Source organism: Uloborus diversus, chromosome 2 (genome assembly GCF_026930045.1).
Source record: "Uloborus diversus isolate 005 chromosome 2, Udiv.v.3.1, whole genome shotgun sequence".
Taxonomy (NCBI): Eukaryota; Metazoa; Arthropoda; class Arachnida; order Araneae; family Uloboridae; genus Uloborus; species Uloborus diversus.
In genome coordinates this window covers 2961903-3084197 of record NC_072732.1, presented here as the reverse complement: position 1 = coordinate 3084197, position 122295 = coordinate 2961903, and the positions used below count along the sequence as shown (strand labels likewise).

The 122295-nt window shown below is 37.0% G+C and overlaps 3 protein-coding genes across 4 annotated transcripts in view; 1 reads left to right on the top strand and 2 right to left on the bottom strand.

Moving 5' to 3' along the window:
• Positions 1–6737: 6737 nt before the first annotated feature.
• Positions 6738–66106, bottom strand: LOC129217751 (endoribonuclease Dicer-like). Its single transcript, XM_054852091.1, has 17 exons — positions 66014–66106; positions 50267–50429; positions 46213–46816; positions 44837–45126; positions 42590–43122; positions 39703–39854; positions 38698–38842; positions 37614–37689; positions 30188–30336; positions 29855–30034; positions 26721–26937; positions 22575–23140; positions 19166–21043; positions 16039–16341; positions 10908–11076; positions 8817–8892; positions 6738–6893 (listed from the first exon to the last, which is right to left on the bottom strand). Exons 1-17 carry the CDS (start codon positions 66104–66106, stop codon positions 6740–6742), a joined length of 5748 nt encoding a protein of 1915 aa, XP_054708066.1. The 3' UTR covers positions 6738–6739.
• Positions 66107–69912: 3806 nt separating this feature from the next.
• LOC129216856 (myotubularin-related protein 6-like) lies at positions 69913–113769 on the top strand. The gene is made up of 15 exons (XM_054851068.1): positions 69913–70130; positions 82942–83058; positions 90120–90282; positions 90971–91128; positions 91896–92021; positions 92095–92229; positions 94026–94158; positions 98496–98605; positions 99415–99537; positions 101832–102082; positions 105179–105304; positions 109865–109991; positions 111501–111603; positions 111774–111883; positions 113569–113769. Exons 1-15 carry the CDS (start codon positions 70107–70109, stop codon positions 113713–113715), a joined length of 1953 nt encoding a protein of 650 aa, XP_054707043.1. The 5' UTR covers positions 69913–70106; the 3' UTR covers positions 113716–113769.
• Positions 113770–121559: 7790 nt separating this feature from the next.
• LOC129217694 (uncharacterized) overlaps positions 121560–122295 on the bottom strand; it is a 125733-nt gene continuing 124997 nt past the window's right edge. For both annotated transcript variants that reach the window (XM_054852029.1, XM_054852028.1), the window contains one exon: positions 121560–121745. In XM_054852029.1, the coding sequence (XP_054708004.1) occupies positions 121705–121745 (41 nt within the window). In that variant the 3' untranslated portion in view covers positions 121560–121704. The remainder of the gene's footprint in view (positions 121746–122295) is intronic.

The window sequence follows — 122295 nt, the reverse complement described above, 5'->3', positions numbered from 1 at the left end:
GCAAAATAAAATAATAAATACAAATGTGATGATCAACCGGGGGGGGGGGGGGGAATAGGGGGATCAAGAGGGGGCGGTCACACCCCCAAATTTTTTGAGAGAATAATAAAAAGTGATCAAATTTAATTTACGTAAATCACCAGTCAAAGTTGAAGAAAAACAATCTTGCTGGTTCTCCGTAATGGTTGACGAAACTCGACCCATTTCCAGATAAGAGCAAGTATTTTCCGTTTTTTTAATTATTAGAAATTCATCGAGCCTTTTCGGAACAGAAAAAAACTGATGAAGAATCATGGTAAATTTTAACGAAAGACGTAGTTTCCTCGTACAGGCTAAATATCTCGTTCTTGTAATGATGGTTATGAGAGGCCTGTGCAGTGGTGTGGCTGCACAAGAAAATGCCGTGGTATTTTACATTTATTGTTAGACTCATACTTTAAAGTGTGTATGTTTAATAACTGTTCGTCACTTTCTTCCGCTAGAAACAACATTTCAGCTGCTCAATGCATAGTATGCTTTCATAGATACTCTTTAAAAATACAGTACAACCTCCATTAAGGGACACCTCTATTTAAGGGACATTTTTTCTGGTCCCAGTCCCTTTGAATAGGGACCTTCATGTATTTACCTCTAATTAAGGGACAGTCACAGAAAAAAAATGCAAGAAATAATGATAAGAAATAGTAAATTTACTGGAATTAAAGTTTCACTTTTCCACTGAAAACTAATTGAGGTAAGTTTGACACAAACGTATGTGAAGGAAACAAGTAATGTATTGTAAAAAAATTTGCTGAAATTAACACGCATCATTCGCCATCTCAATAATTTATTCAAGCAGGTTCAGCGCTGACGAAGAGTGCACAGTAACTAATTAGCTTTGTATATAAAACTTAAGAAATTTGAACATTAATTGTAATTCACACAGTATTACATTGTAAATTACATAACATAAAGCAAATACATGTAATGAATGACTTCAAAATTGTTTCTGTATCCTACAAAACTTTGCCACCACAAAATTCTTGATTAAATTTTATTAATAAAATAATATAAACTTAGAAATTTGAATAATTATGAATTGTATTTAATATAATGAAACATTTTCAGTATTTAATCTTAAGTGATGATAGTTAATGCTTATTGTGATAGTATACTACTAAGTACGCAGCATGCATCAATTCATCCACCTCCGAATAAGGGACACCTCCATTTAAGGGACAAAATGTCTGGTCCCCTTAGTGTCCCTTATTGAGGGGTTCTACTGTACATACTATTTTTGAAAAACATATCTCACATCGACAAATATCTTTTCTGGAGGCTCTTTAGCTATGCAGTCTCTCCCCCCCCCCCCCCGCATCATGATTACTTGCTGTTAGCCAATATGTGTTTTGTTCATTACTGAGGTAATTCGTATTTAAGAAACTCGACCCCCCAAATGAAATGCTGAAATGCCGCCCCTGTGAGGTGACCAACAACATCAGTCGATTAAGATATCGAGGGGCCCCAGGCCAATATTTTTTGGGGCCCCCGTATTCATATTTTATAACTATAGCCATTGGCTGAAACAATTTTAGCCATAGACTAAAAAAAATTTCAGCCATTTGGGGGCCCCTAAATGTCCGGGGCCCTAGGCCAGGGCCTAGTTGGCCTATTCAGTAATCAGGCTCTGAGTATGAGTCCCAAGCAAAGATCGAATGGCCCTCTTAAAGCTATCCACCCCTTCACTCACTACGCCCTACAAAAATGGTCATTTTTCCTCATTTCCAGGTTCTTTGGAGATTTGAATAGTTTAAAATAATGACCTATTTTCCATGCAAAGTTTAACTCTGTTAACTTTCATTACACAAACATGTGCTATACCCTCACTAAATGCACTGGACAATATTATTAAACTTGATTATTTCCACTAATTGATGTATCAATATAATTAGTAAATACTTGATGTACAGAGACATTAAGATCTGACTCCTGCATTCATCAAAAGAGAGATACTAAACATCAAAACGTAAGCATTAGAAATTTCTGAGTACAATATTTTATGCAAGAAAATTTTCTATTTTTTCTGCTTGAAAAGAAACTAGTTTTCCTCCAAAATTTCCAGGTTTTTGCATACCATTCCCAGGGCTGCCACTGGCGACTAAAAAAAGCGACTATTTTGAAGGGTTGCAGTAGCCTATTAAGACAGAAGCAACTTGTAAAAAAACTGCTACTATTTCAGCCTAAAAGCAACTGAAATATAAAAAAAATATAAAAGATGTAAAAAGATAGTTTGAAATTAGAAAAGCTTTTTTTTATACATTTCTAAGGTCTGGCATTTTACGTGACAATTCGCCAATGGGAGCCTTATTTATCACCAAGGATTATAAAAAAAAACAGCACTTTTTTTCCCCCAGCAGCAATAATAATAATAACCTCGTGTTTTATTAGTTTAGGGTTAGAAGTGTTGAAGTATCTTAGATTTCAAACAAATGCACTTAATTTTGTTTCAAAAAATGTTACGAAAAATAGCAAAGTTTAGAAGGGCAAATATGACGTTTAAGGTTTTACTATATAAACTTCTAGCAACCCTGCCATTTTTCTCTGTGACTGCAATATTCAGAGGATTTTATTTAATGAACAAAGATCATTCAGCCTTTTATTATTTTTATTTTCATTTTTCTATAAATGTAAATAAAAGCTGACGGTTGTTTTATCTGCAACAGTGACAGTGAATTTAAGAATAGCATTAAGCAGTTTTCTTTTGTGATCATTCCTCATTGAAAGCTTTTAAGCTTAATGTACCATACAAAACATTACAGTATGTTATCAACACTTACTTATATTTCTAACTTGTTTGACATTTGTAAGTACTTTTAAGCCCTATTAATAATGATGTGTTAAAGTTTTTCAAATACGTGCCTACTCATAACCATTAAAATTATAATGGTGCTAATACTAGGCTTGTGTTTTTTAATGAATATACGCGATTCATATGTAAAAGAAGTGGCCGAAAACTCTGCATAACGAAATGAGTATGCAGACGATGACGATGACGAAAATATGACGATATGAACACATGTACAAATAACGTAAATTAAAAAGAGTTTAAAGAAAAAATTCTGCAAACAGCTGTTTTGGGGTTATAAAACCAAACCCTTACATCAGTACATAAAAGAACAATAGAACATAAAACAATACGTTAAAAAACATCGAAACCGTGTTATACGAGACTTAGAAATAATGTAAATCAAGGGTTGTGTACTATGTTATATCAAAACCAAGTTTCATGGAGTTCGTACACAGTTTCAGAAATAAAATAAAGGAGTTTTCAAGGAATGAAATGAGATTTTGAAGGAGTAATAGTGGAGTGTCATTAAATGATGTCACACTTTTTTTTTCAATATATTTGACCATCTGCACCCTTTATCTCAAAGTGTCACACTTCACCCCAAACTCCTCCTCTAGTCACATGTCATATTTTTTACAAACATGTTGTTACAATAACTGTGATGTCACTTTTTGTCACCCTCTCTCTTCCCCTTGTCACAATTTCATGAGCCCCGTCTCCTCCCCAAAGCGTGACATCACTTGTGGATGACCCTTTTTACAATATCATAACTGCAATTTACTAAACAATTGTTTTTTTAACGCAATCACTTAATGTAGTACATCTACAGTCAAACCTCCATATATCGAACTTCCACATATCGAAATTTTCTATATATCGAAATCCCAGCACATTTCCATGTTCATTACATAGAAAATTTGTTTCTATGTATCGAAAAAATCTCTATATATCGAATTTTTCTCGAGACATTCGTAGATTTTTTCCCTACTTTAGACTGTTTGTCTCATGAAAAATTAAGATTAGGAGAGAAAATTATGTTCGCTATAGGTTGCTACGAAACTCATAAGGAATCTGGGGTTGAGGGGTGTGTAGCTAGGTAGTTGTTCCGCTCTGTAGTTCTTAAATTCCCTCAAGTTTATTTTATATCTTAGTTGTAACAAGTGACACTGTAAAATCAGTTTCAAGTCATCCCTTTTGTCTGTTGATTATCGTTCCTAGTCGTTTTAGCTGCAGTAAAAATCATTCAAGTAGATTGATTTTTTACTTTTCTCTCGATTACATTGTCAAAACGAAAATTCCTTAATGTTGCGGATCAAGTTGAGTTGCCGAAGAGTGAAGGTGTATGAAGGCGCAAAAATGTAATTTCTGTTAATTTTTTAATTATTAACCTTCATTTAATCCGATGCTCGTATAAATTAGAAATTGGGTTCCATGCACCAAAATTAGCTGTAATTCTAATGTTTTAGGAGATTTTTATGATAAAATAAGATCGTTTCTCTATATCGAAATTTCTATATATCGATTTTTTTTCTGGCAATTTGCTACTTCGATGTATGGAGGTCCGACTGTACTCATGTATTTTTAAATATTTAAATAATAATTAGACAACCTGACTTTTGCTGCTGAGAGTGTGGTGGAGGAAAAACCAATCATCATAAAACTTGACAAAATAGCCAAGCACCCTTTAAGCATGTTTTACTTCACTTATGAAATGTCTTAGTCTTCTAATAAAATTCTCACCTTCACCTTTTATGGATCAACTATGATCCATTTGTAAATAGAAAAAAATAAATGTGTAAAACTACTGCATTAAAATCGCCCTCGTGACGAAGTTAGTTGTCGATCGAAGTATTTTAAGTTACTGTCATAGAGGAAGATGATGTAGTCTTGAACTAAAAGAGAAGGAGTTTTGAAGGAGTTAAAATCAAAATGAAGGGGTTTGAAGGGCCCTTCAAAAAAAAATTTCATAAATGAAGGAGTATTGGAGGAGTTTTGAAGGGGTTGAAACCAAAATGAAGGAGTTTGAAGGGCCCTCCAAAAAATATTTCATAAATGAAGGAGTATTGGAGGAGTTTTGAGGGGGTTGAAACCAAAATGAAGGAGTTTGAAGGGCCCTCCAAAAAAAATTTCATAAATGGAGGAGTTTTGAAGGGGTTGAAACCAAAATGAAGGAGTTTGAAGGGCCCTTGAAAAAAAATTTCCTAAATGAAGGAGTATTGGAGGAGTTTTGAAGGAGCGTACGAACCCTGGTTACGTCAGCAGAAAACGGCAAGCACATCCGTACCTCGGGAAATTGTCACAGACTGAAAGAATTTTATTAAAGGAAAGGTTTCCAAACTGTAGGGAATGGGGGGGGGGGTGCTAGACAAATCATTCACCAATCAACCAGAACTTTTCCAGATGCAGTAAGATTCCTAAAGATCTAAATAATCGTAAGTGGAAGAACAACCATGGATAATTTTGGCGGAAGAATTGCATACCATGCACAGCTGAGGTACGTCTCTTCATCAGAGTACATTAGTGATGTGGATCGGGTACATACCCAGTGGGTAGGTAAATATTTTTTGGGTATTACCCAAGGCCTGGGTAAATACCCAAAAACTGGGTATTTTACAAAAAAAAAAAAAAAAAAAAAATGCAAAAAGTGAGTCTGAAATTTTTTTTTAAAAATCTAAGTATGAAATAATTGGTAAAACTGATACATACGTATGTATTACACAGTTTATAATATTTTTAGAAAGATGGGGACATTGATTAGGCATATCCAACACATTTAATGTGAATATCATATTAGATTGCTAAGTTGTTTCACACAATAATTCTTTAAATACGTGATCAAAATATAATTTTTGGGCAAAAATGTATTGTTTTGTATATGGTTGGTTATATATATATATACAAAGTGAAATACAGTATTTTAGTTGAATATAAATTTTTGAAATAAATACCCGGGTAAATACCCATTTTGGGTATTTACCCGGGTATATGCCCCTAAAAATAAATACCCAGGTATTTTACATCACTAGAGTACATGTAACATGATTTAATATTCAATACTTGGACGACCGAGCCTCGCTCGGCTTTAAAAGAATTATTTTTCGTCAACTCTGTGCTTTTCTAAGGTTCGATACTTTTTCAAATATACTCGAAAAGCATCACGTTAACGAAATATCGAGGTTCTCGATGCTTCCGAGAAACGAGAGATATACACGTAAATACTTCATCGGCATTACAATCATTTCAGCTGTAAGAAGCCAAAATAAAATAAGACGGCCAAGAAATAGTTTTGATTAAAAAAAAAAAAGCCTTACGTCGACTTACATAGTGCGTTTGAATTTGTTTTTAGCCGAGTGTGATTGAAATCAGCCGAAATGGCTAATATCAGCCAAGACTGGCAACCCTAAGCAAGTTTGAAATTTTACAGCGAGAAGAGACACATTTTCATTGTTATGGTTGCAAATCGTCTGCCTGATGCGTCAATTCACAATATTTTTCAAGGTTTAACTCAATTAGACTTTGTATTAAAAAAACTCTTTTTTGTAAAAAATCGCGTTTTTACAGAAAAAACGCTGATGTAGATGAACTTAGAATGCTAAACTAGTTAAATCCAAAATTCCATCCAAATTGTCAGAGCCGTTTTCGAGATACGAAATATAAATATATATACATACCCACAGAAATTGCTCGTTTAAAGATATAAGATACTATTTAAAAAACTGTGGGACTATTTTAGATGCTATTTTCCTTGTTTTTGGGGACTATTTTTCACTTAAGAGGCTACTAAAACGACCACAACACAATGGCAGCCCCGCATTCCCACCTCTGGGCAGTTAAAACGAGGAATCGGCGGCCGTGTCGCGAATGCAAGCAAAGCCCGAGTGGGGCGAGGTCCGGAGACCCACTCACCTCCGGTCACAGCTTCTTGGCCCTCTTGAGCTCCCGCAGCGCGTGCTTGGCGGCGGTGCACTTGGCGATGCGCTTGTTGCGTCCCACGCCCACGAACTGGCCCTTGCCGAACACGTCCACGCACACGCGCACCTTGCCGCTCACCGTCATCTCGGCCCGCCTGCAAAAGGACAAGGTCGTTCAGTTCAAACATTCTCTTGCAGACAAAATGAATTTCAGGAGTTATAACACTTTCACAAGAAAATTACTTCCAGTAACATTAGATCTACTTTGCTGTCAAAATTTAACGTTACAACAAACAAAATTTAAAACACACATGATTCAATCAAAAAAGAATTAAAAATTGGATTCAAAATATTTGAAAATAAGAAGAATACACAAAATATTAACAAAGTCCCAATAGCATACTTGCCAACCTTCGAAGAAAAAACACAGGAGATTCCACTAGAGGTATATCCTCACAACAGAATGATTAAATTATGCTTTTTAATAACATAAACACTAAATTTAAAGAGAAATGGGGATTTTCGCCGATGTAAGCTAATTGGTAGTAGCAAGAAAAATAGACTGAAAAGGAAAAACAAAATAAAAAATGAATTTGCTGAAAGTTTCGTACATTCCCCAGTCTCTGCCAAAAAAGTAGCTACAAAAACTTAATTACTAAAATCCGAAAAAAAAAAATCAATATATAATGAAAATAAAATATAAAATAAGTAGGTATAGGGTAGCACATGTTAAAATAACTTCACTCTTTCAAAATAATTGAAATATTTTCAAGATGCAAAAGGATTGAAATCTGCTGCCATTTTCGGCAAAGCACGTGCTTCGTTGAACATGCTATGTGGAAAGCTTCCAAAAAACTATTTTTTTACTAAATGAGTTATTACTTGGAAAAATTCTTATTCCATGACATTGGTAGAGTAGAAAAGGGCGCCATCTACTGAGAAGAAAGTGAAACTTTTTGATGATTGACTGCAAAAACGGGAAAAAATCGGGAGAAGGAAGCAAAAAACGGGAGTCTCCCGTTAAACACAGTAGAGTTGGCAAGTATGCAATAGATTCAGTATCAACTCTTCTTACAGAGTTTTTATTTTGTCACTTCATTTATCAAGGTCTATTTCAACCTTTTTCATTGACTTTGTGCCTTAAAGCATTACTTTTAGAGATACAAGAAAGCTCCATTTCTGCTTTTTCTGAGTATTCACCTGAACACTTATTCAGTTCACAAAAGTCAATTTCCAGACACTTCCTTTTTTTTTTCTCAGATCATTGATTTGATCTTCCAATATTTTTCTTTTCCCATTACAAATGAGCTTCTGCTTGTTTTTTTCTGCTCATTTTAATGAGCAAGGTATTTTTGCCGAGCTCCAGCAACGGATCAATTCTTTTCCGAAAAGTCGAACGTTTTTTGCGGAACCCCACTCATTTTCCGAAAAACACATTTGTTTCGACTTTTGGGGAAACAAACTTATTTTAAGAGAATATGGGCCATCCCACAGAAAAAGATCCTTTTTTCCCGCACAGATCAACTCATATATTTTATTTAAAAAAATGACGCTAGTGAGCAAAATTTTGTTGCTTGAGAAATCACCAACAAACATGCGATTTCTTATGCAAAAAAATTGTTCATTACTTTTTTTAATTATTATAATTTTCAATGAAATATTAGATAACTTATATAACGTTACGTTCGGGCCAAATCGGTGGCTTTTGCGTGGAACGGACCCATACGCCATTTTTTTTTTTCAATGTTTTAAATTATTATTTCTTGACAAATGGGATACTTTTTCTTTGTGTTGGAACCATAGTTTTCAAAACTTATGATTTGCTTCATCATCCTGTATCTATATTTAAATATTTATGCATATATATTTAAATATTTATATATCTATCTATTAGTCTGCAAAATATGCGAAAACTCCTTCACTTATTTTTCACACATATATCTGTTTGTGCAAAAATAAGTGTGAATGGAAAATGACCCATTATACCACTGGCCATGATAAACGTCATACCGCAATACATATTTACTGTCACAAAAAAAAAAAAGCACACCAAGAAACATAAAATGTAAAAGACTCACTCGAATTTGGCTGTCTGGGGCTCCAACTCCAGCAACTCTCGGATGGGAGATTTAGGAACGTGGTCACTGAAGTACTCTGCAAGAGAAAGATCATAACCCTTGATTTCGACATCAACATTGAGGTTATACATTAGGGGGACTGGAAAGTAATGTCTCTCTCTCTTTTTTCAAACATAACAGTTTATCTAAATGCAATAGATTTTGTATCTCTTTCACTATTTTTGTTTTTCTGCTTAATATATTAACTCTGCATCTTATTTTGACTAATGCATCTAGGACTAACGGTTGCAAAAATAGAGGTCTTTGCAGGTTAAACCCTGTATACTCACACACATCGACTGCACTACTTTCAGTGAAAAAAAAAACCGAGCTGATGTGTGCATCACATGACTTCCTTTTACTCCAATTTAATGTCATTTCCTCATTATTGGCAGTTTTAATATGATTCAATTGTTTACTCTCTAAATATCACCAGCAGTGGCCAAATTGAAACCAGAATTTAAAAAAAAAAAAATCGCCAAATTTGTCGCCAAGTTGTCGACAAAACTTGGCGACCAAAAGACTGGCGATATATTGCCGTCCGCCAAATTATAACACCACTTGAGTTTACATCTAAATTAACAATGATTCCCCCCCCAAAAAAAAGGGGCAAAAGACCCGCTTTGGAGCATCCGAATGCAACCAAAAAGGAAGGTGCACAACGAGACCCCACTAGGAGTCTCAGTACCAAATTTCAACTTTCTAGGACATTTCGTTCTTGAGTTATGCGACATAGATACACACATACGCACGTACATACAGACGTCACGAGAAAACACGTTGTGATTAACTCGGGGATCGTCAAAATGCATATTTCGGGCGTCTGTACATTCCTAGACACACATCCACGTGTGGTCGGGTTGAAAAAAAAACTCAACATTCATTCGGGGGTGAGCAAAATGGAAATTTAGGCTGATTTTTGGGTGAAATTTTTTCCGCGAAAACAATACTTATTTTTTTTGTAAAAGGAAGTAAAAAATGAAAATGACTAAAAGATTTCCATACTGAAACATCGCTAAAAAAACCCAGAGCTCCCAACAGATTTTCATTTTGTACCAAGGGGAAAAAAGGACATTTCTCTTAACTTTTGAAGGTTAAAATTAGGGATGCATCAATTCATGGAAAGCCATCGGTCATTGGCCATTTAGCCGATTATCCATAATCAATCTTACCGATCGATCCGATTTTCCAAGTTAAAATTACTTTTCAGCAGAACAAGAAGTTATGCTGAATGAATGCATTACGCCCACCAAATAGTGTCGGACTCAAGTCCTGATTGATTCAAAATTTACAGTGGTAGGGGTGGGATCAACATTCATATTTTCTTCGGAAAATAAATGCAAACTAGCTGCGTTGCCTGGCGTTGCACGGTCCACCTCGAAAATAAAAGTTATGACAAGTGACGCGAGTTCAACACTCAGGCTTGAATCAAAAAAAAAAAAAAAAAGGTCAGTGGAATTTTGCGGCAGATTGCGGAAAAACCCCCAAAAAAGTAAACATTTTAAATCCCCTGATTACAGGAAAAGCCTCAAATCAAAAACAAGAATTTTACCTGTTCATATTCGAGAAAAAAAATGGCAAAAGATCTTTCATCTCAATGATTTTCTTTACCGCTGTACATTTTAATAAAAGCGTTGTTGAGGAAAGTTGAGATGAAGCACTGAATAATCATTTGAATGGAGGAAAGCCTTCAAAAGATTTTATGTCGAAGTCCAGGCTTTATAATTATTAGTTTTTAATGGATATCTCCGCTCATTATTATCGGAGGATGATGTTAAATAGCCAAACATGAAGACGGGAAGATAACGAATCCATCGATACCTGGTTCGATGGTCAGTTCACTGTCGTTCTGGAGAAGAAGCTTGGACACGCTCAGTTTTTAATTATATAAGAGATGATAAAAGATCCGACAGTTTAAGTTAAAAAATGAAACTGACATTGTAAAGGAAAGAGGGCCCAAACTTAGACATTTAGGGACTTGGAAACTAAAGGGACGCTTAGGGGGGACCAGTTGAGGGCCCTGAAAATCGGGAAAGGCGATGCGTCGATTACCTATCTCGGGCTTCATCATGGTGTAGTAGACCCTCCATACGGTGTCCAGAGACATCCCACTGTCCAGGTAGATGGCGCCGGCGACAGACTCGAAGATGTCACCCAGAGCCTTGGGCACTTCCACATCCTCCATCTCTTCACACTCCTCCTCTTCGATGTAGTAGGCTTGCTGAAAAAAAAATCCTCACTCTGAGCAATGCCTCTGGGCTGAAGAAAACAATATTAAACTACACACATACGCTTGAAGAATACGAATCCCAACGATGCTCATCACTTTGATGTTCTTTCAAGCAAAATTTCAAAGCACGCCTCGTTTTCCAAATATAGGAAGGACCACAATTACAATTAGTTTTATGAACTCCAAACATTAAGGAAATATAAAAGAATTCTTAAGAGAAAGGAACAAACGTTTAGAAATAGGATAAAACGCCACCTGGAATGGGAAATGTTTAAGAATCTTAACGGCCTATAATTCACAAAATGAAAGAATGGCAAAACAATAAAGTTCTTAGAAATGAAAGTTCCGTTTAGAACATTTGTGCACTTTAACGTTGTACTTTATCACTTCAGAGACGATTAAGATGAGGTGTCTCACTGTCGCTCTGAGGAGAAAATAAATTTTTAATACAATTCTCATTATAAAAATTTAATGGCATCAACCGTCTGATAGTAGCTGTTTCTTCCTCTCACATCAAATAACTTATGAATCATTTAGGCACACATTAATAATACCTATTTTTTTGTGAGAGAAAACTTTACTCAGACTAAAATATCGACCACAGACTCTTTCGGCATTACGAGATTTAAAACTTAAAATTTTAATGCTACTTTTTCAAAGTAACCATGTTATCGGGCTGATGAAAATCAGTAATAAAATGTTTAAATTTATTTCAGACTAACGGCTTCAAATGCAGAGAAAATATGTCTTTTCTCAATTCAAAGTCATTTTACCCGAAAATGTCATTTAATGGTGAACTATTACGTTTGAAACTTGATGGCATGCTTAAAAAGAGTAGATCAAATGCCTTAATGTCCCAACCTGCAAACATGATTCAATGACTTTAATATTTGAGATAAGAGTTTTTTCTACCATTGCTGGCACTAGTTACAGACCTGCAAACTCTCCTGCTTTTCAAGGAAGGCTCTCGTTTTTTGCCCCCATTTCTCCTGGTTTTACATTTAAGTATCAATTCCTCCCGTTTTTCTTTAGATTTTTAATTTATCATGAGTATTTCGTATTTTATCAAGATTTTCGTTTGTGAAGTCAAAACTGTGAGTCTGAAACTTATTGGATAGCACTGTGAGAGCTTTTTGACCCTTTCAAAACCCAAGGGCACCATATATCTGCACAGCATTTTGTGCGCACGTGGAAAAAAGGCTTATGCCATTTTTGCGTATTTTCTGTAATTAGGAAGCAATCATTTAGCATCTGCCAGTGGTTTCTTCTTATTCTGATAATTTTCTCAATAACGCACTGTGCAAAGCCAATTGAACTAAAATACAAACGTATTTTTTTCATCATCCCTTGTGTGGTGAAATATTTACAAGATACAAAAGGATTGAGAAATTTCAACCACAGCATTCCATTTTCGGCGAAGCACGAACTTGATGTTGGCAAGTTTCTAAAATAAGATTTTTAATGAATGAGGCATTCATTCTGGAAATTCAGGAAAGTGGAAGTCTTAAATAAGACAATTACCTCTATGCATTAAATTTAACAATATAAGAAAAAAAAAAGCAATTTATTTTTTATGTTGCAAGTTGTACCGCGGGCAGCTGTCTTTGCTTCCAAGAAAACTGGAGGTTCGACTGTCACGTTGGTTTAAATACTGGCGTCCCTCGTATGACACAGTACTTCTATAACACGGTTTCGATATGTCACGGCACCAAATTTGCGGTTATTATAACACGGTTTCGATATGACACGGTACGAAAATTTAATACTTCATGGTTTTGATACAACACGAATGTTATCTTAAAAAAAGATGGAATTTCATTTTTGTTTATTACATTCTGTTCATGTTTGATAGCTCTAATCAGTTTTTACTTTGTTTTTATGAAACTTGGTCTCGATACGACACGGTACGCGTCCCTCGATTCACATCATTTCTGATTCTCGTATGATGCGGTTTTGATGTAACACGAAACGCAGTTTCGATACAACATGTTGATATGATTTTTACTGTACAGTCGAGTCCCGACTTACGCGAGGGATGCGTTCCAAGTACCTTCGCGTAAGTCGAAATTTCGCGTTGTGGAAAAGGGTTGGTGTAAAATCTTTTATAAACGTATCCAATTATTTTAGATACTTGTAAACACCCCCTCAAGTGTTAAAAACCATTTCGTAACTAAACATTACTGTTTCTTACATAAAGAAGTGAATGTTTACTTATATTAAAAAAAAACGTTTTATTCAACGTTAAATACTGCTACAACGCACAAAATCAATGATCAATGGGAAAGAAAGACAATTAACTAATATACGGTGCGTACAGTGTACAGTAAGAAAAGCTAATGCACTATAGATGTACTGTACAGTAGATCCAGTACTAATGATATTTGTAACTTAAAAAAGTGAAGATGATAATGATTTATGCTGCGTAATCAAACCGTTAAACTAATATATTTTTAAACAGTTGTTTCACTGTTCAGTGATGCGAAAGGGATGAAGGTCTTTTGTCACGAAAAAAATATTGTAGCTAATTACAAAGATAATACTTACACACCACGATTCCCCTCCGAAAAATTTCGCGTTGCGGGTGAGGAATTCGCGTTAGGCCCAAAATTCTTTACTGGTGAAAAAATCGCGTTATAGCCATTTCGCGTAAGTCGGATCGCGTTGTAGCGGGAGTCGACTGTATACATGATTAATGAGGGTAAAAAATAAGTCAAAAAGTCATTTTAAAAAAAGTCTCGTATAACACAGTTTCGATACTGCACGGAACGAATGAACCGTGTTATACGAGGGACGCCTGTACATGGTTTATGACGCAAACTTTCATGCATGTGCTCGAGTTAAGGGTCCTATATAAGGGAAGCTGACCTATCCGACATTTTGGTTCCAAAATTGTCAAGCGAAAAAAAAATAGTATTTGCACAAAAGCCTCATTGCAGAAAACCGGTGCCCTAGCCTGATTGATGTTTGATTATTTTATTCTGTAGATGAAGCCGATTTAATTAATACAAATTAAAAACAAATAAGACGTGAAAATGAGGTTCGTTCTATTAAACATTTCCCGACACATTTTTCTTGAATTTGTGAACTAAGTTATCTCTCTAGATTCACCTTAAGTGACATTTTACTCAACTTATCATCCATTGTTTTAGGACATAGCAACCAGCGAGTATTATAACGCATTTATAAATACAGTGGGCTCTCTGTTTAACGACGCTCTATTTAACGACTTTCTCTATTTAACGACGGCTTTTCACGGTCCCAGATGGTCCACTATTGTGCTAAAAGCATTCTATTTAAGGATGCTTTCTACTTAAGGTCGATTTTTTGTGGTCCCTTGAAAGTCGTTAAACAGAGAGCCAACTGTACTAGAAACGAGGCTGGATCCAGTTCCGTTTTGGAACCAAAATGTCGGATAAGTCAGCCTGTCCTTTTAAAGGGGCTCTAGCTCGAGAACGGCTGGCGGATTGGTTTGCATTTTAATTCATGTTTTTAGTCCAATTTCAAAAACGTACTCCATAAACTTGCAACAATATCTAAATTTAAATTAACCAATTGAGATTGAGTAATGGAATATTTTGAATCAAAATGTATCTCAAGACTAACTGCGTCTCCCGGCTTTGCACGGTCTACCTCGAAAATAAAAGTTAGGTCAAGAGATGTGTGTTCAACAACCAGGCATGAACAAAAAAAAAAGTAAAATTTTGAAGCAGATTGCGGGAAAATAAAAATAACCAAAAAGGAAACATTTTAAATCCCCCCGATTACAGGAAAAGCCTTTAAAACAAAAGAAGAAATTTTGCTTGTTCAAATTCGAGAAAACAAAATGGCAACATCTTTCTTCTCAATGATTTTCTCCACGCTACAAATTTCAATTAAAACATTGTTACGGACAGTCGAGACGAATCGCTGAATAATCATTTGAATAGAGGAAAGCCTTCGAAAAATTAGGGATTTCATTAAGAAATCCAAGTGCCATAATGAATAGTTTTTAATTGATATCTCCGCTCATTATTATCGGAGGATTATGTTTAATGGCCGAACACAAAGCCGGGAAGATGACGAATCCATCGATACCTGGTTCGATGGTCAGTTCATTGCCGTTCGGAAGAAGAAACTCGGACATAGATACAGTCGAGCCTCCATATATCGAATTTCCACATATCGAAATTTTCTATGTATCGAAATCCCAGCAAATTTCAATGTTCGTTACATAGAAAAATTGTTTCTATATATCGAAAAAATCTCTATATATCGAAATTATTTTGAGACATTTGTAGATTTTTTTTTTTTTTTTTTTTTTAACTTTAGACTGTGTCTCATGAAAAATGAAGGTTAGGGGAGAAAATAATGTTTACTAAAGGTTGCTAAGAAACTCATAAGAAATCTGGCTTTGAGGGGTGTGTAGATAGGTCGTCGTTCCGTTCTGGAGTTCTCAAATTCCCTCAAGTTTTTTTCAAATCTTAGTTGTAACCAGTAACACTGTAAAATCAGTTTCAAGTCATCCTTTTTGTCTGTTGATTATCATTCCTAGTCTTTTTAGCTTCAGTAGAAATCATTCAAGTTAAGTAGATTGATTTTTTTACTTTTCTCTCGATTACATTGTCAAAACGAAAATCTCCTCATGTGGCGAAACAAGTTGAACTGCCGAAGAATGAAGATGTATGAAGGCACAAAAATGTCATTTCTGTTAATTTTTCAATTATTAACTTTTACTTAATCCAATGCTCGTATAAATTAGAAATTGGGTTTCATGCACGAAAATTAACTTTAATTTTAATGTTTTAGGAGATTTTTATGATAAAATAAGATCGTTTCTATATATCGAATTTTTTTCCGGCAATTTGCTACTTCGATATATGGAGGTCCGACTGTACATAGGTACATACATACGCTCAGTTTTTAATGATATAAGCCAGATATTTAGCAAGAAGCTAAGGATCTCGGGATACTCACCAGGTAGTCCTCCATGTTGGGGTTGTGCTCCTTGAGCAGCACGAACTTGTTGACGACGGCGAAGAGGCCCGGCGAGATGGCCTTGAAGAACTTGTGGAAGTCGTACTTGACGGCCAGCGAGGCGAAGAACGTGTTGTTGACGAGGGCCGAGCGCAGGTCTGTCAGCGTGCCGGGAGAGTGCCGCTTGGCGTCCTCGTACAGGTGCCGCGTGATCAGGTAGTCCAGCACGGCGTCGCCCAGGAACTCCAGGCGCTGGTAGCAGTCCGTCAGCGTGTTGTAGTGGTACGAGGCGTGGGTGAACGCCTGCGGGGGGAGAACCGGGGGTCAGTATCCTCACAGATCAACCGTACGTGGTCGCGTACTAATATATGGATGCCTCAGTTGTCAAATCGATTAACTCCACAAATTAAAAAAAAAATCATTTAAGGGTATTTGGCTGTCGTGCACATTCCAAAGCAAGAGCGATCAAAATGGGATGTTAAAGCAAAAGAGTTGATGTTTGTGGGTTATTGCCAGGGATAGGATATCGTCTCTCAGATCCAATCAGTTATGACATAGTAAATGCTCAAGACATTCATTTTTTAGAAAATGATATGTTTTTTTAGACAAAATCGTTTTTCAAATTTTTATGATGATTCATTATTCAGTGGGAGCGCAGTAAAAGATAACTCGTCTGATGATGAGATGAAACTATTAAACAAGAAAATGACCTTAATGAGCCCGACAATGATAAATTAGGAAAAGATAGTTTAGGAGGTAGCGCAATTTCAGGGGATACTAATGATGACGATAATAATGATGACGATAATAGTAATGATGCAGTCAATGATATGCCAGTTCTAGCTCGACCTCAAAGGGCACATAAACTTCCGGGTCGTTATGGGGAGTTACTTACAAATACTACCCAAACTTGCAAATGTCTACTTAAAGCCCTGCGTGTTATGTTCAAGCGTTAGCCGCAATACCGGTCGATTTCTTTCCTGAACCCAAAACGATTGATAAGGAAGTGAATGGTCCTGATGCCACGCATTGGAATGATTCTATTTTAGGTACGATTTTAGGTCACACAAAAAAATAAAACTTTGGATACAGTTGACAAACTTAAGAATAAAAACATCATAGACTGCAAATATGTTTTCAAAATTAAGCACAATTCAAACGGGGAAGTAGACAGATTCAAAGCACGGTTAGTAGCAAAAGGAATTTCACAAATTGAAGGAAGTGATTACAATGAAACATTTTCCCCAGTCGTTCGATATGTTACATTAAGAGTTCGATTAGCATATGCAGCAATTTATGATTGGGAAATTGATCAAATGGATGCAGTTATGGCCTTTGAACAGGGAACCACTGATGAGGAAATTAATATGAAAGTGCCGGATGGTTTTGCAGAATATTACCAGAAAACCAGGAAGAGAAAGTTTTGAAATTAAAGAAAAAAGCTTTGGATGGGTTAAAACAAAGTGGCAGGCTTTGGTATCAAGTGTTAGATAAGGCATTGATAGGACAAACAAAGCTCTTTTGACAGTTGTACACACATCAAAATTAATCAAAATAAAGATTTAGTGATAGTAACTAACTATTTATGTAGATTATTTACTTATATTTAGTAACTCTACAAAACTTAAAAATTCAATTAAAAAGCAACTTATGCAAAGATTTCAGATGAAATTTTTTTGGAAAGAGCTTATTATTGCTTAAGCATTAAAATTAATCGTGATAAATGGGTCCATAAGTTTGGATCTAACTCAATACCTTGAGAATAAGCTTCAAAAATTTTGTCTGCACGAGTCCCCTTCTGTGGCCGAACCACTTAATTTAAATCAGAAACTTGCTAAGAACCAACCACTGGACCCAGTCAAGGAACTTTAAATAAACGTTCCATAACAAGCAGCCGTCCTGTTTTGTGCTGCTCAAGCAACTAGGCCAGCACACGCTGTGAGCACTGTATACCAGTTTTGAAGCAACCCCAGTAAACTCCACGGAAAACTGCGAAGCGCATCATGCAATACATCCGAGGGTTAACTCAAATGACTCTACAACATTCTACCTAAACAGCACCACGAGATTATTGGATTCTGTTATAATTATCTATTAGATCGAGGTTAATGCAAATACAGTATGGGATTTCAATTCTGGAATTCTGAAACCCGGAAGACTACACATTTTTAATTTCAAGCAAAAAGGAATTTTTCCGCATTACTTTTTTCCATTTTAAATTTTCAAAATTGCTAATAATCGGCTACTACTTGTTAAAAACATAGCAATTACATTTACTTTTTACGTTACACTATTGCCACGTGTCATGCGCATATTAGAATTTTGTTGCATTTGAGCAGGAATCTGTCATCATCCGCTTTCTGTTTGCAATATCGCTTTATATTTTCTCATTAGTATACAACAAAAGGCCTATTGAGCGAAAAACCAAAGTTATTTTTAGTATGCATATGATTCATGCATTGTATCGATCGGCTTATCGTATAATGCATAATAATAAAAAGGGAACGCATATCGTGGTCCAAACTCAACTTATTAGTCAGGTTTCGTTCAATCGATGAGTTTTCTTATTGACTCCAACCGGCCATAATTTTTTTTTGATCGCTATTACAAAATATATACAAAATAACGACATTCTATCAATAATTAACTTTTAGCTGATAAAATATACTGACTTGCCAACCGGGGGGGGGGGAGGGATTTTGTATTGTATTTTTTATACTATTGAATGTTTCAATGCGAGGTATTGTTTTTTTTTCTGGAGTCAAACAGTCCAACAATTGTTTAGTGTAAAATTTTTATTACTTGTGTAAAATTAATTTGTAAATATTACTGTTAATACATATTTGTGTTTGTACTCCATACTAAACCAATTAAAAAACACTGCGGACAGTGCCTTTGGCGCTCTTTAGTGTTGAATTTACTATTAACTCATGTTGAACAATAGTCAAGATTTTCTTCATGTTTTGCTATGACGTTTGTAATTTATGTTTTATAATTTGTAAGCTTTTTTTAACTCTACTTTATTTAATTTTGCTTACTGTTATGTATGTGTATTCTGTTTTGTTAATAAATCTTATCTTAAAATCTTATTCTATTACATATTAATGAAAATTTTCGGAATAAATACCTGCAGCAGGATGGACTTGTCCCGGAAGGAGTACCCGATCTTGCGCTCGAAGGCGGAGTACCCGGCCAGGAGGCGCTCCAGCTTGGCCTCCGAGCCGGCCAGGGAGGGGGGCGGCGGGGGGCGCGGGCGCCCGTAGGAGCCGTCCGCCTCGACCGGCAGCACCCGCAGCCCCAGCCAGGACATGAAGAGGAGGGCTCCCCGGGAGCCGCAGGACACCAGGTAGGCGCCGATGAGCGCCTCCACGCAGTCGGCGATGCTCTTGTCCGGGATGCTGTGCTGCGTGAGCAGGTTGTAGGGCACCAGGGCGCGGGGGTCGGGCGGGGGCCGCCCCTCCACGCTCCTGCGCACCTCCTCCTCGCTCATGCGCGTCAGGTCGTCCAGGCGGCCCAGGTCCCAGACGCCGCCCGAGGCGATGAGCGCCTCCTCCAGGCCCCGGGGCACGACGTACCCGGGCGGCAGCCAGTTGTCGTAGGGCTCGAACTTGGAGGCGACCATGGACTCGCCCAGCCCCTTGCGCCGCCCCAGCCGGAACAGGTTGAAGTTGCTGATCTGCTTGCTGCGCAGGTAGGAGAGCTTGCCCTCGTGGATGTCGGGGTGCGCGCAGAAGAGGTGCACCGTGATGGCGTACTTGAGGAAGGAGTCGCCCACCGTCTCCAGGCGCTCCAGGTTGATGCCGTCGTTGGCGTTGGACATGGTCAGCGCCTGCAGGATGACGCCGGGCCCGGGCCCCGGATGAAGCGAGAGGTCCGGGTCGGCGTCGAACGCGACGCGCCGCAGGTTGTCGTCGAGCGGCAGGTGGCGCTCCCTGTTGGGCAGCAGCTCTCCGAACGCCAGCACGGCCTCGCCCGGATGGTCGAGGGGAGCCGCCTTGGGACTCGTCGCGTCCGGTTCCCCGTCCGCGTCGGGCGGACGCGCTTCCGACAGGAGCTCTTCCTCGCTCTTCGCCACGATGCGAAGCATCTCGTCGATCTTCGAACCGTCCCCCGCCTCGCCGCACGTCCCGTCCGGATACAGGAAGTCTATCTTTTGCCTCTCTTTCCGCTTTATCTCTTCCACCGTCGCGACGATTTCCGGATCCGACTCCTCCTCCGCCGAGTCGGACTCCGTCGAGCGATCGTTCGTCATGGAAGGGCAAGTCAGCCAGGTGGATTCGCACGCCTCTTCGCGTGCGTCGGAAAGCGTCCGGTCGACGGCCGGCTCGGAGACGGGGAACGGCTTGTGCGGGACGTCCGGCGCCTCCTCGTCGTCGCTCGTCGCAGAGTCGTCGTCCATGCTGTCCCACAGGTCGTCGTCCCGACAGGACGCCAGGTCGTTGGAGAGGCTCTCCATGTCGATGAGTCCGGGAGCGGAGATGTAGTCCAGCCCGTGGAAGTTGACGGAGCGGAAGGACGTTTCGTCCTCGTCCACGTCCCACTCCGAGTCCCAGCCGGACCCCTCGAAGTTGCTGGGGGACCCGTAGCGGACGCGGGACCCGTCCCCGTCCGCGGGGGGACGCCAGAGGGGGAAGGGCGGGAGCCCGTTGCCGATCGGAAAGCTCCCGCCGAGGTCGAACGGGGAGCCGTCCGCGCCGAAGTTGATCTCCTCGAGCTCCCGTTCCAGCAGGGCGTCGTCGTCCGGGATGTCCAGCTTGCTCGGGTCGAACACGTCGATCTCGAAGTCCATGACGCCGTTCGTGTCCTCGCACTTGCTGTCGTGCGTCTCGCCGTTCGTCACCGCGCGTCCGTTCCGCACGGGTGCCGGATCCGGCCGCCGCCGCTTCTTCTCCCCGGTCGCCGGCCCGGATCCGAGGATGTCTGCCAGGGTCCAGCCGAAGTCCAGCGGCGGCCAACGGAAGTCTGCCGGTAGGGTCCGCATCCCGACGTGGATGGCGTCGGCCACCTGTAGAGTATTCTTCCATGTTAATAAATAATAAATATATTTAATTATATATTAAAATAAATATTAAATTAAAGTATTTCTTTATTTAAAATGAGTGATTCAGTATCTTAACTGCAGCCAACACGTAGTTGGTCGAGGGCTAGAAACTAATTTAAATAGGATAATGTCAATGAACCAATCAGGTGTTGGCTGCACATGCAAATGCATTTACGGCTTTCAGCCACATGTTTTGCTTTTTCACTCTGTGTTCAGGGCTGTATCTTGCAAGAAGCAAGTTGTGTTCTATTTCTACATAGTATAAAATGAAGTTTCCAAAAAGCGTCTTTTTGTTTGATAGCACAAAACTCGAGAACCACCCGGCCGATTTCGCTGACATTTTCACAGTATCTTTCTTTCAGCACCGGAAAGGTTTGCAGACCGATTCGAAAAAAAAAATCGATGAGTAGTTTTTTTTTAATTCCAATTTAGGCCCAATTTTCAAAAATTCCCAAATATGGGGGTGAAAAATTACTCGCAAATGGTAACATTATATATCGTTGGAAAGGGAAGAATTTTCCGCGTTCTATGCAATTTGTTCCAATGCTCTAACTTAATTGCGGAGGGAGTTTTTTACGTTTTTAGCTCAATTTTTTTTAGGCTTAGCTGAAATTTAGCACTACTTTCTTCATTAAATCCATTAATAAAAAGTGAAGGAATTGTCTCACAGTCTTCTTTTTGACAGCATTGGCAAGAGCTGCTTTTTTTACTCCAGATGTAACTCGACCTGTGGTCGAAATTTCAACCCTCTATCTCCATTAGAAAAAAAGTTACAAGCGAATTAAATGAAGTTCAAAAATCTGTTCTCTATTCGAGTTTTTTACCATTTTATTTTGCGTTTCACGGTAACGCTTTTTGAACCCATTGCTTATTTCCATCTTTCTCATTTTCGATTCTTAAACTTATTTTATTTTCGTTTCCATGGTTACACTTTTTAAATTTATCTTTCTCATTTCATAATTTTAATTTCTTAAAAGTATTTTAATATCTTTCGTCATTGTTTGGAGGGGAAATTCTGCATGATAGTTTTTTTCTTTTTGTTTATTTAAGCCTGATTGTTGAATGAATGTACCTCACTTGACTTAATTTTTATTTTCAAAGTAGACCGGGCGTTGATGATCTCAATGAAATATCCAACTTTCTTCCCGATAGTTGTGCAAAGCTTTTGCATTTATTTATTGTTTTTCTTATTACCGATTGGCAACGAACTGTAAGAACTTTTTCAGCATTGTAAGCCATGTGTTTTGTCATTCAACCATTATGTTGTGTGAAATGTAGCTGTGTCTTTTGATTTCATGTTAACTGTGCTAATAGTCTTCTGCTTTAAGATAAAATAAAATAGTTACTTAAAATTAGTCCACGCTTATTCCTTTGCGGGCCATCGAATTTACACCGGGCAAAGCCGGACAACACAGCTACTGTTGAATAAAAGTTTTGTACTAAGGGTTCTCCACTCTTAACAGATATAAGATACTCTGATTTTATAAAATACTACCTGCAGCCGCAGTTGCTCGGCAAGCAGCAGCGCGTTGAGCCGGTACAGGATGCAGGGCAGGCAGACGGCCTTGCGCCAGAGGTACGCCGGGAAGGGGTGCACGGCGCACAGCTCCGGCACCAGGATCTGCTTCTGCTGCAGGTTCTCCCTCTTGGTGCGCTTGGTGTGCTCGCTGCTGGTGGGCAGCGTGACGCCCTTCCGGTTCACGTAGCGCGGCGTCAGCAGGTTGAGCCGCGCCGAGGTGTGGTCGACGTCGAGCAGCGGCTGGTCGCGGTTCACGATCGCGATGTCGTACTTCTTGAGGTAGTACTCCTCGAAGGAGGCGTACTCGGTGTCGGGGAAGTCGCTGGCCGGCGTCAGCTCGCCGCAGATCTCGGCCACGTAGAAGAACTGCGGCTTGTCCAGGTTGCGGTACCACGGCATCACCACGGCGTCGCGGTACTCCTCGGTCCGGAACCGGAAGCGACGCCGCTCCTCGTCCGACGTCTTCCCCGGACGCCTGTCCCTCTGGCGCAGGATCGACTCGGCGAAGGCCCAGTCGATGGCGCAGTCCTCGCCGTCCGGGTCTGCAAAAGATGTGGATACATTCAGACATCGCGTTCTCAGTCGACGACAGAAAACGAAACGATGAAAGCGGAGGCAGAATACTTTTGTGTTCGACAAACGAGAAAGTGAGAAGCAAAGGGAAGCAAGTGGAAGTTTTCAAGTTTTGAGTAAAACGCGTTTAAAGATTGGCTCCTAGGTAGACTTTCATTGAAGAGTTTTTCTAAATCATGCACTTACCAGGGCTACTAGTACCGTCTCTTGCCCCAAGACGGAGGAGAGCTTCACCTTCACCTACCATTTGTATTGCTTATCTAAAAAATTTTAATATTGCCACTTGCATCCCTTTGCATCTCACTGTCTCAAATATGAAATAGTGTTCATAAAGAGTGGTCATTGGACTTCAGATTTTCATCAAAGATTTAACCAAGTTAGAATAAGTCTCTTTAGTTTGGATTGAGTATCCTACCATAGTGCCTTTTTAGTCCTTCATATCAAACTTTCTCAGCTTTTCTTTAGCCATCCCCACTCAGGTGCTGCACCCACATTTTCAGATTCAGGTGTATTAGCGAGAGTTTTCTTCCGCAGAATAGCTCGAATAAAGTTTTCCGGTTCCTTTTATCACTGCTCCGTTTCTAGCATAATTGAAGCAAAATGCAGCTTCCGCCCAGAACTCTTCGCGTAAACCGGAGTCTTTTAGCATTGCCCTGACACCATCAATCGAAGTCAGGTTGTATCTCTCCGCGATGCCATTTTGCTGGGGCGTGTAGTGTTTCGTCTTTTTAATGCTGATGCCCTTTTTGAACAAATAGGCTTCAAATAAGGAAGTCTTAAATTTCCCCCTCCAATGTATGACCTTACTGCCAAAATGTTCTTCCTAGAAATCTCTGACACACTTCTAATAGTGCAAAAAAATACACAAAAGCTTTATCCTTAGGTTTCTAGAAAAATCGTTAATTGTGGTGTGCGTATGTTTTATCACCAAAAAACTCTTTTTGGGAACGGTCCTACTAAATCCAAAGGAATCAACTAAAACGGCTTTTGGATCTTATCCCTAGGGTGGGCTTGAAAGAGCATTTCCTTTTCTTCACCATCACCCAAGGCTTGCAATCGGATCTTTGTTAACTTTTATTCAGTCCAGTGACACAATTGGATCAGTCAGTATCGAAAATACTATCATAAATGAAGCGGAAAAAAACGCACATGCCACAACCCAAGGTCTAAACGTTAACTGGGCACATAGATTTTCGCATCTCAAGTGAATGATTAAGTTAAAAAATGGATGGCACCATTTTAATATTATTGAATGAAAAATGAAATGGTGGCTGCTCCATGGATATGCTATATAAGAAAGAAAAAATATAAAAGGTTAAACCGTACGAGGCGACGTATATAAAATCGTATTTATATTGGAATAAGGAAGTGTTTTTATCACATATCTGTTTAAAAGACACTTTAGTAGCATTAGCCTGCGGTGAAAAATCAATATTTTGATTGTCACTGAAACATAAAACAGGTATGACAAAACAATACTTAATGTAAATGAGCAGTAAAATGTTTAACATTTTCTTTAATAAGAACAAATATTCGACCTGGATATCCTTTTAAAGAAAAACCAAGGCTGTAAATACGTGATCCGGGCAACAAATTTCGCCTCAGTAATTGAGCGTAGTAGTCCTAATTTAACGTGATGATCACATATTTACCACCCGACGAAATTTGGAACATTATATTTAATTTTCTCTACCTTTTGAAAATTTGCTCAATACATCTCGTACTCACAGCTACCCCTTTTATTATTTTTAACAGGCGCATATTCGCAAAACATTTTTATCTTTGCAGAAATGGTCCGTAGCCCCTGCAACAAACAAACAAAAAAAAAATATATCAAAAATTGACTCAATCAAATCGGTTTTGTGGGCTTGTACCTTCTGTAGCAGGCTAATGGTACGAAATATACCCCGTCTGAGGAGTTTCTTCATTTTTGAAAAAGTTTTGGTAACTTTGTTTTTTCCCCTTTTGTTTCTTGCACCAACACTGAGCTAAAAGGTGCCTTTTTTTACCACATGAAAAAAATAATGTTTAAGTTTCCTACTTTCTACCTTGCATGAAGCTTGTTTTGGGCAGAAAATGCATTAAAATTTAAAATACTATTACTTACAAACTGTCCATTACTTAAAAACACATGCTAGTATAGGCCTTCTTTATTCCTACTATTATGAAAGGAATATCTCTGCAATATCTGGACCAAACTACCAAACCATATATGTACGATACATAATGACTCCCGGGATGCAACTGAATATTTACAACACCCATGTCCCGCAAAATCATATTTTCAGGAAATGATTATTAAACACCATTTTTTCTCCAGCTTCTATGTAAGAAAGGATTAAAAACAGGGTTGGCAAAAACCCGGGTTTTTTTAAAAAAGCCCATGGACCCAGGGTTTTTGGGGTTTTTTTAAATAAAACCCAAAAAACCCCAACTAAAGTTGGGTTTTTTATAAGAAATGTGGTTTTTTTTTTTGTCTTTTTTTAGGGAAAATGTGGGGTACTTGTAGAATATTGGAGCGTAAGTATATGGACAAAGTGCAAAAATTGTCTTCGGGTAAAAAAAGCTGGAAAATTAGTTGAAATTCAGCGTTTTCTGGAGAAAAATATAAAAGACGAAAAAACCCAAGAATGGTGAAGTTTCAGATTTTTTAATTTTCATTATTAATAACAGTTAAGGTAAAGTTACATCTCAAGTGATAAAATCTATTGTACGTTTTTAATTACTACATTTTTTCTTTGCATTTTACTTAAATGTATTTTATTTTGTTATGTAAAACTACTGTAGAACCTCAAGAAGTTTAAATCCCTTTTTACTGAATTCCAGCTTAATCAAGATATTTCTTTGAACTTTATGTTGCATGTTTTTCTATTTCTGTGTACAGAGTAAGAAATATTAAACTTTTTCGTAAGATAATGAAAATACTGTACCTGTTCTATTTTCTGTCGACCGTTTGAAAAATCTGTTTATTTCTAAAAAATATACCTTGTGTTTATTCGAGATTTGTGACGTGTTGGTTAGCAGAAAATAATTCACATGAAAGCCTTTTAACTAGATTAGTTTCCTCTGTACAATCTACAAATATTGAGAAAATCAGACTGACAGGACTTGGTCAATATAATTTGAGTTATTTATTGACCACTTAAAGAAAAAAGTTAAATACATTTATTTAAAATCTGAAGTATTTTTTTAATGCCGTTAAGAGTTAAGAAGTACTATTCAAGTTCAAAATTCATTTTTTATGTTCATTGTCTGTGGTGAAGAACAAATAAAAAAGAAGTTTAAATTGTAAAAGTATTTAAATTAATTAATTTTTTAAAAAACTTCTCAGAAAATTAAAAAAAACCCAAGAGTGGGTTAAATAATGGGTTTTTTTAAATGGGTTTTTTCAAAAAAACCCGTTGGGTCCAACCCAATTGGGTCCAATTCGGCCAACCCTGATTAAAAATGTTTGGTGAAAATGAAAAGGCAACATAAATAAAGCACAAATCATCGGACACTTGGCGCTTTATTTACATCGCTTAGTCATTTTTTTCAGCACATTCTCACCCTGGGTGACGGGAACGACGTAGTGGGAGGCCTCGGCCTCCTCCGGCCGGTAGGTCATGGGGTACTTCTCCAGGCGCAGCACCTCCCCGAACGTGTAGCGGTGGAAGTACGAGAGGCACTCCAGCTGCTCTTGGTCCAGCTCCAGGGGCGGCCCGAGTGCGGGCCGCACGCTCACCGTCACCTCGCCCGAACGAGTGAACACGGGAAAGCTGCACACCTGGGGGAGAATCACACGATCGTTGTCAGACATAATATTGTTACAAATTCTGTAAATAGTAATTATTTTTGTGATTAATTTGTCGTAATCTAGCTACGTTTGGCGTTTATTAAATTATCTGTCATCTAAAATTATTGTAGTAACGTAACCTGTAAATAGTTTCTTGTAATGAATATATAGCCCCCGTACATTCGGCTGAAGTATACGGTACCCTCATTTCTGAATGATAAAATTTGTGAATGGAAAGAAATAAGAAAGTGTAGAACGGTGTAGCATTTTCTGGAATAGTTGAGAGGTCTCTTTCGATGTTTATAAATAGCCGTGCCGCATGATAAAAAGGCAGTCTCGATTGAGAATTTGTACTGAGAGTTTATTAGCTCTGTTTATTGCGAGGCATTTCGCTGTGTTGTTTCGCGTATTTGGATGAAAATACGTGTGCAACCGTTGAGTTTACGGTGTTGATTGACATTTGCTTAATTGCTGATGATTCATTTAGCAGTTGTTGACGCTCTTTCCTGTACGTAGTGTAAATAAATTTCCTGTGTTTTTCTCAAGAACTGTGCCGTCCTTTCAAGAAAGTTTGAAGCTGCACCGGAACTCATAACAATATGATAAAGAAACACGCATGAGTGCATTGCACAGGTTACCTAGACAAGGATTTTACAGTCGAAAACTGCTCTTATGAAGGAAGGGATCGTATCTCCGTCCGTCCACAATTCAATTTATCTCAAGCGTCGAATATTTTGATTAATCCACCAGAAGATGACAAATACATTGCGATTAAAGACGCGACTGATTTCTGTTCTCGAGGAGCCTGAAACTCAAGACTGAAATGCTTCACCGAATGCGTTTTTGGTCTGGTGTTACAATCCCAAGAGCCTACCGACAGATTCCGGTTCATCTGGCTGCAAAACGCTTTGAATATATAACTGGATTGGGTTTTGGTTAGCTCCTGCATGTTATAACCATGTGATGTTTTCTAAAGTTTTCGTGAGTGGCAACAGTGCTTGTTATTTTGCACAAGGGATTAAAATTTCGACGGTTGGTAGTTCCACTATGTGGTTTCACGGTATTTAATGCTGCAGTTTTGAGAGATCGCTCTCTCTCCCATATTTTTTTCGTATGTGTTGTGAGCACGTTTGTATCGTCCTATCCAGTTCAGATGAAAATGGCTTAATTTTATTTGAATGTTATTTCGCGTAGATGCATCTATTCTAAAGTAATTCGAAATAAGTTTTTAGCCATTTTTTGACGAGATGTTGTTCGTTTCGGTATAATGTTTTATGTTTAATGTTCCTGTTGAACTGGATTCAATGTAAGTCAAATACATTGTCTAAGAATTAGCTCATTCAACATGCTAAAATAAAAGGATATTTTTTTCTTCTGGACTTTGTTCGTCATGTGCTTATTTAAACTACTACTCTGCTAATTATTTCCGAGGGCTGAAATGCTTCTTTCAGCCCCTACAATGGGGACGTCGGAAATCAGCCAAGGGCGCCCATATGCGAAATTTTACGGGGGATAATAGCCACAAAATGTCTATTTGAGAGATATTCTCACTAATTCATTTTAAAAGCTAAGTGTAAACTAAATGTAACAGTTGTTACTCACTTGTTTTTCTTTATTAATGAATAAGCATTTAATCTTGTCCCTTTAAAGGACGCTTATTTCAAATCGCGTATCGGAAAGCAATGTGTAAACAACGGATCGACTCGGAACGAAGTGTTCGTTAGGAAGAAGGATTTGACGTCAGAGCACGAGCGGATGTGTGACGCAATCTCCCGATGACTCGGAGGAAATCGATTGTTCTCGAAGGATCCAGACGGCTCTTACGTAAGCATATCCGGAGTGACGTGCCGCGTGTGCGGGGATAGGATATAAGCGGGAAGAAATCAGAAGGAAATCATCTTCTGCTCGCGTTTCTCATTTTCGACTGACGATAGTCGTGTTTTTGGAGGATCGTTCGCTGTTGAAGCGACGTCCCGAACTTAGGAGATGGCTGTTAGGATTTCGTCATGAGAGTTAGGGACTTAAATTTTTTGGAAATATTTTAGAATAATTACCGTTAGGGTGTCAAATATTTTTTGGAAAGATGTTCCTATGGAATATGAAGAGTTATTTGAGTATCGTTGAAAACCCTCATACTTGTTTATATCATTTACAGAAGTTTCTATGTTTTACAGTTGTTGATTATTAGATTTATAAATAAAATGATTTAGCTTTTTCAATTTGAGTTCTGACATTTCATTCACTAGAGAGCTACAGAAATGTGAAACAGAAAGGCATCTGCTAAACCTTAGGTGTATACCTTCGTTACAGAGGTTAGAGACGAATTGTTAGGTCAACAGCGCTGAGTAAATTGTGCGCTAGGGAAAGTTGGGCGCCGTCGATTGGACGCAGTTTTTGGGTACCGAAAATGTTGAACAGCGTCCAAAACCTGGGTGCTCAATATTCCCTGCGCTCAATGTTCTCGGCACCCAATGTTCCCGCCGCTTAATATTTTTGGAGCCCAATGTTCCCGGAGCCCAATATGCTCGGCGCCCAGTGTTTCTGGTGCCTAATGGACGGCGCTCAATCTTAACCCACTCATAGAACCCACACATCACAATTCAAAAATTTTAATGCCTTCTACAGGAAAGAGTCGAGAAGTTCCATTCCAAAAAAAAGGCAAATACTGTCCAACCACAGATTGCATGGAATTTTCAAACGTCCAGATAAGATGAATCTGTGTGAATGAGGGGGAAAAGTAAAAATTCGATGCGCGTATTCCACTCATTTGAATGAGACTCTGCTTTGCAAAAGCTGACATCGCTAATAATTAATAGATTCGTCCATTTCCGGCTGTAAAACGGATGCTTGTCTTTCCATACAACCCGTGGTCAGACAGTACGTTACTTTCAACCAAAAATGCACTCACCGGCGGGATGGGCCTGCGCGCCAGGATGCCGAAGCTCCTGGGGGTGCGGGAGGGGTCGTGTATCTTCCGTCCCCGCGTGTTCTGCTCCTCCGGGATGGGGCACGTCAGGCGCATGTCCAGCACGTACAGGTGGCAGGGCTGTCCGGGGGAGGGCCGCGCGTCACGGAGGGCGTCGGCCACCTGCAAGCAAAGATCATTTAACGATTACGTGTCCGAACGAGCGATGCGAGATTCGAGACCGGGCAAGCATCGCTCGCCCGAGGGTCATTTGTTACAGCATATGCGGTCGGCATCGAGCATGAGCCGATTTCTAGAGCAGTATCGTAGTCATACCTTCTTGAAGTAGTAGAGCCTCCTCTTGGTGGTGCCTGGGCGCGCGGGTCCCCTCTCCTCCTTCCTGGCCTCCTCGTCGGAGGCGTCCTCCCGGTCTTCCGCCCGGACCGCCTCCTTGCCCGTCGGCAGCAGGTTGTCGTCCAGCTCGCCTGGGGAGGGGGGGGGAGTAAAAATTGAAATGAGAAAACACCATTTATTCTCTGCTGACGAAGCTTCGCTATCACAGGCTCATTTCATGTCAAATAGGGAGAATAAAGCCATCTTTGGAATGGCAATTTCGAAGCATTACTGTTTTTGTATTCTGTGTGTAACTTAAACTGGTTTGGGGTCAAAATGTCGCCACCGAAATGTCGCGGCCAAAATGTCGCCGGGCCGAAATGTCGCTTGTCCAAAATCTCGCCAGGCCAAAATGTCGCCGGTCCAAAATGTCGCTTGTCCAAAATGTCGCCAGGCCAAAATGTCGCCGATCCAAAATGTCGCCGGGCCGAAATGTCGCCGGTCCAAAATGTCGCCTGTCCAAAATGTCGCCGGGCCAAAATGTCGCCGATCCAAAATGTCGCCGGCCCAAAATGTCGCCGGGCCAAAATGTCGCTCGGCCAAAATGTCGCCTGTCCAAAATGTCGCCGGGCCAAAATGTCGTCGGGCCAAAATGTCGTAGAACCAAAATTCGCTCATTCAGTTGGTAAGAAAAATGCAAATGTACAAAAATGCTGTTTAACACCAAATTTGCAGAATAAATGATTACTGCCTTTAATGAATGTCTTCGTTAAAAATGGGACTGAATTAACTGAGTTTCTTGATGAATTCTAAAAAGATTACTCCGTTTTGATTCGCAACTCTCGGCTGTTTTTCAGCAAACAAATAGAATACAAGCGTTACGTTATCTTATTTCTTGTGACTCGCTATCTACCAACTGTAAAACGTTCTGACGGCGTTCAGTTCTGACGTTCGATAAATTTTTTAAAACTTTTCTTCAAGAATAGTGTGCGTTTGTATGTGACCGATTTTTTGGGGCCATTCTACGTCAAAACCTGTGGTAAGAATTCGAACGATACCCGCAAGTACCCATATATGATTTAGGGCTGCGTGGTTTTTTTGCGTCAATTCGTTCAAGATAGTGGAGTAACTGAACGTTTTCATCGATATGCGTGACTATCATTGCTCAAAAAATGATGAACGGAATCAAATAAAATGTTAGGAAGCAGCAGGGGGACAGATTTTGGGGTCAATAACACCAGAGGGTGGAGCAATCGAATGTTTTTTTTTCCTTTCTTTTTTTTTTATCTGTGACTGATATATCTCAAAAAGTAATACAGTAGACCCTCGTTTTCAGCAGGTTTATTTTACGCGGTTTCGATTATACGCGGTTGAAGATTTGACACCTTTATTTTATTTACGCAGGCGAGTTTCGGTTTTACGCTGATGCGGCAATGCAAACAGGTAACATTTTCCTCTCTTTCAAAACCCAAGCTCCTATAGATTGCAGATTACTTGTAACTAACTGCATTTTGGCGTGCTAATAATCGAACTTGGGTCCTTGGAGACATTTTATGTGATTGGTTCCAGAGCTTTTTCCATTATAGAAGTAAAGTGATTAAACTCACACAGTTCAAAACTCACTGGAAGAAGAGCTTTTAGGAGTGACAAAGGAGGTCAAAACCAACGAGGATACCGACTCCGGTGACACACAACCAAAAACGCTCACATTGAAAATTTTGAACCATTCGTAGACAATAGAAATAATCTTTTTTCTGATTTGTTAGTAAAGGAAGATTTTATCAAGGAAATGACGCAAGTGGTCATGGATGCGTTAATGCTCAGCAAAGAATTAGAGGAAAAATTCTTAATGACTACCAAAAGACTATCATAGCCAGCTCTTCTTCATAAACAGAACACGAAATTAGTTTGTTTTCTTTATGCATATTATGCATAAAAATCGATATAAGTACACATTAAACTTTTCATACAATTAGTCATCACTAGAATGAAGTATTTTTTTATCTACGGAACCTAATCCCTATTTTGAACCCATTCCCTATTTTTGATATTAGGTCTCAATTTACGCGGTTTCGATTTACGCAGCATTTCCGTGGAACATAACACCCGCGTAAAACGAGGGTCTACTGTACAAGGGTTAAGACAAAATTTGGTCTACAGGTATATCTTAAAGGGCGAGTTGCTCATTTATTTTTGGCTTCAGTCATCCCAAAAGGATGGATCACCGAATATTTTTAATCGTTTTATGTGACTGCTATATCTCAAGAAGTAATGCGAGGATTCATACAAAAATGTAGTATGCAAGTGAAATTAAACGAAAACAAGCCTTATTTTCGTTCTAAGTTGAGTTTCGTAATCGTTTACGTGAGTCAGTGTAATTAAATAAACAATGAAAAATATACTGGTTGAGCAAGATATCAATAAAATCTAAATTAGCCGTATATTCCTCTCATTTTTGTAGCACTTTAACTAGCGTGGGTGTTAAATAAAAACTGAGTTTGCATTCTTATACAATTTGCGTAGTAAAAATTCAATAATTAAAACAGCATTTTTTTCTGAGAGGGGAAAACTTATTTGTTTATTATTATTATTATCAGTATTCTTTTCTTTCTGAATTACCAAGCTATATTGAGCTAGAACTATTACTTTTTGAAACTCATTTTAAAAATAAGTCTAGGTCAAAATTGATCTGAATAATCTCATTGATATCAGTTATTTCACCCTACATTGTGAAATTTTTTCTTTTCTATTTAAAATTGGAAAATGTGATTCAGCTGACAAGCGCTACTTCGCAAGCATGAAAGTATCCTCTTGAAAACCTCTAATAAAATAGCTGTTCTGAAATTGTCCCCCTTGATGTTCTATCGAATATATAAATCTCATGAATGTTGAGAATTGAAAATATTTGTCATCGCGTAGAGTCGTTTTTCAAAAATCTGAGTGAAAGACACCTGTTTTAGCAATTACGGGTTTCATTGATTTCAAAAGATTTGACGGTGAAGATTTCGACGTAATTTCAGAATTTTACTCATAAGACAGAGTTTCCACGGCAATAATCTGTCATCTCTGTTAAACATTTGTTTTGCTGTCCCAAAATCCCGGTCGCAAAGGACGTACAAATGTCCTCTCAGAGGAAGGTCTCGAGCAGTCTTGTTAAACTTCTTCAGTTTCATTTCCAGAAAAAGTCTCAGAACAGTTTTGATCTTACTTTAACCAACGTATATCTCACTGAAAACGTACAGTTTTTTTTTTTTTTTTTTACAGTTCTTAGGGTGATGTTAAAATATCTATGAGAAAATTAAATTTCATTAAGATACCTTTCTACTTGATTTCCACCCTGGCCCGTGATTTCGAATTTTTCTAGTGAAAGGGGAGAGGGAGGATAACGGGCATATAACCAATGCAAATTTCATAGGATTGCTATAAAAAGCACTTCCACTTGTATATATAAAAAAAAAATTCAAAGTCGGGGGCCATTCCGCCTGATCCCCTAAATTACTGACTTGTCGCTAAGGTAATAATATGCTAGAGTGAAGGAGTTATTTGTTTTTACTTCATTACGCCAAAAAATACAAACCGCCTATTCTCTTGCCATATTCACATAGCGCCTCACTATTCTTTCATTCGCCTTTAGAACAGTTTAGTTTTACTTCCATACCAATTTTTTGTCTGAATCCTTGCGTTACATCTTGATCCTTTGCTTTACATCTTGAGTATTATTATTAATCAGAGTAAACGAGAAAGAGAAATCCGTTGCAGCAGCCTTTCGCATGTTTACGTTCTTAATAGTATACAGAAAAACGTATGTTTTTCTGAAAACTATTAATTTTCTGCAATTAATCTGATGCTTACGAATTAAGACAGGAGAAAACGTTTGGAATTTTTGAAGGAACTTACTTTGAAAGGCAATTAATATTCTTTCGCAACTTTTATGCTGAAAAGCATCGACGTACATTTAAATTTTTCGTACCAATTGAACTAGCGAATTTTGGGCCGGCGACATTTTGGACCGGCGACATTTTGGACCGGCGACATTTTGGACTGGCGACATTTTGGACTGGCGACATTTTGAACCGGCGATATTTTGGACTGGCGACATTTTGGGCCGGCAACATTGTGGACTGGCGACATTTTGGACTGGCGACATTTTGGGACGGCGACATTTTGGACCGGCGACATTTTGGGACGGCGACATTTTGGACCGACGACATTTTGGACTGGCGACATTTTGGGACGGCGACATTTTGGGACGGCGACATTTTGGACCGGCGACATTTTGGGACGGCGACATTTTGGCCGCGACATTTTGGGCGTATACCCTTAAACTATGTGAGGTGACAGGGCCGGATTTGGAAGTGTGGAGGCCCCTAATCAGGGTTCGAAAAGATCATCATATTTTCGAAAATATCCAATACTTTGATATCTATCCGAATATTTTGGTATATATGTATATATCCGATATTTTCGATGAGTACTTTAATAGTAAATGCATCCTGAAGTTACCGCTATTAATTTTTTTTATATTATTATTATTATTATTCATAGGGGAGAAAAAACGTAAAATTTACTGACCAGTGAAAGTTAGGATATTTTGTAAAAATATTATTGTTGGGGGCCCCTTTGTTGTGGAGGCCCCGGGGCAGTAGCCCCTCCTGCCCTCCCCTAAATCCGGCCCTTTGTGGTGACTTTAGGGAGAAAGGTGAGGAAGGGACTTTCCTCCAGAGATTGCCATTCATTTTTTGGCTACGACCATGCTCAGTCATGATTTTTGAGTTTTTCTTGGCTTTTAAAATGAATAAAAAGAAATATATTATCCATTTTTTTACAAAATCAGTTTCTAAGCTTCCTGTGGGACGGGAAAGATCTGCTCGCGGGCTAGAACTTTCGCACATGTTGCAGGTTGGAGACCCCTAGCATAGATGGCAGTCATTATGCTGATTATTATTATTATTAAAGTCTTTAAACCAACATGTGACACAAGCCCCTCCCTCTCTCCCAGTTCGGATTTTAAAAAAGTTCATCAAAAAGGGAAAATTAGGCATTGCATTTTACGAAAAGTGCACTTACACAAATATTTTCGGTTTTCAAAATGTGAAGTTTCTTTTTTTTTTTAAATTTCTGTGACTGCATCGCGAATAAAAACGTCTGCTATAGATTTTATACATTACTTAGAGACAATATAAAGTATGCTGAACAAAAATATTAAGTTATTTTTTTTACAAGCATGGGGTTTTTGCTAAAATTCCTGAACTTTCTTCTAATAAAAGTGGAATTCCAACCATCAGCGAAAGCATCACATGTATATTATCAAATGGTTTCATTTGAAATATTTTCTCGGAGGATATTCCTTGATGAAGGCAAGAAAGAAGTTAAAATGCAGGAAGGGGTTCCAAACCTCAGGCTCTTTTTGATGTTGCAGGCTATAAAAATGAAACATAAGATCATTTCTATGTTCACAGGGTTCGTACTCAAATTCAGAAATAAATTGAAGGAGTTTTGGAGGAGTTTTGAAGGAGTAAAATGAGGTTTTGAAGGAGTACTAATGGGCTGTCATTAAATGTCACACTTTTTTTTCAACATATTTGACCCCCTTTGTCACTATATGTCACACTTCCTCTACTCCTTCTCTTGTCACCATGTCATATTTTTTATAAACATATTGTTACAATAACTGTGTGATGTCACATATTGTCCTCCTCTCTTCCTCTTGTCACAATTTCCTGAACCCTCAAGGCATGACATCACTTGTGATGACCTTTTTACAATATCATAACTGTGATTCACTAAACAATTGTCTTTTTAACACAATCACCTAATGTAGTACGTCTACTTATGTGTTTTTAAATATTTAAATAACAATTGAAAACCTGACCTTTGCTACTGAGAGTGTGGTGGTGGTGGTGGTGGGAAAAAAATAATCATAAACTTGAAAAAATAGCCAAGCACCATTTGAGCATGTTTTACTTCACTTATAAAATGTCTTAGTCATCTAATGATATTTTCATTTTCAACTTTTCTGACTTCTATAATCAATTTGTAAATCACATCTTTATCAAAAAGATGGATAAAAAATGACTACATTGAAATTGCCCTTATACCTTCGCCCTCGTGACGAAGTTGAGTTGTCGATCGAAGTATTTTAAGTTACTGTCATAGAGGGAGGTTGTATTTTATGTAAAAAAAGAAGGAGTTTTTAAGGAGTCAAAACCAAAATGAAGGAGTTTGAAGGGCACTTCAAAAAAATTTCCTAAATGAAGGAGTATTGGAGGAGTTTTGAAGGAGCCTACGAACCCTGGTTCAATTATTCTTGAACCGACAAACCAACTTCCTTCTGGCTGATGCTTCTGAAAAGATTTCAAGTTGACTGCTAATGAGTATTTCACAGAATATTTTTAAACGAAGGTACTGCTATGGGACCAATCAGGGGTAGAAGTGATCGACTTGTCACATATAGGACATTTGCCACAAAAAATATAGGACAAATATAGGGCACATTATATGAATAGTTTCGCTATGAAAAAAGAAATAATACATACATATTATTTATTTATTCTCATCAATGATTTTGTTTTAAAAAAAACCTTCAAACAAAATTATAACTTACACCTGAAATGACTTTCCTGCAGTTGAAAGAATAATTTTTGAAAAAAGTGTACTTTGTAGACAAAAAAAAAAAAAAAAAGAACAAAGTGAAATTTATTGATAATTAACACAGCAACTCACAATTTTTGCACGGATAGAAGTGTCACAAACATAGCTCATATAAATAAATAAAAACCGTCTTTGTGTTGAGAACTAACAGAAAATAACCAATGCTTTGTAGCACAAACATTCAGATATTTTGTTCTATAAAATTCCACAAAAAGAAAAGATTGCAAAAAGACTATTATAAGATTCCGATCAAAAATGCACTGAACACAAAAATATACCCGCGAAAACAAAAAACAAAAAAACCCACGAAAACAAAACCAAAAAAAAACCACGCTGGAAAACAAAACAAACTGCTATTGCCAAAAGCAAAACTCTAAAACCGACTTCAGAATTTGTTCTCGAATCTCCGCCCACTTCAGTGACGTCATATTGCTGTGGCCAATGAGAGAAGATGCCTGTCGCAGGATTTAGTGAGTTGTGTTTTTTAATTTGAAATTCGTTCGCACACGTACTTTCGACGAAAAATCCGAAGTCAGTTTATTTATTGTTGTTTTAAAGAAATAAATTGGATAAAAACAAGGAATATAGGACGATTTTCATACTTTTTTTGAAAATATAGGAAATATAGGATATACAGGACCACTTCGACCCCTGGACCAATGGAAGAGAGTTCCGAAGAAAGTTCCGTTCTTCCCGGACAGACACAACAGTAGTGAAATATGACTTTCTGGCACGAAACAGAGACTTATGTATAACAGGAAGGAAACAGAAACATTACCTGCCTTATGTAACTCTTCACATGTCTTCAGCGCGGCCGCCATTTTGGCCAGTTGCTTCTTCTTCATCCAAGGACCCTACGGATTTAAATTTTCGTGAATGAGACTCATTACGCAAAACGAAAGAGATCAAGTTCTCTCTCTAAACATTGTGAAAAGTTTCTGCTGTGCATTACTTTGTAAGGAAATCGCTTTAGAAACTAGTTTCATCCAACACATTTATTAATCCGAATTGGGATGACTTTAAAAACGGGGAGGTGCTTGAATCAGCCGAAACTGACTGCTCTCCCGGCTACCTAATGCCTCATTAAATATAAATTTAGTAAACAAAAACTATTAAAAGATGTGTTGAATTTCATGCTACAGTAGAAAACCGTTATATTGCACATCTTGGGACAAGAGCTTCTGCGTTATACAGATTTTGGAATTATATAGGTCATTTCACAAATTTTGAAACTAATGTTCGGAATATACATATATTAGCACTTCAGAATTAGTTCTATTTGCAATGAGTTTTAAAACACTAATTATACAACTAATCATTCACTAATAAATATGCATTACAACGAAAAGAAAGTGAATTATCCTGCACTTCTGCTAGCTTCATCGTTTGCATAAGAGCTGCATTTTCAAGAGCCATCTGATATTTTCTCTTTACTGTGAATGCTAATTTTCATTTAAAAGCTTTGAATTAAGCTGGAAAGATGAAAAACTTTCAAAATTTAATTTTCCTAACAATTTTTATGTTAGCCAGGCAAAACAAAGTGATTTTTCAAACTTACTTCTGAAAAGTTGTGCAGTTTATAGAGAATTGCGTTACATAGGTCGGCGTTATAAAGGTATTCTACTGTATATTGCTTATGGTCATTACTAACATGATTCAAAGCAAAAAAAAAAAAGCTTTCGCCGGATGTCTTTTCATCCATAAGTTCACCTATTTTGCATTGAAAAAGGGGTTCCTTGCTACACCACTAATCTGCAATATTTTGCAATTTACATTGTTATTTCTCATTTTTACCAATAAAATGTAGTTTCGCGAGTCTGAAGATTGAAATGAGCGAGGAAACTAAGCATGCAGATTCTCACCATTATAGGTTTCTTGACGGGGGCATTGATGGGGAGCCTCAGGATGCACTGGAAAGAGGGGGTGCCCCCCTCAGACAACTCCTCCTTTATTTTCCACTTGGGGGTGAGCCTGGTAAAGGTGTCGCTCGGCAGCTTCGCACAGTACCTGCAAACCACAAGGCCGATCAGCATACCCCATGGTTCATACACAAAAAGTTGGCAAATTTTTTCATCAAAGCTTTATGCTTTAGAGCAAATTTTTTAATAGCAATGAAATTATGGGGGCTGATTTGGTTCCCATTCATATAAAACCTTCATTTCGCTTTCCTTTGCAATCACACCTGCAATCACAACAAAAACAGTGTTTTCTGTTTCTTGTTTTTTTTTCTAACTAGAAAATGGGAATTTCTCGAAGAGTTTGAAATTTTTAACTTGCGTCGAAACTTTAGAACGTCCTTCCTCCCCTTCTCTCCCCCCGCCAGATAATGAGTCCAATTTTTGTGAAAGATTATAATTCCTTTTTGAATGCTTGAACAAGTTTCCCTTCCTGCCCTGGGTAGGGACGCAGACTCTACCAAAAGATATTCATGAAAGTTTTTTTGACTAGTCCGGGTAAAGCCAACTTACTCACTTATTGTGTTTTTTCGTATTTGGAAGTAAATACGTGTGTAACCGTCGAGTTTACGGTGTTGTGTGATATTTGCTTCATTGCTGATGATTCATTTAGCAGTTGTTAACGATCTCTCCTGTACATTGTATAAATAAAGCTCTTGTGTTTTTCTCAAGAACTGTGTCCTCCTTTCAAGAAAGTTGGAAGTCACACCGGAACCATTAACAGTATATTAGTCTTCTTCCAAAACTCACTCTGCAAATATTCAAGACAATATTGAGGGGATATTATTAGATTAGAAAGTCTCCTCAACAAGTTATGGTCACCAACCCGGGTGGTCTCTGTAAGTCAAGTTCGCCCTCGAGCTCTCCGAAATGAAAAAAAAAAAAGATGGATTGGCGAGAGGAAGGGCTCACCTGTTGACGAGGGCAATGGCAGAGGAGAGGGTGACCCTGGCCTTCCCGTCCCCCTCGCCCCCCGGGGCATAGGGGGGCAGCAGGTCGTCCACGTCCGGCTCCACCGGCTCTTCCATGTCGCGGTCCGCCTCGTGGCACCTCGACAGCAGCAGCTGAAACAGAGAGAGGTTCCACCCGGTAAGAGACATTCGAATGAAACTCATTTTACACCACTTTTTAAAAATGTGTTCAAAAAGCGGCAAAAAAAATGAAGAAGTCGAGAATATCTTCACACCGGTAGCTAAAAGCACTTCGGCTACCAGTGTTAAGATACAGAGTGTTTAAAAAATGACTGATACATTTGAAAAATCAATAAAAACTAAACGAGCAGTGATAGAAATACAGTAGAAGACCGTTATAACCCACACCTTGGGACCAGAGCTTTTGCATTATACAGGTTTTTGCATTATATAGATCTTTTCACAAATTTTGAAACTAATATTCAGAATATATCTACATATTAGCACTTCAGAATGAGTTTTATCTGCAATGAGTATTAAAACACCAATGAGTTGTTCACAAATAAATATGTTTCACAATCAAAATCCTGCACTTCTGCTAGCTTCGTGGTTTGCATAACAGCCGCATTTTCAAGAGCCAGCTGGTATTTTCTGTTTACTATGAGTACTCATTTTCAATTTAAAAGCTTTGAATTAAGATGGAAAACTTTCAAGATTTAATTTGCCTAGCACTTTTTATGTTTGCAAAGCAGAACAGAGGGATTTTTTAAGCTTCCAGAACCTATTGTTTACTACTGAAAAGTAGTGCGGTTTATAGAGAATTGCGTTATACAGGTCAGTGTTATAATGGTCTTCTACTGTATACCGTTTGTAGCATTATGCTTGGGACAACAGTTAATTTTCAGACACACAAACTTTCAAAATTAGTTACAATGCTCCTCAACAGATGGCGCTGCAGGTATTTCAAAAGGGATGAAAGAAAACGCAGTCTGTGAAATCACCAAAATGACCGGTATATTTGAAAATCAGTAAAAACTAAGCGTGCAGTGACAGAAATACCCTATTTCCAATATACTTGGAAAAACAGTGCATTTTCAGACATTATAGTTAATTTGAAAAATGTGTGAAAATTTACCGTTTTTCCAGCTATATTGGAAATAAACAGTATTTCTGTCGTTGCCCCTTTAGTTTTCATTGATTTTTCAAATATACCGGTCATTTTGGCGATTTTACTGACTGCGTTTTCTTTTATTCCTTTTAAAAGACCTGCAGCGCCATCTGTTGAGAAGCATTGTAACTAATTTTGAAAGTTTGTATTTCTGAAATTTTACTGTTGTCCCAAGCATAATGCTGCAAACAGTATGTTTCTATCGCTGCCCGTTTAGTTTTTATTGATTTTTCAAATGTATCAGTCATTTTTAGAAAACCCTGTATATCGTCGCCTGCGAGCAACAATAAAGCATCTAATCCCAGAAATAACACTAAGATATCTTACCATACTTGCCCACCTTCGAAGGAAAAAAAACAGGAGATTTTACTAGAGGTATATAGGTGATTCACCATCGACATAGCCTCGCTACAGAATAATTAAATTATGCTTTTAAATAACATAAATACTAAATTTAAAGTGAAATAGGGATTTTTTGCAGATGTAAGCAAATTGGTAGCAGCAAGAAAAATATACTGCAAAGAAGAAACTAAATAATAAAGAGTAAATTTGCTTAAAGTTTCGTACATTCTCCAGTCTCTACCAGAAAGGTAGCTACAAAAATTTAATAACTAAAATCCGAAAAAAAAGAAGGAAATCAATACATAATGAAAATACAATATAAAATAAGTAGGTTAAGGGTAGCACATGTTAAAATAACTTCAAACGTTAAAAATAATTGAAATAATTTCAGGATGCAAAAGGATTGAAACCTGCTGCCATTTTCTGCAAAGCACGTGCTTCGTTGAACATGCAATGTGCAAAGCTTCTAAAAAATTTATTTTTACTAAATGAGTTATAAATTTTCTTATTCCTTGACAATGGTAGACTAGAAAAGGGCGCCCTCTATTGAGAAGAAAGTGAAATTTTTGATAATTGACTGAAAAAACTGCAAAAACGGGAGGAAAGCGTAAAAAACGGGAAATCGGGAGATGGAAGCAAAAAACGGGAGCAGGGTTGCCACTCAATTTTGGAAAAAAAATTCCCTGTGTTTTCCCTGTATGAAAATAAAACATTACAAACGAGCGAGCACTGATTATTTGGAAAAGAACATTAATATCTTGATAATTTCACCACAGGGTAAAAAACGAAACACAAATTTCTAAATAAATAAGGGAAAATAAAGAATTCATAACTGAAATCATAGCATGGTGGTTGAATATATTCAACTTTTTATTCAAAAAAAAAAAAAACTTCTCTTAGCCATGGACCTAAAAGTGTATAAGTAACCCAGAACAATGATTATTGACGACTCATTTCATACACTCTAAATTATCATGAAATTCAAGATTCTATTTTTATGATAAATATTTTAATATTTACTTTAAAAAAAAAAACTTTCGAGCAAAATTACCATTTTTTATTTTACTTTATTTCTGAACTTTATTTTTATTCTCATTATAATTATTACTATTTATTTAATTTTTGGTAGTTTATATATTTGGGAATTGATTTTTGTAACTTTAATTTAAGAAGGAAAAAAAATTCCCTGTATTTTCCAGGTTTTTGAGGAAATTTTCGAAATTCCCTGGATTTTCCCCGTTTTTTTGGTTGATTTTTGATTTCCCTGTTTCTTCAGGTTTCCCTGTGGCGTGGCAACTCTACTGTTTTTCAGTAGAGTTGGCAAGTATGTCTTACTGTTGCTCTGAGGCGACGGTGTAGAGTGACAAGAGAGTCTCACCTCCTCCATGGCCTTGTATCCGCAGAGCGTCTCGGCGAAGGCCTCCCGGTCGCGCGCCCTCACCATCATGACGTAGAGCGAGTCGTTGACCCTCGCCCGGCCCTTGGACTGCACGTAGGCGCGGAAGCTCTCGGGCGGGTCGAAGCGCACCACCAGGTTGCACTTGGGCACGTCCATGCCCTCCTCCACCACCGCGGTGGCCACCACCACGTTGAGGCCCCTGGTGCGGAAGCGCTGCAGCACCTCCTCCTGGCGGGGGGCGTCGGGGCCGCCCCCGCCCACGATGTAGCCCGGGGAGAGGAAGCCCGCCGCCTCGGGCCGGGCCGCGGCGCACGCGCGCAGCCACTCGCTCAGCAGGCGCGCCGTCACGCGCCTGCGCACGAACACCAGGCCGCACAGCGCCCGGCCGTCGTCGCTGAGGCCGCCGAACTTGGCGCGCCGCTCGGACCTGCGGGGACCTCGGGCGGTCTTGGGGTCTGCCTTGCTCGGAGGGAGGTCACCGCCCTGGGGAGGACACTCGGCCTGCCGACCTCCTGTTGGCATAATAAGAATTTAAGTTTGAGTATCCAATATTCAATTTGACAACACTAAACTAAACCAACATCAAATGGCAATGAAATGACACGTTGGAGACAAGTATAAGCATATATAAGAAAAATTCATTTATTTAAATATGACTAGAAAAAGTGTAACAAATATCCCCGTTAAAACGACCCCAAAAATATCACAGCAAAGAAGTTTCATTACTGATAAACCTAAGTTTATCCTAAATATATTATCAATAATTTATTATATGTATCTCATAAGTTACAAACAACTATAATCATGTAAACGTAAACTTGCTGTAAATGTCTGCGGTCTATAATAACCTACCGAATTCACTTTGCTAAGCAATCTCGCGATAAAACAACTTCCGGTATGAATGAAAACAAACCGGGAGTTTCTCCTTTCGCCTTAAGGATCGGAAGATAAGATGACGTCATGATTGTTGCGAACTTTAGTTAGCCAAATCAAACTCCAGGAACACAATACTTGTTGGGTTAGATAATCCCCATGAGATGAGTCTGTGAGTTATCCAAAGAAACGCCTGGAACTCCTTTCCTCGGCGATATCAATTTGCCGGACACAAAATAAGCACATGTTTACCTAGTCTCATTTTATTACCAGGACTTTCGATTAAAAAACAGTGTGACCAGCACATCACACAAATGACAGACCACAAATTCCCGCTATCATTGCAGGGAAGAACTCCCCCCCCCACACGTGAGCCGAGCTAAGCCTCACGCCACGACCAAAACAACGAGTAATCGAAGAGAAAAGGGACAGACTTGATAGCCACAAAATGTCTATTTGAGAGATATTCTCACCAATTCATTTTAAAAGGTAAGTGTAAAGTAAGTGTAAATGTTTTTACTCACTTGTATTTCTTTAATAATGAATAAGCAGTTAATCTTGTCTCTTTAAAGGACGCTTTGTTTCAAATCGTGTATCGGAAAAACCATGTGTAAACATCGGATCGACTTCGAACGACGTGTTCGTCAGGAAGAAGGATGTGACGTCAGAGCACGAGCGGAGGTGTGATGTAATCTCTCGAGGACTCCGAAGCAAATCGATTGTTCTGGAAGAATCCAGATTTGGCTCTTACGTAAGCATATATCCGGAGTGACGTGCCGCGTGTGCCGGGATAGGATATAAGCTGATGGAATGAGAAAGAAATCGCTTCTGCTCGCGTTTCTCATTTTCGACTGACGATAGTCGTATATTAAGGAGGATCGTTCGCTGTTGAACGACGTCCTGAACTTAGGAGATGGCTGTTAGGATTTCGCCATGAGAGTTAGGGACTTAAATTTTTTTTGAAACATTTTAGAATAATTCTTGTTAGGGTGTAAAATATTTTTTTGGAAAGATATTCTTTTGGAACATGAAGATTGATTTGAGTATTGTTGAAATCCCTCATACTTGTTTATACCATTTACAGAAGTTTTTATGATTTACAGTTGTAAATTATTAGATTTATATTATTAGATTATAAATAAAATGATTTAGCTTTTCAATTTGTGAGTTCTGACATTTCATTCACCAGATAGCGACAGAAATGTGAAATAGAAAGGCATCTGCTAAACCTTAGGTGTTTACCTTCCTTACAGGAGTTAGACACAAATTGTTAGGTCAACAAACTTTAAAATATTTTCTTTAAATTATCGTCCGTGGGATGAAAATAAATAAAATAATATTTTATGCCAATACCTCCGTCTCCTTCGCCGTCGTCTGCTTTAGGCGGCCTGTAGCGCTCCAGGATCTTGAGCAGCTCCTTCAGTTTGGGCGGCGCCGCCTCCACGACGTCCTCCGCCTCGCTCCTCCGGCACAGCGCCTCCACCGTCGCCAGCGCCGTCCGGGCCAGCACCAGCAGGCGGACGTGCAGGGCGGTGGGCGCCCCGGGCAGGACGGAGTCGATCTCCCCGACGAAGAGGCGGGCGGCCCGGGCCGCGCACCACGGGCCCAGCGAGCCCACCACGTGGGCCATCTCGATCAGGTACCTGCGGGAAGTCGTCAGCTTTGAGTTTTTTGGCTGAAACGACACTTTCATATTTGTTCTCTTAAATTCAAAACTTGCATTCGCGAGCTGGACCGGTAGCGTTTCTTATGTTTCTATTGCAGTTACTATCAATTACGTTTTAATAAAAAAAATTCTCATTAAGCGAAGCATTTATACTTTCTACTACTTTTCCAGTTTCTGGGGGAAAACACAGGACAACTCTTATGCGAAGTAAATATAACCGAGGAATAACTCCTTTTCTTGCTTTTAGATCTTATTACGTTTTTGCTTAAGAACTCCAATGTAAGCAATAACACCAAAAGTTTTAAGGTGCAACTGAAGGTTTATTTCTTCCACATAGCTCGAATAATGTTTTATTTTAGCCTGAATGACCAATTATATTCCAGGTATACGAGAAATAAAACATCGCGTCAGAACAAAACTTTTCGCCTAAACCGCTTTCTTCAAGCAATACAGTGGTCTTAACAGATATAACTCTGTCGAATACGACAAAAATTATGTTTTTCTCCAGAGTATACTTTGTTAGTTAAGGAGAAATTCCGGAATGATTACAAAATTCTTTAACTTCATTACTGTCACATTCTCCTCTGTTATAAGCCCGAATGGCATTAACTTTGCGTCCAGAAAAACTTTTAGCTCTCTTAATATGCGTAATAAACATTCCCATGATTTGCTTCTTTTCCCTGATTTGATAGAGAAGAAGAATCCCTTATAATAATTTTCAATTACTTGAACGTACCCTACTTAAACCATGCACAATTCCTAAATATATTAACAGGGCTATTCTCGAAAAAATGTCCCGTGCATAACGCTAAGTTTTTTATTTTCTTTAAGTAACTATTAATTAAATATAGGATTAACTGTGATGCTTTGATAGTTTACTAAAGCATGTATTATTCCCCAACAGACTTATTTTTTAAAGGCTTTGGTTAGCTGAAAAGCATAAAAACCTTAGCGTTATGCACGGGACATTTTTTCGAGAATTGCCTAACAGCATTTTCAGAACAGATTTCAATGTATGTTTATTTTACAAATGTTCAGCAATAATAACAGACTTCCACAGTACCTCCTTGGCCTCCGGCAGGGGTGGGGCGGGATGGCCTCCGCCTCCGCCCCCAGGTCCACGCAGTCCAGGAAGGCCAGGGCGGCGTCTAGGCGGGCCAGGGCGTCCAGCGTGGCGCCCCCGTCGTCGGGCGGCGGCCCGTACTCCGCCAGGCACTCCCTCGGCCTCGACCCGTACTTGCCCAGCGCCGTCAACTCGCTGGCCGTCTGCACGGACGCCCTCAAGGTCGCCTCCAGCCGTCGTATCCGCCGCTCCATCTCCTCGGGGCGGCACCCGCCGTCCACCAGGGGCGCGCTCAGCCCCAGGACGCGCGGCCGGTCCGCCGGCGCGCATGCGTCGAAGAAGCGCATGATGCGGGCGTAGGGGTGCGCCCCCACCGCCCGGTGGCACTCGTCGAACACGACCAGGTTGAAGGCGGAGAGGGGAGCGAGGCCGTGCTGCAGGAGCCCGCGGAAGACGTCGGGCGTGGCGACCAGGACCTGGCAGCGCTCGATCTCGGCCGCCCACGCCTCCCGGTCCCGCTCGCCCGCCTCGCCGCCGAAGTGGCGACCCACGCTCAGGTCTGTGCAGTCTGAGACGAACTTGGCCTGTTGATGGAGCAGAGGCACTGAAATAAAGAAACAGATAATCATTAGCCGCGTTCACAACACACTTTTCGATCCCCTAAATCCCCGCTCTGGCTCCGCAAAAAAACAATTTCTAAATTCCCCATTTCCATGTAAAAAGAGGTTTCACACTGTACCAGAGAAAGCGGTTTTTACCCAGCATCCTTAGCGGCTAGTAGATGAGCTTGTTTCGCGAAATGCATTCTGGGTAAAAACTCTGCTGACTTCAGAAGAAAGCAGGAGGAGAAAAATTCCACATATACCCCCCAAATAACCGGAATGCGGTGAAAAGTAGGTTTTTTCCGGGGTCGAAAGTGGTCCATGGAAACAGCCCCAATGAAAGCCACTCATCTGGTTTTTTACCCAACTGCGTGTGCGCGCCGCAAAGGGGGTTGTTACCTAAAGTTGTTAAATTTATTATCGTTGCTTACTTAAAACATTATGCTTCTTCTTTACTAATAATAAAGCTGAAAGTCTCTCTGTCCGGAGGATCTCTGTGACGCGCATAGCGCCTAGACCGTTCTGCCGATTTTCATGAAATTTGGCACAAAGTTAGTATGTAGCATGGGGGTGTGCACCTCGAAGCGAATTTTCGAAAATTCGGTGTGGTTCTTTTTCTATTCCAATTTTAAGAAAAAAAATATCATAAGATGGACGAGTAAACTACGAAATTATCATAACGTGGAACCGTAAGATGGGTACAAGCCAACTGGCGAGAAAATTCACCATACATTATTTGTAAATATACAGGCGAACCAAAAGATATTTTGATTTTTCTATTACGGGCAAAGCCGTGCGGGTATCACTAGTTAATAATATACAAGTTTATTAATGTATTTATTAAGTCTATTAGAAGTCTATTTAGATCAAATCAGATCAAAAAGGGGAATGGGAAAAGGCAGTGAAGAAATACTTGCTATGAAAGATAGAAAAGTATGGAATTTAGTGGATTTGCCAGCCTGTAGGATGTCGCTGGGTTTACAATTCTAAGAAAAATGAAAAGGGTGAAATTTTTCGCCTAAAAGCCAGGCTAGTTGCTCAAGGTTTTAAGCAAATGAAAGGTCAATCGTATGATGAAACTTTTAGCCCGGTAGTCAATTTCAGTATAATACGTTTATTCTTTTCATTATTAGTAGTCAACTTGAAATGGCAAAATATACATTGTGATGTGAAAATAGCATATTTATATGAACCTATTAAAGAAGATATCTATATGACTCAACCACCAAGTTTTCAGGAAAAAGGTAAAGAACATTTAGTATGTAAACTAAATAGGGCAATTTATGGTCTCCACCAGAGTGGAAGACAATGGTTTTTCGAAATTGATAGTGTTTTATTGTCATTAGGTTTCACTAAATTACAATGGTGTAACTGTGTATATGTTTTTGAATCAAAAATTGTAACAAACTTATACAAAAAGTTTTATCATTGCTTAAAAATCACTTTGATTTAAAAGTTTTAGGGAATACTATAAAATTATCAGGTATAGAATTTGAAATTAAGGAAGACTGTTTAGTGCTACATCAAAAAAGACTTATATTCATGAAATATGTGAGAAATGTAAAGATTTCAAATTCCCCATTTCTTCCCTACCAAAAAGCAAAGGTGTTGTATACTCCAAAACTAAGATCCAACAAAGATATGGCAAACATTCCTTATAGAAATTTGTTGGGTTTGCTTGTCATTTTTGGCTAATAGAACAAGGCCTGATATAAGTTATGCAGTAAACTTCTTTAGTCAGCTCCAAAATAACCCCGGTTTTTCTCATTGGGAAGGTTTACTTTAGCTTCTAGAATATGTTTCATATACTCTAAGGATTTGCAGTTAAAACTAAAGTGTAATCAAGTGCAGTTAATTGCTTACTCAGACGCCGATTTTGCTACTAACCGGGAGGATAGGACATCAATGGGGGGGACAATTAATTCTACTTGACCAATCACCTATTGCTTGGTGTCCTTTTAAGGAAAAGAGCAGTAGTCTGTCTACTATAGAGACAGAGTTCGTTGCCATGGCGGAAGCAAAGAAAGAGCTAGTATGGTTTTCCACAGAGAGTTAGATCAATGTGGTGTAGTGATAATTATAACTGAAAATGAAATTAAACCCATCCTGTTGGTTGATAACCAGGCCGCTATAGAATTTGTAAAGTCAACCATAGAAAATTATCTCATTAAGCATATTGATGTTAAATTATTCTTTATCCGGGATTTGGTTTATGAAAATTTCTTTGTGATAAAGCATGTGAGAAGAAAAGACAATAAGCCAAATTTTACGGAATTCCTTGATTGGTCAAAAAGGAATGGGCCCCGACCGTTGATCCTTCTATTCTGCTTTTGAATTTATGATTTGTCTTATGTGTACATTGATTATAAAACTACTATTTGAATGGTGTAGTTGCTCAGTAGTACTTAATAACATTCTAAACTAGTCGGCTTATGTTTTTTTTTCTTTTTTTACGCAGTTGGGATTTTTGTTTTTATTTAATAATTATTTTTCATCAATAATTAATGTCTCAAAAATTTTTAAAAAGGTACATTTTTAGTATTATTTTGTCTATTAAATTTCACTTCAATCCAATGAAGAATATTTGTACAAAATGAGGCACTTTCACTTTAAAGGGCCCATTTTATTGAAATACTAGTGGTACCCGCACGGCTTTGCCCGTAATAGAAAATTAAAAGGTCTTTTGGTTCGCCTGTATATTTACAAATAATGTATGGTGATTTTTCTCGCCCATTGGCTTGTGCCCATGTTACGGTTCCACGTAATGATAACTTCGTAATTGACTCGTCCATCTTATGATAATTTTGTTCTTAAAATTGGAATAGGAAAAGAACCACATCGAATTTTCGAAACATCGCTTCTAGGTGCACACCCCCATGGCACAAACTAACTTTGTGCCAAATTTCACGAAAATCGGCCGAACGGTCTAGGCGCTATGCACGTCACAGAGATCCAGACAGACAGAGATCCTGACAGACAGAGGGACTTTCAGCTTTATTATTAGTAACTAGTGGCACCCGCACGGCTTCGCCCGTAGAAAAATTGAAGGTCTTTTGGTTTGCCTGTATATTTACAAATAATGCATGGTGAATTTTCTCACCAATCGGCTTGTACCGACGTTACAGTTCCACGTTATGATCATTTCGTATCTCGCCAATTGGCTTGTGCCCATGTTACGGTTCCACGTTATGATAGTTTCGTAATTTATGATAGTTTTGTTCTTAAAATTGGAATAGAAAAAGAACCACATCGAATTTTGGAAAAATCGCTTCAAGGTGCACACCCCCATGCTACATACTAACTTTGTGCCCAATTTCCTGAAAATCGGCCGAACGGTCTAGGCGCTATGCGCGTCACAGACATCCTACAGACATCCTCCGGACAGAGAGACTTTCTGCTTTATTATTAGTAAAGAAGAAAGCACTTTCAATGAGAGAAGAGAGAGAGCGTACCTGTGGGCACGAGGAATGCCGTCCTCTTGCCGCCCTGGGCGGTGGGGAGGCGCGTCTGGTGGGAGAGCTCCTTGATGAGCATCACGGCCACGAAGGTCTTTCCCGTGCCCGTGCCCAGGCACACCACCGTGTTGCGCCGCCTGGCGCAGTCCAGAAGCTCCACCTGGAGGAGAGAGGCAAACACACACTATTAAACCAGAACCAGGTCCATCCCTTTTTCAACATTTTACGGGAGAGACTTGACATTTTTACACAAGACTTTTTGTTTTACGATCGAAAGGTATTCGTTCGGTGTATGACTTCATTCTTTCTTTAATGATGGGTGGCTCGTATTTTCAAATTGTTTCGAGTTTCCGAAATAACCGAGAAAATACCGTTTGGGAAAATAGCATGCCATTTAATAAGATAAAGTAGTTGTATGAACATAACCAGAACCACTGTGAGGTAGTAGCCAGTGCTTCGGTAGTGGCCACTTCAAGGTGTGTATTTGAAAAAATACTGTTCCAGGAGCCTGGCGAAGTCCAGAAGCTCCACCTGCAGGAGAGTCAAACACACAATATTCAATGATTCATCCATTTTTCAACATTTTATGGGAGAGACTTCTTTTACGATCGAAAGGTATTTGGTGTATGACTTAGATTTTGTTTTTAATGAGCCGTCTCGTTCTATACCAGGGTTCGTGATTTTTCCTGAAAAAATAAAAAAGTTACTTATATATTTTATAAATTATTATTTAAATTAATTATATTGTTATTTAAATATTTTTTTTATTTAAATCAGATTCTTTTTTTTTTGTTTTGACTTTTTTTAAATCTTCAAAAATTTGTAGATATTAATTACTTTACATTTATAAACATCAGGGCCGGATTTGGAAGTGTGGAGGCCCCAGAGCAACGAAGGAGTGGAGGTCCCTAATCAGGGTTCGAAAAGATCATCATATTTCCGAAATATCCGATACTTTGATGTCTATCCGAATATTTTGATATATATGTACATATCCGATATTTTCGACCGGTGAAAGCTAGAATATTTTTTATAAAAATTTTATTGTGGGGGCCCCTTTTTGTGGAGGCACCGGGGCAGTAGCCCCGCCTGCCCTCCCCTAAATCCGGCCCTGATAAACATAATGTATTTCATTCAATAGATAGATAAGTTCTCGAACGATTCAATAAATTTTTAAGATTTATACAGACATTAAAATACTTAGATAATACGTGATTTTGTTTCATGCTTTGCTTAAAGATAAGGTTTCTGTCTTCATGTACGTTTTTAGTGTAAAATAATATGCTGAACAATACCTTTTCTTAACTATATTAGTCACGGTGTAAAAGTAAAACAGCAAATTTTTATTGTGTTCTGAACTGTAATTTTGGAGTAAAAGCAATAGTGCAAGAGCGAAAATCTGTTACAAACACAGAAAGAGGGATCTATAGTTTTGCCTGTTGAAGTTAAGATAGTATAATGCAGTGCAGTTAAATTTATAGCAATACATTCTAGAAATGCAAATTTAATTTATAAAAAGAAAATAAACAGATTTTAATTAAAGATTTTATTAACAAAATCACTTGATTGAAATCAATTCATTTAAATCAATGATAAAAAAAAAATCACTTGATGTAAATCATGATTTCAATCACGATTTAAATCAAGCTGATTTGAATCAACGAACCCTGTTCTATACAGACGGAAATACGGTAGGACGTCCGAAATCCAAACTGATTGGGAGAATGAGCGGCTCGGACTTTCAAATGGTCCAGCGTTTCCAAAATAACCGAGAAAATACCGTTTGGGAAAACGATATTTTCTCGGCCTACTCCTTTATACTTCTCGGCTTTACTACTACTCAGCCAACTACTTTATCTTATTAAATGGCTTTAACATTAGGGTTTCCAATCCCGAATCCCGCAACGGTTTTGCATGCAAACGTTTCACAATTTTTGCCGTCCATAAAACAAATATTTTTACAAGTATCATCTGAAATTTTAATCACCTTTAATCTGCAAGAAGAGCAAGAAAAACCTTATGCCTCACATGATGAACGGTAGATTTACCATTCAAGAAAACAACAAAAATAGAGTATCTTTTTCTGAGAATGAATTGGTATTCGCATTCGAGGTTTCAGTGTTCATACATTCAGCAATTGCGAAAATGCGTAAAAATTGCAAGCCTTTTCGAAAACCATCACTAAATATTGAAACGCAGAAAATTGGGCTTTAGAGGAAATTGAGAAAGTGTATTACAGAGTGCAAAATCCGCCGGAGTAGCCTGAATGCAATGTTGGAACGCCTTTGTAAACTTAAGGAGCGTGCTCAAAACCTTTAACTAACTAAAAGTGCACAATATTTTTTTCTGAAGAAGAAAGCAATGAAAAACCTGACAATTTAAATTTTTGCTCTCTAACCTGTAGGAAGAGTCAGTCGATGTCTTTTTCACCATGTAGCTAATAATATAAATGTGGGTGATACCCTGAAAAATTATGTTGGATGAATTTGCTGTGCAATCTTCAATGTTCGCGCAACTCTAACAGAGGGATCATTTTTATCTCTCAGTGTAGTACGTTAAGCTGCTCAAGTTTTTAATAGTATCTTTAAAGTGAGAGGTAAAATTAGCGAAATTATTCAAACACTTTTATTGAGACTGCTCCCCAGTTAGCGTTCACCAGCTGCTGTAGCGAATCAAATGACTGATGTAATAAAAAAATGTCAATAAAGCAACAAAGGCAAGGTAAATTGGATAGAGCAATACACAAATCAAACAGACATCATTTTTGTCCGAAATTTGAAGTTCAGGAGCAAAAACTCTCGACAGTCATGACCCCCATAAGAAAAGAAAAATCTATTTTAGAAGGTGGTAAAGTTTATGGCGATCTTTTGCTAAATGTCCACAACAATTTAATCTCAGTAAAAACAATTGCAGAGGAGCCACATCACGCGTATTCATTAAGCTCATCGTTTTTTGCGCAAAAATATTCACCCATGCCATACGAGTGATGCTTTGTTAAGACGTATTGGACTTTTTTTAAAAGCATTACTCTTTTGCAAACCGAATGATATAGTCGATAATTGAAATGTGACATTGTTGTACCTTACAGTGTACGGAATTTGAGATAAAGACCAATTCATGTAACAAAAGGAGTCCTTTTCGAAAAAGCACAACCTTTTCTTTTCGACATAGAAATTTAACTTTTTGAAGAATTAAATCAATCCCGTGGGATCTCGTAGGATTGGCTCCTTAGAGTCCCGAAATCCCATGGGACTGAGATTGGAAGCCCTACTTAACATGCCGTTTAATAAGATAAAGTAACTGTATGAACATAACCAGAACCACTGTAAGGTAAACACACCAGTAGTGGCCAGTACTTAGGTCAGGGCCGGATTTAAGGGAGGGCAAGCGGGGCTACTGCCCCGGGGCCTCCACAACAAAGGGGCCCCCACTGTAAAATTTTTACAAAATATCCTAACTTTCACGGGTTGAAAATATCGGATATATACATATTGTAGAGGACTTATTATTTTTGCATATTCAGTCGAATTTGCATGTAATTTTATTTTAGCCTGAAAAGTTTAGCCACCGAGCGTGTGGCAACAGCAAATACATTTATTTATAAGCGAGTCGTTTATTTGCTAGATTCTGTCTCTTACTTGCATGCCTGCTGGTGGCAGGATGTACGACGTCCATAGTTTTTAAATTGTAAATAAAAGAATTTTATTTTACATTGAAGTGTTCTTCATATGTTCGCGGTCAATTGGACCTCGCGACAATATGTTTCAAAATATTTGGGTATATATCAAAGTATCGGATATTTTCGAAAATATGATGATCTTTTCGAACCCTGATTAGGGGCCTTCTTCACTCCTTTGTTGCTTTGGGGCCTCCACACTTCCAAATCCGGCCCTGACTTAGGTAGTGGCCACTTCAAGGTGTGTATTTGAAAAAATACTGTTCCAGGTTTCCCGAAAGATTTAACGTGCAGAAAGTAAATACCTCTTGCACGTTTGATGCACTCTTGAGTTCCATTGGGAAACCTGGAATCCAATCTTTTTTTCAAATATAAACCTTGAAGTGGCTACCAAAGCACTGGCCACTAGTGGTGTTGTTTACCTTAAAACATGAACAGAAAATATTTCTTCGATTTGAACAATTTTTTGTTCAATTTTGAACAGTTCAAGAACACTTTGCATTATTGCTTACGGGGGAATTTAAGGCAAATATAGATCCGAACTTAAAGCCGGATTAGCTTCAAACGTATGTTGGAAAACGCTTTCGATGAGGAATGTGCAGGCCCCGACTAACAAAAAGTGAGGCCCAACGCCCACAACAATTTGGAGAACCCTTTAAGGCAATTATTTTAAAAATGTGTGTATTTTTTGTATAGTTGTAATGCTGTGCATAATTCTTTAAGTAATTTGGGGCCCCTTAGGAAGAGGGAGCCCCAGGCCCAGGCCTAGTAGGCCTGTGCCGTAATCAGGCCCTGGGAAATGTGAACAGTAAAGATCTTTTTGATTTGAACAATTTTTTCTTAAATTTAGAGGAGTTCAAAAATCCTTAACATTAGGTCCTAAGGAGGGAACTAAAAATCAAACTTGAACAAGGACGGATAAAAGGGAGGGACGATGGGGACAATCGCTCCTTTCTTGAACTGAGATACAGGAACTTTCTTCAGGTATATTTTAGATATTAAAGTTCCAAAAACGCAATTTGACATAATCCTCGATGGTGTTAAAAAAAAGGGAGCTCTTCCCTGGAAATCTTCCGGAATTGAAGTCTTGAAAACCCAATCGTAGCCCATCTCTTATTATTCTGTAGATATGGACCAGAACTTTCTACAGATCCTTTCTAAAATCTCAATTTTAGACAATCTTATGGATAGGTCCAAAGGTTCATTCTGGATATCTTTCGAAAGAAACACAACTATAGGACACCTTTGAGTACATAAGGGTAAGCGATGGGGTTCAGGGCACTCCTTTGAAATTTTTTATAAATTGAAGCTCCAAAGAGTCAAGGGTAAAAAACAATCGCCCCCCCCCCCCCTTGAACATTTTCTGGATCCACCCTTGAACTTGAAGGTGGATTTGCTTCAAACAAACTTTGTTGGAAAAAGCTGTTGATGTATAGAGCAGATTTTTTTTGACTAAGCTACTTTCTGGGTATTTTTTGAACAATTCAAAATTTTTTAACACTAACGACAATACGAAAAAAAAATTTTTGGCACCAAAAAAAATTGAAATATGTGTGCAGATTCTGAATATTTTCGCAATTTTGTGTATGGTAACAGACGTACTTTCAATAGAAGGCTAGGGTTGATCGAAATTCTCTGATTTACTGCATTCCACCAGTGAAAACTTTTCTTACCGACTTTTTCTTACAGAAGTGTACTATGATCCAAAAACAATAAAAACTTTTAAAGAATTTATTTTTATTATAACGAAAAAAAAAATTGTGTTGGTAACGGATGTACCTTTTCCAAAAGATTAATAATAAGAATAAAAATAATTGATAAAAAGGTGTGTATGATTAGATCAAAACTTTAATACAGGACTTTAAAAATGATGTCGAACTCGGTTATCAATAATTGAAACATTAAACAGATCCATAGTACCAACTAGTATCATAATAAAGTAGTAGTATAACGGACTGATAATGTTCACGTCCGTTGTCTATAAATATCTCACTGTTTCCAGTTTTCTTTAAATCCTATTGCACCTCATACCCAACATCCCCTCACGTCAGCTTCTTAGGTCCAGCTATGAATAACAGTTCTTTGCATTTATAGTTGCAATTTTAACATTGACAAAATGATCCTAATTTTTTAGTATTAGGAGCATTTTCATCTCTCAGTGTTTAAAACCGAAAAGATTGAAATAAATGAAGTTTAAAATACTGAAACCCGACTACGGCAAAAAGCACTAAAGGGTGTGAAACAAGGGCGAAGCTGTTTGATATCATCGTCGTATTGAGTCGTAAAAGTCATTTGATATGTCAAATATTTGCATTTATTTAGTTCCATTGAAATCCTTTGTCACTTCCCCTTTAATAACATAATATTTAATTTAAATGCTGTGCTCGTGTGTTGTCAAGTATACTAATGCTAAAATTTTTTTTAAATGTAGTTGACAACCCACAACTACGGAATTTGAATTGAATTATATTGTTATCAATGGGGAAGTGACGGAGGATTTCAATAGAACTAAGTAAATACGAATTTCTGACATGTCAAATGACTCATAACTGCTCAATGCGACGATGATATCTACCAGGGCCCAATACAGGCTGATTTTGCTACCGTTTTTCGGTACCTTCACTAAAATCTTGTTTTGAAATCGGTACTTTCACAAAAATCAAGTAATAAAATCAGTAGCTTCAAAAAAAAAACATCGAAAATTTCACAAAAATTCGCATTTTAAAATATAAAATTTGTTTCTCTGTTTGAAACAAAATTTACTCATAAAATAAAATTCGAAGCAGGTTTATATGAACAATCGCTCAAATAGAAACCTTTTTGTAGTATTTTAACTCATTTTTAGCTGTTTCTCGCCAAAGTGTATTTATGCAATATTATCGCAATCTTTCAACATCTGTTTTGGGAAACCCTTTTTCTCATCATTTCCTATATTGTACACAGTGCATTGCCCATTAAGCTGAAATTACGATGATGTTTTTCGTACTTCTTAGGTTTTTAGCTCCCCCCTCACACCTCCCCAAAAAACGAAACCTGTTAAAAATAATACTAGATGACATTTACACTTTTCGAACTAAAATTTCACTTGTTCTACTTCTCTTTTACAAAAATTAGGATGCCTCTAAAAGTTCACTAAAACAATGCTGATAAAAAAAAACTTTCACAAAAATAAATAGCGAGAAAAAAATCCTGGATTGGCCCCTGTCTACAACTTTGACCTTGTTTCACAACTTCTAGTGCTTTCTGCTGTAGTCGGGTTTCAGTTTTTTAAACTTTATTTGTTCTATGACTTCCCAGGATTTCCATGACCCGTACAAACCCTAATTCCATTGTCTTTGATGAATGTCTCAAGCAAACGAATTACCCAACTTTTCTCTATCGCATCCAATAACTGATAAGTTGAGTAACCTCATATATACTTTTTTGTAAAGACTATAATACCTTGCGATATTTATTTTTCACTTTCACCAGACGTTAGCAAAAAATGACAGCTGTACTTGCTAACCAGTTCTTCTATCAGGGCTGCATGGACTTCAGATGCTAATTTTTGATGACCAGATAACTTTTAAATCTAAAATCTTTGTGGTCGTCAAAACACAAACTCTTATTCGGATCTTAATGACTTTTCTTTTTGTTCTCTCCTTTTTGTTTTTAGAAATTTCCACCTTACTTTGTTTTAATCAACTATGCATTTTTGTTTGCTCATGAAAAACCAAACCAAAATTAGCGAGAAAAGCTGTAGTAGTTTAGACCATTGCTCTGCTTAAAGCGCTAGCTAAATCTGCAGCAAATATTGCTTGAGGCATAAGAAAAATTGGTTGTAAAAAGTTATGTATTGGTTGTAAAAGGTTAACTAGTTTTTTTTTAAATCAGTAAATAAATGCCTAGTAAAATTGGTTGCGTTTTGTTTACATTCTAACTAACCCATTACATAATATTTCTGTTGAGCTTTAGCACTAAATTCAAACACTTTTTGAATTATTATTATTTAAAAAAAGAAAAAAAAGTTTTTTTCTCTTAATTTTCTGTTTTTTTATGGTTAAAGGGATGCGTCTAAATATTGGAGAAAATTCATAAAAGTTTCTGAGGGTTACAATTGATTAACGTGTTAACATTTCTGTTACATGCCAGAACCATTTTCATATTTTCTTTGGAAACTTTATTCTTCTTTTTTTTTTTGAAAAAAAAAGTAAATTTTTCTGTATTCTTCAACGCTTAGAGGTCAAAGAGGTACGGCTAGATATTAAAGGATATTAGTGAAATATTTTGAAGGTTTTAACGGACCCACATAGCAACTTTTCCGCACTATCCAAAAGCGGATTGTGAAAAAAAGTTTTCCGGCCCACCCTATATTAAATGCTAAATGAATATTCGGCGCATCCCCAGTTAAAGTGTTTTAGCAATGAGGGTAAACTGTTCTAGAGTATAAAATGGCATTCGACAAATACGTTTCAATAGTTATACATTAATCAATGATATTATTGGATTGACGTATTGGAAAGGGTTCAAGGGCGGGCTACAAGGCTAATAAGTGGACTTTCTCACTTAGACTATGATTCCAGGCTCAGAAGGCTAAAAATGTACAGTCTCGAGCAGAGAAGAGACTGAGGGGACAGGATTCAGTTGTTTAAATTTATTAAAACGAAAGATGTTACGGGGCTGAAGTTGAGCACTGAAAACAGGACGAGGGGTCATTGTTTTAAGCCATTTAAATCTCAGGCTAACTTGGATGTCAGGAAAAATTAATATTTTAGCAGGGTAGTGGAACCTCGGAACAGCTTACCGGAAGATGTGGTAATGAGCAAGGGAGTAGACAGTTTTAAGAGGGCCATTGATCTTCACTGGGGATTGTAAATTGACTAGGACCAGTCTAGCTGGGCCCAGAGCCTGTTGCTGGTCGTCACTTTTGTATTTGTATTATTTTAACTATAATTAACATGAAAAAGAGAAGGGTTTGTTGCTGTTACCTAACTTTATTTCAGTAACAGGTACAACTCAGTTTGCAGTTTTGACAAATAGGTTTTTGACATGATGAATAAAACCAGCCAAAACTATCACATGTAAAAAAAACCAGCCAAAACCATCACATGTAAAAAAAATGCTATTACTGCAAATTCCTGTGTATTATCTGGCAAAAAAAAAAAAAAAAAAAAAGGAAAAATGAATGTGGCGCAGATTATGAGCTACCGCAGATCATCCGGCTCTTTTTCTCTACCCCAACTTACTAAACCTCAATTTACGGCAGGATTCACCAGTAGAGGATGCTCTGTTGTCTGTAGGATTGTTTATTTTACGTAGCCTGAATTCTCCTTAGACGTGATTCAGGCTGCGTAAAACAAACAACCCTATAGGCCAGGTGTTCTCAAATTGGGTGCGGCAAATTGTCCGTGGTATCAATATACAAGCAAGGCGAGTGCGCCAAATAGTGCTCGGTTGACCAGTAAGCAAATTCTCCATTTTTTGATACAGTATAGCAAAAATTCACTGGATCCCCTTCCATTGTCAGCCTAACTGATGATTGAGTGTTATCAACAAGCCATTTTTAACTACCAGGCAACATTGTTGCAGAAGAGTGATGTCAAAACCAAATGATCTTATTTTACGGTAAATTTTGTTTCTGCACTACATTATTCCCTGAAGTGTAACTAGAATTTAAAAAATGTTGCATACTGTTCTTGAAACCGAAATTACGCAGTTGACGAATTCAAAGATAAAAATGTCGCTACGTGCCGTCTCCCCCCCCCCCCCCCCCCACCGAGATTCGACATCGTAGAAAAGTGTTAGAAATAGAATTGCTACAAGCATCTCTAAACTTACTTTTGCCCATGTAACTGAACCTCACGTTAATCAACTGATGCTCGTTTGGACTGACGATCCGAGTGAATCGGAAGCGAGCTGTCGTATCGGACAGTGTTGCCAGATTAGGGGAATTTTCCCCATTTTGGGGAAATCTGGTGCTCTCTGGGGAAATTTTGGGGAAATGGGTTTTGAGGGGAATTCTTTGGGGAAAAATTTTTTGCTTCGGGAAAACCTGGGGGAAAAAAACTTCAGGAAAAAAAATTGTATTTAAATTCGCATCTTGACATCTGGTAGTTAAATTGTTTGTATCAAGCAGCGTTGGTTTAGCTTTGCTCAACTTTATGGAATTCGCATTTTGCATTATGTGGAATATTATGCTACGGAATTCGCATTAATAGTTCTGCGTGAGTAACTAGTTGATATGCAAAACAGGCAAAAATAAGTCTGATGAAGAATGTTCTTGGATAAATATATACAAAAAGCATAGTTTAAATGCACATACAGAAGCAGAGTAGTAAATGAGAGTAGAAAAAAAATATTTGACTTTTTATTATCTCTTAATCAGGCGCTTTGTATTTATGACTAGTGGCACCCGCACGGCTTTGCCCGTAGTAGAATATTAAAAGGTGTTTTGGTTTCCCTGTATATTTACAAATAATGCATGATGAATTTCTCACCAATTGGCTTGCCCGCATTAGGGTTCCACATTATGATAACTTGGTCATTTAGTCGTCCATCTTATGATAATTTTGCTCAGGAAAATGTTCTTAAAATTGGAATAGAAAAAGAACAAAATCGAATTTTCAAAAAATTGCTTAAAGGTGCACACCCCCATGCTACAAACTAATTCTTTGCCAAATTTCATGAATATTTTGGCAGAACGGTCTAGGCACTATGAGCGTGACAGAGAGAGATTCGGATAGAGAGATATCCAGACAGAGAGACTTTCAGCTTTATTATTAGTAAAGATAAAAAAAGATAAAGAAAATAAAAAACGAAAATGGGAAGAAAACAAAAGTTGGGGAATTTTATAAGAAAATTTTTTCAAGAGACAAAAATATCAGAGGAAAACGATTCATTTTGTGAAAATATTAGTGGAAAAATAATTTTTGAATTTGGGGAATTTTGATAGAAAACATCGCTTTTTGGGGAAAACTTGGAAGGGAATTGGAGAAATCTGGATTTGACCATCTGGCAACACTGGTATCGGATGTGTGATGTCACTGACTCCTACCATTGGCTTAGCAGGGAGGCGTCTCTGCCACTTGGTGCATCCTCATTGGTTGCGTGGATGTGAGGGCATTGATGGGAATACCAATGAGGACAGGCTATTTAACAGCGAACGGGGTTGAGATTCTCTCTTTTTTTTTGACTCGTTCGGTGATGTCTGTCCCGTAAATTGTAGCTCGTATTGCTCGGCCGATTGCCGAAGATGCCCGGCTGATCGTAGTAATAGATTAACGGTATTAGGATGAGCTTAACAAACATGCTAGTCATATTGAATTAATCTTTTACCTTTGGCTTCAGTTAATAGTTTATACAATTATATTTACTTTTTCTCACGTGTTAATAAATTTCAGTTATTTTTAAAGAAGTCTCTTCATCTGTTATTCACAGAAATTTGGTGAAATGTTAGTTCTTCCACCAACTCTGCAGGAAGTATTGAAGTTAAGAGGTGATATCATTCATCAATGGTATCAAAAAGTATATTCTAGTAACATTGGACCATGGATTGCCCTATTAATACTTGTGTTTATAACATAACAGCAAAGTATTTGGTAGGAGGATATTATCCTGCGCTGCACATATGTGCAAGAACTGCACGTGGGTGTAGGACCCCCCCCCCTGCAAATAACGACTTGTTAGTTGTTTGCATAACAGAGATGGACTAGGGTGCCAGGAGTCCAAAAAGTTAGAGAACCCCTGCTACAGGCAAAGAAGAAGCAGTCTCCATTTGCACCAGACTAGACCATTTGCGCCTTTGTCTTACAGTGAGTAACGTTCATCTTGATTTCAAGAAGAAATGTTTATTTTTTAGAATATTTTTGAAGATAGCTAAAAAATAACTTCTCATTCATTTAGTTGCTAAAACTGTAAGTCAATTCAAATCAACTCTGTTTCTCGCCGTTATTATCGGCAGATTACACAAAGATTCTTCTTTCTCCAGTCTGATTTTAGAACATGTGCACTGCACACCACCAGGGACAGGGGCAGTACAGAAAAATCTTTTGGAGGGGGCCTGGGAAATTGAATAGCCCCCCCCTCCCTGTTCAATGTTTCACAACAAAGTTTTCATGACTTTATTTTTAAATGGTTTTCAGGTCAATGAATCTACGTCTAAATACATGAATATTATGCACTAATATACTTTGAATGCGGACTGGAAACATCTTCAATGTTTCAAGCCAATTAAATACTAAACCCTAGTGGAAAAAATTGCCACATGCCTTAGCTATTGAAATGATTCCACAAAAAAAATTTGGTGAGATTCCTGCTTGTTCGATCAAGCACCCAGTCTACGCAAATAATTTTAAAAAAAAAAATATATCATTAATTGTCTCAAAGTTGCGTAAAACTGGAAAATAATCAGCCAAATCCATGTATATTTGCCTATCTTGGGCAAAAAATCTTACTTTAAAATTCGACTTGAGAAAAGCCTTGAACAGTCAGACGAAAAGCAAAAATACTCAACACTACAACAATTGTCGCTATTGACAGGGAGTTGAGATGATACCCTAAATACTGTATTGAGTTGAGGAAAGCCTTCGAACATGGAACTAAAAAGCTCATAACTCGTTTTTTATTCTACTTAGAAATTTCGAACAGGTGCCATCTTCAGTAGAAAAATCAGAGCTTTCGATGGACATATAATGTTAATGTGTGCAAGCATTTTTTCATCCTCATATTAGAGAATTTATACAAAAATTGGGTTTTATCGCCCCGTGGGGGGGGGTTGCCCTCCATAATGGGCTGAAAACTACCCTATGTGTTATTCTGATGCATAAACTATATTATTGTAAAGTTTCATCAAAATTCATTCAGTAGTTTTTGCGTGAAAGAGTAACAAACATCCACATCCATACAAACTTCCGCATATATAATAGTAGTAAGATGAATATGATCGAATTTCGACGACTGGGCAACCACTAGTAAATAATAAAAGAAACCTTAATTTTAAGTCTACATATTGTAATAACAATATAAGAAAATAAAAGAATTAGGACATGTGAATTGCACGCCAGCAGGACAGGGGAGGAAACAGAAAAACCTTTTGGAGGGGGCTTGGGAAATTGAATAGCCCCCCCCCCCCCCCTGTTCGATGTTTCACAACAAAGTTTTCATGATTTTATTTTTAAATGATTTTCAGGTCAATGAATCTACTCCTAAATATATGAATATTATACACTAATATACTTTGAATGTGAACTGAAAACATCTTCAATGTTTCAAGCCAATTAAATATTAAACCCAATTTAATGTCATCGAGATGCTATACAATAAGCGAGTTTAATTTGGAACATTGAGGGCAATGTTATTAAATAAACCTATACCTCATTTGAGTTTTTATAAATTAATTTATATTTCAACGACAAAATATTACTTGAGTAAGAAAATTATAACTTCATAACATATAAATTTTATTGAAGAATTCAGAAACTATTTCTGTGTGAATTTCAAAGCAGTTGCTGATTTGCTCTCAAAGCCATGAAACAGTTGAGATAACACATTGATACAAATTTATCCTTCTGATATGGAAAAAATAAATGCATTTTCCAGATAAGGAAATTATGGTTTTAATATGTTACTGCAGGCAAAAAGAATCTTAAAGCACTCAAAAGGACAAAATAACTTTTTTGGGGCATAAGTATTCCTGTAGTTTTCAATAATTAAAAGAAAGTGATACCACAAATGAAGAAAAGTGCGGCTGAAGTCATTTCAAACAAAACTTTCCCAGAAAAATATGCGTGTTTAAATACTCAAATTTATGAATGAAAGCTTGATAATAAAAAGAAATTATCTATCTGACCTGGGCAACACTTTTCTTCGTTTATGGTGTCATTTTATTGGAAGAATTGAAAACTAAAGGAATATTTAAATATTCCATCTAACCTAGAAAAGTTATTTTGTCTCATTGAGTGATGAGTGCATTATGAAAAGTGCATAGTATTTTTTAAAAAATCTGTTACTTAAGACTGTTGTAGAGGTTAACTTCAGGAAGACAAAAACAATGAACTTTTCCAATTTTTGCTTTAAGAAAAAGCTAAGACTGGATATTAAGAGTTTCTTGAAAGCGTACTCGTAAATAAAAATCACCTTTTTTTTTTCTTTTTTTTCCAGAAAATGATGACAGGAGTAAGAAAAAGAGGAGGAGGTGTAAAATGTTACACTAAAAAATTTATTGCTCATCACACTTTATGTTTTAGAGTTTGCTTTAATTTCCCACTCTTTACAAGAAATCTCTTCTTCAAACGAAGTATAAGGGATTTCCGTTTTCTCGCTTTTGAGAGTAGATAATCTATCCGACAATTTTGGTTATGGAAGATAAGCGAATTCCATTTTTTAACGTTTGGTTTGGACCCTCTACTTATACAAACATCGTCCAAAATGCGTTTTAAAGAATTCAGCTTTAATATCTCATCCCTTTTCCTTATATCTCCAAAGATAGTTTAGAAATACGTTTTTAGACCTCAACGTTGAAAAATTTCTGGACAGAGTCCATTTCCCTGCCGTTTCTTCTAGCGTAGCAAACACAGTCAAAAAATATATGATTAGGCCTTTAATTCTGAAAACCTTCCTGGAGAAAACTCCCACTCTCACTTCTAAAGTCTCAACATCTAGCATAAAATTACATTTTTAAAGCTTTGATACTTCAGTATCAATTTGTGAAAACAGCATTTGAACCCTGAGTGTCTTTGATCCCCTAATGTGATCAAATATAGCCTAAAATACGTCTTTAGGACTTTAATTTTGGAAATTTTCCGAGAGAGATATCTCAATCTCCTTTCCCCTCTCACCTAACGCATCCAAAAATTAAAACTGCGTTTTAAAAACTTCAATTTTGAAAAACTTCCTAGGGAAGAACTCGCCCTTTTTCCTAACTTCCCCAAAGGTAGCCCAAACTTTTCTTTCTTAGAAATTTGCATGTGTAGGAGATCTCGCTAACCCTTCCTTCTAACATTATAAAACAAAGCCCAAAGTCAGATGTCAATTACGGAAATTTTTCAGGAGAGAACCGACTGGCTTCACAACATTTTTTATGCATTAGGGAACTCCTCAACGACGTCACCAAAGAGAGCCTAGAATTATGTTTTCGAGAGTTCGGTGCCGAAAAATTTCCAAAGGAAGAACCAGAACCTTCCCCATCAACCAAACCACCAAAGATACCCAAAAATTGATTTCAATTTTAAAAGCATTTCAGTAAGAATCCTCAGCACCCCTCTCTCCCCTAATGCCTATAACTAATACGCATGCCGCATTGAGTATCCTACCATTCCCGATTTCCTTGACTTCTCCTAAGTAGACTAAGCTGCATTTTAAAATTTCATAAAATATCCTCTCGTTGCCCACTGATCCCCTAACGTCAACAAAGAAACCCTGCAAGAGACTAATTCTGAAAAAAAAAAAAAAAAAAAAAAATCAGCAGCAAGCACAAAGCAATTGCAGTTTTTGACTTAAATTTAGCAATTTTCTCCAGGTGTGGGCCCTTACACCCCTTAACTTTTTTTTTCTTTTTAAAAATATAGAGAATAATTAAGTCTTATTTTTTTCTTGAATTAAATTTCTAGTTTTAATTTAAATATCTTTGACAGTTTTATGTATTAGCTATTTTACAACCAAAGGGCGGCAAATTGAAGAACCGCCCCGGGCGGCAAACACTGTAGCTATGCCACTGGGTACCAGCATTACTTTTTTAGCAAACAAAAATGCTTTTATTCAAAATATGCTGTTTGTGCTTTGTGCTTTTTTTGATAAACTATTTTTAAAAAATGCAAAAAAGAAGTCAATTAAAAATAATAAATGAAATAGTTAAATTAATTCATCCTTTTGGAGGGAACACAGGACCCCTGGCTCCTCCTAAAATCCACTACTGACTGGGGATAATAGGCAGCAAAATGCAGTATTATTTATGCCAAGATTATTTGACTTTTCACAAAAAAAGGACTTTGAAACATCCCGGACACAACCCCCGAAAAGGAACACGATATTGAACGGAATGTCCTGAAGTTAATTCGGGGGGGGGGGGGGATGTGGGTAACAAAAGTAAGTACCTGATATTCTCGAGGGATGAAGGTCTTGGAGCTGATGCTCTCCAGGATGTGGTATCTCCGAAGTTTTGGAGGCTTCAGGACGTGGGTCGTCATCTGGAAAGGAGAAACAACTCTACATTCAAATCACAAAAAATACAAGTTAACTATAGACTCAAACCTAACCTTGGGCAGCAGATAGGGGCTGCATAAAAAAATATTGGCACAAAACTTCACAAGTGGCTATAACAAATAGCTTTCTCATTCAGCCATTAAAAAATATTTTTAGAAGGCCGTGGATAGGGCCCGCATTAAAAAAGACTTGTTTTAGAAAACAATTCAAAACCTTATGAAATAACTATATTTGGGGCAAACCGAACCTGGCAGCATCGTAATGCCGTGATTAGGATCTGCGTCGTCTTCACAGTGTTCCCAGGTTAGGTTAGCCCCAAAAGTATGAATTGCTTTTTCAAATAAAATCCAGACGCCACAGTGATTCGGAAACTCGCCAAAATACACATGCGAACATATTTAAATATTTTCACAAATCGCCAAAGATGATCTAAAATTGTATTTTTAAAACAAAATTGTAAGGAGAAAAAACCTTTGACTTTACCAAAGCTGACATAAAGTTGACTTCATTTTTAAAAACTAATTGAGGGGAGATAATTGCAGCCTCTTTTTCCTTTAATTTGACTACAGTTGCCTGAAAATGCAAATTTTGAAAATTTCTCCAGAGAAAATCCGCTAAAACTTGTCTCTCGACCATCTCTAACGCCACCAAAAATCGACTAAAACTACGTTTTTAAGACTTCAATTTCGGAAAATTTATGGGGGATCCCCTCATCTTATTCAAAGACAGCATAAAACATTTTAGGACTCATAACTTTTGGTACCTATCTTTTCTTCACAGCAAATACATTTTATAAATTCACTCATTTCTTTTTAAAAAAAATGCCCATGCTTTTGAACGTTTATTCACGAAAAGGTCATAGCTGTATGGAAGGAAGGGGCTAGTGCTAATCAAACCATCTAAATTAAAATATTGTTGGATTGTTAGCCCACCTGGCCTCCAAAAATTTACAATGTAGCCCTTGAGCAAAAAAGGTTGGAGACCCTTCAACTAGGCCGTAGCCTAGGGCGCCACTTTTCAGGGCCCCCAAACAGAAGAAACTATTTCAGTCAATGGTTAAAATAGTAAGATTTGACTACAGGGGAGCTCAAAAAAAAAAGTGTTCAGTCTATGGCCTTCCTATTTGTTGATTGGGCCCTGCCCACAGGGATTAAAGCTTAAATTTCAAACCTAATCCATAAAATTTTGTTACGCATACTAGAACTCAAAATCCATGACCCATTATCCCCAAGTCCTATGATTTTTGAGCATTTTTTGCTGAAAATCCTGATCTTTCCTTTATCAAATTTGATCATAGTTCAAATCCACGATTTCACACCACTTTCCAGATGCAAGGACACCTTGTAAAATAGTCGAATCTGTATCTCAAATTTCACGGGACAGTGGCTGTTGCTTCGGAATGAAACAGCGATGAATTGTCGACAGAGTAAAGAACAAAATAATGATACTCAATAAATACCAAATATGATACAGAAAATATTAATACCGAATAAAAGATTTCACACTGAATATTTTAAGATGACAAATTCTTGATTATTAGCTGTACTTTTCACCTGGTCAGTATATCTTTTTGAAGATGAATGCTTGGGGCAAGCATCACGACCACCATGTTTGACTGAAAAATCGCTGTTGCAAATAGTACATCTTGCATAACCCATCTTTAAAGATGAAATAAGGAATGGCCATTTATATTCTTCACAATATTTTTGGCAGTTTTTCCACTTTTTTGCCAAAGAACCCATAAACTGCTTGAAAACTAAACCGGCAGCACACGTGTAGAAGCATGGTTTTCTGAACTTACCGGTTTAGTTTTCATGCAGTTTATGATTTTTTTATTTTTGCGTTCTTGGGTTTATGAATTAAATAAACAGAAAATCGTATTTTTTTGAACCCGCTTTCGTAGCGTCGTAGTTTAAAGCTGTAATTCGTAGAAACTAAGATTTGGTATAACTTTGATATACACCTCCAAAAATTACGCGCCAAATCTGGCATTTCCTACGGACTTTTTAGGGTTGCTGTTTCTTATTTTGGTGTTGCCAATTTTGGTTTTTTCAGCTTTTAGGTTTTTGCTGTTGCCAAATTTAGTATTTTCTTGTATTTTGTACCATTTTTTGAGTTTTTTTTAAAGTTTTGTGGCAACAATTTTTGTGGCAACAAAGTTATGTGTCAACAAAAACAAAAAAAGTCGCCAAATTTCCGATTTGGGGGGGTATATCAAAGTAGTTCCTAAGATTTTTCCGTAGCATTGGCAGCTATGGTTAAAAACATCAGGAAATATTAAAACGTCATTTTCAAGCTGCATTTTATTTTTTCCTCCCGGATTCCCCACAATAGAGAGGGAGATTGACTACCTCTACAACCTCCGTGACGTCTCCCCCCCCCCTCCAAATAATTTTTGGCGCCCCAGTTAGAATCTCTAAACATTATAAAAGATAAAAGACTCGGAGATGAACAGAGAGCAAATACCTTAGTTGCTAAAGAGTTCTAACCCATTCAAAAAATACGTAATCATGAGAATGGTCACACTATCGGCTCACAGTCTCAAAACATCAAAAGTTCGCGGTGAAACTCATTTTTTGTCACCGATTCATCGACTGGAATTCAACTTTTCTTTTCCTCCGGAGATCTCAGGAAGCGAAATATTCGAAACAAGAGAGAATTTCGATTAGTACAGAAAACAGTTCGAAAAATTAGCGGTATAATTGATCTCTCTCTTTTGAAATAAAACTAACATTCGTCGATAATAAAAATTCAATGTTTTTGTTGTGTTTTGAATCCGAATCTGAAATTTGTCTTCGAAGTTGTAGTGTTTTAAAATTTCGGTGATGGTGCTGCCATCTATTGGTATATAAAATACTGGAGGTCATTAAGGTTGCGTTCGACGAACCTCACCGGTCGACCGGTAGGTAACCAGTTACTAGACGCAGCGTTCTATGATCAATCGGTTACCTCACCGGTTACCATTCTAAGCAGTTGATTGGTTGATTGGAGCACGTGATCATTAGTTGTGACGTGATTAACTAACCGGTCGCTACCAGTCGTGTTCCTCCAGGGTTGTCAACTTGGGGGTTTTCCACCTAAATTTAGGGGGAAAATTTTAGAATGAGAGTTTTTTAGGGGGATAACATTTTTAGGGGTAAATTTAGGGGTTTTAATTTTAGGGTTTTATCAGGTAAAAATGTTTTTCTTTTACCTTTGAAAACGTAATTTTTCGATTGTTTCTTTTATTTTTTTACTTACATAGTCTTTTTTTGAGTCGTTGTAGTCTATGGTTTTGATCAGAAATCACATAAAAATGATAAAAATGCCTTTACTCACTCAGCAGCGAAAAATAGCAATGGTCACGTGACCTTTTAATCCCATGTGTGACGTCACATTCAAAGGATCACGTGACTTTCTGCTCATCGAACGCACTCTATGGCTGCGTTCGATGAGCACGACCGAGAGCGACCGGTTAGTTAATCACGTGACAACTAATGATCACGTGCTCCAATCAACCAATCAACTGCTTAGAATGGTAACCAGTGAGGTAACCGGTTGATCATAGAACGCTGTGGTAAGTTACCGGTTGCTTACCGGTTAACCGGTGAGGTACGTCGAACGCACCCTATATGATGAGCAAAAAAAAAAAAACCCAAAGAGGAAAATTATAGATACGAATACGATTTTCAATTTATTTCTAAATGTTCGGGTTTCATCAAATGAGATTTAAAAAATTTTGACTTCGCGATGAATCGGTCGAGAGATTTTCAAATCGAAAAATGGCAACTTCTCCGCGGTCCATCGGCACACAAAAAATGGATGAGAGCGTAAACAGATAATCATTTTAATAAAATATTTAAATGCAGCTCATTTATGTGTCGCGATGACGTCGGAAAATGACGTCTTAAAGCTTCGATGTGTCCGCTATGTTAGTTTTATTTGATTGAAGTAATCATTGATTCCTTTAGTGACATATTTGTTCGGTTAGAGAACCATTCCATCATGGATTTGATAAGAACTCCCAAGGTATTTCATCTTTTTTTATCGGGAATACTGGAATAATGATGTTTGAAATGTGTCGTTTTCCGACAAAAATAGATGTTATTCGCTGTTTTATGGGCGTCGAATATTTTAAAATTGTGTTCCTATTCCATGACAGATGTTTCTAAGTTGAGAGGGGCGTTCTCCCGAAGGTTATGAAGCCCTTTGCCACTTTTATGCTATCTTAATGGCGTTAACAATCTCCATTAGCGACGAGATTGTTAACGCAAATTAACTTATTTGGGGGAAAGATTGCATCGTAAAACACTCGGAATATTTCCCGCTCTGAGTCGAAGCAATGCTCGTCAAATGTGACCGACATTAATATTGCCGACATTTAAAGTTTCATTTTTAAGCTACTTGCGCACACACTAGCAACGAGAGTGATTAGCTTACATTTAAAAAAAAATCCATTGAAATATAACTTGAGGTATGAGGAGCTCCCATGGCAACAGAGACATTTCAGCAATTTTTATTTCCGATTTGTCCCAGGTTACTGCATTTCCCCCATTTCTCTCCCCTTCGTGCTTGCACTTTTGTGTGGTCCAATATCTTTTTTTAATTTAAATAAAGAGTTGTATGTTTTAATGTGGGAATAAAAGCTGGAAAATTATATATAAGATATAAAAATTGCCTTTTAAATCCAAAGACTATTTCTCTAATCTTGGTCCTAAAAACTATGAATTAAATAAGTCTGGATGACAACACTCCAAAGTTGCGATTGATTGTATATAAATATTTCTTTGCTCAATTTTTAATTAAAATTTTATTGATTGCTGTAGAATTAGCCTAAATATGAAGATATTTGTATTGACTGCAATGTGTGAGTGGTCTCTAAGAAATCATATCCTTATCATGGGCGCCCATATGTAAAATTGTAAGGGGCGGGCTCAGATTTTTAACCATGGTTTAACAGGATATTTTCCCCGTGGAAACCGATTTCTGGACTTATTAGTCATTAAAATTTGACGTTTTTAATAACTTATTCATTAATGGCTGGAGAAGAAATGCTTTTACATTTTTACAAAGAAAAAAGTACTGAAAACAAGGAAGTTCTAGTTTCCCAGTCCCTTTGAATTGGGACCTCCATGTATTTGCCTCTGAATAAGGGATAGTCACAGAGAAAACTTAACAATAATTAATGTATACAGGGTTCGTACGCTCCTGACAAACTCCTTATAAACTCCTGCTTTTTAAGAAAAGAAAATAAGGGCCCTTAAAACTCCTGAATTTTGCTATTATCTCCTTAAAACTCCTTATTTTTTTATTCTACATGAGCTTAAAAATGTTTTTCTATCGCCAATCCGATAGGAGTGATTACGTTGTACCTAATTTTACCAAAATTCCGCTATTTATTCGTCTGCTAATACCGAAAATCTGAATTTTTCGTTAGATAAATTTCTTTCCCACATCCGAATTTTTTTCCCAAATTTATGACGATTATGTAGCTAGTTATTTGTAAAATAACATCTTGTAGATTTGTTAAATTACCATTCTAAAGATTTTTTTTTTGCTTTTATAAATTCATTTATTCCCCCCTCCCCCCTGTATTTGAATTTGATTCCGAGGCCGCTCACGTCAAAGAAAATGCAGTAAATGCATATTTTACTATAAATTTAGTATGTTTATGCATTTAATGTTTTGTATGAAAACAAAAATAAATAATATTAGAGTTGTACATATTTTTTCTGAAATAAGTTTTAAAAAATACATCTTTAACCAGGAAACTAGTCCTTAAAAAATAAAATGAACTCCTGCGAAACTCCTTAAAAACTCCTTACTTTTGATTTTCAAAGTTGAGTATGAACCCTGGTATATATCATACAAAGTATTGAATTTACTGGAATTTTAGAATCTAAAATTCAACTGATGAAAGTTTGACACAAACGTTTATAAATATGGATATATTGTGAAATTCTTGCTAAAATTTGCATGCATGTTTTCTCCTCTCAGCATTTTTTTTTTTTCAAGTAGGCTCACAGCCGAAGGATAATCAACTGCCCATGAATAGCTTCGCGTAAAAAACTTGAAATATGAACAATGATTGAAATTTATATCATTTTAAATTGCATGAAATCAAACAAGTTCATGTACATTCATGTTCACAGCCAGGGAATTACTTCAAAATAATTCATATATGTTACAAAACTATGTCATTGCTTTTTTTTAAAATAAAATTTTATTTATTAAAAGAATAACATTTGAAATTTAATTACTTCTGATTTTCATTCATTATAATTTAAAATTGCATGAAATTGAACAAATTCAAGTTCACAGCCAGGGAAATACTTCAAAATAACTCATATATGTTACAAAACTATATCATTGCTTTTTTTAAATAAAATTTTATTTATTAAAAGAATAACATTTGAAAATTTAATTACTTTTTATTTTCATTCAGTGTAATTCATTTTTAGCATTTTATCATAAATACTAATACAGTTCAAAATTAACCTGAGTTAATATATTGCATGCATCATTTCATATACCTCCGAAGAAGGGACACCTCTATGTAAGGGACGAAATTTCTGGTCCCCTCAGTGACCCTTATGGAGAGGTTCTACTGTAGATGAAAATGAATGGTCAAAGTTTAAAATTCTGGTAATGAAGTGGTATTATTGTGAAAAAAATTTATTATTTGCTAATGGATTGATCAAATAATTTTCCCCCAGGCACCCTTTGTCTCATTCTCCGAGCTGTTTTAATGTTTCTTTTTGTTTGGTGTTTTTAAATGGTCTCTCAAAAATTTTTTTTTAAGTGTATCAACCGTTAAGGGCATAGAAACATTTTCCATGCATCTTTTGTGAGTACTCGACTCATTTTTGTGAAAGTAATGTTTTCAGTGAAGTTGGCTGTTTTTTCTCTGTAAAAGTGGACGGAGACTTTCCCTGGCTTCCGTTCGTTCATTTTCTTCAAGACTGAACGGTCCTGAAACCCCCTCAACTATAGTTCAATTAATGAAATATTTTGATATCTACATATTACTGCATATGTGCAAAAAACAAATGTCATCAACTTTTGACTGGTTGCATTCATTTGATATATATATATATATATGTATATATATATATATATATATATATATATATATATATATATATATATATATAAATATCATAAGTGTTGATTTTTATAAATTTTTAATAATACAGTATACTCCCGATTATCCGTGTGCGGATTATCCGTGCATCATTTCGGAATCACTTTTTTCAGGCTTCTTTCAGGAGCTAAAATCAAGGTAATACGAAGTGTACCCTACTATCCATGCACAGAGGTCAAATCGGACACTTGTCCTACCCATATAGTATTCATTATTGGATGCAGTGCATGGTATAGCAGCTGCATGGTCAAAGGTAAAATCAGTAACCCTTGCACGATCTTGGAGGAAAATCTTGCCACAAGAGCCATTGGATGAAGAACCATCTTCGATTGCCGAAGATAATATCGATGACATCATTGAGGAAGTTAAAGAAATCGAAGGTTTCGAATCAGTTGACGCCGAAAACGTCGAAGAGTGGTTTAAAAGCGACGAACGTGAATCGTCTAACTGACGAAAATATCAATGAACTTGTTACTGAATCAAACGCAAGTGAGGATACCGAAAACGAAGATGAAGAACATGAAGATTATGCAATTTCACATCATACTGCTCTACGATCTGTGGAACATTTATTGGATTACATGAGCGAAAGAAGTTACGATTACGGAGAAATAATTGCACAGAGAAAAATTCGTACGGACATACTCAACAATTTAAACAAAGAAAACAAAAATGCATCGCCAATTTTTTTAAGCAATAAATTTCGAAGAAAAGTTTCTGGTTTGTGTGAGTATATATATATAATTTAGTTTTTTCTAATTTCCCCTTAAATATTTAACCTGCATATTCCTCAAATGATTTTTCGGATTATCCGTGTTTTTCGATTATCCGTGCTACGCCGACCGATGATTAGCACGGATAATAGGGAGTATACTGTATTTGCAAATGGATTGATCAAGTATTTTTTCCCAAGACACCCTTTGTCTCATTCTCCGAGCTGTTTTAAAGTTTCTTTTTGTTTGGTGTTTTTAAATGGTCTCTCAAAAAGTTTTTTTTTTAAGTGTATCGACGGTTAAGGGCATAGAAACATTTTGCATGCATCTTTTGTGAGGACTCGACTCATTTTTGAGAAAGTAATGTTTTGAGTGAAGTTGGCTGTTTTTTCTCTGTAAAAGTGGACGGAGACTTTCCCTGGAGTCCGTTCGTTCATTTTCTCTTCAAGACTGAACTGTTTCGAAACCAGGGTTGGCAAGCTTTTGACAGTTGGAGGTTTTATCCAGTTTTAACCATGGTTTTTACTAGAGACGTACCGAGTAGCATTTTGGCCAAGTACCGAGTACTCGGCCTTTCATTACCCGAGTACCGAGTACCAATTATGTTTTAAGAAGAAGCACCGACACACACGTGATGAATTTTGAACTTATTGGAATAGTTGTATAGACCTCCTTGTCTATACAATAGTTTTTAAAACTAAATTCCTGCTGAGAAATTTAATTACGCACTATTTAAAAAATTTTGTTTGTGTCAAAAATTTTACAAAAAAATTATTTTTAAAATTGAAAATAAATAAATAAAAGGTATGGATCAAGTTGGAATTAAAACAAATTATACCAATTATAATTCTAGTCTGCCAAACATAAATAATTTTTAAAACAAATGTGCAGGAACACTGCAGACACGTGTTTCTGCGTTACGAGGAACGTCTTTTTCAGTGCATAAAATGTGAGCTAAGCAATATAAAGACATTCGACAAAAAAATTCCACTTTTGTCGGATGCCTTTAAATGCACGAGCTCCCATTTTGTGCATTGAAAAAGGAATTCCTTGTAATGCCAAAACACGTGTCTGCACTGTGCTTTTAACGCTGTTTTATTTCCTTTTATTTTTTAAGCAAAGGTATTTTTTATGTTTCTTATAACTAATTTTTGTTTATAGCAATAATCCATTTTTAATATAAAATTTCCATATTTTCTATACTTACTTTTTTTGCACAATTTTTAATAAATAAGTTTTATTAACTTTGGGGACATTAAAATAGAGATTTATTCCATTGAAGCATTACAAACTTCATTATTCTCAAAATTTAAATTTGACTTGTAAATGATTGCAGATTATTATATATGCTTGCACTTTTTTATAAATGTTAATATCTGTCTTGGACAATATTCAATTTTTTGCAACTACTCGGTATTGGCCGAGTATCTGATCAAAATTTGGCCGAGTACCGAGTACTTGGTACGTCTCTAGTTTTCACCGTCATGTCAAAAACCCCATTTTGACATGGTTTTTGGCAAAATTGTCAAAAACCTAATTTCTGTCCAAAACCTGCCTATGTTTGATTTTGATTCTACAAAAATACATTAAAAGATCATCAAAATTTTATAGTTTTTGATTTCAGATTCTAGAATACATTTTTTGAGTTTTAGAATTCTAAAATGATGTGCAGTAAACAATCCCAAGCATGATTTTAATTCAACAGGCTACTCGTCAGTAGAAAAAAAGAAATAAATGAAAAAGTTATTATAATTATAGAATAGAAAGTAATTATAAATAGCTAAAATTGAACTAAATGATTTTTTTTTTTTTTTCAATTTTCCAATGCTGTAAGAACATTGCTGATTTGTCCAGGGCATATTTTAATGGGGTTTTTTGGGCAATTGCCCACACAGTCAAATAAAATTGGCCCCACAGTCAAATAAAATTTCCCACCTACATTTTCCTAAATTTTTCCATCGGTTATGTGTTTCTATATATTTTTAATTTTTCTGTAAAAAAAAAATAAAAGCGTGACCCCTAACCATTCCCTTCCCCATGAACTTTACAAAGAGAGGTTTTATATGAAATCTTTTTTTGAAAAAGACAATGTTATTTCAATTTGGTTGTATTAAAATGAAAATGGATGGTTGTATTATAATGAATGAAATTAAAAAAATTTAAAAACTCAGTGACTGTTGGAACTATTTTAAACGCTGAGTCACGGCGTTTATGTTCTTTACGCTCTTTTCCTATCGAACAAAATGACCATTAGCAATCATTTCCAATTCCAATTTTCACACCCCAACTCTTTTTTGATGATTATTCAACTAACATAAACTGCACATTTACATCCCCCCTCCCCTTCCGAGGAAGTTGGAGTTGCCCACACAGTCAAATTTCCTTAAAATACACCCTGCATTTGTCTAGTATACTTTCAAACTAACCACCTTAAAAAAATAGATATCTTTATTTAACTGTCACTTAATTTATTTAGTCTCATAATCATAAATATTTTTTCCCGTTGGAGCATGCGGTAGAAAAATACCAGTTTTGCATACCAAGTTTATTTCCAAGTTTAGAATGGATCGATTCAAAACTAGAGAAGATCCTCTCAAATGCTGAACAGCATGGGCTTGAATGTAAACACACCACGAGTTGTACAAATTTGACAGAAATATTGGATTTCCTTAGACCTTTCCAACCTTATTGTTGCAGAGATATTCTGAACCAAGAACTAATTTCCTGAATATGATGTAGATTCAGCTTAATTTTTCTGCATTAAGAGTAGTTTTTATTACATAGCTATCTATATAATTTTGCTGGTGACGAACTCTCTTAAGACCCGCAACTTTTCATTGGAAGACATTCATTTTCTTCAACAAAAGAGATATTTTTTCACTTCTAGATTTAGAAAAGAAAAACAAAATCAATAAAAATATTTAGCTGACTTATGCAGGGTTCATACTCTATTCGGATGGAAAAATTCCATGACTTTTTCATGACTTCATGAAAATGTTCATGACCTTGTTACATGAAGAGAATAGCACTATTTAACGTCAAACTTGCCATTTTTTAAAAATTAGCATTAGCAAAACTGCTATGTGAATGCCACTACCTCTTAGAAGCTCTCTTGTGATGGGAAAAGTATAAGTGCACACCTAAAAAACCAAACTATTCTTATTTCTCTACATCATATAAATTTAAGTAAAGTAAAAATACAGTGAATGGAATATAATAATGCTTAAATGTCTCTTTTTTTTTATTATTAACAGGCAGAATAAAAATGAATGGGACAAAGGTTGAATGAGTCATAAGTTTCAATAAATTTGCTTCAATGGTTGTCTTTTAGTGTTTGATTCCTGATATTGAACCCATCAGTGGATCACATGGATTATTTTTGCAGGCCGTATGTAGGGCACTACCATTTTAGAGTATTAGAATTCCCCTATTTCTGTATTGTATCACCTGACCATACAGAAATAGCATTATATATGTCTAAAACATTAAACAAACTAATTTTTGATGCTGTAACTATATAGTAAAACCAAATTGTAAGATTAAGTAAATTTAAAACCTAAATAAAAAAATAACATATCATTGTCCAAAAGTTTTAGGAGGTAGAAAAGTAGAAAAAGAACCTAATAATAAAATACAATTAAAAAAACTTACTATTTGCTACTGCAGAAAAAAAAGCTTCAGATTGTATAGTTCATGTTACATCAATAGTTCATATTTCATACAAAAAAATAGTAATTAAAAAAAATTCAGGTATGAGATTCTTGGCTATAAGATGCATTGTGATAAAAACTTATACGAAATTTCCCAGATTAAGATAAGAATGGTTGAAAACAACAGATTGAGATAACTTATTTAGCTTATCTTTTTAACTTTAGCAGATGGGCCAGTTTTTCGTCCTCAGAAGAATAAGACCTTTTTGCAGAGAGAGATTCAAAAGTAAAGATATGGTTCATCTATAAAAATCATTTTGAACATGGGAAAAAAACCTGATGGCCGAAATTTTTGAAAAGACGGAAGTGTGGTAGCCATGCGCCTGACTAAAGATCTTTATTTTCTAAAACCTTCAGCAAATTAAGAGAAACTCTGACAAATTTAATAGTAAAGTTCCCACGAGTGATGGAAATGAATTTGGATGCAATTGAATCGCATTTTTTAAGTGGGCGTGGCAAAATCAAGAATGTGCAAGTTTGCTACTACAGAATATAAAATGTTAGAAATGTTAAAAATAATGGTAAATTCAAAATGAGTGATGTCCAAGCAGTAAAATCACATTGCAAAAAAAGACAAGCGGCTGCCACAGAAGTGGATGCAATGAGATTTCAAAATTCAAATTTGTTTTTGAGATCGTTCAATTTTCCAGTGAAATTAGCTTTCATATGTTCAAATACTGTTAAATCACTCCAGGTTTCTAATTCTCTTTTAGCTACTGTTACTTTCTTTCCTCTTTGGCCAGGACATTTTCCCATGACCTTAAGTAAATTTCCATGACTTAAATGAAAATTTCAATTTTCCATGACTTTTCCAAGTCTGAAATTTGCTTTTTTTTTTTTTTTTCCATGACTTTTCAGGATTTCCATGACCCGTATGAACCCTGCTTATAGTTAATCATCGCCTGCTTATCGATTTAGTTTAGCTTTTACTCAAAAGAAAAAGGATACAGTGAAACCTGTGTATAACAATACCGTCTATGACAATGAACCTTTCTACAACGAATATTTTCCTTGGTCCCAGCAAAATTTTAACATAAATAATCAAACTGTCTAAACAGGGTTGGCAAGTTTCTGCCAAGGCGGTTAAAACCACTGGTAGAAATCAGTTAAAACCGGCATGGCAAAAACCAGTTTCTGCCACATTTGCGGCAGAAACTGGCAAAAACTCACAAAATGACAAAAAATTAATTATTGACACACAGTAGAAAATACATGGAAAAAATAATTAATTTGTTAACTAAAGTACAATATATCAATTGTTACTTTGCAGCAAATGTTACATTGTTTGGTCCCTGAAGTTGCCTCTGAGAAAAGATGGTTTCAAAAATCCAAACAGTTTTCTATTCTTGCAACAGAAGAGCTAACAGGCAATGCATCAAAGAACAAGCAATATTCGTGAAACTTTCATCTGTTGTATATTTTTTCAAACTGGTCCACCATTTAGTAACTAGGAGAGTGGTAAAAATTTTACTGGAAAAATAAGTTTCAAGAAATGGGGCCAATTTGTTTTGCAAAGCATTACATTAGGTACATACAAAAGCAAACATTAGGTACATACAAAATCTAGGTTAATATTGGCAGGTAAAATTCTGACACTTTCTTCTTCAAGCATGTGATAATTTCAATCACAAGCAATTTAGATGAAGCATATAAAGCGAGCAAATTATAATCAGTAATTTCCTGTTTTTAGTTCTGTATGTCACTCCTTTTTCCTAAGAACCCACGTAAATATTACGAGCATCTGCAATTGAAAAGGTCCCTTTTTGAACTAAATCAAGGGCACTAGCATAGGATTTTATTTCTTACAATGATGAAATGAAGTTCGATATCTCAGTTTATTTAAACAAATATCATTTAGTAATTACTTTAAAAGTTAAAAGTTATTAAAGACACTTTTAAGTTTTTGCCAGTTTCTGCCGGTTTTTACCGGTTATAACCAGTTTCTGCCACTGGCATGGCAAAAACTAGTTTCTGCCGGCAGAAAGCCAACCCTGTGTCTAAAACAATAACCTGTCTATAACAATATTTTTTTAGGTCCTAACAGTATTGTTGTAGACAGATTTTACTGTATCACATAGAAAGATTTTTAGATAGATAAAATTACTTGTAACTATTTGTTAGTTATTAAAGAATTTAAACAGAACCACTTTAAAAACTGGATGTTTTAATGTTTGTAACTATTTTTGCAGAATACTAATTAGTTTTAAGGAAGTAATTTTATTTTAATGAAATTTTTTAATTTAATTTTTATTTTACTTAAATGATAAAAAAAAAATTATGATGAATTCATGTTTGAGGGGGAGAAATCTCATATGGTTATGAAAAATGTCAATGACGGCTGTATTTGAGTTTTCAACAGGGTTTTGACGTTTTCGTCAGGTTTTTGAGTTTTTGACGTCAAAAACCCAGCCCTGCCCGAAACTCCCTCGACCACATTTCAAGTAATTAAATATTTTGATGCCTACCTATGTATTACTGCATTAAGTTAAATATGCAAAAAAAAAGTACGCCATCTTATTTTGACTTGTTGCATTCATTTGATATAATAAATATCAAAAGTGTCGACTTATAACTTCTTAATGATACGGTGGCTGCCCTTTATGCGAATCACGTTTTTTCCAAACTATTTTAATTCCATAAAGCGGGTGATTCAATATAACGACTCATTCAAAAAAGCTGGGTTTTGTTCTGTTTTTGACAATTTGATTTATTAAAGCAGTTGATTCAATAATCACTGTAATGACATCCGTTTAGCACAATGTGCTTGGCATGGAGTAATTTCCAGGGTTTTTTTTTCCAAAAGAATTATTTTTCATTAAATATATATGTTTTTAAAGTTTAGCTTTGATATTTTTATCTTGCTATAGGTCAATGAGAAACGACTCCATTTTTTAAAAATAGCAACAGATCTGGTGCCCCAGACTGTGGAGCCTTGGGCCTGTGCCTCATCTGGCCCTACCCAAGACAGCTCTGTGTTATGTTTATGATTTGCAGGATTCGAGCAACCTGAGACTGATTTAAAATACAAATTGGGAGGATTGGTGACCGTGAGAGTTTAAACGTGCACCCGTCACCATTAGCATACCAAAAGGATTTTCAACTGGAGGGTTTTCTTTTGAGACGGGTTCCAATCCTCTCTTTTCGAAAAATATTTTCTTCTCTGGTAAAATGTGTTTGCACTTAGTTTGGATTTTAACATTCATTGTTTGTTTTTATTTCTTTATGCCGGTAGATCGACTCCTTAGAAAGGGAGGATGACGCACAAGAATTTCATGTAGGAATATATTGCCATAGTAAAGGGCAGCATCTGCAGAAATGAGTTTCGGATTGCATACTGAGAATGGCGAAAAGTTAGAATTTGATATTTTTTTCTTGCTTTTTTCCGGTGGAAACGAAATAAGCAAGCTTGTACAATAAAGCTAGCTTACAATGGATGACAAAAGTTTTTAAAAATGAAAAATTGCAACTGCCATTTACCTGTCCATGGCAGTATAGGATTGCAGACGTGATGCTGACATTCTATTTAAACAGCACCACAAACAGCAAAAATGAAAAGTAAGATGCAAGTGGGAGTGCCTCTATAAGACTAGCATGGTGGCTTAAGCATTTCAAAAAAAAACTTTCATAGCTTCCCACACAATCAACAAAATGCTAGAGAACTAAAATTAGGGTAAATAAAGGACTTTTGTAAAAAAAAACTGTCTACCATTTTTGAGAGTGGTATTATAGTCTTGCATAATATTGATGAACGCACAAACGGCGTTCACAGAAAATTTTTGGCTCTGCAGAATTTTTTTTCAAATTGCTGACGTTAATTAATTTTTTTAAGGGAATTTTTTTTAAAAATCCCAGTTTATTTCTGTTAAAGCACATGTGTGAAAAAAAAAATGGTTTTGTCAGTCTTCTTCAGTTGGTGAAAAATAAGCACAAACTATATGTTATTGCAAAAAAAAAAACTAAATGATTTGAAACATTTTTATTTATTTTTTATTTTATTTATTTATTTATTTATTTATTTTGTCTCTGTCATATTTGAATATAAATTTAATCTTTATTCACAAGGGTGAGTTAGGCAGAAAGACTGGGATTTTCTCCATTATTCCCACTTTTACTTAGAAACAGCAATTTTCATGAAAAAAATGAAATTCACAAACGGCTTTCGTGGTCTGTATGCTTCCTGGTTTTGTTTCAGGTGATATCCAGTAGTATAAATGGGACAAAATGCTCTTGTGAATTGAAAGTAAGTCTTGATAGATAGCCCTAGATATTGCTCCACTCGTCATTTTTTTGTGCTCCTCTCTCCCCATACTGTGGGTGTGCATGGAGGCACCATTGGCATGCTTGGGCTGCTGATCGTTGTTTTGCATGCTGCTTTTCTATGTGGATGATTCAGATTGCGTGCTTCTATTTTTCAAAAATCAATCTCATCTCATTTTTATCAGTTGATCGGTGACGCATTTGAGTTGAAAGAAAATTCCAGAACCATCGAGGGATTTCAACGGAACCCAGGAGCAGAGGTGTTCCCATAGGGTATACTCCATATACTCTCAAAAAAATTTTCGACACACCCTCAAGCTTCATAAATTTTCATTTATGATCACATACACAAATTGTGCGTAATGGATTACTGGGAGTATACCCTCAGAAAAATTGATGGGAACATTATTGCCTAGTAGCTCAGTGGAACACAATTTAAGAAACTGATTTTATTGCTTAATGGCTTATACAGAGTCTTATTCCTTCGAGCATAACTTTTTACCGGTTCGGAAAAGTGACGATTCTGACGCATGTCCTGCAATACCCTGATCATTGAAAATGCCCGATATATCGGCATTTTACCATGACGTTCTGTGAATTTAATTTTATCCAGTTCCTTAAATGTTGTATTAAGGTCTTACTGTGACTCTCCTTTTTAAATAAGATTTTTTAGATATTCTTTTCAAATAATACAATATAACGTGAGATTACGGTATGTGTTTTAATGACACGTAATGTTTCTTCTCATTAGATTTAGGTATGAATGCATGCGCACATTTTTTTTTTTTTTTTGCCTTTTTATCGTTTGGTAAAGTTTGGAATATTTATTCTGTAAATCTGACGTTTTTATCGAACCTCGTGCCATGCGTAAGCAATGCTCCCCACTTTTCGGTTTCATGCTTTTGTCCAGACCCGAAAGTCATGCTTCGAGTGTGTTTGATCATACTGTATTTCCATGTTATATACTGCTTTATTGATTCAGGAGATTTTTTTTTTTTTCCAATCTTGTCTCGTAGATAGAGAAAGTGAAGATGCTGGATCGCTTCAACAGCAAGAAGCCCAACGTGGGGACCCTGCACCTGACTGCGACCCACTTGATTTTCATTGATCCCGAGAGAAAGAAGGAGGCATGGGTAAGGTATCCTTTTACAGACGCTCGATTCACGTCACCAGGATCGTGTTTTTATCGATGAATATTTTATTTTCCACAAGTGAAGATGTGAATCCTTTTTTTTAAGTGACAAATATGATAAAAGTTTCATAGAATTTGATCATAATTTGCGGGGTGCTACCAGTGATTAAAATTACATTCATTGTGAAAAAAATGGTGTAAAAATCAACTCCCCAATATATCTTGTTACATTTTTAATCAACATGAAATTAAGTTGGTTGGGTTTAACATAACACAAATACCTATTTCTATTATATACAAGAAAACAATAAGCATTTCATGGTTGTTATTTTATGTAATAATGTCAAAAAAAACAACTGAAAGTTCGGTAATGCCATTTATATCACAGGTTTACGCTTTTGGTCTTTTACATTAAGCAATATTGTAATTTTTCTCTTTGTGACAATACAAACTTTTCACTGATTGCTACTTATTATCCAGACTAAATAAATAAATTTAAAAAAAAGTAAAAAGATAGAGATTTGACAAATTTTGCAGCAGTGGTAGCACCTTCTAAATATTATTCAATTTTTATTTTTCAGATATGAGATTTTTTTTTTCATCCAAAGGAACAAAAGGAGAGGGTGCCTCATGAAAAAATAACACCTTTAAAAATAAGACGCACCCTACTGATCATGGCAGTACAATTATAGCTGAACAGTATGAAAACGCAAGTTAAGGTTTGGAGTAAAAAAGTTTTGAAGAGAAATCATCATTTTCCTGCCAAAACTGTCCATGAAAATATGCCAAGCGAGCAACAAGGCTCACACCTGTTTTTGTGCATTGGATAGGGGCTGCATAGTTAAAACGTGCATTAAAAAAAACTCTTGAAACTTCTTGAGTAGATATAAAAAAAGTTTTTTCAACACATGTAAAAAAATTTTTTTTTTATTTCGGTGTATACAGACTGCATAAAAAGAAGACTTGTGTAGAAAATAATCCGAAAACGTTCGAAATGACCCCCAGGAATTGCTTCTCTAAACGTATATCGGACGCCGAATCTCGCCGAAACCTTCGTAATCTGAATGACAGAATGCACATGCAAACATTTTTTTTTTATTTTATTCGTATATGTTCTTATTTTACATTAGACGAAACATTTCAAAACGTACAACCATCTTCAATCGTAGTCCGATGACTCACAAAACTTTCTCATGGTGAACCGGTTCGAAATCGAAATACTAAATCGCATTCAGTAGGTGCCGCTTAATGTGATGACGGTTAATGTTATCGTTCGCTTAATGTTATCCGAATCACGAAGTCTAGGAACACTTGTATGTTAACACATGTTAATAATGTCCTATATTGTAATCAACGTCTTCATTTATTGTTATCACTTTTTCATAAACTTTCAATTTTTTTCCCCGTTTTCGTTCCTCAATTAACAGAAATACATGGGCAAACCCTGACGAGACTCACTTTCTGTCTAGCGTTTTGCGGTTTTCGATAGCAGTTCAAAATTTGTTCTAGGAATGAAGCTACAGAAAGTTCGCCCCCAGTGACCACAGACTCCTCCTAAGAAAACTTTCTTTTGCACCTAAAAAAATCAGTCGCTGGACATGTTGCAGGTATTGATGTAGGACCTCCATTGTTGCCATTGCTTTGTAAACTATGAAAGAATTGTGTTGAGATTGAAAACAAAGTGAAGTTAAATTAAAATTTAAACAACAAGCATGCTTCAAAAGATAGAAAAGCGGAATGTGCTTCGAAACTGGTTTACGAATGTCGGGGAAAACGGTCCTATTTTACTTCTTACTATGTGATTAAATATTGCATAATTTAGCTTCAACTTTTTATAATTCTGGCATTTCCATTCTGTTAATTTAATTTATGATTTAAAACTGCGTTCAGTCGAGTCATTGTGACTTTAATTTGAGGTTGAAACTGGTTTACGAATGTCAGGAAAAATGGTTATATTTTACTTCACCTATTAATATGTTATTAAAAGATGCATAATTTAGCTTTAACTTTATATAATTTAGATATTTCCATTCTGTGTTAATTTAGTAATTTATGATTTAAAACTGCGTTCAGTCGAGTCATTGTGACTTTAATTTGAGGTTGAAACTGGTTTACGAATGTCGGGAAAAATGGTTATATTTTACTTCACCTATTAATATGTTATTAAAAGATGCATAATTTAGCTTTAACTTTATATAATTTAGATATTTCCATTCTGTGTTAATTTAGTAATTTATAATTTAAAACTGCGTTCGGTCGAGTCATTGCGACTTTAATTTGAGGTTGCCAAAATAAAGGTAGCTTAATTGGGAAAAAAAATCATTATTTTGTGTCTCCTGGACTCTTTTCGGTTATTGTTATCAAATTATATTTGTCCCAAAGTGACCACATTAAGCGGCGCCTACTGTAGATAATTTTGTCGATCGAGGCTCCATTTGGTAGAAATTTTCATGTACCGCACAAAAACTGGTTCGAGAGCAAGTGGCATTGAAAAGGGGTCAAAATCGAAAGGCTCGCCGGAGAGAAACCATATTTTCTCGAGGGGTCAGGAGTGGACCCTTTCATCGTCGACAGATCTCTCTTTCAGGATAATACTCAACTGGGATGAATGACTAATGGAAACTGGTTTTTTACCCGTGGGGTTGTTTGTTTAACTTAGCCCTCATTTTCTTTTATTGTGATTCTGACTGGGGTAACGGCACTGCTAACAGGCAGTCGTAAGCATGTATTTGCAGGGCAGCGGTTGAACATGATTTTCGCCACTTCTTCTTTTTCACATTTTCCATAAATCAACTTTTGGAGCGGGAGTGAATTGAAGAGACCATGTCCACAACACACATAAACTAATTTATTTTTCTACTCACTGACACAATATACATGATGGGCAGCCAAGTTGCCCTTTTTCCCGAATAGCGGTCAAAAGATATGCCATAAAGTTATCCCGCTATTCGGTCAAGAGGTTTTTCCAGTCATACCTTTACGACTGTCTATAGTCATATGAATTCAAGCGCTCTCATGCATCTGCGCAGTAGGCAATCGCGGAAAGCCCCATTACGCAATTATGGAGATCCCAGTTACTAATCTTGGGATCTCTTTCAAGTGTTACGCAATGTAACCGCATGGAGCATATAATTTCTTACAGTGGTGGAAGGTTAAAAACAGCCACCACAAGGTCTACCGGTGTGTCATGTTCATTTAAATTTAATAAGGCTTTAGTTTTAAAAATAAAGTATTTTTGCACAGTTTGAAAAGAAAAAGGGAATTTTATCCATTTCTCATCCTATCCGTTACTAGGTATTGTCAGAATTGTTACTGGGGGGGGGGGGGTATAGTCGAAATTGTCGGTGTCTGTTGCTGGGGGTCTGACCTTTCTTTCGAAATGGAGCAAATAAAAATAGCATTTACTCATTCTAAGGATCCAGAAGCAGCCAAACGTTAGATGAGATATTTTGTAGTAAGTTACTGCCCTAAAGCCAGGGCTAAGGCAGAAATATATGAAATACACCGCCAGCTCAGTGAATTCCAGCCGAGGACTGCAGTTTCGTGCATTAATGATGAGTGCTAATGAGCACGAAACTGCAGTCCTCGGCTGGAATTGACTGAGCTGGCGGTGTATTTCATGTATTTCTGCCTTAGCCCCTGGCTATAGGGCGGTAACTTACTGAATATGCCTGCCTTGCCTGCAATATTAGAGTTGAACCAAACCATTGTTTCGGTCACTCGTCTGGTCAGTGCTAATTCTATATTAGCTACCAGTTTGTTTGGCACTCTTGGCTTCCTTCAGAGGTTTTCCACCTCCAGCTCAGTTAGTCCTATGCCAGGCCGACGAGTGCTAATGAGCACGAAACTGCACTCCTCGGCTGGAATTGACTGAGCTTGGCGGTGTATTTCACGTATTTCTGAACACGGTAGAATATCGTTTACCGATATCCATCAGAAAATGACCCCCAAAACTACGAAATAACTAGGAATTGCTTCTTTAAAAGAAATCAAAATAAATCAAGTGATGATGATTTTCCCCGAGTGTACGAATTTCCTTGAATAAGGAAATTTTTGGGAGGTCGCACTCATTTCATAAATAATTTTTTCATCGAGTCCAAATTTGATTGAAATTTTCATATAACACAAAAAAAAAAATTTGAATTTTGACATCTTGAATTCAAATTATGTTTTTCGCAATCACGAGTGTGTGTATGTAGGCGTGTGTGTTTGTGTGTGGCGGGTATGTGTATGTGTGTAGGCATGTGTTTGTGTGCTGGCATAAGTGTGTGGGTAGTTAAGTGTATGAATGTGTGGGGGCGGGGTCTGTGTATGTGTGTGTAGGCATATGTGTTTGTATTCAGTAAATTACAGCCCATTAGCCGTCACTCGTCTGGTCTGCGCTAATTCTACATTAGCTACCAGTTTGTTTGGCACTCTTGGCTTCCTTAGAGGTTTTCCATCTCCAGCTTAGTCACTTTCCTCTGCCGGGCCGATGAGTGTTAATGAGCACGAAACTGCACTCCTCGGCTGGAATCCACTGAGCTGGCGGTGTATTTCATGTAATGGAAACTGGTTTTTTACCTGTAGTGTTGTTTGTTTTACGTAGCCCCCATTTTTAATGTGATTCTGAGTAGGGTAACGGCACTGATAACAGACAGTCGTAAGCAGGTATTTGCAGGGCAGTGGGGGAAGGTTAAAAACAGTCACCACAGGGTCTGCGGATGTGTCATGTTCATTTAAGTTTACTAAGGCTTTCGTCCTAAAAATGAAGAATTTTTGCACAGTTTGAAGAGAAAAAGGGAATTTTATCCTTTCCTCATCCTATCTGTTATTGGGTGTTGTCAGAATTGTTACTGGGGGGGGGGTATAAGAATTGTCGGTATCTGTTGCTGGGGGTCCGGCCTTTTTTCCGAAATGGAGCAAATAAAAATAGAATTCAATCATTCTAAGGATCCAGAACCAGCCAAACGTTAGATGAGATATTTTGCAGTAAGTTACCGCCCTAAAGCCAGGGCTAAGGCAGAAATACATGAAACACACCGCCAGCTCAGTTATTCCATCCGAGGACTGCAGTTTTGTACTTTTTAGCACTCATCAGTTACCGCCCTAAAGCAACTTACTTACTACAAAATACCTTAGCTTTGCCATCAATCTTTGAGTTGAACCGCACCATTGCTATGATACTCCTCTGGTTTGCTAATTCTGCATTAGCTACCAGTTTGTTTGGCTCTCTAGGCTCCCGTAAGAGACTTTTCGCCTCCAGCTCATGTGATTCCTATTCCGGGCTCATGAGTGCTAAAAAGCACGAAACTGCAGTCCTCGGATGGAATAACCGAGCTGGCGCTGTATTTTAAGTGTTAGATGAGATGTCGTTGCGTGGGAGAAAAACAGTTTTAAAAAGTCTAAATACATTTAAATGTTAGGATAAGGGAGTCAAACCTGAGAGCGATGTCAAAGGCACGTGATGAGAAATAAGCTTTGAAACCAAGTAATGAGCATCCTTTCCACCTCGCGAGGAAACAAACACTTCTTTTGACTTGTGGCAACAGTGTAAGAAATGGAATAAGATTTTGATTGTCAAGATGAAGGTGACATGATAAGAGTTGGCCATCTTTTATTGGTAGAAGTTGAAAGATGTAAATAGTGTAAATAATCTAAAATAAGTGTGTTTTTTGAAGTAAACGTTTTCTTTCAAGAACATCATGAACTTTAACTTTACTGCGTAGACAATTGGGCTCACAAAGTTGGAAAATGTGTTAAGAGACGGCAACAGCATGTACTTGTGCCGTTACCTTACGTTTAGGTTGGTTTTTGACTATTGCTTGAATATTTTTGCTTCTTCACATTTTTAATTTCGATCTGTCGTGCAATTTCAGGAACTAAACTGTTATAAAAATTCAAAGTTACTTATCTGTTTCAAATCGGAGTATAAACCTTTCCATAAAAATTTTTTATTTAACATGAACACCGCTTGCTTCTTGCAAGATAAAAGGCAACTGAATACATGGTGAAAATCAAAACATGTTGCTGAAAACCAACAGTTGGAAATGCAGTTACATGTGCGCCAACACCTGATTGGTCAACAGCCAAAAGCTAATTTAAATATCAATGGACCAATCACATGTTGGCTGCAGTTAAGATACTGAAAAATTAATTTTATATTAAGAAATACTTAAATCTAATTTTATGTTAATTTTAATGGATAACTAGCTGTACCCGACGCGGGTTGCTACGCCAACAAAAAAATGCATCATTATACTGATTTTCATGACAATGATTTATAAGATGTCGCCAATTCACCGTTGGTATACGATGCTACAAAAAGAAACTACACAGCAAATGCGTTCGGAAAGTCAGAAATACGCACAATATTGTAAATATTGAATGTCAAAAATACGCACCATCTATACAAATTCTTGACTCTCGACTCAAAATGGCACATATCATTCGTTTTTTTTTTTTTTTTCAAAATTCATGTGACATGTGTCTAAATCACATGTCTAAAAGTCCCGATTAGCTTACTATACCAAGGCTTCACTCGATACGCGTCTTATCGAAACACGTATCAAGTGAAGCCGTGACTCTACTCAAATTTTGTACTCAAGCAGATCAATCCATCGCTCAAAATATCAAATAGAAAAAGTTTTAAATCCCTCCGTTGCATGAAAAGCCATAAAACAATAAATTTATTTGTTCAAACTCAAGAAAAATGCTAACTTCTTATCAATGAGATCTTTCACGCGAATTCATTTTATTCGTATTTATCCAATGGATTGTGGAATAAAAAAGGAACTATCGATAGGATGGTCTATAAACATTTCCGGTACCAAAAATAACAAACGGTGAAAGTTTCAGCCAAATCTGCCGGCTAGTTTTTGAGTTCATGGATGACATACAGACAAACATTCATTTTTATATGTATAGATTAAATATATATTTTATTTATTTATTAACATGAAGGAATACTCTACAGAAACAGGCTTCCTTCTCTTGCCGTCGGGTCGTCCCGCGGAGACGCTTCGGTCTTGCGGACGACTTGCGGGCAAAACGCCGCGTTGACCCCTCCCTCTCTCCCCCCAGATCCTGCACACCCACATTGCGAGCGTGGTGAAGCTGGCCATCTCCGCCCAGGGCTCCCCCCTGCAGATCCGGTGCAAGAACTTCCTCTCTGTGACCTTCGTCATCCCCAAGGAGAGGGACAGCCACGACATCTACATGTCCCTGCTCAAGCTCTCCCAGCCCAGTGAGTCTGCCTTTCTCTCTGTTCGTGGGATGCCCCGAAATCCCGGTATTTTCAAATCAAAAATTATTTATAAATAAAAATGTTTGCTTGACACTTTGTTAAGAACTTATTGAGAGAAAAATTGGGACTCCCTTTAACTTTGCTTCAGGATCATTGCACAGTATTTCGTCCAGATGTAGGGTCCGAAACACGACACTTTTTTTGCCATAACTATTTCATTGACTTTGATTTGCACATCGTTTTGTTTTGAGTAAGCCCTACCAGCACACAAACTCAAAATAAAACGAATTACTGATCAAACGTTGAATTAAATAGTTATGGCGAAAAAAGTGTCGTGTTGCATTTGGACGAAATGCTGTGAAATGGCCCTGCAGCCTTAAAAGATGAGGACAAATGGATGCCTCTGTTGCCAAACCGATTAATTCCATTTTTAAAAAAATCCTCATTTCTGCTTTATAGTTCTTCATCAATGCTTAGCACATGAATTTATATTAAAGTTATGGTTCCGTACGTTTCTGATCCTGCGATGGCAGAAAATACTCCTATGGATAACGCCATCTTCTTCATCCCTTTTCTCGAGGTTTTGTTTCATGGAGTTAGTCGATTTGGCAAGTGAGGAATTTAAATATTGGCACACCTGTCGTGTGAGTTCCATCTCTGTGTGACGGGACTTTTCCCTCTCTTCCAGCCAGCGTGCAGGACCTGTACTGCTTCCACTACACGGCCTCCAACGAGGACCAGCCCAAGCGCTCGGGCTGGAACAAGTTCGACCTGCAGGCAGAGTTCGCCCGCATGGGGGTGCCCAACGACAAGTGGCACCTCACCACCATCAACAGGGACTACGAAGTGAGGCCGTTTTCAATGGCCGTTTCGTTCGTTTTTATGTGTCGTTGAAATATTTTGTCAAAACCATAGACTAATAATAAGAGTAGACCGAGCTTTCCCAGACTTGTTGATGAAAAAATGGGTTCATGGATACATCCTGTGACTGGTGGGAGGCTTGGCGAACACTTTGGCAGTACGGTTGCTAGATAGCAGGATTATCTATTGTTTGGCACTCGACACGTATTTTAAGACGTAATGTGTTTTCTTTTAGTTATGCATTATTTTGACAGTAATTAGTTTTCGATCACAGTATTCAGTCACTTTTACTTCATTCGGAACTGCTACGTCGGTGTCGGCATGAACGTGATGGCGTAAACGCAACGCAAAAATGTATTCATCGGTATCTTAAATTGAAATTGTAGGTAAAAAACCTTACCGTTTGCCGATTGTTTTCGGGCGCTTGCATCTTTAATTGCTTAGAGAGTTATTGAAATTGAATATAGAAAATGCACAATACTATCTTAACGGAAAACTCACTATATTGACAAAATATTTACAACTTAGAATAACAAATTTTCAAATCGGACTCCATAAAAGATCATTCTTCTGTGTTCCATCAATTCAATTTATTTTATTTATTGTTGATCGTCTGCTATGATCAACGCCCGCTGTTGCTGGGATATCCACCAGTCACATGGTTTGGTTTATGAGCAGCAAAAGGGTTGCCATAGCTCGGTCTATTTTTATTATTAGTCTATAAGAAAAGTTTCTTTTCCTCGTTCTTCCAGATTTGCGACACGTACCCCCGCCTCCTGTACGTCCCGGCCTCCTCGTCCACGGCCATCCTGGTGGGCAGCAGCCGCTTCCGGAGCCGGGGCCGCCTGCCCGTGCTCTCCTACCTCCACAAGAACATGGTGAGCCCTCCCCTCCGTTTCTCCTATCCCCTCTCTTCCCCGTCCTCCTCCTGACGTGTGTCTCCGTTTGCAGGCCGCCATCTGCCGCTGCTCCCAGCCGCTGTCCGGCTTCAGCGCCCGCTGCCCGGAGGACGAGCGGCTGCTGGACTGCATCCTCAAGTCCAGCCCCAACGGGGAGTACATGTACGTCGTGGACACCAGGCCCAAGGTGAGTCCTCACTCTGCATGGAGGAAGTGCGAGTCGGGCACCAGAGGATTTCTGTGAACTGTTTCTTTTAAAAAATTTTTGGCTGTCTTCGAGATTGATGACGAATATGTCGAAAAATCGTGTCCAAAAATGGCGAGAGGCACTTTAAAAAATGTGTTGTAGTCATTGAAATAAATGTTCATTATTTCAAATACACATGTGGCATTCTAAGCACAAAAGTTGTATCTGCACTTTTTGTCAAAATTGAGTTACAGTCACCAGGTGAATCTTTGTCAAATATTTCACCTAAATACTATGTTTTATGGTCATATGCCAATGGGATTTTTTTTTACAAATTTCAAACTAAATCAAATGTGTGGAGCCACACAAATTTAAAAGACAAATTTCTCATTTTGAACTCAGCTGCAGATACAACTTTTGCGCTTCGCACGACAGACATAAGTGAAAAAAAAAAATTGTCTTGTCGATGTGCGTGCATCGAGAACGTGTGTGACCAAAAGTGGCTCGCACTGTTCCAGAACTCAATCCTTTTGCATCCCGCTCCGATTTCGTTTCTTTGGAAAGTCGTGAGCTAGTTTGGCACAATCTCTCTTTATTGTTCTCTGTTTAATATTTATTTTAGTCATTTCTTTCTTTTTTTTCTTTTTGTTATTAAATAACTAGTAGTTTATAAATTGTCTCATGGATTCGTTTTATTGTGTGTTTTAAAGTATTTTTTAATGCTTTTGGTAACATCCTCATTTATGTAGGTAATGCTAAGGGCTCGTTCTCAGTGTGGCCATTTTCACTGCATGGCGTTTGGCTGTTTTTCCAAAAATGACTTTCACGTCCGACGAGTACGGTGGAGCCTCGTTTATCCATATCGCGTTTTGTTAGCTTTTAAAAAAGAAAGCTTACAGACATGTGATTTTTCAGTATTTTTACTGAATTCAGTACTTTTTGAGAGAGCAAAATACTGTATGCAGAAAAAACGAAGGGGCATTGAAATTCAATTTAACATGATCCAGTTCATTTCATGCATCCAATTAAACTAATCTGTTATGTAGATACAGAAATACACGGGAAAGCTTTCAGTCGTAGTAAAGTTTACTAACAGTGTTATGTTAGTTCACACAGCCATGCAATTTCAGCATTTTTCATCGTATTTGGGTCCCATGTGTGTTGTACTTTAAATACAAATACAAAAGTGATGACCAGCAACAGGCTCTGGGCCCAGCTAGACTGGTCCTAGTCCATTGACAATCCCCAGTGAAGATTAAAACTATCTACTCCCTTGCTCATTACCACCTCTCCTGGTAAGCTGTTCCGAGGTTCCACTACCCTGCTAAAATAATTAATTTTTCCTAACATCCATGTTAGCCTCAGATTTGAATAGCTTAAAACAATGACCCCTCGTCCTGTTTTCGGTGCTAAACTTCAGCCCCGTAACATCTTTCATTTTGATAAATTTGAACAACTGAATCATGTCCCCTCGGTCTCTTCTTTGCCCAAGACGGTACATTTTTAGCCTTCTGAGCCTGGAATCGTAGTCTGAGTGAGAAAGTCCACTTATTAGCCTCGTAGCTCGCCTTCGAACCCTTTCCAATACATTCATGTCTTTCTCAAGATAAGGAGACCAAAACTGAACAGCATACTCCAAATGGGGTCTTACCAAACTTCTATATAAATGATGATGGCGAGGACGTAACTCGTGTTCGCTATTTACTTGGGTTCGAATGTGCGTAGATTTCGCAATGTTTTGTGGTTCTCCGAGCAAATGACGCCGTAATGACGTCGGACTCTCTCTCCTTTCCCAGATCAACGCCATGGCCAACAGGGCGGCGGGCAAGGGCTACGAGAACGAGGACTTCTACCGCAACATCAAGTTCCAGTTCTTCGGGATCGAGAACATCCACGTCATGAGGAGCAGCCTGCAGAAGATGGTGGACGGTCGGTAAAAATACATCTCCCCTCTCTCTGTTTCTGTGTCGTGCTCGTCCGATCTGAACCTTCGCCAGAAAAATTCATCCGGGAGTTCGCGAAAACACCTCGGACGCTTTCACAAAAATCCAAAGTTCGAGATCGGAAATAGATTGCTCCACTTAAAAGACGCCGCTTAAGTAGAACATACAACTGATTTATAGAAATAGTGTATGGATGTGACTTTTTCCTCACCTGTACATAATGCAAAGACTCATTGGGGGTACTTTTCACACCCTTTTACACTTATATAACCTCCAGGGTTCGTACGCTCCTTCAAAACTCCTCCAATACTCCTTCATGTAGGAAATTTTTTTGAAGGGCCCTTCAAACTGCTTCATTTCGGTTTTAACTCCTTCTTTTTTGGATCAAGACTTCATAATCGTCATTTGTGAGAGTAATTTAAAATACTTCGATCGACAACTTAACTTTGTCGCAGGGGCGAAGGTATAAGAGCGATTTTGATGTAGTAATTTGATATATTTTTTTCATAAAGATGTGATTTACAAATTGGTTATAGAAGTCATAAAAGTTGAATGTGAAAATATTATTAGATGACTAACACATTTCATAAGCGAATTAAACCATGCTTAAATGGTGCTTGGCTATTTTGCCAAATATCATGATTATTGCTTTTAACTCTGCCACACCCTCGGTAGCAAAAGTCAGGTTGTTCAGTACTTAAGTATTCAAAAATGCATTAGTAGATGTACTATATTAAGTGATTTTGTTAAAAAAGCAATAGTTTAGTAAATTGGAGTTTTGACATTGTAAAAAGGGTCATCCACAAGGGATGTCATGCCTTGAGGGGAGACGGTCTCATGAAATTGTGACAAGGGAAAGAGAGGATGCCAAAAAGTGACATCACACAGTTATCATAAAAATATGTTTATGAAAAATAAGACATGTGACAAGGGAAGGAGAAAGGTAAAGTGTGACGAAGGGGCTTCAAATCTGTTGAGAAAAAAAAGTGACAAAATTTATAAGGATAGCTCAAAATTACTCCTTCAAAATCTCATTTTACGCCTTCAAAACTCCTCCAAAACTCCTTCATTTAATTTCTGAAATTGAGTACGAACCCTGAACCTCCCTCCCCCCCAAATCATGTTTGAAATAGAAATTTGTTCTTCTTGAAATGGACTGCTGTAGAATAGTCCTTGATTTCTTTTTGTTGAGTACCGTATTTTTGGAATAAGCGCCACACCCGGTATAAGCTCCGTACCCAACATTAAACGACTTAAAAGTACAATTAGTAGTAAAGAAAGCTGGAATGAGAAATGCAAATGAAAGAAATATTTTAAACTCCAAATATAATTCTCTTACCTTGGAAGGAGACGTACGTTGGTTATCCAGAACAAGGGAGATTGACCCACGAGGCACAAAAATATTGTTCGACGCAGAAATGACGTAGGTCGACGTTCGGATATCGAACGATAACGAATAAGGTTCTTGAAACACATCGAAGTATATTTTTTCGCCCACTTGATTTATAAAGTCGTTTTTACTGCTTATTTCGATGTTTGAAATCAATTAATCATCATAAAAAGCGTTAATGTAGTAACATTGATATTTATATAGATATTAGAAGAAAAATGAAAAATTGCAAACACATCGAAAAACGTTGTTTTATGTTAGAAGAAAATATTGAAACACTGACGTTTTTTGACGTGACTGAAGTACTTTTCCTACATTAATTGTTATGTTGTGCTAACTGCCGGCAGCAGGACTATGTGGTGCCATCTATTGGCAGTATTTCCAAGGTTTTTAAAAAACTTGATTTTTTTTTTTTTTTTTGAAAGAAAAAAAGTCTTTATCCGCCGCACCTGAAAATTTAAATGTTTAGTTAGTGATGCATTCAGCCAGATGCATCTTCCCTTTCAGATTCCTAGGGAAGTCTGTCGCATGGAGGCAGCCTAAAAAAAAAAAAAATTGCGATTATTTTAACACAATATAATACTACAGTTTTCATTTTTCTCGATTTTTAAAAAAGTTGAATTTCATTTTTGTTTTAACTCACTGGTACTAAATATACTAAATAACATTTAGCTAAGTTTGAAAAAAAAAATGTTGGATCGAATAGTTAGTATTCAGCCAGATACATCTTCCCTTTTAGCGGAGTAGAGGTGTCCCTTGCATGGGAGGCATTTCAAAAAAAAAAGAAAAAACAACAAAATTTACAATAATTTTAGCACAGTGTAAAAGATGAATTGAATACTACAGTTTTAAAATAACTCAATTTTTGAAAAAATTTAATTTCATTTTTGTTTCAATTAACTGGTAAAAAATATACTATATAGCATTTAGCTGAACTTGAAAAAAAAAAAATAATAATAATGTAGTAATAGAATAATTTTACTTATTTCATTTTATATGTGTATATATTATTTTCTGTCTTTGCTCAGCTGCACTCTATTGCTTTAGAAAATCTCTGCTTTTCTTTTTGGCGGTTTTGTTATTTGTAAATGAAGTTGATAGTTTGTTTTCTTTTCTGGTGTTTTTTCCCCCATGAAAGTAAATAGTGTTTTGCGTGTTTTATTGGAAATGAGTTTCAGGTATCATGTTGCCTCAATTCACGTTACTTCAGAGCTTCGAACCACACAATTTTGATACAACATGGTACGAATGAACCCCCGTACAATAAGAATTAGAAATATGTTTTTTGATGTAGATTTCAAAATTTTTGAAGAAAGAATAATGTGAAACTGTTCGACAGTTAAAAAAACGTTTTTACCAACAATTGTCGTGAAAAGCATACATACATTCAGCGCAGGGTTTCTGCTACGGTTGTTGCATTTTTCGCAAAATGCGAAAACGCTATCTCTACTGCGAAAATAAAGCAAAGCATTTTCGCTTTTCTGCTGGAACTAAAAATAAATTAATTTTTAAGAAAAAAAAGGAAGGGGATGAGGGGATCAGGGATTAGATTTTTCCGGCTTTTGCCGGAATTCCGGCTTTTTCTGTTGGTTTTTAAAACCTTTCCTCCTTTTCCTCCTTTTTTTTGTCTCTTTCAGGCCTTGTTTTTCTCAAAAATCGGAAAAAAAAATACGATTTTTTGAAATTTTCGGTTCCCGATTTCTTATTTGTTCTATTTTTTCCCTTTGAAACTTTATCCTCCTCGATATCTGCCAAAAACATACGTTTTGGAATCATGCCCACCACGTCAAACAACATTATTTTTAAAATTGGGTGGTTTTTTCCTATGTACTACCTTATATCTGCTTATTTTATTCCTCATTTTAATAATATTTTTATTTCTTTAATTTATTTTAGAAAAAATGCAAAACTCAATCAAAAATGTGGCTCAGCACCCACAGTCTCGAATATTTTTTTGTAACTTGGCATGGTTACTTTTTTTGTGTATTTAAGAAAGGGTAAAAAATATTTATGGTGAATCTCAAATGGTTTAGGCTTTACACTCTGTTAAAAGCGTTGAAATTTCATGATTAAATGAGGCAGCTGCAAATTGTTCTTTTTATTGCAAAATTGTATTAGGAAGTTTTCAAAAAACAAATTTTGGGTTCAAATGCAAGGAAAAAGATAAGCAATCGTTGATATACATATATATTTATTTATTTTCAATTCTTACTATGAAAAGTATGTTCTACGACATAAAGAAATTTTAGATTTTTCTCTCTGTTGTAAATTTTTACTTTACAAACAGATCTAATTTTAAAATTTATGTTCTCACTCGTTTAACACTATAAACTCAAATGTTTTTGATGCAAAAAATATTTTTCTCTAAAAAATATAAAAAGTTGACTGAATTTTTGAATATCATGGCTTTCAGGTTCTATTTTGATGCGGTTTTGGATATCATCCCTTTCACGAAATTTTTTTTTTTGGATATCATCCCTTTTACGAAATTTTTTTGGATTTCCTCCTTTTTGCTCTCTGACGACTCTCATCCCTGACAAATGTATGATCCACCATTATGTCCCCCTCAATAACTGCATTATTAAAAGGAAGGGAGTGCAACGTCCTAAAAACCAAACATGTAGTTTCTTTTTTATTATTTTACATAACAAAAATAGCTGCTGTACTTATTTCTTTAAAGATGTCATAGATGAAATACGAATTTTATTTTCAATGGAAGAATTTTCAAGCTTAACGCACAATTTTAGCTTATATCGTCGCCTCAGAGCAACAGTAAGACATCTAATCCCGGTAACAACACTATGATATCCAACTGTTGCTCCGAGGCGACGCCATGCCGAAGAACTTCTCAAACCACCTTAAACTGGTTTAAAAAAGTTAAAACCAGTTTAAGTTGGCCGGCACCCTAAAGTGAGTGTCCCTTCCTTCCTCAGTGTGTGAGCTGAAGGTGCCCACCATGGGGGCGTTCCTGAGCGGCCTGGAGAGCAGCGGCTGGCTGAGGCACGTCAAGACGGTGCTGGAGGCGTCCGCCTTCATTGCGGAGGTGAGTTCACCTCCGAAACGAACGAACCGTAGACTAATAATAAGAGTAGACCGAGCTTTCCCAGACTTGCTGATGAAAAATGGGTTCGTGGATACATCATGTGACTGGTGGGAGGCTCGGCGAACACTTTGGTTGCTAGATGGCAGGATTATCTACGGTTTGGCACTCGACGTGTATTTCAAGACGTAATGTGTTTTCATTATAATTTTTTTTTCCAGGTGCAGAGATTGAACTGTTTTTCTTTTAGTGATGCATTATTTTGACATTAGTCATTAGTTTTTGATCACAGTTTTCAGTCACTTTTATTTCATTCGGAACTGCCACGTCAGCGTCGGCGTGAACGTAATGGCATAAACATTTTTCGTTGACGCATAAATGTACTCATCGGTATCTTAAATTGAAATTGAGGGTAAAAATCTTACCGTTTGCCGATTCTTTTCGGGCACTTGCATATTTAATTGCTTAGAGAGTTATTGAAATTGAATAAAGAAAATGCACTGTACTATCTAAACGAAAAACTCACTATATTAACAAAACATTTACATCTTAGAGTAACACATTCGACTCCATAAAAGATCATTCTTCCGTGTTCCATCAATTCAATTTATTTTATTTATTGTTGATCGTCTGCTACGATCCACGCCCGCCGTTGCTAGGATATCCACCAGTCACATGGTTTGGTTTATGAGCAGCAAAAGGGTTGCCATAGCTCGGTCTACTCTTATTATTAGTCTATGGTTCACCGAAACGATCGAACGACGCGCTCCCCCTCGTATATTTTCGGCCCCTGAACTGTGATCCCGTTGCAGGCCCTGGAGAACGGGACGTCCGTCCTGGTGCACTGTTCCGACGGCTGGGACCGGACCGCCCAGACCTGCTCCCTGGCGGCCCTGCTGCAGGACCCCTACTACAGGACCATCACCGGATTCCAGGTAGGATCTCCGTACTCGTGCGACGCGTGACGCGTTCGGTTCCCCTCTTTCGGCCGTGATGAGAATAGCAAGATTGAGGTTCTTTGACAGAATAACATTTTGATATTTAAGGAGAGAAAAAGTGTCAGAAAAATGTAGGTTGTTAAACGTTCAAATATTTTTAGAGATAGTAAATGAAGTTTTTGATTCAGTTTCGAGACGAAGTGCAGCGTCTTTGATTCTAGAAAACATTAAGCGATTTGGAATGCGTATATTTTGACGCTCGGGATCACCCGCTCTATAAAACGACCGATTCTCGGGAGTGGATCATTTCTGATAGGTGTTTGACGAGCAGAAGTAATACGACGCACCGTAAGTTTAGTCGAGTTTTATTTACAATAACGTTAAGTTGACGATTGTGACGTCGCCGATCGAATAGACTAAATATTAACGACTTCATTACATTAAGGATGAGAATTGCATTTCGATTTTACGGTATCGATTACAATTACCAACGGCGTATTTAATTGCACCAGGTTCTTGGATTGCAGTCCCCGATAAGGAGAGCGCTGTTTCTCTTGCCCATTTCGGTGGGGTGGAAGACAAGTCTTTGACATGCCCATTCTAAAGAAACGGCCTGCATCACACACTCGGCCCAACCTGACATGAGTCCCATAATCACTATTTTGCAGGACAGAGGGAAAACATTTCTTGCACATGCAAAGGAAAGATGCGTGCTTTTTAAACGCTACTAAATAATTACAAAAGATTTTTTTTTAAATAACATTCACATAGCTCGATGCGGAATAGGATTCTACGTACGATGCTCTAATAAACGAGAAATCGCAATTTTTGCGAGGTACAGATTTCATAGTCACATACCTGCCAACTCTACTGGATTTTCCGGGAAACTCCTGGATTTTTGACAATTCTCCCGGTCTCCCAATTTTTATTTAAAAAACCCGGTTTTTATTAATTCATTTAAAAAATCCCTCCATTTAGGGATTTTCTCGAAAATGAAAAAAATAAATCCCTTTAAAATAAATTTTTACTTCGTTTTAGCGCTTTTACTCCATGGTTTGAAAGTTTCCTACTCAATTTCAAACTTTAGCACATTGGAATCTGGCAACATCAGTTCTTGTTTACGTTTGCGTTCTCGCTTCGCGCACTCATCGCTAAGCCTACGTTGCTTAATTACAACATTTCTTCTTGTACACAAGACGATCGCTATTATCTGGCACTTCGTGGCTGAAAAAAATAGATAAAATCTTTTTGAAGACCTGAAAAAACTTGTCTATGATTGAATTTTTACGGATAATTGAAATTCTTTTTTTCCCTAAATAACTTTTCATTGAAAAAGTATTACTTTAACTTTTATTCTTCCCTTTATTATTTTCATTAATTTAACTGTGTATATGACTCAAGGAACTTGCATATGATTGTACTTTAAGAGATTATAAAAAAATCCCTATTTTCCCCTCAATAACATGGAAAAAAGCGATATTGCGCTACATTGAAAAAAATCTACTGGATTTTTTTCTTTGAATGTTGGCAGGTATGTAGTCATGTGGCTGAGCCAGGCACATGCAGAGCACACGTCGAGCTAAAGTGCTGTACTCGTGATAGTCCAAGTGCCAGACCTAGGTCTTAGTAAGGGTCCAAAGGCTAGTCCCCAAACTGTCCTGCGTGAGCACACCACAGCAGGTGAGAAAGGTTCTCTGTTGTTTTGAGAGGAGTCATGCAAGCTTGGAAAGGAAATGGGTGGCATTGCGTAAAATGGCTGCAAAACTAAACATACATTCATTCCCCATCGCGATCGCAGCAGCAGTCTCCTTCCGACCGTCTCCGATTCCGAGGATGTTTCGGAGAGGGGAAGACATGCCTTTGAAACTAACCTGGACACTCTGCAGATTTTCAGCTTCGAAGATCACAATCCTGAGGATATGGGTAACCTCAAAAAGAAAAAAAAAAGTGGACTCAAAAATGGCCCCCAATGGGAGGTTAGCCTGAACATAAACCATTCATTTCAGAAATTGGATCTGCCATTTTGGGGCTTCCTTTTTTTAGTGATCCCAGACCCTCGAGATTCGGGTCTCGGCATGTCTGCACCTCAATGAAATTTCGTCGAATCGGAGACAACGAGGTCGCTCGACGAGAAACTGCTCGATGTTTAGTTACCGAATCTCACCTTTTGCTACCTGTTTCCTGCCAAAGCCTCCACTCAAACAATGGCGAACCTCTCTCGCCGTCCGTGACGTGCTCGCGCAGAGGAATCTCGCTCCGTGAGGGATTGATGCAAATTCCAATCCCCACAGGCCCTGCTGGAGAAGGAGTGGCTCTCCTTCGGGCACAAGTTCACGGACCGGTGCGGCCTGGTGCAGGGGGACCCGAAGGAGGCGGCGCCGGTCTTCACCCAGTTCGTGGACGCGGTGTGGCAGCTGACGCACCAGTTCCCCTCCTCCTTCCAGTTCAACGAGCGCTTCCTCCTCACCGTCCACGACCACGTCCACTCCTGCCAGTTCGGGACCTTCGTGGGCAACTGCGAGAAGGAGAGGGCAGACCTCAGGTGAGACCTGTCTCCAATCATTTCGTACAGTAAAACTTTGTAGAAGGATAAATAGCTTTATTTGCTATCATCACTTTGAAATAAATATTTCATACGAGACCCATTTGAACCTAACTAAAAGCTTTATGAAACTATTTGTAGAGTATTCTTTCATGTTAAAATAAATAATAAATGTATTTACTTATCTGTTAAACTAAATATAAAATGAGAGTAAGTATTCCTTTACATGAAATACACTGCCAGCTCAGTCAATTCTAGCCGAGGACTGAGCTGGTGATGAATTTCATGTATTTCTGCCTTAGCCTTGACTATAGGGCAGTAACTTACTGAATAAGTATTCCTTTATATAAAATGAGTGATTCAGTATCTTAATTGTGGCCAGCATGTGATTGGTCAAGGTCTAGAAACTCATTTAAATAGGATGGTGTCGATGGACCCATTTGTTTGTCAGCTGTACACGTCACTGCAATGATAACGGTTGGTGCTCAGCCACATATTTAGCTTTTTCACTACTATGCACCTCCCCGTATAATTTGCAGGAAGATACTGTGCTTGGAAAACTACAACATTTACTCTTTGATGTCTTTTTTCTTCAAATATATTTTTTTCTACGTTCAGTCATGGGTGAAAGTTTTCTACCTTTAGACGTTTTTTTTTTTTTTTTTTTTGAAAAAAATACAAAATAGAGTGAAATGGAATGAGATAAAAGTTTGAAATGTAATCATTGATCAGTGACTGAGTATAACTAAGATTTTTTTTTTTAATTTAATTTGTATTTTATGTTCATATTTAATTGCTGCTTATTACCTAATGATAAAAAAACTAAATGAAATAACTTCTTATTTTAGTTTTTCGAAACTCATCATAATTCTTCATTGAGAGTATACTCCAGTTTTGAACACTTTTTCATAGCTGCCAACCTCAAGATAAAAAAATAGGAGCACTTAAGGGAAAAAATAGGAGCAATGAGGGTTAAAATAGGAGCACCAAATCATGGCCTGTGCTAAACCTTCCTTCTGTATCGTAAGCTTCTATCTAAGCACCATTACAATGCGTTTCTGAATTTTCATGTTAGATTTTCAACAAAACTACAACCAAGTTCAAAATACAATTATTTTACATTAAAAAAGCATCATTACGTAGGTACATATTGAAAAGCAAAAAAAACATGATTACTGTTTGATTTAATAAAACTGCAACCCTTTAAAATATTCTTTTATACATATTTGACATCTATTGAAAATGCCTTGCATAAGAACATATTGAAGATTTTAAAAAAAATAATAATAAAAAAAAAAACACAATTACTTCTTATACTTGGAAGTAAAGCAACTTCATAGTACAGGTCAAGACTCGGAAATCTTCTAAGTGGCCAGTGGCCACTAGACTCCAAAAACTTAGTGGCCACCACTGTCGCTAAGTTTTGAAACACAAACTGGAGGGGAGATGGGGCAGTTATTACAACTTTAATTTAAAAAATAGGTGAATATGACTTCGCACATTCTAAAATAAAGTTATTCAATACTTTTTTTGTACATGGAAAATTCAAGTTAAAATAGGTTTCTGATTTATTTAAGAAAAAAATAAATAAATAAATAGAGAAGTCAGCAGAAACCTTCATTTTAGATGAAATAGTTTCAGCTTATAACAAAGCCTCCGAGGCAAAAAAGATAAAATACAGATAAAATTTCCCTTTCAAAAAAATAATTAAAAAAAAAGAAAAACTAACTTTTTGCCTTTTGTTATTTTCAATAGTTTGCATTGAGACAAACAACCAATTCTGTTTTCGGAAACTTAGGCTATTAATAGTCTTGTCTACTTCCATCTTGCAAATGACAAACATGGTAACAATGCGAAAAATTTAAGATGATAGATTTTTGAATCTGTTGCATTAAAAGTAATTATAAATAATTAATAATCCTTAAAAAACTAAAATTTAGATGAAATAGACAGTTTTTAGCACATTAGCGTCTAAACCAATGCGGACAAAATAATATTCTGAAGAAAAAAATTTGCATTTTTCAAGAAAAAAATTAAGAATTTTCCGAAAAAAAAAAAAGAAGCCCATTTTGCATTATTTTCAATAGTTTGCATTGCAATATTTATCTAATTCCGATTTTGAAAACTTGGCCACTTTAAGAGTCTTGTGTACTTAAATCTCGCAAATGACCAAATATGGCGACTAAGTCGAAAATCTCGCAAATGACCAAATATGGCGACTAAGTCAAAAATTCAGATATAAAATTTTGAATTTGTTGCATGAAAATATCTTTAAAATAAAAAATCCCCATGAAACTACAATTTAATTGAAAATTTTTAGCACACCCGTGTCCAAAGCAATTGGTTTAAGATGAAACTTTAAATAGTATAATTGTCTTCATTTCTCAATAAAATTATTTAAAATAACCAAAAAAAAAACATTTTGTAGCATATTTTGCTTATTTTCACTAGTTTGCAGTTAAAAGAAACCCCAATTTTGCTTTGTCTTTGAAAGCACTTAGGCATCGCCTACTTCCATCTTATGAATGACCAAACATGGCGGCTACGTTTTGCACGTAGCTGAAATGCTCGATGAAAAAACGATGTTCTCCGATCGATCGACGCTCCACTCAGTGTTGATCCTGATGCTTCCAGAGCATCAAATTGTCTCCTCTTTTGTTGAGTTTGTGCACAATTCCTACCTTCCAGGATAGGGAAATTTCTTCTTTTAACTTTGAAATCGAAAAGTGTACAAGCAAAGTCAAAAAAATGGATATTTTTGGAATAAATCGGATTTTCGGAGTACGCAATAAAAATCGAAGAAACTCCGGGAAAAACGGAGCACTTGGCAGCTATGCTTTTTGTAGAAAAGTTTTTTCTTCTTTTCTTTAAAAATTCTGAAACTTCACCCCCGTGTTTCGTTTCGTTCACCCACTTTGATGAATGCCGTATGATTCTCCTTACGTCAATTATTATTTACCACCTTTCTCACTAAAATTAACTTTATATATGTTTAACAAAATTCTATCAATGATTTCAATTATTGATTGTATTGTATTGTGTATTTTGGACGAGGAAAGCCACTGTCGTTTATGATTCTCGTTGATGTGTTTTCAGGCTGAGCGAGCGGACCTATTCGCTGTGGGGCTACATGTCCAACCACCTGTCGGAGTTCCTGAACCCCCTCTACCGGAGGGAGGTGGACCGAGTGCTGCACCCCAGTCCCGCCCCCCAGGCCATACAGTAACTATGCCCCCCTCATTTCCCCTCTATGTATATCTGTACATGGCCCCACTGAATTTCCACCATGCTTACGGGCTTTGACAGTTTTTGACTTTTCTGCGTTAAACTGATGCATCCACCAATCAGTGTCAATGTTTCAAAGTTTGTTTATTTTTGATTGGATGTCTCCTATTTTGACCACAAGAGGTGCCACTGGGAACCCCTGCATCAACCAATCAATGGCAACATGATGGAAGCTGGGGTTCCCTGTAGCACCCTCTTTGTTGCCATGGGTTTCAGAGATTGCCACGGCCTATGAGAATTTAGTGGGGCCATGATCTGTATCACCGATAGATTCTGTTTGACCACGATGTAATTTGGCAATCTGCCAAGTAAATTTGATTCCATCTGAATGAATCTAGCAGGGTAGAAGGGAAAATAACGATGGGATTTTGATACACGCGTTTTATAATGTCACTAGTGCCTTATTCATTTATTGCATTCTGAAAAATAAAATAAGGGGAAACAAAAATAGTTACCGTGGAAACAACAAAAAGAAAATAAAATATTTTCATTTCGTTCAGGAACGTAAAAGCAAAAGGGTAAGCTCAAAACTTTGTTGTGAATGAGTAAATCAATTAAGTTTTGCCGTGAGAATATAGATCGAATATACTTTAGATTTAAAAAATGTTGCTGTGAGCGAATTTTCATTTTTACAAAACTAAGGCTAAATAATAGAGAGGCAAATGTGCACATCTGTAGCAAACCAACTAACATCCCTATAAACTAATAGATAGGTCCATTTCCGCCTATAAACCGGATGTTAGGCTTTCCATGTAATCGATGGTCAGACAGTATCTGATCCATGAATGGATGCCTCAATTGCCGAATCAATCAACTTCAACTCCACTTCTCGAAACAATCCTCATTTCTGCTTTAATGGTGTTTTATCGATGCTTAGCTCGTGGATTCCTATTAAGGTTTTGGTTCAGTCCATTTCTGGACATGTGACGGCAGAAAACGTATTGACCCCTAAGGATAAACGCCATCTTCTCTATGACCATTTTCTGTTTTATGGAGTTGGTCGATTTGGCAAGTGAGACAACCGGTTACTAACTGCGTTCTATGAGAGCTACTGGTTAAGTGGTTGCTACGGATGTCATTCTGTGAGCCTCACCGGTTGATCTGCTGGTTGACCGCATTTTAACCTGGTTGATTGAACCATGTGATTAATTATGAGTATTTTCCACCTGCGTGTTATTCGTCTGCACAAGTAACCAGCGATCAACCGAAAAGGTTCCATGAAGCATTGGTTGGTGACAAGGGCGCCCATACGCAAAATTTTAAGGGGGGCTCAAAAATTTTCCCCATGGTTTAGCAGAATATTGTCCCCATGGAAATCGATTTCAGCACAGATTACATATATTGAAATTTGACATTTTTAATAACTTATTCATTAATGGCTGTAAAAGAAATTTTTATACATTCTTACAAAGAAAAAAACACTAAAAGCAAGGAAATTTTCATTTCTAAGGAGGGGCTTGAGCCCCTCCCCCCCTTGCCCCCCTATATGGGCGCACTTGGTTGATGAACAAACGGTTAGTAACTGCTGACGTCATTCATTGTCACGTGATCCATCAACAGGTAGCTACCGGTCGAGGTCGTCAAATGTAAGGCAAATGAGGCAGTGAGAAGCAACGAGATGTCAGTGGACATTTTCAAGTTTGGAACAAACCACGGTTGAAGATAACGTCCTCGGTAGGCTTTCACTGATTTTTTTTTTCTAAATCATGCCGTACAGAAGCACCTACCGAGGGCTACTAGTGCTGTCTCCTGCCCCTAGACAGCGGAGAAGTTTACCTCCCATGCGTGCTGGTTGCCTCCAAATTTTTAATTTAGGCACTGATGTCCCCTTTGCTTGTCACTGCCTCATATACATCTTGCAACTCCATTTTCACCCGCTTCCGATTCTTCCGAAAATTTGCAAGGGATCTCGGACCCGATGACGATGCCATATTTCATGATTAATTATAATATATAATTCTCAAATTAATTGATCAACCATTAATTATCAGTTCATTCCAATCTTAATGAGTATTTTTGCATTGATCCTAGAATGTGAGAACAATAAATACTCGAGAAATTGGAATAAAATATCCATAGAAACCATCAGTTTTTCTGTATCGGATAAGATGCGTTCCTAGGTCATGGGGCGTGAATTATGATTGTTTTTTAACTTATTTACTGCTAAAATGTTGGTGAGCCTTCCATCAGAAATTTTATTAAAATTTGTTTTAAAGCTTTGCGATTAGCATTATCTCCATTTTTTAACTTAATATAAATATGGTTTCCACACATGGGGGACAATGTTGATTTAAGTTGTAATTGACTTTATTTATTTTATTTATTTATTCATTTATTTATTTTTGTATATTATGTGTTTAATTATAATACAAGCATAGCATTTTGTTTTCATTTGAAATTTTTTGAAATGTAAGGTAAAACATCAGTAGTGGCCAGTGCTTCTGTTGTGGCCACTTCAAGTTTACTTATCTACTTTGAAAAAAGAAATGAACTATGATAATGTGATTTTTTTGTTGGTATTTAATGTAACTATCCTATTGAATCCATTTTGTTCAACAGTTATTTGAATCAAAGTAAGTAAAGTAAATTCTTTGGACGGGAGAATATCGGAGGTCCACGACTGAATGTTCAGATTTTGGAATGGCCATTTTAAGGTTTGGGAAAAAATAGATAAGAGCACATTGAAATTCTGGCATTTTTAGAAAATGGGACGATGGAAGGAAACGTTGGGCTCGTTGAGTTTCAAGAGGAGCAATTAACATTGCAGACTCAAAAATATAGTTCACTGTGGCCACTACTAGTGTGTTTTGAACCTTGAAGTGGCCACTACTACTGAAGCACTGGCCACTACCGGACTACTGACCTTACGTGTTGGAGATTTATTTTCGCAAAACAGTTCTTGTGAAAATGTATGTTGCATGGAAAGTTGCAATATCATGGTTTTGAGTACAGGCATCCCTCGTACATCACGGTACTTGTGCAACATGGTTTCAATATGACACGGTTCCAAATTTGCGTTTATTATTACATGGTACGATACTTGAATTTAATACTCCATGGTTTTGATACAGCACTAATGTTACCTTTAAAACAGATGCAATTTTATTACAGGGTTCTGTTCGTTGTAGTAAAATCTGTCTACAACGATACTGTTAGGACCTAAAAAAATATTGTTATAGACAGGTTATTGTTTTAGACAGTTTGATTATTTATGTTAAAATTTTGCTGGGACCAAGGAAAATATTCGTTGTAGAAAGGTTCATTGTCATAGACAGTATTGTTATACACAGGTTTCACTGTATCCTTTTTCTTTTGAGTAAAAGCTAAACTAAATCGATAAGCAGGCGATGATTGACTATAAGCAGGGTTCATACGGGTCATGGAAATCCTGAAAAGTCATGGGGGAAAAAAAGGCAAATTTCAGACCTGGAAAAGTCATGGAAAATTGAAATTTCCATTGAAAGTCATGGAAATTTATTTCAGGTCATGGAAAAATGTCTTGGACAGAGATAAAGTAACAGTAACTAAAAGAGCATCAGGAATCTTGAGTGATTTAACAGTACAGCACATAAAAGTTATTAAAAGTGGCAAATTGAAAGATCCCAAAATCAAATCTGAATTTTGAAAAATCATCGTGTATCCACTTCTGTCGCAGCCGCTTGCCTCTTTTGCGATGTGATTTTACTATTTGGACATCTCTTATTTTGAATTACTGTTATTTTCAACACTTCTTATGTTTTATATTCTGTAGTAGCGAACTTGCACGTTCTTGGTTTTGCCACCCCCACTCAAAAATAAAGCAATTCAATTGCGTTCCAGTTAGATTCCATCACTCGTAAGGACTTTGTTATTAAAATTAACATAGTTTATCGTAATTTGTTGAAGGTTTTAGATCTTTAGTCAGGCGAAAAAGGGGAATTCTAATACTCTAAAACAGTAGTGCCCAACGTTTTTCCATTACGAGTAAGTGCTTCAATGAGGCTGTGGCATTCGTGTAGACGTTTTGCTAAAGCTCATTTCCAAAAATTAGCAAGTTTGAGATTAAATAGTGCTATTCTCTTCGTGAACAAGGTCATGAAAATTTTTATTGAAGTCATGAAAAAGTCTTGGGAAAAGTCATGGAACTTTTTCATCCGAATAGAGTATGAACCCTGTCATTTTTATTTGATACATTCTGTTAATGTCTGATTACTCGAATCAGTTTTTACTCTATTTTTATGAAAGTTGGCTTCGATACAACACGGTACACATCCCTCGATTCACGTTATTTCCGAGTCTCGTACGACACGGTTTCGATATGACACAAAACACGGTTTCAACACGACACGATACATACTGACATGATCTTTACTACGTAAATGATTAACAAGTGTCAAAATAGAGTCATTTTTAAAAGAGTCTCGTACGACACGGTTTCGATGCCGAGCGGACGAGCCGTGTCGTACGAGGGGGAATCCCGTGTCCGTGTGTCTGACGGAATCTCTCTGTCCGGTTCAGGTTCTGGCGGGGGATGTACAACCGGTTCGAGGACGGCGTGCACCCGAGGGAGCCCCTGGGGGACATGCTGGTGGCCGCCAAGGACCACATCTCCAGCCTGGAGGACCACGCACTCTTCCTGCAGAAGGTAACCATCTCTCCCCCGACTCTCGATGGTGGGCTTTTAATTGCTTTACTCTGAACGACCGTTCGCCCCCGGGCCGGGAACCCCTGGGTGGGCACAGCATAAATGTTGATTTTTAATTTTGCGTCTTTCCCAATGGTGTATACTAAGAAAACCTAATGGGTGTTTTTTATACGTATATATATTAAAGAATTCTCATTTATTGACTTGTTTCCATTACTATGTATGAATGCTGATTAGAATTGCCTGAAAAGCTTTATTTTTGGTTGCCTCAATAACCCATTGGCTAGGAAAATGTTTTTGCTCAAAAAAGTTCATATCAAGGCAGGGTTGTAGTTTTGGCCTGACAGAACGCACTTTGGCCATGCCACTGGCAAAAACCAGCCAAAACTGGATTTAAGCACCACAGAGCTGCCAAAACTGTATTGTATAAAAACACACTAACATGTGTACACTTACAGTTTGTATGCATAAGATTGCACATTTTAATGCATGATTAAAAGAAATGGGTTGTGCATTTATTATAATTGAAATGATTTTTAAAACTGGGTTTATTGATTAAATACAACTTTTCTTTAACATTAAAAATTATTCACAACAAAGATAAAGGACACTTGTTTATTAGGAATACTTAACAACCTCCAGTATAAAACTAATAACTATTTTTCACAAAACTTGTAACATGTATTCAATGTATTAAAAAATAAGTAATGTACTTTGATTAAATTTGAAATTCATTTTTTACACGTAAAACTATGAAACAAATACTATGTATTGTGCTATTTACACTGTTTGAAACATATTTTTAAAAAATTATGTCATGTAATTCTACCTATGATGTGACTAACCTTTCGGAATATGCCGTCACTTATTGCTTGCATAGGGTGTAAAATGAACTGTTTACTTAAATATTGAAAAGTGACTGATTATGGGACCGATAATTCATATTTCTTTTAATTATGTACTCATTTGTTTTGATTTCAAACTTTATTATTTCCTATATCCACGTCCAATGGCCATTTATCCAAGCCGGTTTTAACCGGTTTTATCCATAGTTAAAACCACCACTGGTAGAAACTTAAACCACCACTGGTTGAAACTCAAACAACCTTAAGGGCCATGTTTTTTCTGGCAATTGTAAAACACAAATGAATCTATAGTAGAGCAATAAAAATTGGGAAAAAAAAAAGTTTTTTTAATATTGAACGTGTGAGTATGCTCAGGGTGTTAGAGATACTTGGGCCGACAACATTCTAAAACTGAAAAACTATTTAATAAAAAACATTTTTTTTTTCAATGATTTTTGCATGCATATTTGAAGAGGTTTGGTGGGGGGGGGGGCAGAATCAAGAAAGAGACTTGATTAATCTGAAGTAGTGTATAATATGCAGTAAAATACGATAATGGTTATTTTGTTTTGCATTTGTTTGTAATAACTGAAGCCTAAATTGTTTTTATCTCGTTGTCTAATCCTATTTGTTTTTTTAAACCGTGTCAATGTTTCCTCTCCAGCGCATCGGGCGGCTGAAGAGAGCACTGGGCCACACGGAGACCCCCACGGAGGAGCGGGCCTCCCTGGCAAGGGGCGACGCAGAGAACGGACTCCTTGAACCAGGTGAGGATTGCTCTTTTTCATGGAAAATCCTTGAATCTGTGAAGTATTACAGAGCGAACCGCCCATTCGCACGGCAGTCTGTCGCTTTCCATGAATATTCAAAATGCATCAATGGATGCCGTATTTCGTGAAAAATCTGAGGATGTGACACCCTCTCTCACCCTTTCCAGGTTCACCCTCCCTCTCCTCGGAGGTGGAGTCGGTGGCCATCGAGTGGAGGACCCTGAGGAACGTCAAGGAGTGCATCTGCTCCACGCCCTTCGACCACTTCCGCAGAAAGGTACTCCATCCTTTCTTTTTTTTTCCTTGAAAAGTCTCCGTTTTTCGGTTTCATATACAAATGTAGTGCTCGGGGCTAGAATCGGATATGAAGCACAAATATTGGAGAAAATACATCATATAGCTATTTCAAGGCTACAATGGAGCCTCTTCATCAGCGCAAAAAGCTCACCAACACAACCAGAAGTTGCGAGAGAACTGACAACAACCAGGTGGACACCGGTATTTATACCAAAGAATTGCTTTGAGCCGGAGTGTACATGCTGTTCGCTGATTGGTTGTTCGATGTCTTGTTCCTGTATTCTTATTGGTTGGCCCTCTTTGGTATAAATACCGGTGTCCACCTGGTTGTTGTCAGTTCTCTCGCAACTTCTGGTTGTGTTGGTGAGCTTTTTGCACTGATGGAGAGGCTCCATTGTAGCCTTGAAATAGCTACATGCTGTATTTTCTCCAATATTTCTGCTTTATTTACGTTGTTTTTTCACCTTAATCATATTGTAGCACAAAGCTTATATGATAATTTTTCATTCAATTTCCAATTTATTAAAAATAATTGTTGAACTTTTCAAAGGTATTTTTCACTCTCTGTTCTGCAATACTAAAACCAGGTATGTTTTTCTCCAAATGACATCATCGACTGTCACATTTATTTCCATTTCAGTGTTCAGAAGAAAAAAATTAATAAAAAAGTCACTCATCGTGGCTCATCACATTTCTGCCCCGAGCCCTCCAAATCGAGGGCTTTCGGGTGGCACCCATGTTTCTATCTGAATTGAAAACCATTGAATTTAATATGTTTAAAAGAAAACGTATGTGGTCGGCCGATCAACGTTTCGAATGCCATTTTCTGGAAATGCAAATTTTGAAAACGTGTGTTCCTTTTTCTACGAAACGACATTACCTATTGCCATGATAACTTCACCGCATTTTTATTTATGTGTTGTCATTAAACTGGAGTTAAAAGTTTTGCTGAACAGCCATTTTTATGTTCGAAAACTATTCGAGAAGTTGATATGGGTCGAAATTTCATTTCAGTAGACTCATTAAATATATCTTGAAAACCAAAACTTGACTGCTGCGAAAAATCTCCGGATTTTCTTTTCGACAATGTTTGTTCTTCGTAAATGAAGTCGATAAAGTTTCTCGTGTTTGTTTGTTTTTTAATTTAATTTGTTTCGTATTTTTTATCGAATCGTAAAATTTTTTTACCTCCACACTACACTTTGATACGGTACGAACTCACGATGCTGCTCCTCTCGCAAAAACCATCTCCAGATTGCGTCTATATCCTACACACACACTCATCCCTTCGCACAAACACACACTCCTACACACACACACACTCATGCCTCGACACAAACACATATACCTACATACACACTCACACACACACACACACACACCACCGTACGCACACAGCACTGCATACACAACACGCACATACATACACACACACGCACCCACACACATGCGCCTACACAAACACACACACGCTCGTGATTGCGAAAAACATAATTTGAATTCAAGACGCCAAAAATTCAAATTAATATATTCTTTTTTTCATTTTTGTTTGATACATCCTGAAAAAGTCTCGTATAACACGGTTTCGATACTGCACGGAACGAATGAGCCGTGTTATACGAGGGACATGTCCTGACGCCTCTCTCTCTGTCTCTCTCTTTGCAGTTCCACTGCTGGTCGTGCGGGGACGTGTTCTGCATCCGGTGCATCGACAAGCGCCTGCCCCTGCGGGGCCACGGCCACGGGCGGCCGGTCCCCGTGTGCCGCCACTGCTACCGGGAGCTCCGGAGGACGGACTCCGTGGACTCCTGACTCCGCCCCCGGCCCCCCTGTACATAGCCCCCTCCCGCATAAAGAGAGTACTTACTTTGGAGGGCGTGTCCGTGTCATTCCTTTCTCTGCGGTAGGGGACCGAATCCGGAGCGCTCGGGACCGCGACGCGACCTCTCCGGATTTCGGATTTCGACCCCGAGTGGTCTGGATTTCCCGGTTTTGCTGAATTTCTTTTATTTTTTAATCCATCTGAATGAAAGTATCTTTCGTGATGCGACACAAAAGCGGGAGATCGTCTGCGGCAGCGTCCGGTCCGCGGACGGCACCTTTTATTCTGCCGTTTGCAGGTAAACGGCAGTATCCAGGGTTCGTACGCTCCTTCAAAACTCCTCCAATACTCCTTCATTGAGGAAATTTTTTTGAAGGGCTCTTCAAACTCCTTCATTTTGGTTTTAACTCCTTCTTTTTTAGTTCAAGACTACATCATCTTCCTCTGTGACAGTAACTTAAAATACTTTGATCGACAACTTAACGTCGTCACAAGGCAAAGGTATATTGACGATTTTGATGTAGGAATTGCGTGTATTGTTTTCAAAAGATGTGATTTACAAATTGATCATCTTATACATATAAAATCTGAGTATCTATCTATGTCCAAGCTTCTTCTCCCGAACGACAGTGAACTGACCATCGAACCAGGTATCGATGGATTCGTCATCTTCCCGTCTTCATGTTTGGCTATTTAACACAATCCTCCGATAATAATGAGCGGATACATCAATTAAAAACTATTAATCATGACTCTTAGATTTCAAAATCAAATCCCTATTTTTCGAAGGCTTTTCTCTATTCAAATTATTTTTCAGTGCTTCATCTCAACTTTCCGTCGATTGCTAATTTAACGTTTCATATTGTCTTTGTTTCGTGCGTGATTTTTTGAGGCTTTCCTCAATTCAAATAATTAAGTAATGTTTCTTTCGGGAGTATTCGACCTAAAATACTTTAGGGAATCATAACAAATACAATAAATGAAGCATTTAAGTTTTATTTCACGTCGTAAAGTAAATGAGTGATTTACATGCAATTTATTATTAGTTTGCATAGTACTGATTTAGAATGTGAATTTTCCTGTTTTCGTGTGATATAAACAATCTTGCAAACACTTCCCACTGATATAAATCTTGGTGAGAAGATTTTGATAATGGGATTGTTTAATTCAAACAAGAGTACTACTTTTAGTCACAGAAATTGATAGAACAAGCAAAAAAAAAAACAAGGACCCAGAAAATAATTTTATTTTCCCAACAGTTATTTTTTAATTAATTTTTTAAAATATCCGATTTTTCAAACAAGCCGTGGTCTTTATACGTCACAAATGATGTACTTTGGCGCATCTTTCTATCGGCTTTCATTTTTTAGGTAGCCCGTGCAACGCCGGGCACGCAGCTAGTAGAACTCTTAAAAGTTGAAGGTGAGAATATTATTAGCTGACTAAGACATTTCATAAGTGTTGTAAAACATGCTCATATGGTGCTTGGCTATTTTTTCAAGTTTTATGATTTATTGCTTTTCCCTCCCAAACTCTCAGCAGCAAAAGTTAGTTTGTCTAATTATTATTTATATATTTAAAAATGAATAGGTAGATATACTATAATTAGTGATTGTGTTAAAAAAAATATTGTTTAGTAAATCGCAGTTATTGTACAAAGGGTCATCCACAAGTGATGTCATGCCTTGAGGGGAGATGAGTTCATGAAATTGTGACAAGGGGAACAGAGAGGGGGACAAAAAGTGACATCACTTAGTTATTATAATAATGTGACATGTGACAAGAGGAGTAATAAGGTGAAGTGTAACATTTAGTGACAAAAGGGAAGGGGGTCAAACATGTTGAGAAAAAAGTGCGACGTCATTAAAGGATGGCACATTAGTACTCCTTCAAAATCTCATTTTACTCCTTCAAAACTCCTCCAAAACTCCTTCATTTTATTTCTGAAATTGAGTACGAACCCTGGTATCTGCAGGGATGAGTTTTTGAGATATTTTGAGAAACGCATTTTAGATTCGATACTAACAATAGGGAAAAGTTGGAATGAGATGTCTTTTTAGCACCTTTTTTCAGTGGAAACCAAATGAGCGAGCTTGCACATTAAATGACAAAAATGCTTAAAAATGAAAAAGTTGCAGTGACTGCCCTTTACCTGCATACGGCAGTATTATAGTACGTACCGTAAACTGAAAGAGGATGCTACGAGATGGCTGCATAATGCATACTTGCCAACCTTCAAAGAAAAAAAAAACAGGAGATTGCCCTAGAGGTAAATAGGTGATTTACAAGGGAATCATTAAATTATGCTTTTAAATAACATGAATACTAAACTCAAAGCGAAATGGGGATTTTTCGCAGATGTAAGATAATTGGTAGCAGCGAGAAAATGTACTGCAAAGGAAAAAACCAAATGATGAGTAACTTTGGTTTAAGTTTCGTACATTCCCCAGTCTCTGCCGAAAAAGTAGCTACGAAAAATTAATTACTAAAATAAAAAAAAATCATTATCTAATGAAAATAAGATATAAAATAAGTAGGTATAGGGTAACACATGGTAAAATAACCTCAAACTTTCAAAATAATTGAAATAATTTCTAGATGCAAAAGGATTGAAATGTGCTGCAATTTTCGGCAAAGCACAACATGCAATGTGGCAAAAAATACATTTTTACTAAATGAGTTATTAATTGGAGAAATTTTTATTCCCTGACATTGGTAGACTCGAAAAGGGTGCCATCTATTGAGAAAAAGGTGAAACTTTTTGATGGTTTGGCTGAAAAAACTGCAAAAATGGGAGAAAATCATAAAAAACGGAAAATTGGGAGATGGAAGCAAAAAACGGGAGTCTTCTGTTAAAAACAGTAGAGTTGGTAAGTATGATAATGACAGCAAAACGCAGCGAAAAACTGAAAGTACTGTGTTTTTAACAACACATGTTCACTATTTTGGACTCTTAAAACTGAAAAAAATAGTGGATGAAAAACCTTGTTTTTCTTCCTTTTTTTTAATATATAAGGAGAAAAGTTACGGCTTTCGGGATTCCAGATTTTGAGTCTCGTACTGTCTGTGTTTTTTTTTCTGACGTCAAAGTATTAAACCTCAATAAACTTCAAAATTCACCGATAGACAGCGTGAACAATACTGCCGTGTGCAGGTAAACGGCAGTATCTGCAGAAATGAGTTCTCGAGATATTTGAAGAAATGCGTTTTGGATTCAATAGTAACAATCGGGAACTCTTGGAATTAGACGTCTTTTTTGCACCTTTTTTTCAGCGGAAAACAAATTAGCGAGCGTGTACAATAAAGATAACGTACAGTAGATGTTGAAAATGGAAAAAAATGAAAAATTTGCAGTTACTGCCCTTTATCTGCACACGGCAGAATACTACTTTGCCTGAGATACTAACTTGGTTCAGAGATATGAGATCTTACAACTTTTTACAGTTGAAACAATACTCTGCGAACGCCGTTTGCGAGTTCGTTTATATTATGCAATACTGCTCAAGGAATCTATCAAAATGGTATACAGTGTTGTAGCACAGAAAATCAAAAATTCCTGAACTCATTCCTAGGACAGGAGAATCACATGAAACCTGGGGACGAACTTTAAAATGATATGCCTTGATTATTTAAATAATTAAATTTATTTAAAGAATGTCATTTTACACCTTTAAGTATGCGTAATGTAGTACTACAATATAAATTTGGAATGTTGATGTAAGTTTTTTAAAAGAATTTTAAATCTTTGAGAAACGAATGAGGACACGTCGAAAGAGTGACTTTCTGGCTATTAAACAAATTTTGTAGGAAAAAATAAATATAACATTGGAATAGTCATTTCTAACTATTAGAAGAAAAAAAATCAAGGTCAAGCAATCCTCGTGTTAGGCTCCTGGGACGTAATATTGTTAGGAGTTTGGAGAATCACCCAGATAAGAAAGTCTTATTAAAATAACTAAAATTAAAAAAAAAGAAAACGACTGAGCCGCAACTGTAGAATCAAGAGGAAAAATTGAAAATGCTTTTAAAAGCCTTACACTATCAAAAGTCAATTTCAAGTAGAAACTAATGTGCTAACAAATAGAAACTGGCAACAGATAAAAATTTTAAATCATTGCGTTTAATTTCTTTGTCGGCCAACAATGAATTTGTTGATCAATTGCATGATTAGCTATTAAAATCTGCTTTAAAAAAACATTATAATTTGAATTCTATGTAACATAATAGTTCCAAACACATTCTATCAGACGCTGAAAAAATTCTATTTAATTTGGTATTAAATTTTAAATTTTTTAACTATGTTTTCACTGCAAAAATCACGAAAAACCTTTTAGACGTTTTTAATTAATATTTTTTTAAATGAATGTCATCCGAAGCCGCAACCTAGCTAAGAACACTCTTGGTCAACTCTCCTTTCGAACAAAAAGTGTTTTTCAATTTCGGTCCATCCGTTTAGGTCCTAGAGTGCCACAGACAGATACACAGACACGTCAAACTTATAACCCCCTTCCTATGTGTGTAAGGGGTTAAAAAGAAAAGGAGCACACAACTTTAAAGAGGATAAAAGAATTAGAAAGCATTTTTTCACTTTTGAAAAGTGGACTTGGCCGTCAAAATCTAATCAAATTGTGGACTGAAGTCTAATTGGTTTCTTTCCACCTGATAACTACATTATTTATTTATTATATATTATTATTTTATAAAATAATCATAATAATATATAATAAATAAATAATTTATTATATTCTTTTTATTTTATAAAATAATTGGTTATTTTATTATTTAACTTCATTAGTGTTAAAAATGTAATTCGAAAGCTGAGCAAACCTTTATTGGAAAATATTTTACAATTGGGGAGAAAAAATAAATAAGTTTTTTCTTATAACTTTAGTTTTCTTCATCAATAATTCAAATTTACGTTAGTCAAAATAAAATAATTTCTTTGTTAAAACTGTAATTTTTTATTATAAGGTGATGTTTAATTATGAGTTTTTAAACTATTTTGGCTATGACAAAACTTTGTAGTCAGTCCCAAAGATGATGTCATAACGAGGTTCAACCATGTGTGGGTGAATTATGTTTCTGAAGTGCTTTATTTTTGAAAACATGTTAAGATTTTTATTAACCCTTAAAATACGTTTTCTACAACTATGTTATTAAACTCTTCGTACTTCTTAATTTTATTAAAAAAATGAAATGACTAAAAAAAGCCGTTTAAAAGTAGCATTGGTTAAAGAACTTCCATTTTTCAATAGAGTTGAAAAATTTACAGGATGCAAAAGGATTGAAACTTAACACAACTCACTTTTCGGCAAATGAAGAATTCTTTCTGACTTATTAAAGTTACGTCTTATTGGTGAAGTTTGACAAAATATTAGGGTAGTATTTTTGTACCCACATAAAGGCAGTAAGAAGCTCAGCACCAAGTTTTAAAATAACAAGAACAAATGGTAGGAGAATATATATACTGTCGGCCCCCGCTTAATCGGGTAACGGATAAACGAATAAAACTTCCCGGAACGGAATATTTCCCCGGAGACGTAATGTTAAAAATCCCCGCTTCATCGAAACATTTCCCCCGATAATCAAACAATATTGACTAGCTTTCTCAAAACATTTGAATAAATGAGAAATAAGTTAAGCAAGAACAATTATTGACGTAATAATTGTTCTTGCTTAAAATATAAAACGATATTTTCCGTCATCGGCGGATGAGAAAAACACATTACATCAAGACATTTTTTCTACTTTTCGATTCCCGACACTAAGAATTAGCGTCAGATTTTGGCACCAATGCCAGCGCAAGAAATGTTTTACCTCTTCATAGGTAAACAAAGAGTAGGGAAATATATCTGCGTAGGGTTATCACAAAGCAACATGGTATCCAAAATTAAATTATTCGCGCCAAAAACTGAACGACCACGCCAAAACAAAGGTTTCATAACTCAAGTTGTAAGTTTTTTTTTTTTAAATAATTTTCATGAAAACATTTTTTAACAGTAACATATTTCCTTAATATAGCTATTGATTTATTATTACGTTTTAAGACGAATATTATCAATTTAGATTGGTAGAAAAATATTTCCTCCGATTAAATCAAATACCCCGTTTAATTGAATAATATTTATTGGAACTGACGATATGTGATGAATTTGGGCCGACAGTATATATATATTCTCTGCCAAACCTTACGGCCGTATAGTGTGAGACAATGAGGCACAGAATGACGAAAAAACACATACAAGTTAAAAATCTATTTATTTACAGATAATGAATATATTACTTTTGATACATCACAGTAGAGAAAATGGAGGCCACAGAGAAGGCCTCATTCCAATAAAAGGTTCAGTAAACAATTGTAGTGGCCGAGATACATTGGCATGGACTGCTTACTTTTGGGACATATGTCTTTTCAAACTGCTAGATCGGGTTTTTAAATTTTTTCTACAAAGAAGAGCTGCGGATATGGTGGAACATAATATGTTTTTTCTAAATTTTAAAATTAATGCGGTGGACTAGTAAGATTTCAAATATTCCAAAAAATAATAATAATAAAATAAACATTACAGTAGAAGACCGTTATAATGCACACCTTGGGATCAGAACTTTTGCGTTATACAGGTTTTGGCGTTATATAGGTCATTTCACAAATTTCGAGACTAATATTCAGAATGTATCTATATATTAGCACTTCAGAATGAGTTCTATCTGCAATGAGTATTGAAGCACCAATATTACAATGAGTCATTCACAAATAAATATGTTTCACAATCAAAAAAAGTGCATTATCCTGCACTTCTGATAGCTTAATGATTCGCATGACAGTTGCATTTTCAAGAATCATCTGGTATTTTCTGTTTACTATGAGTACAAATTTTAAATTTAAAAGCTTTGAATTAAGATGGAAACATAAATAACTTTCAAAATTTAATTGGCCTAACCATTTTTATGTTTGCAAAGCAGAACAGAGGGATTTTTTAAGCTTCCAAAACCTATTGTTTACTTCTGAAAAGTGGTGCGGTTTATAAAGAATTGCATTATATAGGTCGGCGTTATAACGGTCTTCTACTGTATTATCATATAGTTTGATCTTTTGGAGGACACTCTTTTCCCGACCGTAGAATCGACGACGTGCTCGATACCATGGTTAAAATAAAGCCCTGCAGGTGGCACCAGAGTAAAATACCCTTTGCCAAACCCAATCCTGCACTCTCGGTTGATTCGATCGAGAAAAGGTGTCGGAGATGACCAAAATTCTATGATGCTCGAAATTTGACTGGATTCAGTTTAGTGTTGAATTCTTCTAAGAGTAGATCATTTTTTTTAAAAGTATCGCATCAGAATGACTTTAGTTTGTCTCCCGAAGAGTTTTTTTTTTTTTTTTTTTTTTGAGGACTTTTGAGAGTCGCAAAAATAATTCCGCTTCCACAGAATGCTTCTTAATTTAGACTTAAAATTGAAAATAGTTGATGCATTGAAATTGCTATCAAAATCAACGAGCCTCACGACCACTGAGAAGAGATAAAATCGAGTGCATGAAGACTTTTCTTGAAACCAAGACCCCAAGTCACATGATAGATTTTAAAGAACATCATTGGACGGGTTTCTTTCGCTTGTTTCACGCCAACCATTCGTCGTTGTTGAGTCACGTGACTTGGAGTCTTAGCTTTCGCTAAGCCAATGGTTCCACCTATTTAAATTCCTGCTCTATGATTAAAACCTTGTTTTAAAAAACTTTAAAATTTAAGAGGTACTCACGAGCTACATATCTAAAAATCCCAAATTAAACTATCTAAAAACTGACAACCGTTTTCAAAAGAAAACTATCGATGACTAGTAACGATTCTTAAAATGGATTCCCCCCGCCCGATAAAACACGTTTAAAAAGCTTTGCAGTTTCACATTAAATCAATTATTAAAATACATTATTTGCTTCGTAATGATTCACATAGTTAAAAACGAGCGATTCATCCGGCAGGTCAGCTCTCTTTCTCGTAACAGTGCAACACGGTCGAATAAGCTGAAAGAAAAGAAAAAAGACCATTAATATCCACTACACATATTTTAAAAGAGTATCAAGATTTCTCAGATTTTCGATATTCATTTCATGTACTACAATATTAAAATTTCTTTATGAGTCTCATTAATATTATACAGTAGAAGACCGTTATAACGCACACCCTGGGACCAGAGCTTTTGCGTTATATGGGTTTTTGAGTTATACAGATCATTTCACAAATTTTGAAACTAACATTCAGAATATATCTATATATATTAGCACTTCAGAATGGGTTTTATCTGCAATGAGTATTAAAGCACCCATATTATAATGAGTTATTCACAAATAAATATGTTTCACAATCAAAATCCTGCACTTCTGCTAGCGTCATGGTTTGCATAGCAGCTGCATTTTCAAGAGCCATCTGGTATTTTCATTTTACTATGAGTACTCATTTTCAATTTAAACGCTTTGAATTAAGATGGAAAAATGAGAAACTTTCAAAATTTAATTTGCCTAACAATTTTCATTTTCCAAAGCAAAACAGAGGGATTTTTTAAACTTCAAAACC

Coding starts and splice junctions, on each gene's coding strand:
- LOC129217751 (XM_054852091.1), bottom strand. CDS start 66,106: ATGACGACCCACGTCCTGAAGCCTCCAAAACTTCGGAGATACCACATC. Junction 46,817..50,266: donor GGCATTCCTCGTGCCCACAG/GTACGCTCTCTC, acceptor TCTTTATTTCAG/TGCCTCTGCTCCATCAACAG. Junction 11,077..16,038: donor CCAACATGGAGGACTACCTG/GTGAGTATCCCG, acceptor TTTTTTTTTCAG/CAAGCCTACTACATCGAAGA.
- LOC129216856 (XM_054851068.1), top strand. CDS start 70,107: ATGGATTTGATAAGAACTCCCAAG. Junction 92,022..92,094: donor CCTACCTCCACAAGAACATG/GTGAGCCCTCCC, acceptor CTCCGTTTGCAG/GCCGCCATCTGCCGCTGCTC. Junction 94,159..98,495: donor CCTGCAGAAGATGGTGGACG/GTCGGTAAAAAT, acceptor TTCCTTCCTCAG/TGTGTGAGCTGAAGGTGCCC.